The sequence below is a fragment of the Gymnogyps californianus genome, chromosome 1 (genome assembly GCF_018139145.2).
Source record: "Gymnogyps californianus isolate 813 chromosome 1, ASM1813914v2, whole genome shotgun sequence".
NCBI lineage: Eukaryota > Metazoa > Chordata > Aves > Accipitriformes > Cathartidae > Gymnogyps > Gymnogyps californianus.
Window position 1 is genome coordinate 85,984,780 of NC_059471.1, and position 122,207 is coordinate 86,106,986.

The window sequence follows — 122,207 nt, forward strand, 5'->3', positions numbered from 1 at the left end:
TTTTGTGATATATGACCCTTACGGTATACCATAGGACTGGCTTGGATTTTGCAGAGGTTCACAAAGCTTTGCAACGAGTACAGTTACGTTTCTTTGGTGTGGGGAGCATGGGGAGGAGGGTTGTATAAATTTGACTCCGCTCAAATATATGAGCTTCATTAAAACCAGATAAACATCAAATTATTGAAGAACAAATCTAAACTAGGCACTCCTTCCCCCGAGGGAGCCAGGGGACTGGGGGCAATGGCAACAGATTGGGTACTAAAACATCTCCTTCTTTTGCTCAGGGAAAGGAAATAAACACCACAGATACAACCGGGGAAGCAATACCAAGCAGTCACACCCTTTCTGGTGTAACCAGTTTATTTTCAGTTTGTTCCCTTAATATTATCCTAACATTACTTTCTGAAGTAACTAAGCAACCTCCAGTGCCCTACTGCTAAAACGGTTTGAGTCACTGCTGGGACTCTCGGTAGTTTTGGGTTCCCTACCATCCGATGCAGGAGAAAGTGCAGAGGCGCTTCCATCCCTGGGCTGCACTGCCACCTGACGACGCTTCTTCTACACAGCTCTCTTTCTTTCCCCTAAGACTCCAAAAAGCCCATAATCAAAGAAGAGTTATCTATGGTTCTGCTGGTAACAAAATTCTGACGAAGTCTTTCCTTGCGCCTGTACTATTCAATTTTCATATTAGCAGGGATAAGGAAACACAGATCTCCCATTTAGTTCTGGGGAGACACAAAACGGAGAGGGGCAGAGGATTAGAACTCAGAGTTATTTGTAAAATTGGAAAAGTGGTCTGAAAGACAGGATGTAAATCAGTGGTTTCTACCTGGAAGCAGAGAGCAGAACCCAGCAAAGAAAAGGCAGGCAGGGAGGAACAGGGCTGGCAACAGTCCTGCAGACCAGAATTTGGAATCGTAGTGGCTCACAAGTGAGTGTTGTTCAAAAATATTCTGCCACTGTGAAAAAGGCAGATGTTACATAGAGCTATATCAATAGCAATGTTATCTGTATGGTGCTGTGCAACAGAACACAGCAGACTAAGGATGCCTGTGTAAAAAGCATAAAGTACAAACGGTTACTTTAAAAAGCTTTCCATGTACACAGAGGTTTCACAAAATGTTTGTTTAGAGCATTTGCTTGAGCTTTGCAGACACAAAGTCTAAGACCTTAATTTTGGATAAAACTATACCTTTGTATATACCTGAAAGACATATATGATCTCAAAATGCAGAAGGACTGAACTAAGTCCCAGACATAACATTTCGGTTTTCATACCAACGAGATCCAGCAACAACAGAAAATACGTCTGTTTTCTTTTCCTCCCAGTTTTCAAACTGATCAGTGTTATGTTCAAATAACTCTACAGTAGTTGAACTTACCCGGGAGAGTAAAATAACATCTCTTTTCCCCTAGGAGTTTACTATGTAAATGAATACAGCCTTTTCTACAGCTGTATGTTGTAATACTAATTACTCCTGGGACTAAAAAAAGAAAGTAACATAATGGGAAGCACAGAGAAGAATGGCATAAAAGGATAAATAATTCAAGCATGAAAAATGACATTATAACCTCATTGGCATCTTGCTCCTTCAGTGTTTTCCAAATAATAATGCAGGAAAGCAATCAGAATGACAAATGGAAATGATACTTTCTTAATCTATTTTTCTGTCATTGCTACAAGCAAAACATCGGGAAGATCCTAGAAAACTAATTCTCTTCCAAACTCCAACAACTCCAAAGGAAACAAATCATCTGAAGGATTTTGACAGTGTAATTAATTGTTCTAATTCTCCCATGAATGTCGATTGCACATGTCTCAGTACTAAAAGTGAGTTGGGAGCAGTGTTGCTGTCGAAAGCAGGAACTACTAGAAAATGTAGGACAGAATGGGAATTAGTCAGAAGGGGTGGGAAGCAAAAGAGCAAAATAGAGAGAGAGGTTTTTTGTGGCAGATGTAGAGGAGCAATGCGGACCCGAGAAAAGGAAGAGAGGAATAGTGACAAAAGAAATGTTTGGGCAAGAAAATCAAATGAGATAGGGGAGGACAGGAAGAAAAATGGGAGGAGATAAAACGAATGAAAACTCAAAAGAAGGCATAATGAGAGAAAAAGGATTGTTCCTGCTGAGCAGTTTCAAACAGAGTGTAGTATATTTAGAACAGGAGGATGCATCTGGAGTGAAGCTGGTGATTGAGGTTTTAAAGATGGAAAAGGAACTAAGGCTACATCTGTTCTGTTTGATACTTAATTCTTTGGTTCAGTCTCCGGACCTGGTCCCCAGTCATTCACATGCGAGTACGCTCATCCACTTGCGTGCTCTCCTTTGGAGCTAACTGGCCACTTCCCCCTAGGAAGAAGCCAGGGCACAGTTCTGGAGGCTGCTGCCTGTGACCAGCATGGATGAGGCTGTGCCACCATCCTTCCCAGCCAGTCCTCAAAAACGGAGCCAGCTCACCATGCTACCACACAGATACCCACGCCACCGAGCACGCAGCACAGTCCCACTGCGCAATGCCATTCAAATGCCACTCAGAACGGCTGCTACGTGGCCTCAGTTTACTTCAAGCATTTTGAACTAAATAAACATAAAGAATAGTCTTTATGATTTAAGGGGCCACCATACGGTGCCACACAGGAGACCTGGGCAAGCGCACCACAGTGCGGATGCCCCCATAGAGGACACGAGGCTGAAGCGATGTGACCACAAGCTCTTCTGCAGCAGCCATCCCTCCAGCCGCAGGTCAGTCCCCCACACTGCTGCCTTCTGTGAGTTAGATCTACGGTGGCACGGGAAGAAGAAAAATCAGGCAGCAATCTTCTGACTCCTGAAATGAGGCGAGGATTGCTCATTCACCTGGATGCAGATAGGCGGTGAGCTGGGGTGAGTCCCGAACGCTGGATGCTCCCCTCCGTCTTTAACCCAACGGCAGACATTTGTAACAGCAGCTGCAATCCAAAAAATGATAACTTTTCAGGATCACACCCAGAACAATAGAAAACAATGAGTTTTGGCCGACTGCCACACAACACACCCTTGATGTGGTAATACTGGAGTCACACATGGCAAGGTGCTCCATGATGAAATATTACATAATCATATTTCATTAAATTATTTTCTAGTGTCATCCTCTGCTTATGATTTTATTATGTTTTCCTTTTCATTGTTTACCTCATTCATGAATTAGCTTTCTGCATTAGTTTTCTGTGGGACAATTTAATCATTTCAGGATGTTTTAAGAGTTATTAATGGAGAAAACATATGAATATTAATGAAATACCATGAAAAGTAAAAAAGTAAAAAAATGTAGATCAATGCTTCACTATATTTCCAGGGAGGACAAAAATGGATCCTTTCCCATCAAAAATAACTATTTCCTATGACTACTAAAAGTGTTAATTACGTATCAGTCTATAAATGCATAATTATAAAAATTGCTCTGCTTTTTTCTTTCATGTGTAGAAGGAACGGGTAGCTGACACTGAACTTGAAATAAGCTTGACTGCATTTTTTTGTAATAATAATACAATTTTTTCTTTGAGCAGGACCATGTCCACAGTTAACAATTGTTCACAGATCTCTTGAAACCTTTACTTCATAGTGTTGCTTAGTGAAGAAGTGGCACGTGAGTTTACCACAAGCTTTCTGTCTCACATACAGATACCAGTGTGCTTCATTCTCTTGAGCTAAGGCAGATGAATCTCATCTATAGCATGCTAAAATTACAGAATAAAGCGGTGAATCCTTGTTTTGCCATGTATTGCAGGAAATTCCGACAGCCTCACCATCCTTGTAGGTGCAAGCTACCTACACTGCATATCCCCCCAGCCCTGACCAAAGGCCAGTTTTCCAAATGAGAGGTGCTAAAAAAACATGGATTAATAAGAATAAAAGCCGGGTACAAAGGAGATGGTAGGAGGGGTGAAAATGTTACACGGAGCTAGTGCAATGGAGAAGACAGGACAAGGAACAGCTCGTTCAAAATGACAGAGAGGGAAGAAACAGCACTGGGAGCCGCAGGAAGAGGAAGCAGAGAATTTTGCTCTCAACAGGGAGAAGATAATAGGTGAGGAAGCTGAACAAGGCCCAAGGACAAGAGAGGGAGTGAGCAGCAGGAAGATTCAGCCATACACACAAAGCACCGTGTTCAGAGGCGCTCCTTCTCCTAGCTGGTCATTGTTCCCTCTTCACAGGAAAGCACCAGGGCAAGAGGAGAGGCGCTACTGTTGCTGCTGGGGATTTTGGCCCCTTTGCGGTCTTCATATAGATGTTTTTTTCTGCATCTCTCTCCCAAAATGTAGCATCTCCTGTGAGGGGTGTCAGGAAGCCGTTGTCACCAGCCAGCCGGAGCAGGGTCAGTGTGAGGAATGCCTCAAAGCCTCAGCTTCCCCCTACCCATCTCCTGACTCTGTCCCCAGCAGGTTAGTGACACAGGCTGCTAAGGAAATCTTGCCACCTGCAGATAGCAGGAGTCATCCCATCCCAGGTGCCATTTGGCCTTGCTATAAACCTGAGTAGGCCAGGACACTGAAAGTATTTGTGTTTCGTGAGTTGCACCAATATAACTGTGTGTGCATAAACACCATCGGTGCGCATGAATCCATCAGTAATCTCTACAAGACTGTGCAATACTGATTGATAAAAGTGCAGGTTGCAAACTTCCAGACAGAGGTGGCTGCACCATTCAGAAGTGGCCTGGGACCTCTCGGGCTGTTGCAGTATCTTGGCAGCCCTGGGGAAAGCCCCACACAGACCTTTGGGATAATGCTTTCTCTAGCTGAAGAGCACTCCCTGCCTGCAGAACAACATCTCCAGCAAGTCTGTGCTTGCTTTCCAAGCGGGGAAGTGCTACAGACTAAAGATACTCTAGGAAAAATCCCTTCTGAAGCAACTTATCAACCTTTTCACCTTGCTTTTTGTTCTCTTGGAGGCCAGCTGATGTTGTTGCTCTCGTTGCTTCCTGAATGACGTCTAAAGCTGCTTAGTAGTGCAGAGCTGACTTGCAAAATTCAAATTTCCAACAAGTTGCATGCCAAAAATGACTCCACAAGAAGCCCCTGTGTAGACTTGCCTTTACCAGTGTGTTAGCAAGAACTGCTTTGACCCTAGCAACAACTGAAAACAGCACCATCTGTCTACTCACCGGTGGATTTCATGATTGCAAAAGTTACATTATTTTCAGATTTTTTAAGGCTCTCATCCCTTAGATGTGAAAAGTGGTAGCTTTATGTTGCTTCTTTTCTACATGTCAGCCTGTGCCAAGGCACAGCATACCTCAGAGTACCTGCAGGGCAGCAGCACAAAGGTAGGATACTGAGCACTGCCAATGCTCTGCACTGTCACCCGTACTTAAAGCTGAAGAAAGTTTGGTAATTTTCAGTCCCCCGGCAAGCTGATACCAAGCCTGGGTTTCCTTTTCTGACCAACAACTAACCAAATACATAAAGAGTTAGGCTTCTTCATAACATCTTTCTGCAGAGACGGCTAACTGTCTTCCCACTTTGCGTTACAGAGATGAGGAAGAAATCACATTGGCCGCTAGTGTCCTGTGTAATAGAACAGGTGGGCAGCCAAGGAAGTAGGTGAACAGTGCAGTAGGGATCCAGATGAAGCTGTGTTTGGGAAACAGACGCCCACTTTCTGTCCTCTCTGATGGAGGCTGAGGGTGTAGTTTGAGGAACACATTTTCAGTGCCAGTTATGCCTTAAACATTTACCGCTTGTGCTGCAAATCCGCTCTGTGCAACCCTCAGGACTCAGCAGACACAAGCTTTTGTGATGCCAACAGGTGAACATAATTTACTTTGTTGGGGTTTTTTTGGGGGGGGGGGGGGGGTGCTACCTTTCAGCTGGATCTGTTCAGTGTTCAGCTACAGGGTTATGCAGGCGCTGATGTCAGCACTGCCCAGGGAAGCAGAGCAGGGGCGGGAGCCAATGGCCAGGTGTGGAGCCAAGATAGCAGCGTGAACGGTTAGCCTGGCTTAGGCACTCCACTGCAACCCACTGTGTAACCTCAGTGTGAGCCTGTAAGTTGGTGGCAAGAAAGGGGGAGGCTGGCTGGAGAGACCAGCAGATGCGGTATGACGAGAGACTCTTCAACATTGAGTTAAATCTTAACTTTGTGGTATATTTCCCAGGGGATGGGTGCCTGTGAAATTAAAAGGAACCGTTTTAACACTTTAGTTACTCTATGCATATAAAAATCAGGCAGGGAATGCTCTCACAAAGACCAACTCATGCGTAGCAGAGCAGGAAATACTCAAACCTGTGTCACAGCCCCAAGCTACGGTGGACGGGCGACACGAAGCAGTAACTACAGCTGGGGAAAGTGGCACGGCTGAGGGAGAGGTGACATGTCCAAACCACTCCTTTTCGTACCAGGCTGGCCAAGATCAGCATGAACCCAGGTACGCTTGCTAGACTCCAAGGTTTTTGAACAAATTAGATCTTTCTCACATTTAATGATCGGCTTGTGAGCCCCTCCCGCCTGGGGGGGGGTGTGTGTGTCGTCTCGCTGACCCCCTGCACCGCCCCTCTTCCCGGACACAGCCCACACACTCGCCAGAAACCCCCACCCAGGGCTCCCGAGCGGGGCGGGCTCTGGGCGCCGGGCGCGGCCCGGTGCCGGGCGAGGCGGCACGCCTGCCGCCAGCACCGGCAGGAGGGCTCACCGAGCGGGTGGCCCTGGCGGGGCCTCGCCCGGTTGTCCGCCCGTTACCGCCCGACGTGCCCCGAGCGGGCCCCAGCTCTTCGCCGCCGCCAGGCAGCTGCCCCGCCAACCGCCGCCGCAGCCGAGCCCCGCGCATGCGCGCCGCGGGGGAGGCACGCAGGGAAAGGCGTCGGTCGGCCCACCGCTCGGGAGTGCGTCCCGGTTGGCCGGGGGGGCGAGCGGTTGGCGGTCGTACCCGGGGCGGCGGCTGAAAGAGACTCGAGGACGGGGGCCCGCTCCATGCGCAAGATGCTGCTGGCCGCGCTCTCCCGGGTGCTGCAGGGTCCGGCCGCTGCCACCGCCGCCGCCGCCGCCGCCGGGAGGACGGTGAGTGCGGCCATTACCTGCCCGACCGGAACGCGGGGGACCAACGGCCCCTGTGTGTGAGGGAAGGCGCCGCCGGCGGGGGGCGGCCCGTACCGCCTCAGCTGTTAGCGTGCCGCTCCTCGCCGCGCCGTCACTCGCCCGGCGCGTGGGCTGGCGCGGGCCCTGCCGGGGCGCGGCGTGGGAGCGGCGTGTCCGGGCCCTCGGAGGCAGGGGCACGGCCGGCAGGCAGCGGCCGCGCTGGGCTCGGCCCGGTGGTACGGCACGGCTGCCGCGGCGGGGTCACGGGTTTGTCCTTTGGAAACAGCCCGGGTGTAACGGCTGGCAGCCGGGCTGTAACGGCTGGCAGTTCGCTTGCTTGGTTCCGGCGGCAAAATATTTTTTTTTTTTTTTTTTAAAAAAGGCTTGGGGTCCCTCCCCGTGTAAAATACCGCGTGAAAATAAAATGGTTGCTGCGTGCAGGAGCTCGCTTTATAAATGCCTTTTATAAGTGCGCAGGGTGTGTTGCTTTGCCAAGCGCCGCTGAAGCAGAAGGCACGGCTGATAACCGCAGGCGCGGTCCGTGCAGCGCCGCTTTTTCTTCACGACGCTGAAATTTGGGACAGACGTGCCACCGGCAGCCCGCCTGCTGTCCCGGCAGGGCAGAGCGTTCCCGCGGCGGTGCCGGCCGGAGCACGGGCCACTTGGAAACTGGCGGCTGTGGCTGCCCTGCCCAGAGACCCTCTGTCTGTTCTGTGCGCAGTAATCTCTTTGCTATACGTATTTTTAGTAGGTACAAAATGTTTTGATTCATTTCTGAACTCCTTTTCTGGGCCCTTTGATTTATTCTGTTTATATATATTTTGACTGTCGGCACAGGTCAGATCCTACACAGGGGGTAAACATACTCTTCTCATTCCGTTCTAAATTCAGCCATCTGACCTTTTTTGAGCTGCTTCACCTTTCTTTGCTCAAACAACACTCTCTTTTCATCGCTTCCTGAATTGTCTTTCAAATTTTTTTATTTTTTTGGCATTAGCGTTTCATTTGTTGTGTTTTATCTCTTTTGTGTGAAAAATCTTCAAAACTTACTTTTACCTTTTCATTGTTCTTATGCCATTATAATGACTGTGGCCATGAGGAAAAATTAACCCTGCTGAAAAAAACTGTTGGCAAGATCAAGTCAGTGTTAAAGGGTACTTTTTGGTGATTGGAAGGCAGCTGCCTTTTTGCCACTGAGAGCAAATCTGTTACTGTACCACTATTCTGAAGTAGCTCACCTACCTAAGCATTCACTTCTTGTGGAAAAAGCAGGTGGGTGACTGGATTCGTGAGAATGACACGAGAGAGCAGATTTACCAGAAGATCTTCCTATGTGTGTTGGGACTATATATCTAAAAGTATTTCCTAATTTACATGTAAAATATCTATATTAAAATTTTTAAATATGGGTGCCTAAAATTAGTTCCTTACTGCAAGTACTTGGCCTGCTCCTGACATACTGCATTTTCCTGGAATTCTGAACTAGATCTGGTTTGGATATCTTAATGTAGATTTTTTGGATCCTAGTGATTGCCAAATATGTAAATATTTGTCTTGAATTGTTCCTATGCATTTATAGTGAAGGTATAAATTACCAAACAAATAGAAGCAGTCTTAATCCATACACAGTATTTTATATATGCTTTGAGCATATTATAAAGTGTATAGATGGATTTCCATGACACAGAGCTTACCTGTAAGGAAACTACCTCTTACAGTGTCCTAGTTGGCTAATAATTTGCTGACTTCTCCTCCCCTATTTGTTTTAGTTACTTAATCTTTTTTTTCTTTTCTTTTTTTTTCTTTCTTTTTTCTTTTTTTTTTTTTTTCCTTCCAAATGCTGCTAACCTAGGGAGCCATTAGTGAGGTAAGGCCTGAATCAGTTTTGTCAAGGTTTGGTTTTGATACATGTACTGGCTGTGTATTAGAACTTTTGTACAGACTCCTCAGTGTTGCTTTTATGTTGTGTTCAGGGCAGGAGGGTTTGACCAGATGGCCTACAGAGGTGCCTTCCAACCTCGGCCATTCTGGGATTCTGCAAACCCCAAACTCTTGATTTACTTCCAGCTCTGGAAGTAAAATAGCTTTTCCTCGCTAATAATACTGATGCATTGTGGTAAACAGGAACTTGGTTTACATTAAAAACTCTAAATATCTAGTCTGATAATGGGGTGGGGGGTGGGATTGTGACTGCTAAATCAAATATGCAACATAGTAGGTAACAAGATGGATTGAGAAATTTCTCTTGGCTTTTTTGCAAGCTTTATACCTGTCAGTCAGACTTTTTTTGGAGACATTGACCTGGATATTCTCAAAAGTTTGAAAGAATGAACCTTCAGCTAAATGTACACAAATTCCATGGTTGAATGAGCTACTGAAATTTATGTGTAACTTAACAATACAATTTTGCCACTAAAGATGTAGTGCATTTCTTATGCTGTGGCCACAACACACGCATGGACAGATGAGTATCATATCTGATGCTGCAGTGAAACTTACTGAAGTTATCTAAAAATGCCGGTAGTTCATTAGTTAATAGCTTGTGCACATTCTTTAAGACAGAACAGTAGTGTCTTTTTAAACATACTTCTTATCTCTCCCCTACCACGCCACCCTTTCTGTTGCTCTGCATTTCATGTATCCTTAGGTATGTCACCTTTTATGTTTCCATATCATTTTTAAGTAGTGGCCGTGCTGTTACCCACTTAAATGATACCCTGTTTCTTCATTGTTATTGCCTTGCATTCCTCCAACTTCTCTTCCTATTGAAAGGAAAGAGTAAGAGCAGTTCGTATTCTAGAAATCTGCTGGTTGGTTGGGTTTTTTCCCCACCCCCCCCCCCCAAGAAATTTTTCGTTCTATCAAGGCGAAATTCCAGTCAGCGCAGAGAGCCATCAAAATCTGCATTGGCTGTGTCTCTGCTCATATAGACAATCTGGCACGTGAAGGGAAAAATACTTATTTTTGTGATTTTTATGCTCTTCACTGTCTTTTGAAGCTTATTGGTTTTATTTTAGATAATCAGGGGTATTACAAATTTAAAATTCTATTTTTCTAATCTTGATTTTAAGTACTGGGTTTTAAAGGGCTTCTAGCGCATACGTACTCTAGTAGAGCGCTCTCTAGTATTATAGGGATATGCCACTGAAGAGTTGCATTCACAAATTATTTCAGTTTGGGAGTACTGTTAGAAATTGTTTGAGAATTCACCTAATTTTGCTTGATAATTCAAATATTGCTCATGTTTTCGTTTTGTCTTTTTTTTTTTAAGGCATCTCGAGTGATGGTAGCATCGCGTAACTATGCAGACTTTGCAAGTGAAGCTACGTTTGAAATTAAGGTAAAGCAGCTGAATACTTCATACTGGCATTCTGTGCAAGCGCTTGTTGTAGATCTTGACATGATGAACTTGCCCCCTTATCTTTTCAATTAGAAAAATACTGTTTGAATTTCCAGAACCAAACCCCTCGCTATCTGGCCTGATTTCTAAATGCAGCTGGAAGTACTGTGCTTGGCAGTATGTAGTAATGTTACTTGTTTCTTAAGAATGTGAAGCTGTGATTCTTTGCAGCTGTGATACTGCAATGCAACTGTGAGAATGGAGTTACAAAGGAGCTAAAGAACCTTATCTGTTCTGAGGGCAAGAGTGTTAATGTTTCCTTAATGCTTTTAAAACAAATAGCTGGTGTTTGTTGCCTACCCTTCTTTCCATCTCCCTTTTGTTTATGGAGTCATAGGTGCTCTGATTGAGGTCTGTATGGATTTTGGAGGAGAAAGTATAGTATCCTTTTTAATGCTTGACTTGGTGCTGCTCAAAAAAATCTGCGTTATATTCTGTCAGCTTTCCACAGTGGCTAGGTCTTAGGAAAAAGCGATGCTTCTATTGGCAGTAGCTTTTGTGCTGGCTTTTCATTCAGGAATTGATAAAAGAAACTCTGAAAGAAATGAGTTAGTTTTCCTTTTACCCACTCCCTGTTTGTCCGTGCCTGTAAAGTATTAAAATTGTTTCACAGGCAGAAGGGAGGGAAAATATGTTTATACGAAAAGTCGTTTCTGAGTAGATACAAGGTTTAACATTTGGTCCTGTGTTGATTACAAGACTCCTAAGTTTCTATTGTTACGTGAACTCTGAAGCAGAGCTGTCTTAAGAGTAGTGTGCACGTGTGTTATATCAAATTCATCTAGGTGTCAGTGGATTTGCTGTGGAGAGACTTTGCTTTAATATAAACTGTCTTTAATCTGTACAGCAGTATTTTGGCCATTTGATCTGTACTGACAGTAATTTGTTTGGTCTGTTCCACTGAACTTGACTGATTTTATTATTTTTTTATTTTTGTTTTGCATGAGTACCTAAAATCAGCCCTCTGTGCAACTCAATAGAGTCCATGGTTTGGGGAGGAAGCTGTACTGTACACACGGTGGTTTTACTGGCAGGGTGGCTGGTGCAGCAGTGGTTTATTACCGCTTGTTAGAAGTGGTGGTAGAAGAGGTGAAGTCCAGTCTTAGGACCAGATCTTATAGAGAGTTTCCTTTGTGAAACAGTTTGTCTGTCTTGTCTCTTCACTAAGCCTCTGTAGCTCTTACCAAGTATTTGGCATGCAACAACCATGGAAATGTGTTTTTCCAGTATTTTGTGAGGACTTTAGTTCATCTACTGCTAGTAGGAACAACAAGGCTTCATTTCATGAGTGGAAATCTGTCTTTATTAAAAGTCAAGCTTGTGTTTCCCTGAATTTGAAAGTAGTGCACAAACTTTACAGTTATTTTGACCTATGAATTTAGGTTTTGCTGGCTTTCTTTTTCAAAAGATATTAAAATCTGAATTTGAAAATGGCACATCATAAAAAAAAATTAAGTGATATTCATAAATAGGATTAATTACTTTCAAAAAAATGACTATTTGTTCAACTTTGCAGAAATGTGATCTCCATCGCCTGGAAGAAGGCCCTAGTACCACAGCAGTGATGACTCGAGAGGAGGGGCTCCATTACTACAAGACAATGCAGACCATACGACGCATGGAGCTGAAGTCTGACCAGCTGTACAAGCAGAAGATTATTCGTGGCTTCTGCCACTTATATGATGGTCAGGTGAGAATTTTTTTTCCAAGAGGTTTATTTTGTCTTACGTTACTTAATGTAGAGATTTGAATAGAGTGGAGAGTAAATCTAGAACTGAGTATCTACATACAATGTCTGAAGTTTTAGCTGGATCCATGATTTAGTTCATTATTTCTTTAATAACAATGTCTTAGCACACAAGAGAATCCCTGAGATCTTGGGACAGCAATAGGAAGAGAGAGAAGGCAAGGTGCAGCTGAAGATCAGCTGAACGTGAGGAATGAGCAACTGCAGCGTATTAAATTCAACAGATTTGGAGGCGCACATCCTCCTCCTCAAGCTTCATTGATGTTTTTTGTTCCAGCATCTCACAAGTCATGTGCCCGCTAAAAAGCAGCAGCCAGGAGAAGGAGCTTCATGAACTTAGTGAAACTTTGCTGTCTGTCCATTCCCCTCTGCCATTTTTGAATTGCAGTTGTTTAGATGCTTCATTTGGGAGATGGGTGTAGAAAAAGTCTGCGGAGTTTTGCAGCTTCTAGTTCCCCTCCTGTCTGCTTTTGTTAGTCGCAGTCAGGTTGGAATTTAGAGCCTAAGGCTGTTGTAGCTCCAGGCCTGCGGCCCCTTGGGATTTAAGGTAGTCTCCTATATCTGTGCTCTTCCTGTTTTCTGCTGATATTTGATGTATGGGGAACCATAGCTAGCCCTTGCCACACAGCTGACTGGAAGTTGTGTGCTTTTCTTCATTGCTAAGCTTACTTTTCCTTTGTAACAGGAGGCTTGCTGTGTGGGGCTTGAAGTTGCCATAAAGCCTACAGACCATGTGATAACAGCTTACAGAGCTCATGGCTTTACCTATGCACGAGGAGTGCCAGTTCGAGAAATTCTTGCTGAACTTACAGGTTTGTGCTAAGTAAAATGAGGATTTGCATGCTGCTGTACTTGTGTCAGAATTTTTTATTCAAAATCAAAATGATGTTGATGCACAAAGTATACTGGGGCTTCAGAAGCAGTTTAGTGACATAGCAGAATAAATCAATTTTACAATTTTATGATGCAACCACTTTTTAATATAAAACATTAAGTCATAAGGAATATTTAAGTGCTGGTACTACACAAATTCAGAAGTTTTTTCTTGGTACCATATGCTGTATTTGTTGTGCTGCAGCAGCTTGTTTAAATGGAACTTGCTGGTGGTAGGCATTTGTTCTCAATAGGACAGGGCATTACCCTCCCTAGGAGACAGACTTGGATTTTCAGAATTACGCTGCTGAAGTCTTAGGAAGACTGGTAAACACTGCCTGTAATGATAAACTGAATGGTTTGGGAAAATTTGACTGTAACAAGAATATTAAGTGGTAATCTAGACAGATCTAAGATGTTGCAGAAAGGAGGGATGGTTATTCACAATAGAGTCGTAGGTGCAGCAGGGAAGAGAAGAGAGGATCAGCCTGCTGAACTCTTAGAGCTCTGTGAACGGATGCCAGAAGTGAAAAATGAACAAGGAATTTGAAGACCTTTATGAATCATTGGTATAATAAAGACTTGATCTGAGAATTTGCATGCTTGAAACGTTAGTACAGGAAGGCATGTTTTGGAGGTATGGTTTCGTATACTAAGAATGTATGTGTGCGTTAAGAATGCATATTCATAACGTGCACGAAAGCCCAGAATCTAGTGATGATCGACTTGCCAAGTGTCACTGGATACTGATAAGAGAGAAAGTAAAGGAGGAGATGTCATGAGTGAAGTCTACTATTGGCCCTGAAACTACAAATATCAGTGATGATGTGAGGGTTTTTTTCTTTATTTCTTTTCATGGCACACATCATCTTCTATAGCATTACGCTTGGTTTTAGTGGGGTTCTTTTAATTGGGAAAGAGCAGCTGCAGTACAGAGACTGTTCTACGAAATGACGCTTGGGACAAGTTTCTAGAGAGGAGTGCTGCTAGAGCTGATTCTTGCAAACAAAGATCTTGACTGAAAATGCCAAACAAAGACAACCTGAGTTACAATGACCAGGAAATGACAGAATTAAAAAGTCTTTGAAGGAGCAGGAAGCAGAGTCACCCAAAATAAGACTAGTGGATAAGATCCTATAGGAAACAAACTATAGAAAAGGACTTTTCAGGAGAATCGATGATTCCCTGACAAATGGGTTTGTGTACTAAGAAAAGTAGAAAGTGTAGCAAAAAGTGACATTGGTCAATCAGGAGTTCTTAAATACTTTCTAAAATACAAGAAAGGATTGTACAAAAAATGGAGGGACATTACTGAAGTTAAATTACACTTAGGAAAAATAGTTTTCTGATTAAAATTAGATGATTCTTTTTTTTTTTTTTTTCTTTTTTGCTTTGGCCCTAGCTGGCAGAATCCGTAAAAGCTCACATGAAACCAATTCATAAGCATATGAAAGGCATGAGAAAGATGAATAATAAAAATGATCCACTATTAAGTAAGAAAGAGAAGTACAGATTCCAGAAAGAGATCCAGCCTTCAACTTCTAAAATAAACACCAAGGCTAAGGCAAAAAAGCCAACCAAACAAGCTGTGCTTATTAGAAATAAAATACAAGTCTCTGTGGCTAGTAACAAGACAGATTAGTATAAGAAATTGAGTGGGCTGATGAGAAATTCTGTGTTCTTAGATCAGCTCACCTAAATAGGGTTTGTTGTAATGCTTCATGGACGACTAGTTATCTTCAAACTACAGCTTGAATAAAGCTGGGCTAGGTGACTTTTTGATGTTTATCCTGGGGTGGGATGGGGAGCTGTTGGTTCTTTGGGTTTGGGCTGTTGTTTTTTTTTTTAATGTCCTCTCTGTAATTTTTACTTCTGGTTATCGTCATGGGGAAGACAAGTGTAGATGATTGCAACTAATTTGGAACAGTTGTTCCTACCTTTCTTGTGGAAGCCAAAAGTAATAAGGACTGTTTATACTACTTCTTACAGATTACATATATGAGAAATATAGACCATGTTGGCTATTAAACCCCGCCCCCATGTTTATCAGAAAGTGCTTTTGTATAGTAGGACACTGAAACTTCTTGGTTGGTTTTAAAATTTCTTCTTAGTCTCATTCTGTATTTCCTGAATTATGTTTTCATTATCGTTCTCTTTTTTCCTCCTTCTCTTATTTGTTTTGTGATACATTTAACTGTAAACTCTTTGGGGAGAGGCCATTGTGTCTTAACTCCACATAGATCTAATGACAACAACATGGTCTTAGTGTTACTACCTTTAGGAACTGAATTAGATGTTCCCATTTGGACAGTATTTTTCCTTCAAAACAATAAATTGCTTGTTATTCGTGTTGCAGGTCGAAAAGGAGGATGTGTGAAGGGAAAAGGAGGATCAATGCATATGTATACCAAAAACTTCTATGGTGGCAATGGTATTGTTGGTGCTCAGGTATATACATGACTTCTACTTCAAAGCACAAGTTGCATTTGGCTCGTGTCCTGTGCCAGTGTTTCCTCTCAGTTTTTGTGGTGTGAGCTTGTATGCAGATACCGTTGCTCTGTGGCTATTAAATCCATTATGTCTTTATTCTGGTTTGCTCACTGTTTTGTAAACTGTAGCAAAAATGAAGCAAATTGAGAATATAGTTAGTGTTTATGTTTTGGCTGTAATACAGATTGGAACAAATGGAAGTGGGTTGTTAACAACTTGTTTGTTGAGCAGATCTCTAACAGTGTAAATGTCTCTTTATAGTTCACAAGCTGCCTGTCTCCAACTCCTCTAAACATTGTTCTAAAATTTCGGTTTGTCTGTACTCTGTGATAGGTTCCTCTTGGAGCTGGGATTGCGCTGGCCTGTAAATACTTCGGTAAAAATGAAATCTGTCTGACCTTATATGGGGATGGTGCAGCCAATCAGGTAAACGAGCTTTGTCTAGCATGGCTTTGTGAGGAGTGTGACTGTGGGTAATCAATTTTCCTTCTGTGAACTGTGAGCTCTGCATTTCCACCGAGTAGTGGGAGAGCACCTCTCACCCTGTCAGTGTAGTACCTGCAACCCAGGCAACATCTGACTTGGAACTCACGCTGAGATTTGTGTGTTGGGCTTTCTGTTGTGAGGATGCTTTGTTAAAGGAGGCCACTGATGCTGAAAAAGCAATCCTGGAGAGAGAAGACAATGTACACCCTCTGTCCTACAGTCCACTGCAGTTTTTCTTAGGGCTTTTGTTGGGAAGTGCTGTTCACAGAGACAAACGTCATGTAGGTGGCTGGGCAAATTTTGGAGTCTAGCACCTCTTACTTGTGTTGTCTTAGGCCTTTGAGTAGGAGTGTGTTTCAAGAACTGTGTAGTCCTCAGAGGGGTGAGTCAGATGAACAGTTAGAAGTTAATTGCTAGATGCTCTTTCTGTATCAGGAATGTAGCATGTGCTTGGATTTTTTTTATCATGTTTTGGACCTGTGTAAATGTCTGTTCTTCACCACCCCCATTTTGAACTCTGCCCTTGTTGCTGGAGTGGAGGGAAAGCTGCTCAGCTCCTTCCCTTCTGGAGCGCTCTAGATACCGCGGGAGTGAGTGGGGCTAATGGTTAATTATGTGAGCACTGCGCGAGTCATGGGAGGAGGGGTTTCCAGTTGCGCATGGCTCACCTAAGTGTTGTGACGCGCTGAAGTCTCTGTGCTGTAAGGAGAGCTCTGAACCAAAGCAGTGAAGATGACAGTGCTGCTGAATAGGGAGAAACATGTAACTTACATTTCTGAAGACAGAGGAGAGGACAGAGCATCTCACAGAGCCACTTACTATTGACGTTCCAGCCAGTCTCTTCATGTTATCAGCAGAGACATTAAGCCTGATAAGAAATTGGTGGTTTAGAGTGTATACCGTTGATATAATTTCCCACTTTCAAAACACAGGTGGAGATCTCAGTTCTTGGTTTTTCCCTGTCTTTGACTTAGAGTAGCAGGGCTGATGCAGTCACTGTGGTTGAACTTTTCTTTTACTTTGCTGTAGCAGCATCCTGCCAGATTAATCATCAATTGTGAAGTTTTTTATGACTGTTGCTGCAATACTTCAGTTAAAGTTGAAGGTTTTGTGCTACCTTAACACAGATACTGATATAGGTTTAAAAATTAAGTTCTATAAACTATTAGTTGAGATGAAGGTTACCTCATATAGTGTAGCTTCTCTCTTATTCCTGGCGAGCTGCAGCAAGTGGCTGGTTTCAGATCACTTTTAGTATTAAAATTTCTCCTAGCTAGACCTCTGCAACTGAAAGATTTTCAGTAGAGCCTAAGGCTTGAAGGCTGAGCTCCCTGTCCAGACGTAACTTGCTCTTTTTCTTTCAGGGCCAGATATTTGAAACCTACAATATGGCCGCCTTATGGAAGTTGCCTTGTATTTTTATCTGTGAGAACAATCGGTATGGAATGGGAACTTCGGTTGAAAGAGCTGCAGCCAGTACTGACTACTACAAAAGAGGAGACTTCATTCCAGGGCTCAGGGTGAGTACAGCCCCAGCTTTTTTTTGAGGGGAGTGGGGGGATGTGCGTGCACATACCTGCACAATACATACATATGTATGCATTTCTTTTATTTATAAATACATTTATAAGTATTTTTTTAAATGTAGGAAAATTTGAAACTGAGTTCCTATTGCACTTGTGGAAGTACTGAAATTGGAAGTTTGGCGTTTGGCATTTTTTTGCCTCAACTTGTAGTTTCTGTTTATCAGGTGGATGGCATGGATGTTCTCTGCGTTCGAGAAGCGGCAAAGTTTGCAGCCGAGTACTGTAGAGCTGGAAAAGTGAGTCTGTAATAGCCATTCCTTTTCCATAGGTGAAATTCTTAGATTATTGCTGCATAAAAAGTTCCTCATCTAGCCCATTTTCTTCAGTCACTGTTGAAACTTTATTTGACCTTTATTTCACCTTTATTTCTGTTTTTCTCCACAGTATTGAACCTGTAAGCAATTGAGCGGTTCTTTCTTTAATTTTTTTACAATTTATTAACATGCAATTGGTATTAACCAAGCATTAAAAAAAAAAAACAAAAAAAAAACCAAAAACCATGTATCCTGATACTCTGTCATCTTTTTCCCCATTTTTACCCCAGTTAAATTCTGTTGCGAAAGGTGTTCTGACTATCAGGCAGTTGTGTTCTTTGTGAAGAGATTAATTAGGGGAGGCATCAAGGAAAGTAGTAATCATTCTATATTTACAACAAATGGAAAGTGAAGTAAAAGTTTTGTGAGTCAGCATTAGTGTCTGTTACCCAAGTATGATACACTGGTTTGGCAGATTTTTAATATTTGGTGAAATAATGTTTGCACTAGGAACGTACAACAGAACAGAAAAAAGTTCACACAGAAGAATAAGCTTCTGCGAGTTACAATCTTACAGTGAAACAACAGGCAATTTGAAATAGTCTGAGTAATGGTGGAATGACATTAGAAGGGAAGAAATTGTTTAATGCTGCTCAGTAAGAACATGAGAATAAGTGCTTACGATATCAACATAGGCTTTCATTTGAAAAGAGTTAAGTTTCATTTTACTAGTTGTGATAATGTTATGTAAATTAAACTGAGAAGAACCATTGAATTAAAATCGTTCATCACTGGTGCAATTCACCTATAGTAAATACTTGCTGCTATAACAACAAATTGGTCACTCAGGGTGGTAACACTCTCTGTGTTGTTCTTTCTTTTTAAGGGTCCTATTGTGATGGAGTTACAGACGTACCGTTATCATGGCCACAGTATGAGTGACCCTGGAATAAGGTACTGTGACGTTCTTTCTTGGCATTCACTGAAAACAGTTAAGTATTGATGGTCAAAATTCTGAAACTCTTGGATTCAATGTTTAAATCCATTGTGAAGTGCATATAAAGGTTATGATGAAATTGCTATGAGCAGTCTGATCACTCATCTCATCGCTCAGTTGATAATCTGTGGCCATGTAACATACTTGTTTTACTTGCAGTATTAAGAGATTTAGTTTTAGAACAAGCACAAAGTCAATTAAACTTCTGTGCTTTCTATTAATGAATTCTGCTTTCAGTGTGACTTTAGGGTGTGTTCTAATTGAGCTTTGACTGAAAAGCAGCATGCTTTTCCAAGGTTTTTAGAGTATTTTAAATCCTGTAAGCTAAAATTATAGGAACAGTTTGGACTGTCCAGTCAAGTGGACCACTTCTTAAAAATGCAAATGTACAGGTGCCAAAAAGACTCGGGCATTGTGCCAGCTGACAAATCTGAATTGATCTACGTGAAGCAGAGGTGTATCCCAACGCTTCGTTGGGAACTCGTAGCGAATTGGAAGCATGCAGCAAGTCATCTAGGCCCGCCTTAGGGGAGATGGGAGGGAGGAAATACGACCCCTCAGTAGGAACTGTCTCAGGCTGGGATTGCTCCCCTTTCCCTGCCCACACTATATTCGAGTCTGGAGCTACTTCAGCTCGGTTGCCACTTACAGATGTAAGAAGTGTTTTAGATGTAGCTGTGCCACCCTTTGAGTGATAAATGTCGCTGTATTTTTCATTGCATTCCTGACAATTCTTTGGTCGCAGTGAGCTGTGTCCAGAACCTCACCTCTGTTCAAGGATACCACTGAAGTTCTTCATGTCTTTGCTTGTCTTGCTCCTAGCTATCGTACTAGAGAAGAAATTCAAGAAGTGAGAAGCAAAAGTGATCCCATTACTTTGCTGAAGGACAGAATGGTCAACAGTAACCTTGCTAGTGTTGAAGAATTAAAGGTATGGCTTTTAGTTGCTCTTTTAAGCAAGCTCTTGAGCCTTCACACAGGCTCAAGATCTCTGAACGGCACATCATAGGGCAGCGTGCATCACTTGTTCTTTGAAGGTCTTCAAAGTTTGTTTTAACATCACTTTTATTGGTGAAGTTGAAGTTTTGTTGCAGACCAGCTAATGAAGTTGCACTCTGCTGGAAAGGTGTTTTGCTGTTGTGTGCTGAGTGTAACTCAGCAGTGCAAGGCTGTGTGTTTCAAATACAGCTCTTGTCATATACTAACATGTAGAAATCAAAATTGCCCAGCCTTTCTTGACTACCTAGGCAGCGGGTAAGTCTCTGAAAGGGAAATTATCAGTAGTGAAAAATCCTAGTGAAGGAGCCAGGAGCCCTCTAAGCAAATGTTGTACTTTCATGAACTGTTTAAAAAACATTGACAGTGACACTCTCAGTGTTTCGAAGAATCAGAGTTGAAAATGTAGAGGCTCAGTGGAGCCACATTCCTCTGGCAATAAGTTACTGGTACTACCCAAAAGGGACAAATGCTGCAGTTTAGTAGGGAGGGAGTTTTCACAGGGTTTTAATTTATGTTTATAGACAGTGTTAACAGTAATTCTGACCAATACTTAATCATTGCATTTAAATTCAAAATTATGATGCTTTTTCTGAGCTGTCTTCTAATAAGCATCCATTTTTGGTTTAGGAAATTGATGTGGCAGTAAGGAAGGAGATCGAGGAAGCTGCTCAGTTTGCTACCACTGACCCAGAGCCACCATTGGAAGAACTAGGTAACCACATCTACTTCAACGAGCCACCCTTTGAAGTGCGTGGCCCAAACCAGTGGATAAGGTACAAGTCTGTCAGCTAAAGGCCTTTCTGTTCATAAGAATAAGTGAATGCTTTTACAGGAACTACAATGATTCAGAAACAACCTTTAAGCTTATTTAAAAGCTCTTTCAAAAGAGGAAGCGTGTAGGGAAATCCATCTTGGTATGGATTTTCTTAAACATGCTGAATGTTGTTTCAGAAGGAGCTAAATTAAGAGAAAGCAGTGGTTTATTTAAATTGCTATATATTTGTTTTACTGACTTTTCTTTGGATTGCTGTATGTGTTATGTACAGTGTAAAAAAAAAAAAATATTAAACTTCAACAACATTTATCTAGTGGTCTGTTTGCTTTGTTTCTTGATGAACCACTTTCCCCAAAAAACCATGAAAAAAGCCATTTAGATGCTATGGTTTTGCTGCAGAGAAGTTACTAAATGAGACCATCACACCAGGCTTTTCTTAGTAGTTCAGTGAGAGTAGCTTTAATACAAAAAGCTCTATACATTCATCCATGAAGAGGTGACGTATGCTCTAGCATATCCCTTCCCTGCTCAAACCATCAGCCAGCAGAACTGTAACACGTTTTAAGTTCACAGTTTTCACAATGCTAAAGCCAATCCAGGTGTGTGGTACCTGTTTTGCAGAAAAGAGGTTTTTTCTCAGCTAAAGCTTTCTATTACATTGATAGGCATCTGACTTCTGCATTACTCTGTCATAAATTATTTAAGTCAGTGCATTGACACTGCCTTAAAAGCTGTTACTATTCACTGTGTATTACACTGATGGTCAAGCAAGCTACATAGTTGTTGTGCAAAACCTGCAAGGCCACTGTACATACATATATATACATCTAATAATTTAAGCGTTAGGAATGTATCTTTCATTTGCTTATTCCCATTTCACGTTCTCCTTCCGAAGCATCAGCCTTCTGCACTGAGGCCTTACCGGATATTTGTCGGTGGTTTAATATTGCATTCCAAATTCTGCAGAGAAGACCACCCCTGTATGAGGAAGCATGGAGAACAGTTAGGGAAAACTCCCTCATCGCCATTACTCTAAAGTGAGCAAGAAGTAAAACCTAGAAATCCCAAGGATGTACCAGTTATGACAGGATATAGAAAACACTACACTTCTTTAAGGTTATAGCTAAAACAACTTCTTCCAGGGGTTAACAGAATGATGACGAAAGGACTTGAATCAATGGGTAGGAAAAGTAACTTCTTTATGCCTATTTTCAATATGATTACATCATCCTGAAGGGTGCGGAAATAGCTCCCAACCTTGATAAATGCCAAAATTTAGATGGCTTGAAGCACCTTAGGTGTAGTTGTTGTGCTGCATCAGTTAAGATGTGAATAACTAACAGAAAATCAGAGATGAAATTACAGCAGTTGCCACTGAACTGTCACTGACCTGTTTGAATAACCTAACTTCTAAAAAAGTTGTTCTACAAACTATTTTAATTAAGCTCTTAACAGTGAACTAAGAAGTACTTTCTTACCGCAGTTGAAGAGACCGCAGATCATCTTTAGTAATATCATTAAGGACAGCACTTAGTGTATAATCTTCTTCAGCAAACTAAAAGGCAAATTTATTCCTAAATTAATATTCCTTCTTTGAAACCACACTGCTAATTATGACTACAATGACCTTTTTTAAACAGGTGATTTTTTGGTTTTTGGTTTTGTTTTTTTTTACCCTCTTAATGGCATCCAAGTCTGCTCCTTGTTGTTTCAGCCAGTTCATGAGCTCAGGGTCTGCATTCTCTCTAAAAGTTGCTGCAGACCATTGGGAGTCTTTAACAGAAAACAAACGTATGGGTTAATACACCTCAAAACTAGGGCAAAAGTGGTGGTTTTCAGACTACTGAAGCTTAAAATAGATGGTCTTTTATCCTTTAAATAAACACATGTTCCAATATATTTGTGTGCAGCTGTCAAAGTATGCAGTAGTCAAAGTACGCAGTGTATCCTCATACCTTCAGGTTTAAGTTTTAATCGAAGCAAGTGTACTTCCTGAGTTTTTTGCTCCAAAGATTGTCGTAAGAGGGTCTGATACTCCTTCTCCTTCTCAATGAGGTTTTCCAAAAGCCTGTTAGCATATGCAAGAGATCAAGCACAGCCATACCGAGAATAAGTCTAGCTGAAAAAAAAATCTATCATTTTTAATGACTACCAAAGGACAGACACACATGAGAGATGCTGTCTTAAGTAACATATTTTATGGCTTACAGATTTCATTTACGTTGTCTGAGACTCACTTAGTGGTGGCACTTTAAGGCTTTCATCTTTGCAGAATTCAGTAAATAGCTTGTAAATTCTATTCCTGTTGTTTTGCAGCCTGCCTGGGCAGAGTTGCTGCCTTTATACCGTAATTTACTGCTGAACAGTGTAACACTGATGTTTTACCAGGGACTTTCTGATTACAGATTTACATCACATCCATAGAGAAGAATGGGACCTTCAGCTGTTAATGCACTGGCGGCAGCCTACAAATGTAACCTGTATGAAACAGGACAGGGGCTCTGCTGAGCTCTGCTTGTGCTCATTACTGGGCAGCCTGTCCCGTGGGTCAGGACAGAGCAGCTCTGGCCTTTCCTTGTGGGAACAGCTTTGAGGGCACTGCCACTGGGTCAGGAGGCATCCAAGGAGCTAAGGAAAGTACAAAGGAAATGGGCACAGGCTAATTACTTAACAGCAGAAATCCAACATGACATTCTGCAATTAAAAAGTTAATTACACAGAAACAAAAGTTGTACTGAAGGCTGTTGAGTAGTTGCCATACCAGTGCTGCCAGCACATTCTGAATCCATTTGTGTTCCTGGAAGGTCTGCTTTCTCACGAGGCACCCGTAGTAGGTGAGAAGTATTTATGTTATGTATATACATGTCACTGTAGAAAGCAACGTCTAAGAGCTTTTCAAAGACTGCCTGAAAATAAATCCACAGTCTTTATAGGAGGGTTACCTTAAGGTCTCTTGTTTAAGTCTGCCCAACTCCAGGCTAAGCTGCTGCTGAGCCTCATGTGACACGACAGAACTAAGGGTGCTGACTCCTGATGTGATGGCGGGATCCTCGGTCCCATTTTGTTCAGTGGGCTGGAAACTGTCCTCCACTTCATCACCGTCCTTGTCCCCACCTTCGGTTTCTGATGCTGGCTCAAAGTGAGCTCGAAGCTCTGGTAAGAGGAAACAGCATAAGAAGAAGAATTTTTTTGGACAAGTCTGTCGTCAGAGGTACTACAGTTTGCTCTTTATAACTGGGTGGGGGAGCTTCAGCTGAGGAAGTGGACAAATACGTTTGTGATTAAATGAATAAGACGACAGTTAATAAAATGTATTAATAAGAAACCCTTGAGAGCTTGCTTTTTTTAAAAAAGGGAAAAAAAAGAAAGTTGTTGTTTTCCGCTCTCCTGGACCAAATTGTTTACAAAGCCTTCGTCTTCTCCAGGTAGCATGTCTAACCCCAGTTCTCTCAGAACTTGCTGCAGGTGGCCGCCCTTCCCACGAAAGAACAGCTGCCATTTTTCTCCTACAAACAAAGTCCTAAAAAATTTGGCCGATTTGGCTTAAAACCCATAGCAACTTTGGACTGAAAGGGCTCATCATCACTAAGTGCTGTTAGAACATTCTCATGCTGGAAGGGGTGCTCAGCACTTCAAAGAGTTACAAATCTACTTGCAAATTTCCAACTTAGACTTATTCCTAGGCAGTTCTTAGTAATTTCTCCTCCTCGGGGGTGGTGGTGATTTTTCCTACTATCCATCTGTAGGCCAAAATCATACTCCTCCTCATATTAATGCACTCCCTTCTCTGCATCTGTTCCACAGCTCAGTAATCATTTTTCAGAACACAGAACCAGACCTGTGCAGTGCTACCCACCTTGGATGTCATTAAAATGTTGTACAGAGTCATTTTCTTTCTTACTAGAAAAGCTCCAGCTTGGACTGAATTTAATTTGCCTTTTTTTTGTCCTGGTTGGACCACACTGGTGGTGCAGAACCACTGGTTATCTCCTCATTATGTGCTTTTGTACTGCAAGTACGGCATTAATCCTCCAGATCAACACTTCTTTCTGTACAACGTTCCGACGCTGTGCCTTTGATGTAGTGGCACATGGGATGCAGTTAATGGCATGCTGACAGATTAAACATCTAAACTGTTCCATTTGCTATAACTCTTTGATATGCAAACAGCCTTCTTTTTAAAAATAAATAAATAAAAAAAAGATTATTTTCAGCTGCTTTGATTTACCTGGAATAAGAATAGTGACTGCTGCTTGGACTGCACGGCGAATTATGTTATCCATTGCAAACATCCAGTGGGGCCTTATTAAGTGATTTCTTAATACTTTGTTCACCTATAAATAAGCAAGTTAAAGTAGCAGCAAACAACATTTGCTTACACCTTAGGAAAGAGAATCTTGTTTTTCAATAGTCAGATGAAGTTTTATAAAGTAACAACTGCATGAGTCGCTAAACCCCTCCCACCTTTGAAAGTCTAAACAACAGATTTGACAGTTCTAGGCTACAGCGTTCAAACCGTACCCAGACTGTAACATTCAAGCCCCTCTACAGTACAAGAAAGAAGAGGAGTGGGGAAGAGCGGGGAAGCTGCAAACCCCCGGGGTAAGCTCTGTCCAAGAAGAATTTCTCTCCCCCTGCGCTAGGCAAGGAACTCACCGCATCCTGAAATCCAAACAGCACCAGATGAATCTGATTGATGGAAGTGCTGTCAAAGTCCAAATCCATTTTCAACTTGGATATGGTAGAAGCCATCACCCTCTGCTCAGGAGAGCGTATGAAGTCCCTTAAAATCCCAATAATTTGCTTGATGTGGGCCACTGAAAGTTGCAGTTCTTCAGAGCTCTGAAGAAAAGATAATGTATATCAAGTAAATCCCAGAGTCATTAAACATCTAATTAGTAGCATTAGTATTTTTAGGGTTACAATTTATAGCTTTGCCCATGTATATTTCACACCGATGCACAGAAATCACAGAACTTTTGTTTCTACAGAGCCTTTATTTTCTACCTTCTTCTAACTAAAATTTTTTTAATAGTAATTCCTATTTTCCAAAAAATAAGTTAATTCTGCTGCTACTGTGGCTGTCACAAAGGGAAAAGGGTTCAGATAATACCTACACATTTCTGCAACGTACTGCAGAGGGCAGCTCTCCTCCATAAAAACAGCAGAGTGAGTTGATAAGAGACCCAAATTTTTTAGATGCTATCCTTTCAATAAGCTGAATCTGGACTTTAATTATGCAGACATTTGACTTCCTTAGGCAAAAAAAAAAGTTTATATATGCATTTATCATAAGTCAGAAAAAGGTCTAAGATTACACAGTGATAGGACTCGTGTTCATTCTATGATTTGCAGTCCATAATCTCCACAGTTAAAGCTATCCAAGTGCCTCTAAGAACAACAACCTGTATAATTAAAAGGTAAAGGGGAAGTATTACAGAAATTATGGAAAAGAGATGATTACAGCAGTGCTGCAACACAGCTGGAGACTGAGGTAGGACTTGCTGTTACTAAATAATCCTTCTTTATCCTGGAAAATATTTAGAGCCCTGGTTATTTCTGACTAAGATCTCACACATGAATTTTAGTCCTCCGTAAGGCTATTTTGCAGTTTAAGCTCAGAGCAGAAATTTACCCCAGTTGCTTCCCCGCCTGAGTTTGGGGGCCTTTATCTTGGGCCTGTAAAGCTCTACAGGAGCCCCCCCGGCTCTGGGGCGAGCCGATCTGCACCGTGAGGCAGTTTGCAGGGGAAGGGAGTCATGGGGAGAAGTAAACCCCTGTGCTGTGTGGAGCCGGCTGCCCAGGCCGGGCTCGGCTGGAGCTGCCTCAGGAGCGGCAGGGCCGCCGGCAGCAGTGCTGCGAGCGCCTTTGCTCCAAGAGCAACGGCTGACGGGGGATACCACAACAAGAGTCAGCAGGCTCCCCTTTATGTACATGCAGTCCAGGTGAAAAACCATAGCTTTGAGAAGAACAGATCATGTCGGTGGCACATTAGAAGCAGACATTAAGAAGAAAAGGCTAAGCAATCAACTGTTAACTGGTGTGTGGCATTGCTTGGCTATGGGTTAACCAAACACATGATTTTTCTTGCTCCTCTTTACAGTCACTAAACGTTCCCACTCAACCCCTCCCTCTATGGAAATCTACCTTAGCTTTTTTAAGATTCATGTACTGTGTTCTTGGCACCTAGTTTACATATGTTTTGAATTAAAAATCATTAATCAGTTCTCTATCCTTAAAGCAAATCATACCTATTACTACCTGGTGTTCCATTTCCATCTCTTTAAAACCCAAAACAAAGCACATAAAAAACCCCCCAAACCACCAACCTCAGCCCCCCAGCCCACGCCAAATGCCCCAAACCTCCCCCTCCAAAAAACCCAAGAGTCCAGCAGCAGGCAAAGGGTGGTGTTTGCTATCCATTCAGACAACAGCAAACAGCTCACACAGTTACAGGTCTCAGAGCTTTAAGATATTCAGAAGAAACAATCCAAGCACCTTCAATTATTAGTTTTCAGAAAAGGAATAATACTACCTGGCCTGTCATTTTCCTTTTGACATGGGAAAAAGAAAGCTGAAGTGAAATTACCTGTGCAAGGCACTCCTGCAAATTGGAAGCAACTTTATTCTGCTCTTCCTTAAGGATTTTATATAGGATCGCTCGGCGTTCACTGTCCTTCCGCAGCAGAAACAGACCAGAATCCTTATCCTCAACAGAAGGAGAAGCGCTCCTCTCCTCCAAGGCTGAGGCCTCATCAGGCACGCTGCGTCAGCAACCGGGCCCCACGCACAAGAGAGACCTCAGCATTAGCAACACGGCAGTACTGTCAGAAGCGAGCAGGGATACTTCAGAGGTTAAAAAGTGAGTTAAACTACAGCAGCAGCTTGATGAGACTGTTAAACACTAATTCTGAGACAGAAGATGGCTCAGATCCTCAGCTGGTGTAAACCTCACTGAAGCCAAAAGCACAAGGCTGATTTCATCCCACTAAGAAGCTGGCATTAATGTCACCAGCACTGGTTCAGTTTTGGGGAGGAAAGCTGAAAACCCGGGACGGAGATAACTATTCATTTTTTCTGGCCCCATACTGTAACAGACTCATTTGGAAGTATTGCTTTGTGCCCTCTGATCAGCAGAACTATCTTTCTGCTGCCCCCTTCCCACATTTTTTTCATGAGTATATGGAAGGGTCAGCTCTTCCGCTAACTCCTGAATCCATATCCACTCAGTCAATAAGACGACTGACATTTATTCACTGGGGTGGGAAAAGTATATAAATGCATGGAAACCTTAAGGAGAAAGAATCATTGTTCATTAATTAAATATAGACAATATTTAAATTAACTGGTAACTTGCCTATGCAACTCGCTTGCTGTTTAACACACCTGCTTATCTAGTCATTATGTGAAAAAATTGCCCTCAGATAAAATATAATGTGAATTAAATCCACATAATCCCTTATGGGTATCAAGCGAAAAGCAAATGCTTTACCTTAGTAAATGGGAAATGGGATGCTTTGTCTGAATCTCTGAAATGGATCTCTTTGGCCTTTCAAAAAACATGTCATGCTGTACATCAGAGTCTGGTGAAACAGAGCCATGCTCACTGCTGCTACTGCCAGCCTGTTCTCCGTGGATCGGCAGTGGGAGGGATGTATTACGATTGTAATCTAGGACAGACATTGTAAAACATGTAGCACAACCAGGCAGGAAAGGGCAATGTGCTTAAAACAGCTGTGATCATCTTCAGTGATATCAAGACCTCATTTTGCAAAATGGCTGAGGGAGAGGTAACCTTGTTGATAGAAAGCAGCAATACAACTCAAAATCATTATATGCGTAAGCAGTAAAAGGTATGAATGAGCTAACTGCTAAACCCCAAGACAGCAAAGCAGCTAGATACTCATATGAAATGCCATTTTGTTACCATCTCTTGCGCACACACGCACACTATACACACACTCCCCCTTGGTACTGGTCTCACAAAGTGGTACAACTGGATATACAGCTATTTAAAGAGCCTGAATCAAACCAATAGGTTACCATCAGCTGCTCCACCACAGCCATATCTCTAAGCAGAGAGCACTCTGCTACCTGCCCTCCTCACCTCTGCCAGCCTGTGTTAATGAACATGTATTTGCTCCCTCTCTGACACCTGAGGCATCTGCCTCGCTCGCATGTCCCCTTGCCCTCGGTAAGGACTCCCCCTCTTAGGACTAGCCTGAAGGAAATCTCTTGTCCCTTTCCAATTCATCTTGAAAGTAAGAAAAATAAAAAAATAACAGATATAGAGAGCTTGCTATAATCCTGAGGTTAAACAGTCATAACAATGAAACAATATACGTCACCTTGTGAGAACTGGTTCAAGGTATCTCAGCGGTACAGAAAATTGAAAGTTGCTGTCACTAGAGTAAGAGCTGAGATTTGCTCTAGGCTGCCTTTATTATTGGAAAGAAAAAAGGGATAGAGACAGGATGGAAAGATGGGGACAAAGCTGAGGAAATTGGCGGTGAGGGAAACAGTAGAGGGAGGAGACAAAGTGAACCGCTGCTGCTGAGATTGTGGCAACTGCTGGGCCAGGACCTGCCTTATGCCCCCAAACTCCCTTTGGAGATGGCTGCGGCAGCCAGCACAGCTTTCCCCAGCTGCGTACAGTGTGTGTACAGTGAAGCACACACTTGGCTGCAGCCATGTCGCCTTTCCCTCCCCTCACCCAATAAACAGTTTTCATAGCATTTGCCCACTCTGCTCATGTCCATGGCCAGCACTGAGCTTGCTTCTTGCTGCAGCTCAGTGCTTAACCCTGCAGCACCAGGTCCTCAGGCCATCTGAAGGAGCTCCATAACCTCATCAATGAGCAGGAGAAGAGAAGAAAGGAGGAAGGTAGGAGAAGAGAGGGGGTGCAGAAGACAGCTGCACTTCCCCTGGTATTTGACAAAGAGCCTGTTGCTCCCAGTGCAGCTAACATGGCAAGCTCCATCCTTTCTAATGCCACGCAATTTTTCCAGGAAAATGTCCTCAGGCAAGGGCTGAAAAGGCCACAAGAGAACATTATTGCAGTGAGGCAGAAGGCTACAGCCTGCCAATAGCTTCTGACTGCCACTGCCCTGGCTGAGCAGTGGGAGCTCTCCTGTTAACCCAGTGTAACTGCAGGGATTGCAGTTCTCAGTGCCCCTCAGGACAAGAGATGATGCCCATTTCCTTGCTGAAACCAATTCAGCTAAATGTTATAAATTCTTCACTAGTTTTTCCCCTTAGAATTCTCTTCTTTCAAATGTTCCTTGCTGAGGGGGAAGAAGCTCAAAAAGGGAAGCAATTCAATTTGCATTGGGAGCATGTGCATGTGTGTGTGCAGACAGGGGAAAGAAGCAGCAAGACCAATGGCTTTGCCTGTTTTTAAACGGACAGTTCCTTCAAACACTAACGATTTATTTGGCAGGTCTATATTAAGGTTTATTATCTTATCACTGAGAAAGTGGCTGATATATTGGCGGGGGGAGGAACACGCCAGGCAGATAAAACAAAAACCTGCTAAACAGCTACTTCAGCACCTATGTGCCAAATTTCCAAGTTACACATCAAGTTTGAAAATGCTGACCTATGTAGACCTGAACACCTAATAGACCCACATTTTCAGGTGCCAAACATCTACTCTATAAAACTCAGATCTCTGAAGTGTATATAATTGTGAATCTAAAATGTAGAATTGCTTTGGAAAGTCTTCACCAAATGTCATTTTTCTAATTTTAATTTACTATAAATGAGGCATTTATTTCTGAGGAGAGGAAAAATGGGGTTGGGAGGTTTTAGCAATCAAAACACAATAAGCAAGACACGATATTTTGTGGGAATTGTTAAATTTAAATATGTCTAATTACAAATCACAGGCACTTTCAACAGTTGAGTTCCTGCTGCTTTCCTGGCACAAGAAATGTCCTTTGTAAAAGAGAGTGCTTAATGATTCCAATCTTTTATATAACACTTAATGATGATGTTGACTTGGATTTGGCTGTTAATTCCTTACCTGAAGGCTTGAATGCAATTCTGCTTTTCTTGCCCTTGTTTACTTGTTTCAGGAAGGAATCTCTGAGCAAATCAAATGCTGTAACACGTTTACTAGGATCAGGTTCAAAACAGAGCAAAATAAAGGCCCTTGTTTCAGCAGACAGTGATTCTGGAATTTCAGGATGAATCTTAAACATCCCAACCTGCAAGTAAAACACAAATACAAATTACTTTTACTACACAACTGCAAGGAGACCATGGGCCAAAGCTTTCTTACAGTATGATCTCTCACTCTCATGGAAAAGGAGTGATCCAGGTACCCACACAAAGCAGTGAAGTGACAACAAGGTTCTAATCCTGTTTTACTTCATTGCAAACACAGCGTGAATATCCATGTGGTATCACACAGATGTCAAGGTATGGATGTATCCAACCATCTACCTTCAGGCAATCTTGGGATCTGGACATTATCGACACCAAGTGCTTCAAATGCTGCTTCTCCTACCAGCCACAAATCCCTCCAGCTATTGCATATGCTTCCCATCACCCCTGCCTAGTAGTGTCTCTCTCAGTTGCTGACTCCTCCAGCACATTTGTGTCCAGGAACAGGAATAACTTCCTCCTCTAGTACTGACTGCCTGGGGCCTGCACCTGTTCTGCTCCTGCTGCTGCCAAATTTCCTTGTACTAATGCTCAAAATGACCTTGCCAGACCTTGTCACCACCCCCAGCATTCAGGCCAGATGTCTTCCCTAGTCTTTCAGTGATATTTAACTGAAAATCACATGATGTCCAAAGGCTTAACAAGATCCCCCACTCTTTCTTTAAGTAATGAAAAACGGGCTTCTACAGGTTGCTCCCTAGTGAATTTTCCGGCTCTTTCACAGCCTTCTTATTCTCGAATGCCAACCTGGCATAAATGTTTTGAAGTGAGAGTTGTGTAACACGTGTGTGCTGTATGGCATGTATCTGGCAAGATTATGGCTTGTAGTCTCAGCATCTTTACATAAAACAGGCTCTCGAGAACAAGCAGAAAGATAGTGGCCACAAGGGAGATAGTAGCCCAGCAGTTAAACAAGTGCCAGCTGCTTTTAAATAATCTCATTATACAGCTGCATTAACACACTGTGGCACCATTAGGCACTCACAATAGTGGTTCAGCTTCAATGCAAGCTGAAGTAAAAAATGCTGAGCAGTCATGCTTCTGTTTGAATGACAGTGCAGAATATAAAATGCTAGTAATGCCTTAAGGCCTTCCAAACCATGACTCTAAGCACATTCAAAACTCAGTATTTCCTGCACGTAACATTTTTAATATACACAACTTGCTAACCTCTACAATAAAATGGATGCATTTAATAAAGAAATTGAATAAATAAGTAATTTGATGTTATGACCTGTCGGCAGGCTACAACATCTATACATTTACTTTGTCTGATGGAGCATCTTTATCTGATTTGTAAAACCCCACGCACATTTTGGACAGTGCTTTATAAATGGGGTATACAGTTTCACCACTTCAAAACCTCAGCCTGGCAAGATTTTTGCTTTGGAGCAGAGAGAGAAGACAGCCACTGCTTGCTGTGCTCTGACAACTGCTCTTGACGTGCCCGTCCCTGTGGTCAGCCCGCTCCTCCTCGTGCACTCCGGGACCAGGCTCACACAGCCAGCTTCAGCTGGGGCAGTGTCACAAGCTGATAGCACTCTGGTGCAAGGTTATACCCTTAGGCACTAAACAAAACCCAGGACAGTCCAAACCAGGACCAGGAAATTTGAATGCATGTCTCTGATCTTATCTTAATCTCTGTGGCTCAAGGAGAACAAGTTTTGTCACGAGCATCCGGAAACTCTGTGGCAATGCTAGTTTACTTTATCTCTATTGAATGTCATTTGTTTGCACTCCTTTCACACAGAACCAGATGCACACATACTATGCTCATAGATGAAATACCACGCAACGTACACTCAGCCAGGAACTATTTCCAGTTCTTGGTTCACTCTAGCCCCTTTTCTCTGCTTTGTCCAACTCCTCGGTCATTTGCAATTTCTATACTGACTGCACAGCCAGACTCACACCTTCCCTCTCCTCACCTGCCCTATGCACGACTGAGTGTGCACGTGCGGAGGTGGGGACCTCAAAAGTTCGACATCCCAAGTTTTCCAGGCTTCTGTTCTTTTTACATGCCTGCCAGTCAGCCTACTTCATTCCTGGCTTCAAACCTAGCTTCCAGCTTGCTTAGTTTTATTACACAGCAAAAAGAAACCACAGTTTGCAATTTATGGTGCCCAGCAAGAGGCAGTTCCAAGCAGGTCCCAGCAGAGCCAAGAAACAGAAAACAAAAACAAATGCCTGACTGTAGCACATTAACACAGTCTGCAATAACAATGCTAAAAACTCTGCCACATCCTTGAAGAAAGAAGGGCAAGAAATGTATTTTAAAAAATGCCAATTCTGAGACTTCATCACACAGCTCCGTGGCCTGGAAGTGCTTATGGGCAGGATGTAGGGACATGCACAATCCTGCCAGAGCTCACCTCGTGAGCCTGTGCAGAGCTCATCAAGCACCCAGAACTGAACCAGCGTTTCCTGACAGTTCAATAAACTGTGCTGAAAAATAAGACATGTAACTCACTGAATAGTTCAACTACGTGCCAGATACATAAGATGAAAAGGCATCTGCCAACAGAACCGTGTCTGACATTTACAGCAATGTGGAAAAAAGTCTCTTTCCATCGCTCCCTCAGGAAAGCTTTAGTGAACCAAACCATGTTTACCCAGGCAGCTTCTTTTGAGGTAGTGTCACAAGCTGACAGCACCAAGGTGACATATTATACCGTTGAAATAACTACATCAAAACCCATAACCATCCTTTTCTTTGCCTTTTAGCTGTGGTGCATGGGACAACTCACAGGCCTAGTATGACGCATGGCGTTATGTGCCATGCTGAATTGCAGCCCAGCTTACTATACTTATTGATAAAGATCTGATGTTGCTACCATGGTGCCATTACTAATTATACTAACGCTCACACAGTGACTTTCAACAACATACACAAAAGAATTAACAATATTGATAATTTAAAGCAGTTTGCTGGGATATGGATGTGTTATTTTCCCCATTATAAGAATAAGGACTCTGAAGCATAAGTGAAAACTTAAGTACTTTACTAAAGGTCTACTGCAAGCCAGTGGAAGAACCAAAAATTTTCAGTCTGCATATTTGACACATTGTCACATCATAGCTTTTACACTACTGCTAGTTTTAGAGTTAGAGCAACCAACTTTTTTCAAATACATTTATTATCAAAACTATCTGAAGCATTCTCTTCTCAAGTGTTAATTGTGCATTTGAAAACAGATACATTAAGAGAAACAAAGTACTAGAGGCAACAGTTTACCGAGGAGGTAGCTTTGATCCAAAGGATTTAGGATGTAAAATACAGAGTATTTCACTCCTTCGGTACATACCAGAAACCCTGGAAAGTTAGTCCCTTGCCCCCTTCCACCATAGCTTCCTACCATGTTGCAGAGACTAGGCCTTTGAAAGACAAAATAAACAGATACTCTGGGAAGGAGGCTTATAAAAAAAAACTTAAAGGAGCAGAAGTAACGGTTGTCATTATTGGAGAGACTGGTTGCCAAGAAGGAAATCATAAACCAAGAAGAGGAGATGATAGAAGTAAGAGGGTAGAGGATATCAGTTTTCATAAGTCTTCACTCATTTTTCAGGTTGCTGCTCTGAGTCATGACCTATTTCCAGGACAAAAATAAATTATTACCCCCTAGAGCAATACAACTTAGAGCAGAGAAGGATCATTCAGTGAGAGTTAAGAACACAGGTCAGACTGTGGCTTTGTGCAAAACAACCCATGTAACAAAAGGTTAGTACCAATTAAATTAATATTAAAAAATTAAGTTAGTATTTGAAAATTCATAAACTCTATAGCAAAACAACTGTACTTACTTTAAACATTGCTGCTTGAGGCTCCCCTAGTTCATGAAATGGAGGTTTGCCTGTTGCCATTTCAATAATGGTACAACCTAGTGACCAGATATCAGCTGGTGCACCGTATCCTCGTGGTCCTTTATCGATGATTTCTGGAGCCATGTACTGCAAGGTTCCTAGTCAGGACAAAAAGAATAGTCAAGTGTTATAGTCTTCATGCTTATTAAAGAGAATTAACACACCACTAAGCAAGCCAAAAATTGCCAAATGCAACCTGTATAGCCAAAATATTTGATTTCCCATACCAGCACTAAAAACTAGACAGAAACTTATGTTTTAGCATCTTGTCTATAAACTATCTTTCCCCCCCCCTTTCTGATACAAGGCTTCAAACTGCTGAAAGTATATTCACCATATAATCCAAATACTTCCTCAGAATGTAAAATTATATCAAACAATTTTTGCAGACACTAGATTGTAAAGATTATGCATGTAAGAGGTGATGAAAACCTGCAAAGTGACAGATAGTCTTCATGAGAATAATTTTTCATATGTTTACTCCTACAATGAGAACACTAGTGACAGGGAATTTCAAAAAGTTAGTTTGAAAAGAAGTTATTTTTGTAAATATAAGAGAACAAAGAGAAGAATGTTTAAAAAAAAATAATCTCAAGTTTTACACAAAAACAATCAAGGTAAATCAATTACACAATAACTGAAAAAATAAGGGAACCCATCATAAATTGCAATTCCAGGAAATCCTTTGGATGTGCTTGGGATTTCTGACATCCGAGGCTGGGGGGGGGGAGGGGAAGGGAAGAAATCTATTGAAACTTCTAAAGCTATACATGTTGGCAAAATAAGATCCTGCCTAAGCCCCTAGTTGGCTCTTAACAGATGAATCTGAATGTCTCTAAAGTTTGCCTGTAGACAATCTGACTGTAATACTAGTTACAATACTGATAAACAAAAAGAACAGTAAAAATTAAGTAAAAGATGGTCAATTTGGAATCACTGATATTCAATCATATACTAACACAGCTAACAAGAGGTCTTTACAGGAAGAGAGTCCACACCAACAACAGAAACCTATAGATGTTCTGAGTGTTCCAAACACTACAGTACTTTCTCCACATGAATTCCTACCAGCTCTGTTATGACATCTTTAAATTAAATTATTTTTCTTCTTAAGAATACAATAAAATTACACTGTAGTAAAGCTGTGAACTATTAAGTAAAGGACATCTGGTGCAGATAAAAGGGATTGGATACTACTATGTTTATTAAATGTGACTGCTGTAGAACAAAAGTTCAAGCCACAGCTTTGCCCTCAGGCTGTGTGTCTTGAATGGAGGGATATAACATTTAAACCACTAGAAGTTTGATTCTTCAATCATGTGATTGTATTACATAATGCCTAAAATCCACTGAGTTTAGGTACCGAGTTAAGGAACAAAACAAATTGCAAGAGACCTTTTAAGACCCTCTGGGCTATAGCTACCTGCTTACTGATTTTAAATCCAAAATGAGAACTTAAGTAAAATATTTATTCTCATGGTAAATTACATCTCTGAGGCACAAACAGGGCTGCAAACATGAAAGAGAACAAAGAAGAAGGGCACAAGGAAAGATTTACCTCCTTTTACTACAGTATAGTGACTTTTCTTTAGATACCATTTCTCCATATATCATCTCTAATAACAACCACTTGCTAAAAAGCCACTAAGGAGTATGTAAAACACAGGCAAACACAGAATGATTTTCCTCTAGTATCTGCTCCAACCATAGTAGCAATCAGCCATAATAGTGGCTTCCTGGGCCAAAATTAAATTTTGGACTATGACTTTTAATAGCCACAAGAGAGTCTTCCTCCATGACTTCAACTTTTACCTTATGGAACCCCTTATATATACTTAAAGTTTCCAGAATATCCTGTAGAAATGAAAAGCACAGTATAGCTATACATCACATTACATGGTAGTGCATCTTTTTCCCATGGAGCGTAACTGCATTGAACCAGTCTAACAAAAATGGCAAGGACAAACATTGCAGGCAAAACCTGAAAATACTCTTTTCCAGATACCACAAGAGACCTGTACATATTTGAGAATTATCCATTCAGTTGCATAAGCAAGATCATTCATGAGAAAATTATTTGTTGAATAATTTGTTTGGAAAATATGGTGAAACTCCTTAAAGGAATGCTTCAGAAGCCAGCATTCAACCAGCTCTGTTCAGACATATTGTCATTTATGTATCTATCTCTTGTAGCATCTATAAACTGAAGGGATTGCTTCTTGTAGCTCTTTGTTCTTAACAAAACATTCAAATGCTGCATTTATGATTCCAAACTGGACAAATAATAATTTTTTTTCTTCTTTTTAAAGGACTCCTAACTTAATTTGATTCTATGTAAAATCTTTGCAGGAAATAGATTTGTTTCAAATGCCTGCACCTGATGAGATGTTGATCTCAGGAGATATTGATGCAGACATCATATTCTGTGTTCAGATCATGATGTAATATAGGCCCAGTTTCCAATTCACAAGCTTTGCTAATGAGTAAAAAAAGCTTAGAAAGGTAAGTTATTTCAGAACCTTAATAATATTATTTTCATGGCTTCCTTTGTAGGAAAGCTGGAGGAACTGCAGACTCACCACCAGACAGGTAATGGGAAGCCTTGATTATCACTTAAATAGAGGTTGTCGTCTTCTGCCCTCCACACACAACTGATGGCTGTGTGTGGGTACCATTTACTTAAACTGCAAGCCAGTATGAGGCTTGTGATTTGCGGTATCAGCCTATGCACATGGCCACATAACAAGTGAAAACATCATGTTACCTATATCTCCACTAATAAAAGAACTGAATAATTATGTGACCATATATTAATTCTTCAATGTGCAGTTTCAGCTGTTACTCAGCAAATTTTGTTTTCCCTGAATATTGCAAGTTTTTACTACCTTGTTGTATATGAAAGCTTTTCTGTAACATACCCGCCTAGTATTGTCATGTAAATTGTTCTTTTTACTGCTGATAACACCAAGTGTGCCACTCGGTTGGGTTTTATAATTAATGCCTCAAAACTAAAAGTATTTATAAGTTTGTGTTTGGGTTTCTGCACTTTTAGACATACTTCAAGAAAGTGTGCATGCATGAGTTACTAATATCAAGATTATTAAATGAAAAAGTTGCTGTATTCAAGTGTTTCCAGATGTAATTGCAACAAATCAATTGCTACTTAATGAAAAACACTTATAAGAAAAACTATTACCCCATCACACTTAAGTTTAAAAAAAAAAAGTAAAATGGAAGAAAATTACATTAAAAAAAACAGAAAAGAAAGATAGCAAGCATGTGTTTATGGTGATCGCACTTCCATTCACTCTTCCCTGAAAATAGAGACCTAACTGTGTTTTCATCACAAATCCAAAGAGCCTCTTGGCTCTAATTCTAAATCTATCACCAAAACTCTTATAAACTCTGCTAGATTAGTCTTACCTGTGAATGTTTCGGTGCATGGATTGATTCCTGCCAGCCGTTTGGAAGTACCAAAATCAGATATCTTTACCACACCACTATAGGTGTTCACCAAAACATTATCCCCCTGTGGTTTGGATGAGAGAGAGAGGGAGAGAGAGGGAGGGAGCAGGGAGGGGAGACAGATGAGTACAGATTCCAAATCCCAATCTCAATACTCCATCAAGTTTGCGGTTATCTTTATAATAAACCTTTCTACAAAGGAATTTTCCTGGAGCACCAGGGAGAAGGGGTTGTTCTATTCTTTCCTTTTGTTTTAAGCTTCTATGAAATCCTATTAAAAATACTACTTCAGGTTAAACTAACTGAAGTAAATAAGATAAAAAGCAAATCACACAAGACGCGTTAAAGGAAAATTTACCTTTATATCTCTGTGTACAATCTGGTTCTCATGGAGATACTTAAGGCCTTCCAGAATCTGCTTGGTGTAAAATTTAATTGTAGGTTCTTTCATTGGGCCCCACTTAGATCTTAGGAGAGCTGAGAGGCTGCCTACAAGAGTTAAGAAGAAAGTGTATCAAGATAGCAAAATCCCCAAATTAACATGAAACATTTAAGTCTGGATTAAGCCTTTGCTCAATATCCTAATGCAAGAGAAATGCAGAACTTATAATTAAGCCAAATTCTTCCTAGATCACTCAAAGCAAATCATTTGTTGCTGCTTTTGACTGGTTATTTCTTTCTTGCCAGCTCAGCTTCCACCTCCATGACAGGAATAAATGTTATGACAGGGCTGGATGCATCGCCCTCACTTCAGTCTAACAACTGTTGAGACTAGGACTAGCAACCATTTAGCCCTTAATGAAATAAAGACTAAAGGTAACACTGTATGATGTTATACGCTATACTTCATGAACCACATGCATGGGCAAAAAGAAGCTGATTTACTTGAGGTGGGGAGGGGAGAAGAAAAAAGGAAAGAGTCTTTTCCTTGCAAATATGGGATTAACTTCTGGAAATATTGACCTTTAAAGGTCCCTTCCAACCCAAACTATTCTATGATTCTGTATTCAGAGATAGGGGAAGGAAAGCTCCTGAAAGAAACCAAGTAATGGATATTCAGAGTAGGAGATCTGTCATCTGCACTTCCCCTACTTGTAATAAATCTAATCTTTTTTAAAATAACAGAAATATTTTAATCATGAAGCAAAATAAAGACAGTTTTGCTTTTTCTGCTCGTAATAAACTAAGTGCAGTGGGTCTACTTAATACCAGACAAATTCAGCTAAAGGGATTTTCAGTCCACACCAACAGCTTTCTAAAGTGAATTTTCCTCAAAGAATCTTGCATAATCTGAACAGCTGGTTCCTTTTTAAGACTGGCTGCATATTTTAAAATATCTGAATTAGTTCAATAATATCTTGACATTAGCAACTAATCACAGCACACTCTGCTGCTTTTGGAAACAAAAAGTATGTAAACAACACCAGCTGATACTTTTAACAAGTGCAGGAAAACAAGTGGAAGTGTTGGTATAAACTCATCACATCTGCAAGCATCATATATGTCAAAGGGTCTCAGCTTTCAGGTGAGAAGGTCACAGGAATTCAAAAATTAAGCAACTTCCCTATGTTGAATGCCCCAGATGTATTTAATTACACTTTGAATGTTTGTGTCTGGACCTTCCCTAGAAAACCTGAACTTTTTTCCTGGTTTTCTTATTTCTTTTTTTATTTTGCAAATTATATTAATACAAGAATTTAACACTCATTCTAACACCTCCTTAACGCTGAAAAGCAAATAGCAAAAGGGAGATGGAAACATAACCTAGAGAGGCTTTAGAGGGACTTCACATCTTAAAATGTAGAGAAGGCTAGAGGAGCAAAACTGGAAATTATGAGCAAGGGAAGCATATAACTTTTATCTCTAATCTACCTAGGAAACAGCAGTGCTTTGTATATAGCAGTTACAAAATAATACTTAATTGCTCAGTCAGTGTTACTGCTCAACAGAAACTTATCCTAAAAGCTCCAGTCTTCATTCAGATGCTCCGGCTAAGTGGACTATACAGCTCTAACTCCACTATTTTATAACACATGAGTATTTGACACCAAATACTTTTAATGACTTGTCTCTAGGTTTATAATTATTACAGAAAGGGGAGAGGGTACTGGGACCTGTACACTTCAAATCTATTCTTTATATGAGAAGAACGCCACCTGTAGTTAATGTCTCAACAGAAAAGCCATATACAGTGCACAAACACATTAATTGCACATCTGTTGGCTTTCACTAAGTTTAGAGTTCCAACTGCTTTTGATTCCTTTGAGAGACTAAGCTCAGAATGATACAAACCTCCTGGCACCTGCTCCATAAAAATCTTAATGTATCCACCTTCTGAAACAGATCCCAGATACTGGACAATGTTCCGATGCTTTAAATATTTATGCAGTGCTATCTCTTCATGAAGAGGTTGAGAATACCTATTTAAAAAAAAAAAAAAAAAAAAAAAAGAGAGAGAGAGAGAGAATCGAGGAGTATCTTATCATGCAGGAAAAGGTTCTAGGCTACGCTTAAAGGCTAGTTTGCAAACAGAATGGATTTTAGGGATCCTGATCCAATTCTCAGCAAACATCTTGTCCATGACCTTCAAAATGCAGCGTGACTGGCTGCCTGTTCAGAAAAAGTACAGAGGTAGATCTCAGAGGAACCCTGAAGGAGAAACATGCCCTCAAATAATTTATACATTCCTTTCTTCTGTATTGTTACATAGTACTGTCTTTGCCTCCGAAACTCCTTTTATGCTTTTCTCCCTCCCCAAAAAAGAATACAAATGAGATACAACTGCAACTTAAAACCCCAAATATGTCTTATTCTAGAATTTATTATATACATTTAGATTATCAAACTGTATTATTTATGATATATATATATCGTATCTTTTCCAAAAAATAAAAAGTCCTTATTCTCGAAAGGGTACTGTTGAATACTAGGAGGAAATAATAATTGAATTTTAGTATACCGGGATTTTATAAACTAACCACATAGAAATACATGCTAAGAAGAGCAAAGTTTCCAGCAAACAACTGCAGTTTCATTAGCAATGTATATATAATAATAAACTAGGTCTTACCTGCTGTCTCTCTCGGGTATTTCTTTGATGGCTATTCGGACCTGATTGCTAAGGTCTCTTCCAGCATAAACTATTCCATAAGTACCTTTCCCTAGAACGACCCTGTCACCATTCTCATCATAATCATATTCATACTGCAAGCAGAAAAGATAAACAAAGCAGCACAGAAACTGTTATCACTAACATTTGACATTACAGAGAGCTTTAACAAGTTATGTACTATACTGAGTGAGTACAGCACAGAGTAGTTACTGCAGTACAGCTGTAGTACAACAGGTTACCCACCAGCACGGTGCATTATACAACTTGTAAAATTTCCATGTTACTTGCTTTACAAAACAATCTTCCCCAACCAACTTCAAAATGCATTCACCCATACAAGGAACACAGCATTAAACCAAATTCAATGAAACAGTGCTGTCAAAAGAACACATTCAGGTATCATCTCTAAGAATTGCTGACAGAGCCTTCAGAATACGTAAACGTATGGAACATAACCTAAATTTTGAAACCAATGGTTTAATAAGTAGATGAAAGTGACATTCCCGTTACAGTGGGTGGACACTGTTTTAAGACCCTAAACTCTCATTTCAGCTTAGCCACAGCAAAATTAATTTCTGACATATTCCCCTCATTATGGGCTTTTCCAAAAGGCAAAAAAAAAATGCTCATCTTCTCCAAGGATGACTGAATATATGAAATGGTGGTTTCCACTGGTGCTGAAACATGCTGGGTCATATTGCCAGCTGAATAAGTCACTGCTGGTTCACTGACTTCAGTAAAGCTACACTAATTTACACCGCCTCATGGTCTTATCCCATATGGTGATCTTATCACAGAGCTCTCCTACTATAAAGGTCAGTGAAAAAGCCTATTGATGAATGATGCTTAATGGAAGTACATCCCAGACACTAAATAAAACCAAATTTCTTATGGAAGTTGGGTTAAGCAGCACACCCCTGATTCAAATCAGGGAACTGATAAAGGATATTGAAAAAGCACTTCTGCAAAGAGTTAAGAAAGGAATTGGACAGTTTCATAGCCTCAGATATTATCAGGAGTACACAGATCTCCCCTAGTATCTTCCTAAATCCAAGAGTATGTCCCATATGGGAAAACCGCACGATATTCTCTGTGACTTCATACAAATTCTCTATTAAAAAAAAAAACCAAACCTCAAACCTTTTTACAATGGCCATAACTATCGACATTTCTGTCAATGACCACTTTTAGTGCCTCATCCAGTAAGACTCTCCCATATAGAATACAGCCTTAAGATTTATTTCTTTGAAGTGTCTTCCCAGTTCATATTGGAGCTCTGGTATTGCAATGTCCACATGTCACTGACATTCCCCCCGCCTTCACCTCAGCAAAGATGGTGAGTTTCATGCTGTTGTATGGAAGGTGCTAAAGAAAAACCATCTGTCGTTTATCCTAACAGCATATTCTGCTCAGTGGAACTAAAATTGAGTTAGCACAGCTTTAGTACAGTTTCATTTTCCATGTTTCAGCACTCCACGGTTTGTAACATAATCTTGTTATATGATAGGCATAACTGACCCAAAATGCCATATGTAAAGCTTGTCAGGTTCTTTGGTAGAAGCATATCCAGCTTTCACAGCTATCATATGACATAAAACTGTGCAGAAAAAAGACAGCAGTCACATTGCAGAATTTAAGATTGACAGCAACCCTATCTGCAATAGACTGGTCCTAAGCCAACTCTATAATTACTGTGGAGAAACCCATGTTCTCTAGTCTGGGTCCCATGATACATGAAAATCATTGAGATTTATAGTTCAGTGCTAGTTAGTAGACAGTTTAATAGACTTGTATATACTTGATGCCACTTTACATTTGCCTCCTCTCTTTCCAACAGCTACAAAGATTGAATAAATCACTGCTGGTTGCCAAAAGTCTGAATATGTGATCCACTGGATGTGCAATTCAACCATTAGATATGAGTAAACAAGTGTTCATAGCTGACCTTCTGTATGAATGTGGTAGGGCAGAGTCTGATCTCTAGGATATCCTATTTGAGGTACAGCAGGTACTCTTAAAGTGATAGGAACTTCTTCAACATCAGTATCCAAAAGCAAATACCCTAAGGTAGAAAGGACTGCCAAACTCACTGTCCTTTCAAATCCTAGTCAGCTGTAGAAGTAAACTGTAGTTGCTTTCAAATAATACTGCAATCCAAAATGTACAACCCCTTGGGACAACATTCTCATAAGAGTTCTGATGGAAATCGTATTTTCTTCCCGCAAACTGTGCTCAAGGTTATTTCTTCTTCTTCCCCAAATATAAACAGTTGTTTTATTAACGGTAAGAACTTCTGCTTTCTCTGTGTTTGTCAAGCCCATCAAGACCATACAATGCTGCGTTTTCCATGTTGTCTCTTCTTAAATGTAAGATCTCAGGATGCAGAAAGACATTAAGTGTCTTAGCTCATTTATAAGCTAAAAAAATTAATCCTCCCCTTCTGTATCTTGATTTCTGTTTTAATGTCCTGACCTAAGACAGTAAGTACAAGGTGATAATTGTGAAAACAAGATATGTAGAATGATATACCTTAAAGGTTTAAAATTAATTTCTGTAGTCATTTCTCCATATGTCATTGATTCATGCAGGATTGTTTCCTGCTGTGCATTCTCAAGGGATTCTTCCAGTTCAGTGTCCTGGTTTCGGCTGGTTTAGAGTTAATTTTCTTCTTAGTAGCTCGTACAGTGCTGGGTTTTGGATTTAGTGTGAGAATGATGTTGATAACACACTGATGTTTTAGCTGTTGCTAAGTAGCGCTTATCCTAAGTTAAGGACTTTTCAGTTTCCCATGCTCTGCCAGCAAGCAGGTGTGCAAGAAGCTGGGAGGGAGCAGAGCCAGGGCAGCTGACCCAAACTAGCCAAAGGGATATTCCATACCATAGAATGGCATGCTCAGTATATAAACTGGGGGGAGCTGGCCGGGAGGGGCGGATCGCTGCTCGGGCATCGGTCAGCGGGTGGTGAGCAATTGCATTGTGCATCACTTGTCTTTTCTTGGGTTTTATTTCTCTCTTTTTTTTTGGTTATATTCCTTTTCATTACTATTATTATTATTACTACATTTTATTATTATTATTGTATTATATTTTACTTTAGTTATTAAACTGTTCTTATCTCAACCCACGAGTTTACTTCTTTTTCCCCGATTCTCCTCCCCGTCCCACTGGGAGGGGGGAGTAGTGAGTGAGCGGCTGAGTGGTGCTTAGTTGCTGGCTGGGGTTAAACCATGACATTCAGTTTTTAAAAGGCTCAAGCCACAGTGAGCTCACTTCCTCTGAGAGACTATTATACAGTTGAATAGACTGTGTTGTTTGGAGATTGTCCTGCTATTAGCTAAGTACATAAATATGCAATGTAAAATCTGCAGCTATGGATAATACCCTGTCTTTGCCAAGGCAGAGCCCTGATCCTAGGCTGAGACCATAGATTTATGTATTAAGCTGGGCTTAATAGATGTGCATATCTTGTCCTTTTCACTTGGGAGAGAATTCTGTGGCCACGACGCACAAGCTTCAGTGCAAAAACTCATCTTCCCCACCATATGCAATTACATTCAACAGTACAGTAGAGGGTCTTCTGCTTTCTTAATCCTCTTCTGAAGCCTCAGGTACTACAAAAGGTTCTCTATCATAAAGAGCTGCTCTGAATCGTAAGTCTAAGAGAACTGCTGGAATGAGACATGGTCAGAAAGATATGCAGATCAAACAAACCACAGTAGGGTTTTTACACTCATTAATTGGATTGACTGAGTTTGCTTGACCACAAATAAAAGTTACAACCTACTTTTTATGATGGCTTTTCAGATTTCAAAACAAATAAACAGAAGTACAGAATATGTACTTAGTGCTACAAATCTGGACATCTGCTATGAGGCAGTGTGTCTTATGAAGACATGGATTCACCTACCCTAACCTGAACCCACATAAAATGTGAATAACCCTTTCCAAGTTGTTGGGTTGGTTTTTTTTCCTCTGTATTGATTATAAAGAAAGCCTACAGCTACTAGGTTCCTAACATGGACATTTCAGTGATAAGTCAAAAACACAATGGATTAATCTGATCCTAAATATCTGCAAACCTCTGTGACAGAAAAAGCCTGTCAAATGAAATTACCTGGAGTAGTAATAGTATCAGATATCAGCTAGAAAAACTGAAGTACCTTTGCTAAATGGCTTTTTCCTAGAATTTATTTAATATCTTTTTTATCCACTGAAGCCAGCTGATATCAGATGATTCTCATCTATAGATTGTTCACAACATAAATACAAGATCAGTAACACTCTTCGTTAGGGATTTATGCAGTTTACAGTAGTAACAGGCTCACTTCATTAAAAATGTGTTTTTTCAAATGAATGCAACTCTTGAGTACAAATAGTTCTGTAAGAGTTGAAATTTCATATACAATTAAGGAGTTTAAATGCTATTTATTATCTTTCTAGTATACTGATATGAAAGTGCAGGGAAGACAGAGAACAGGTTTCAGAGTTCTTGGATCTTTTATCTTTGACATACCTCCAATGTGTCTCCATCTATTTCTCCTTCTAGTTCCAAAGTACTGCCAACTGCATCAGACAAAATTTCTTTCACCAACCCACAGAATCTAAAAAAGCAATAAATAGCACAGGATCAAAGAAAATATGCTTTTAGAAGGAGATTAAACAGATTCTTCACAAGGTGGGCTTTGCTTTCAAGCTAACTAACTGACTAGCATGTTCATAGGTTTCTTTGATTACTTGCCTTCTCCATATTTATCCTATTTTAAATGAGGAAAAACATCAAACACATGGAAAAGCCTAATTATTTATAAAATTATTTTATTTGCTGTAGCAGAGCCCAATATTTGCTTGTTATTGTAATTGCATAGTAAAATCTTGGTAGATCAAACTCAAATATTTTTGCTGTACACTTTGATGGAAAGTGCTTAGTATGGCCTTGTCTTTGCAAATATAATTAGAGGAAAAGTTGAGATATTAAAAAATTAAGTATTGATTTTCAATGGTTCAATTCAGTAGTGCTAAATTTGCGACATCATATTGGATGGTTCTCCTTCTGTGTAGTGATGAGAATTTTATTATCTTCAGTTTAATTTAAATGTTCCTATGGACTTTGGTTGCAAGTGTGATAACTCGGTATTTCTGAAAACCAGATTTTGTGGTTTCTAGTCAGGCATCCAGAAAGCCAAGAATATAAAAGTAGTAACATGTTTTGAAGAACAGAGTTTTGACTAATTTCATCTAGCTCTCTGTGATGGAGATCCTTAAGTACAAGACCATCTTCTCCTGTAGTCCCCTGCCTGAGCCATTCATTTTTTTCCAAATTCCATAACAAATGGTTAACAATTATTAAAAATTATTATGAAATATGCACATCTCTTTCACTGACTAATAGACACATCTCTGGAACGGACTCCTGCTGTGCCCTAAGGCATAAAAAGTGTGACCATGTTTCATAACACAAATTGCGATGCCAAATTAAAGCTGAGCAGGTAACACTAATTTTGGTGTTTCCTATCTTTTACGCATTGCAGTCTGCAGAGCTAATAATTTTCTTCAACCTGAATTTATTCCATGTAATACATAAATAATAATTATTGCAAGAAAAATAAATATACCATCCAACCCCAAATATTACGTGTATTAACAAATCACTCCTACTTCATTCAGAAGGTTTATATGCCAAATTTCAGTCCCCAGGAAGAATTTGGTCTGTAAAGATTTAGGCCTGAAATTCAGTTAGCATGCTTACTGTTTAGAGACAACATATCATCAGGAAATATTTGAATACAGGCGCAGACAGTAACAGATACCTGTGACACAATATAAGCTAGAAATTTCTATTACATCTAGTTGCTCTTACTTAAATCAAACTGAACAGGTACATAAAGGAATCTAAACCAATGTACTACCTTACATGGCATAGCCAAGACACAGGAAAAGAAGATAATAGTTATAAATTAGAATAAGTTACTTAAGCCTTTTCTCAGACCTAATGACTTGTAGGTAAACTGATCAGAACCAGCCAACAAGTGTAATGAGACATTGCTCTCATCACCTTAAATATCACTGAGTTTAGCTCATTGCTTCTTCATCAAGAAAAAAGAAGTGAAGAAGTAAATAATTAATTTCTCAAACAAAAATTTTAGTTTTCAATCTTTACTAAATCAATTATATTTGGGACATAGACCTCGCATGCAATACCCACACAACCTGAACTCACCTACTGCATTGGTTTTCTGTAGAAAAGTAGATTTGAAAGTCATCAGAGTTGTCATGGACATAAAGAAAACAACACCGTTCATCAAATTTGGAAATGCTGTAAAATTCACATTAAGAAAAGATTATTTTGGATGTAAATATTAGAAGAAATAGATCAAGGAGGAGTTAATTTTTTTGAATTACGAACACTTAGCAAAACATCTTTTTCAGAGTTAATTACCTCAGAGAGGCAGTATGCAATTATATTTATTTTCGTTACAACTAGAAGCTTTGAGTTTATTTATATATTCTCTAATCCTATCTCCAGTTTGACAAATGATTAAGCTACTGCTTACTTTGGTAAAATACTCATTTATCTGAAGTGTTTTGAGGTTTGTTTGCTGTTCGGCTCCCCTTCCATTTTTACACAGTTCCGTCAGATTTCTTGGTATTTGATGACACCTCAATGGAAAGTGAATTGCTTTGACACTAACATAGCTATCAGGAAAGCCTTTCTTTTAAGCTTGACAAGTACTTCTGGTTTTTATAATTCCATTATTCTTACAGTAAAACTGAACTGGGAAATACCTACAGTGTAGCAGATCCTTCACAGTATATACTTTTTATGGCCTTAATACTGATAAACAAGTTTTGAGATGATCAATACTTACTGCAAACTGCAGCAATAATTCTGACAAAGTGATTATTTATTGCATATTGTGTCTTGCCAATATCATATATATCCCGTCTAAATGCACTGAAGTGAAAAGTGAAGAGGCCATAAAACGTAATATCAATATGAAAGTAAACCTAGGAATTAATCTCTTATGATTCCGAACACTTGTACTTCAGTATTATTCTACATAAATGCCACGTTGTTATGCTTGTTAATGTATTGTCATTATTTTTGTGCATTAAATTAATAAAATTGATTAGATTCTTACCTGACCTGTTTAGTCAAACTCTCAGATTTTGCTTAGCCTCTGTTGAGCCAGTTAGTGAAAATACATGACAGTAGACTATAGTAAAGTTGCAGAATGTTTTAAGATCAACTTGCTGTAGCATCATTAAGGGCTACATGGACAAATGTTCCAAAAAATTAGAATTTTGCCAGAAGATTTTTTCAGAAATATGTGAAAAAACACTACGCCAATCTGTAGCTTGGTTCTGGTATAGCAATTTCTACTGTAGCAAGGTGGATTAACCTGACACCAGAACTAAGAGACAAAGCAAGATGATTCTTCCAAGGGCAAATATAGGATGAGAAGACAGTATCTAAATAACAATACTGTATTATAAACAGTGTAACACATGTGGTATATAAGATGAACTGGTTAGCATAAATACAATTTGAGGGTTTTGATGGAGTGTAAGTTAACTGAGATCACTTTTTTTTTTTGCTAAAACTAATGCCATTTCAAAAGTATAGCAATTGTAAGTTGTCACATACAAAGCAAACATCTAATTCCACTAAGTTTAAAAAGATTGCCTCTTTGAGCTTTGTAATCCCCAGTGGTGATTAAGAATCAAAGCAAATTAATTGCTTGCTTCTATTTAATTAAAAGTTATCTTTCTCAAAGATTAATTTCTGTGCAATGTGTTGACTGAAGGTAATTAATATGTTTCAGAAACGTTATGCTGAGTTATGCTCAATCAGCTCCACAGACTTCAGTAATGACAACTTCACATCCACTCACATTGCATTGCAGTAGTAAAATAAAATATCGCATTGAATTCATTCATGTCCAAATCCACAACTGCAGGCTTTCATAGCAATCATCACTCACCTTATTCAGAGAAATATTTTTTCACTGAGCTTATTTCATTAAGCAAATTATTGCTTAATGAAGCAGAAGACAAACTTGGGACCTAAAACTTGGGTGCTTATGGTCAAAATTGCAGCCCAGAAACCCTCTGCTTTGAGAACTACAGAACTCATTAGGTATCTGAATTTACGCTTGTACGTGAATCAGAAAGTTTTTCAAGCACTTAAGTTTATGCACTCACACAAGTGGCCCCAGCCAACAGCCATTTACATCCTTAGAAAGGCCTGATCCACCAACGTAGTGACTCACGAACTCAGAGAGAAGGCAAAAGCCCACCTCCTGTTCCCTGTGCTTACGGCTCCTCTGGTTCTTAGCATAATGCAGACAGAGAGCAAGAATGCCATAGACTCACTGCCAGGCTGCACAGATAGGTTTCATTTTGTTTTCTCTCCTGGTGCTCTGTCTCCCACCTTTCTGGCAGCAAAGTAGCCCAACTTAAGATATATGAGCTAGCTTCTAAATGTAGTAATGTATTTTGCAGTGGTTAATACCAAAGGTGATTCTTTTCTATCCTTTCAGTTCTCAGAACAATCCTGTTCTTTCTATATAATATTCCGATCTTCTTTTGCACTAATATTTGGACCCATTTACTTGTGACTAGTGTTTCCATTAATCTAGGCATCACAAAATGGAACTACTTTAACTATTTAAAGGCTAGTCCTTGAGAAACTCCACTAGCAGTCTCCTTCCAGCTCAAGAATTCTTTCCTTAGCACAAACTATGTCCATGCCTCATTTAACATTTCTCTAATAATCCAAGTTTTAGCTAGTAGGTTTTTAGATAGAGCCATATCAGAAGCATTTCTGAATTCCAAACAGAAAATAGATACCATGGTTTCCTCTTCTTAAAGGAAAACAGACAAACTGTTCTTTCACTTATGGAAGGAAGCAAGAAGAGCTAAGGGCTCTTCTTTCCTTCTGCCCTCCATGTTTTTAAATGCAGAGATGGCAATAACTTCACTGAAAAATTTAGAAAAATATATAAAAAGTAGGTACACGACTGAAAACAGGGAAGTCTACCAGAGAATACACATGCCCACACCCCCGCCTTAGATGAGTATTCCTATCAGAAATGTACAGCTCTGCCCATGCATGGAAAGGCAAACTTCTGTGTTGACATTTCAAGGCAGGTTGGACAAGCTTTTATAATAGGCAATGCAAAGCAGAGATTTAAGGCAGAATCCAGATTTCCCACTTAAGGGAAATATAAAACATAAACAAAAAACCACTTAACTGTTTTCTGACATACCAACCTTATTCCCCTAATGGAAGAAGCTGTAAAATTCCATTCGTGAATCTGTTTCTGTAAAGAACACAGAGCTATAATCAACCACAGTTTAACCTTGACTTACTATTGAAAACAAAGTCACAGCATGGTAAGCAAAATAAAGTTTTTCCAACACGTCTCTTTTCCTTTCTTTCTTTCTTCCCCCTTAAATTTCAAATAAGATTGATGTATAGGTAAAGAAAGGCCATACCTTGTTGTTTTACTCACTTGAGGAAAAACGAATATAAATGGCACAGGGTGGAAGTAAAGGCAGCATTTCCTCGTGTAAAATTAAATTTGAAGAATAAATCTTGAAGTACAATTTACCAAACATTATGTTTTGACTCAATACATCAACATTTCATATTAAACATGGAGAAGATGATGCCTTACTCTTATCGAGGCTTAAAGGGAAAGGAAAATTCATACATCTTTCTAAGAGGTATTGAGCCAACAGCTTTGGCCCAGGGAGCACACTAGAGGCAAAACAGTGGAAGGACAGCCTGTGCCCAGGACCATAGCCCTCCATAGATCTCTAGCTAATAGCTGGGTCTTATTTAGCACTGCCAGATATACACCAAGAATTTGTTCCATAAAGCAAAGTTGTGTCAGACACATTCACTCGAAGTAGTGAAGCAGAACAGTGTACTGGAAAAGAAGTTCACAGATCCAGGTTATTATGTGGTCTTCTCTTGCTCTAACATACTTCTTTTCCACACTTTGCCTCTCTACATTTTTAGTCTATTCTCCACCTACGTTGTTCTGATATTAAGAAGGGGTGGTGAAATACGTTCCAGATTTCAAGTCTTTCAATGTGAAACTGAAATTATTTCTCACTTTTAAGAGATTACACTGTCCATAACTGTACCTACTCCTTTCCTAATCTCCTGTGCTGTATCCAATAATCCAAGACACCAAATATTTAATCTATTGACACTTGTCACAGACTGCCATTTTTTCCAGTTTCTAATGTTATAATTGTAAAACTTCAAAATTTCTAAAACATTAAACACAACACTGGGCTTTATCATTACTTTTTATCCAGCTTTGAGCTGCATCTTAATAAAAAATCACACAATTCTAATGAGAAATATTATGAGCAGAACAAATAACCCAAGCGCTTCTAAGAGACATGGTCAGGACAAGTGAAATCTGAACTACAGGTCAAAAACACTTGAGTTCTAATCGTAGTCCCTCCTTTTACTTTTCTGTAAAAAGCCAACTTTCATAACTGCACAAAAGAGATCTTGAGGCTTGTGCTTCACAGAAATGTAGCAAACTTTAAATTACTGTAAAGTGCTGCAAAATCTACATGTGACTACATGTGTAAAAGTGACTTTAAGCACAATGAATCAGAATACTTGAAACACATCTGCTGGTAGTTTTACCATTTCAGTGGGAGAGACATGCCACAAAGAGAGAGATCTCTCATCTGCGTCATTGTTGATTGAAACATATGCAGGCTGGTAGACTTTAGTTGGTTCTATCACCAAAACCTGAAGAGAGACAATATTTTTCCTTAATAAACCAGTAGCTAATACATGACAGTATCTTCAGATGCGCTAATACAGACAATGGGTAATCTCAAAGTAAGGCCTAAAAAATTTCCAGGGGGAGAGAGAAGGGCAAGACAAGCCAGGAAGAGGCTGTGTTCCTATGCACAACGAAACAGTATTATCACAATTTGTTGTAGGAGACTGAAAGGTATTTCTTGGAATGCTTTTAGGGTGGTGGGTTAAATGTTTTTTATAGATTAAAGATTAGCAGAATACAGGGTTTTGGTTCATGCAATGAAATAACAGGCAGTTAAGTATGCAAGTATTGCGTTTAGAGTCTTCCAATTCTTGTTATATCCTATCCAGAAACATAAGACATACAAAACTTGTTTGGACATAACATCTTACTGGAAATCTCAGTCCACTAGTTGTTTCTTTCGTTGCCTCAAAAATTATATCTAGCCAGAAATTCAATCTTTCTTGTCTAGGAGAATGTTCTATGGTGAGTTTCTTGAAACGCTGAATTAACATCAGATTCTGAACTAATGATTTCAAGTACCTAGAATGTATTGAATTAGTGAGTTAACAGAGAGAAAACAAAATTCGACCAGATTCTAAAACCACTTAACTGACTTATACATCCAAAAAATTAACTACAAAATTAAATGTACTTTAAAAGCTACCATAATGGAAATGATTGTGTTGATTTTTACAGATTTCTGGAAAGAATAGCAAGTTTAGTCAAAACTTTAAGTCATAAGCTCACATGGATATTCAAGAACAATATCTTTTTGCAAAAGGCTATAGTTACGTGAGTAGTTACATGGTGATTAGACAGGATATTATGTGCTAGAAGATGGTGGGGGAGGGAAGCAGCAGGTAGCTAAACTCTGAAAAGAATGCTTTCACAATCTTTTCACAATTGTTTCACAAGAAATCATCACTAATTTCCAAATTCTTTCCTATAAAAGATGTGCTTCAGTGGGATATAAACTCAACAATGATGGGTAACTTCATTTTTTACCTTCCCCTTTCCTTCCCAAAATAAAAGAACAGAGTATAAAGTCAGAGGTACAAACAATCTATGATGGAAAAATCCAGTTAAGTTATCCAAGTGTCTACAAGATTTTTAAATTTGTGTATTTCCCCATAGTTGGGTACTTGAGCTACAGCCTTCTACCACATACCACACTGGAGGTTTCAGCTTAAAAAGTTTCTCTGCTGCTTGTACCGCTTTACCAACATCATTAGCCAGCATGCTCACACTGAAGAACTGTCCCACATCCCAGTAATTGTTCATTTTTTCTAGGCTTCCTTTTCTTCCCAATAAACTGTTTAACCGTACACCTGTAAAATTTCAATTAAAAACCATATTTTTCTATCAGTAAAACACTAATAAGTGTTTTTTACTGATAAGTCTATCAGTAAAAGACTAATAAGACTTGACTAAGCATTAGTGATAAAAATAAAGTGGAGCAAGTTTTCCCCGGAAAAAAAACAGTGCCCAACACAGAGGCTGGGTCTGCAAATAACATCCCCAATACAGTTCGGACAGTCAGAACTCCTACCACACACAGTGTTGAACAACCTCTTGTGCTACCTGTCTGGGCTATCTGCCTCCTGATTCTCAGTGTAAGCCGCGCATCTCTGTGTCCTCGAGATCTGCATCTACTGCAAGAGATCAAGGGCTAGAGGCTTATGCAAGTCCACCCCAGAGCAAAGTCAGGGGAATGATTTGAAGCCAGCTTTGCGTTCTTCCCCTTTAAGGTTCAAGTATGTGTTTCAGACAGGATCTGACTCCAAATATAATTTTCAACTAATATCTTTTTAGGAAGAACTGTATATCTGTTTCTATCTCATGATTTCTTCATAGATGTATAGTGGTGTGTTTTAGTTAGCACCTACATGGAAGATGTGAATCTAGGTAGACAACTAGTTACTGTCCTGGTAGATCCTTCCAGGTGATACTTCCTGTGGATCTCTCAGTTCAGGGGCAACAGAAACCCTGTGGATCCTTCCCTGGCATCCCTGAGGAGAGCTGGACCACACTCCGTCACTTCCTGTCTTTGTCCCCTGTTGGCGATGCAACGCGATAATCTCTGTGGTGCAGTAAATGCAGTTTACGGATGGTACTGTAGTTGCTTCTTCTTTGTTCCTCTCCCATCTCTTTAGATGGGCCAGGTTACTAGAAAGCTGCTCCAAGGCAACAAGGACAAAAATGGACCTTCAAGATCCCTGTGTTTTAGGCTGTCATCCAGGACCCGCCACTAAAAAGCCTGAACCACCTTTCTCTCTATGCAACCCATCACTATAAGCATTTTGTTTTCTTCCTAGGGAGAGAGGCAGAAAACTTGTCTGTGGGACTGTGTGTGGATACTTACCTATTTTTCTCAGTTCCATTGAGCTTTCAAACTGTTGTCCTGCAACAAGTAGCAAAACTGCAAGGTTAATTCCAGAATACAGAGTTGACTGGAGTTCAAATCCTTTGCGATACCTGCAGAGAAGAGTCAAGAGCTCACATCTCGCTTCATCCAAGAACTGAAATACTGCAAAGTTTTGGTAGGTATTTTAAGCTATTAATTTACTGTAAAGACTATATGGCTAGTTGGTATCAATGGCACTCTTTGCAAAGAGCACTTGAAAGAAAGTAGCTTTTTGTCTTATGGTGAGAAAGAAAAACTTCTGCTTAGTTTTATGTCCTGCCACCTTGTGTAGTTTTGTGAAAATAAAACAAACTGGTTACTGCAAAACTCTTAAACGTAATAGAACCTAATTTTATTATATTATTCATATGAGAAAAGCTATTAAAATATTAGTCTTCAGTGCAAGTTTTAAAAAAAGGCTCCAAGCCCTTTGTTTTAAAGCTTCACGTTCATTAAAGGTAACTGAGACACAGCTGACAAAGGCTGAATGCACGCCACTAGCTGGTGCAGGATGAAGAGATCCATCTGAAACTTGTAAGTTCACTACTACCCATCCGTGTTGCACTAACCATGTTGAGGTGATTTGGGGGGGAAAAAGAGGAAGAGAGGGGAGTATTTCACAGTTACAGTACAAACCCACATTGCTAACATTATTGTAATCAGCAGTAGTTGATATGATTATACAAAAGTACCTATGTGAACAGTATGTCAGTGAGAGCCTGTGTGCACATGCATGCTTTACTGTCTTAAGAAAATTCATAATGCAGTTTATCAATATGTTTCCTTATATACAGTAGATCATTGCATTTCCTGGGGATCCAGTGTGGAAACCATCCTTGCACAGAGGACGAATGTAAGTCCCATGATCTCACTTGTACTTCATTTTGGCCTTGAAGCAGATTAATTGTATATTTTCTCTACAAAGATGTGGGTGAATCATCGTCCGTCCCCCCCGAATAAACTAAGTGTATGATTCTATATTCGTGATAGTCTAATAGAGAGAAGCAAGGAAACACATATCCAAAGATCTGGTGCTCAGTAAACCAATTACTCAAACAGAACCCAGAAAAAAAGACCTAAGTAGAACAATTGATCTTCTAATTCTTACAGCCCTGCTTTTCATAACCAGAAGTAAAAGCCTGAAAGAGTTTTTAAATAGATATTTTGGGGTTTTTTCTGTTACCATTCAATGGCATGATCTCGAGTATTGGTATCTTTACAGTCAGAATCAAGAAACATATCCTTGTAGATCCTCCCACATAAGCAAAACATATCTGGAGCAGGGTGATCACACGTCTGCAGGACTTGAAGCATAACTTGTAGTGCCTTCTCTCTGTCACCTGCATTATTTCTTCTGAAATCAAATACAGAGAATAAAATAAATGAGTTCAGATCTGAAACAGTAACTGCAAGATGGTGGAATAACATCATCCCTCATCTGTCCCACAACCAATCCATCACTACTATATACAGACTTGACTTTATTTAGACTGATGTATGATTGCTGGTTGATTGATAAAAACCAAACGTATTTTCCTATCGTGGGACTCTACTTCTAGCTCACATAAGAACTCATTTAAGCCCAGAACTCCTCTATGAAAAAAATCCGCCATCTAACTTCATTCCTCCCTGTATAAGCAGACAGACTCTGCACATCCTGCAATGAGAAACAAGTGTTTATTTAGTGTTCATTCCTGACAATACTTAACAAAACTGGTCATTTTCAGCATTTGAGCTGACAGCTCATTCAGCTATGCCCAGCATTTGTAATCTTGAATCCAGAGGATCCAGAACCAATACCAGGCAATACTAAGTACAGGAGAAGCCAGGTTAATCCTATTTTAGCCAAAAGAATGATGGAGCTCAATATGGGGCCTTTGAACCACAACAAGAACAAAAGGGCAAAACTGAACTGTATTTCTTAATTAAAATTCTTCAGATCAGAGAAAAATTTGGAAAACAAACAGCTGTCATACATCTTCTTTTGACAAATATTTAACAATCATATCAGTAAGAAATCAGTGATTAAATAACATTTCCATTCCTTATTATTATTAAACACACCAGAATTTTTACCTTCCTTTACCTTGCTGTTTTTGTAAGTTTAGAATTCACTATTTACTGGAAAAAGTCACTCAGAACAAACAAAAATGTCTATTTGCAAGAGTAATGCAAACACAGCTTAAGAGTTTAATAGCCTCTTCAAGACATTTTTTAATCACCAGAGAGATTTAAAATATTTACCGACCCCTTTTCAGAACTGTTTACAATTTTCTGATCCCTGCCTAGGTATCCAGGAACAGGCTTACAAGTACTATGATTACTTTGTCAGCAATACCAGTAGCAGATAACAGTTTCTGGTAAATTTATTATTTGCATGCCCTGAAAGGATTAATATTCACTGTAAAGCAGCTCAGTTCCTTAGGTAACCAGCTGATGCAATAAGACCAATAACAACATATTTGTAGCAAAATTCAGGCTTCTGTGCATGTTACGTGACGGAGAACATCTAATAAGATTAAACAGATTTGTAGCTAGTTGTGCAGGCTTTATCGTGCCTTTGATGTCACTGGCAGAGTGTAAACTTTCACAGCGAGTACTTGAATATTTTTTAAAGCATTATTTCTTCAGCTTGGCTGTTGTTCTGAAATTAATACTGGTCTTCTCTAATGAGCACACAAGGAGAAAGTTAGTATCTTCTTTCAGTTTTACAAGAAATAAATAGAAGTTTAGAAGTGTGGGGGTAAATCCATTGCACAGGTCAGCGTGCTCTAACCAAACCTGTTCTGAACTAACCAGATTCTCTCAGTAATAGTACCCAAGTTTCACTGTTGTTAATAGGAACACAGAGAAAGCTGAGTAGACAGAGCTTAGAACAAAATTAGGCCCTAAAACATAAGTCCAACAGGTCCCAGGTCATGTGTAATATGGTCATAAAAGTCAGCATGTGTTCAAGCTTTTGCTGAAAACACAGGAAATGCACAACTAGTACCTACCTTATAGCACTTTTGCATGGAAAAAGAAAATTTAAAAAAATCACTGCTTCCCAGACAAGACAAACTTTGACTCAACTCTGCCTTGTATGAAAACAGGTTCAATATTAATGATAACATTAAGATGTGTTATGTACTGATTGAAAAAGCATAACTTTAAAGAAAAAATACAATGCATAAAGCAAGACCCCTGCTTAAAATAAGACACTGTGCAGATTAACACTTCTGGACATCAATGGATGAACCCATACACACCAAATACAATACTAGGAGCATTTCGAAGGACCAAGCCCTAAATAAACAGTGTAATAGAGGACTCGAAATAAAATTAAAGGCTTCTATCTCTTATAAGATAAGGAAAAAATCATCATTAAAAATATATTAAAACAAACAAAATTTAGCACAACAAGTATACACTAATCAAACAGGGTATTATTAAACAAAAATCAGTTTAGATATCTTTATATTAAACTCTGTTTTTCACAGCAGTAGAATTTGATGCCCATTGGGCAATACAAACCCAACTTATCAATTACAATAATCTACAAATTTGGGACAGTTACCGCCTTCTAAAGCAATCCCAAAAAGAGAGGGCTAACCAAGAAAAAAACAACAGAAAAATCACATAATTTAGGCTACAAGCAACTTCTCTAAGTCAATATGAAAATATACTGTTGGATAATATGCAGAACCTATTATGCTGGACCAAGACAGATTTTCATCTCTTATTTCATACTCCACACTTTGTCAGATCTGCATGTCTGACAGCTTATAATTTGTTTCAAGGTGTCTTGAAACAGGTCCGTGATGTTATCAATACAGTAGAAGAGACTACCTTAAACCCTCAAGGCTGTAGCACTGACTTCTATTTTTCTTACCCAATATCAAATATATTAGCTTCCACACCCTCCCCAGGCCCCATTTAAAGCCATAGTAGAGTGAATCAAAAAAACGTGGGTTGGAAGGGACTTCTGGAGGTCATTTAATAGAATCTCCTTCTCAGAGCAGGACCATCTCCCAACACTAGACCATGGCAGCCTTGGCTTTGCCTGAAAAGCCGAATCTATTAAACCTCCAAGGATGGAGATGCCACAGCCTCTCTGAACATGGAAAGCTAAAGTATTGTATGTTATGATGTACAGTCATGAGAAGGAAGGCAGAAAACGTTCTCTTTATGGAGTAAATTGGTGCACCAGGTGAGACTGATTCTGCAAAGCCAATCCCCTGAATATGAGGTTTTATAAGCCAGAGCAGAATCCCAACAGGCTACTACAGAAAGGACCCTACCAGTTCATTTTACTGCTCCTTGGTTACAGGCCAGCTTGCACTGAAATACATATGTTCCTCATGGTATCACACAAACTAGTCACTTTGGGAACAAAATACGATTTTGAAATAGGCGTTTTTCATTGGCGCTCTTCAACATACAATCCGTTAGCCTCGCCACGTCTGGGATAAGATGCATCCTACCTTAAACAAGTTTGCATACACATGCAGTGAAAATATGAGTTACTCTTCATGGTTTGTCTGGGTTTGGGGAGAGCAGTTTTTAAAATCACTAATCACAATCTGAAAATTCTTTCAAAATACAGTTCTACCTTTACAAAATACATTTTAATGGTAAATGAGCTAGGAAAAAAGAATACTACTATGATTTATTTAGAAACTATATTAAAACAAAGCACAGGCCTTGGGAGAGCTGTTAATAATACTGGTTTTTTCCCCACTAGTTTCTTTGTTAGCACATTTTAGTTCTCTCCCTACAAACCTTGCCTTGCGAAAACTTGCACAGAAACCAAACAGAAAATCAGTCTAAATTATGTGAACATGATAACTGCAAAAGCTACTGCCAGTGAGGAAAGAGATCTTCAAGTTACTTCTAAATACTAGGGCAATTCTGAAAATATCCTAGTGCTCAATAAAACACCGCCAAAATCCCCCCACAAGCAAATGCTAGGAATTAAAAGGAAATGGACAGAGAGTAAAAATTAAAAACATCATGATGCCTTTTTACAAATACCCAGCACACTAATCTTCAGTACTGGGTACAGTTTTAGGCTGTATTTGGAAAAGAAACTAAACTATTAGGATTAGGAAAAAAAAAATCAAACTGAGAGAAGAACGATCAATGGTATGGAATGGTTTCTGTATGAAGAAAGCTTCAATAAACTGAGGCTTTTCAGACAGAAATGACTACATAGAATTTTTTTTTTCCTTAAAAAAAAATGTTGTCCTGCAGGACACCTTTGTAGCCTCTAATCACTTCCTCTAAATTAGTCTCAATGTTCTGTTGCCAGTTTAGTTTTGCCTGATAGTTTGCATCCTTTAGAAACTGCTCACTGATTCGCTTGCCAGTTTGCTAATTTGCTCATTGCAGCATTGCCACATGATTTATCTACTTACTCTACTGTGTTTCTTTAACGACAGAAGCAGTCTTCTCACTTCCCTGTTTATACAAGCCTCTTTTACCTGTCTCCCTGTCCTGCCCAACTATCCACTCCTCCTTTACCTCTCCGAGTCACTCTGTAGGGCTACAAACCTGATGAAAACAGCGTAGCACATAATAAATTTTTAAGCATGTGCATATAAATACATATACTAAACAAGCAGAATTGAGGTATGATCAAGTTACAGTGCAACTTCCGTTTTGTATCACGTGGTCTAATTTGCTGCTCTCCACCCCATCCCGCTGTCATATTTTGTCTTAACCCGGGGCTGGAGTCAGACATTCTTATTCATAATGAGAGGTATTCAACTCAAACACTTTCCTCTGAAGCCAAGGGACAAGTTGTAAAATGAAGCAATATCACTTCTTCCAAAAAGCACGATACATTTAAAAACTTTCTACTACTAAGTTATGACAGGATTTTTTCCGTCTCTTCCCGCCCCATCCCCACTTCTCCACACTCTCTCCTCCCTCTCAGAAAGAAGCTGCTGTTCCATAACTTGGCAACTTCAGTCACTGGAATTGTGGCTTGGATTTAGAAGCCCAGAGGTACTCTATGTGCTGCTGAGACATGTTTGCTTGTTTCCATGGGGGAACAACTACACCACCAAGCAGTAAGTCCTAAAGGATGTGCTCATGATCCTTCCTTGTGTTGTACTCTCAGCATCCTCCGTAGCTATTGATATTTAAGGGATCTGAGACCTTCCCAGATTAAAAATTCGTAAACTGCTAATGGCACCAGAAACACTCCCTCCACAAATCAGTCCTGTCCCCATCCACCACCCCCACAGTTCTCTAGGTCTCTCTCCCTCCGAAGCGCAAGAATAATTTGTTGAGGTTTGCTTCAGTTTGTTCAAGTTTCATCTGAGTTTGTACTAATGGAGAGAGGTTACAAAACCAGCAATTAATTATCATTTGCAGAAAGCAGAATCTCTTTACAAATCTATCGTCCTTTTCCCTTCCCAAATTTACTTGACAAACAGAAAAATTACCACTGCTGTCTCGGGAAGTCCCTGAGCCACAAGTTGGTGGAAGCAGTGGGAATATTTAGGGAAATTTATTGCTATGCATTTTCCTGTCTTCATACTCTTCCCCATTGTATGTATATGCCATTGACCACTGTCAGAGATAGGAACCTAGGCTAGGAGGAACTATGCCCTGAGCCAGTATGGCCATCCTTACGCTGTTTCTCTCCCCTAGCTCTCAAACATCATCCAGAAATCATATTCATACCACAGCCTCTCACCTGGAACAACACTGCCTTACAGCAAAAACCAAATGCTCTTTTCTCTTTCTTTCTTTTTGATTTCATGCCTTCTTTCTTCCCCCTCAAATCCATTCTCTTCTCCAAATCCTCCTCTCCACTGCAGTCATTATAAGGAGTCCTAGTTTTAAATATCCCTAAAAAAAAATTCTTCCTGCTTCACAGGCTGGTTTTATCAGCTTTAAAGCATTGGCATGGTTAAGGAGCCAGAACTACACTCAGTGAACCAAGTCTTTGTCCAACAAAGTTAACAGGAACAGCATGGATTTCACTGGGACAAGAATTAACTTGCTCTGTAAAAGCTGATATAATCTTTTTTTTCACCTTTTTGTTCACATCGTCCCCCGTATGGCTTGTTTCCATCTGTCTAGCTGGAGAAGACTATATACTATAGAAAACTGTATGTCAGTGAAAAGTAATTCGCTTAAGGGAATCCACCTTTGGTTTCCTTTATATTTCATGTTGACTTACTGATTTGATCTCCTTTTATTATTTTAAGGCCTCTATAAGAAAACAGATTTCTTGAAGAGCAATGCACAGGGGAATAAATCAAACCATAACAAACAATTCTGAAAATGTTCCCCATAGAATAGTACACTCAAAAAGAGTAACCTGGTTTTTCCACTCTATTCCTATATGAATCTTGTTTATCTTCTGATTTCAGCCTTGAAGCAGCTATCAATAGTTTACTGCACACACTACGATTAAAAAAAACCCTGATCTCACTGTCACATTGCAGAGGAAATGTCAGTGAGACAACTTACCGGTTAGTATAAAAACAACCTTTCATAAAATAACTAGTCTTCATATATGATACTGTGTTCATTTATTATCATGTACAATACCTTTGCTTACAGTAATGATATGTAATTAATAATAAAGTATGTATTTTGAATTTTCTTGCATAAAAATAGGACACTTAGTTAAGTATGCCTTAATGACTCCATAGCAGATGATCTGAACTGCTACTGATTGTACAGAAATCTACAGCAAAAAAGATTTCAAAAAAATTCTTAATTATTGAGGAATACAACTAATTTGAATTAGAGTTATTACACTTGCACTCTCACTTAAAACAAGAAACTAATTTGCGAGTTAAGACACATTTCACTGAGGATGCAATTTGATTGTAGAACCTTCAATATTTGAAACAGTGAATGAGGAAAACAAGACCCTAAATCGGGCTTTGAGACTGGAACTAAATTTGCAAGTCTCCAGTTAGATATGACAATGAAAAAGCCAGCTTCCCCCCCCCCCCACCTCCTCCCCAATATACACTTCAGGTGCTTCATGCAAGCCACTCATATAAAATGAGGAACCCCATGATGTGTTTTTTACTAAATCTGAGTAATCGCAGAACAGAACATTTTAAATAACCCAGTGTTTTTCAATGGGAATAATTTCCTATGGCTACTATTATTCACAATTACTAGTGATTTTCTACTTGCACCCTGTTACGCCCTGCACTTGCTAATTGCCTTTTTTTATTATTGTATTGGAATATGTCGCTTGTTAAAACACAGCATGCTGAGTTAAATAATAGTGACTGCAGCTGCCCTCATCTTTAATATAAGTGAAGATAGAACTGCCTTGGAAAGAGACTGAAGTCTTCACAGCTCTGGCCTCATGCCAGGGGTGGGTTTGGTTTTAAAGTCTACTCTGTTTTGAACAGAATTTGGCATACCCTTTGGCCTCTTTGCAAGCTTCCAGAACTTGGTAACTCCAGTCCTGGTAAACAAGGCCAATTGGAAAATACTCAAACATAAGTGTACTGCGAATCATCAAAAACTTTGCTATGCAGCCCTAAAGTAGTGAAGCACATCCTAAGCAAAAAGCCAGCTGACAAGCACGCTTAACGTTTCAATTAACTATAAATATCTGTACTTTATCTATCTACTATATATATACTACAGCAACAGGAAATAAAACAATAAAGAACAAACTAGCATCCTTTTTTATTACTCTTTTAACCTGATTACAAGCAAGTAAAATTCAAAGAAATGAACTGCAAAACTTTCCTGTCCCATTGGCTTTGATCATGATTTGTACTGCTCACGTGACTTGCTCAAAGCTTTTAGATAATTTGAGGCAATATAAAACACAGAATAAGAATGGTTCGCTTTATTCTAAAGTGATTAAATAAGATAAGATATTCTACAAACCTTTTTTTAAAATGCAATATCACAGTGTCCTGGTTTCATATGGGACAGAGTTAATTTTCTTCTTAGTAGCTGGTACAGTGCTGTGTTTTGGATTTAGTGTGAGAATAATGCTGATAACACACTGATGTTTTAGCTGTTGCTAAGTCGCACTTATCCTAAGTTAAGGACTTTTCAGTTTCCCATGCTCTGCCAGCAAGCAGGTGTGCAAGAAGCTGGGAGGGAGCACAGCTGGGACAGCTGACCCAAACTAGCCAAAGGGATATTCCATACCATAGAATGGCATGCTCAGTATATAAACTGGGGGGAGCTGGCCGGGAGGGGCGGATCGCTGTTCGGGCATCGGTCAGTGGGTGGTAAGCAATTGCATTGTGCATCACTTGTCTTTTCTTGGGTTTTATTTCTCTCTTTTTTTTTTGGTTATATTCCTTTTCATTACTGTTATTATTATTACATTTTATTATTATAATTGTATTATATTTTACTTTAGTTATTAAACTGTTCTTATCTCAACCCATGAGTTTTACTTCTTTTTCCCCAATTCTCCTCCCCATCCCACTGGGAGGGGGGAGTAGTGAGTGAGCGGCTGCGTGGTGCTTAGTTGTTGGCTGGGGTTAAACCACGATACACAGTTATTGCTTTCTACAAAAGACTTGGTGGAAAATAATAGTAGGTTTTTTAAAAAAAAACTTTAAGATCTTCTGTCACTGTTTGGTTTGGTTTTTTTTCCAGATGGATCAAAAATTTAACTGTTGCTTATAATTAATCCACATGATACTTTAAAACATTGAAATACTGTGATTCCAAACACAAAAGGCATGAATATATGCATATATAATACATTAATAAAGCATATTAAATCACTTTATATGTCCATCTCCCTTGAGAAGAAGCTTGGGGTTTTTTAATAAAAAAAAAAAAGGGGGAAGAAAAAAGCTGTAATACTAGAGAACCAGTTTTAACACCATGCCATACATGCAGGTAGTATTTCTACCTTCTTTTCATTAATGAAGACAGCCATTGCACTAGATATTCAGGCAAATTACTTGTTGGAGGGGTAGCTGGATGTGTTCACACATTCAGATTCTGTAAGACATCAAATCCCAGGGCGAAAGCTTCCACAAAAAAAGGATCATTGACCAGCTCCTCTGTGTGTGAATCTAGAAATTCATCAATAAAAGCACTCAGCAGACCTCAGCTATAAAAGCAGTGCATGAAAGAGCTCATCTGGCAAGAGCCAGGTCCTAAGGCCAGCAGTATTCACCTAAGTCAATCCCATGAACTATAGCTGTAACTCATACAAGAAAGCAGAGTGGACAAAATTAACAAACACAGTGACATGCAAACAATGGCACAACACACAGGAACACTCTTTAAAACTGCAAAAACCTCAAAATTTCAGAAAAAAATGAGAAATTCAGGTCATCATTATAACGTAAATTCAGGCCCCATATGTGTACTTGCCAATGTAAAATTAAACTGTGTGATCAAGGCGGGGGGAGTGGGGTGTGGTTTTTGTTTTGTTTGTTTGTTTGTTTTTTAAAGGAAACATGACTACTGGTCATCTCATGCAAGAGTTGGTTTTACTGTGAGGTTCTGCCATGGACTTGCATTTCCTATTGGTGTTGAGGCCCCTGCCTCGGAAGTTCAGATGCAGGTAGAGTAGAGGCTGGGAGCTGCAGGAGAAATCACAACCATACACCTGAGGCAGCTGGAAGCCATCCTGCATGACTGTCTTCTAGCTTTACACAGGTGCCTTCACCCAAAGAGTTGCCACAGAAATGTGCAGTCCTCATTTTATAGGAGCACTAGCTTGAGAGCCTGAAGGCTAATTAATAAAGGTACATTTGCATTTATTGCTGAAGACAATGGGATTTTAAAATGCGTTTCATCATGCTTCATACTTCAAAAGAAAAATGACACTGTAGACACCTCAAGCTAAGAACATTTAATTAGTGGACTTCATGTATCTGTATGTTAGTTCCACATCTGTAAATGTAAGTAAACACCATTGTTTTATTTCTCCATGATATGGTGATAAATTACTCAGGTATTGCAACAATAAACATGAAAGGACCCATAAGGAACTAATGACACTTCATGTGTGGGGTGGAGGGCTGTGCCATATAATAAATGTGTATTTATTTATGATACGGCACTGTTACATCTTTAAAAAGCAGATCGACACAAAATATTGAGATACTGACCAGCTGACCTCCAGCTATTCCAGTGCACCACACCAGGCAAAGCTCTCGAGGAAAAAAATCAGACAGCCTTCAATTAGACACACATTTAAAACAGAGGAAATAAAATGGCAATCTTAATTCAGAAATTTCTTAGCTTTCAAGAATCTGGAACCATGAGAACATCCTTTCATGGCAGCTCCCATACCTCATCTTCTCCTTACACAGTGCTTGCCTCCCAGGCTAGGTATACCCATGGACTGAAGCAAACAGCCATCTACATCTGAAACACCCAGCCCTCAATTACACAGCATCTTACTTCATACCAAAGCTGTGAATACAAATATTGAAAATATTCATGTTGCACATTTGGACTGAACTTATACCTAAAGATGTGTTCCATCCTATGCCTAAATTAAGATACAATCAGACCTAAATCTCAGCTGGGAGGCAATAACGAACAACGTCTTAAACCAACCCACATCTGCATAAAAGAGAGCGCTCTGCTCTGCTTGTGTGTGGAGTCAAAATTAATTAGCTTAAGACACTGGTAGAGGAATGGCCTTTTGCTCTCTAGGACTTCTAAACAAGCAGCAAGGAGGGTGACCTATTTAGATAGCCCAGGCTGGGAAACAAGCACAAGCCTGTCATTGCAAACATCCATTATTAGCCTCTGGTATTAGACATAAGACATGACAAATCTAAGATGCTCTCAATGATCCACTCTGAAATGGAAACCAGCGAGGAAGACAGTGATCTTGGAGAGGGGCTGTGCTTAAAAATCTGCTATGTGAATCAAGGTACCAGAAATTAGCATGAAAATGTCTGCCTCCCCTGCTTACAATAATAATAAGTGCTTTAGTACATTTCTGCACAATACTCAGCAGGCAGGCCCAGGCTTGCTTTGGTCATGATCCAAGCCAGGTCAGACCCAGGCTGGCTCTGAACCAAAAGACATGCAGCTAGGCTGGAACGGTGCCGAGTCTGAAGTTAAACATCCCTGTCCCTTCCTTTAGCACAACTTGTTAACTTGGACCCAGAACTGCACACAACTGGTTCAGACTGGGCTTGTGTCCACCTGATGTACCAGCAAAGACCCGAGGCCCCAGAAGCAATCCTCTACCGCTTGCCTGCCACATAGCTAGCTCTATGCAGCACTAGAATAACACTGACTTGAAAATGCTAAGTGAAATTAATTGTCAACAGAACTCAGTTATAGAGTCCAAGAGGAAATAAATGAATGACTTTGTTGATTATGATCACAGTTCTGGTACACTTCTGTAATGAAATAAAGCAAACATTAACTTCTGCAGGGTCAGATATTCTTACAGCTGCTAATTCTGTTTTGCTTATGATGTATTTTGTTCCTGGTAGGCTCCATCAGTTGTACTGAGCAACATTAATACTGTTCTGTATGCTGAAATTAATAGAATATTAAGTGAAAACATTGTTCTGTATTTTTATAAATAGATTCTGATAGAACTCACTAAGAAGAATTTGTTTTTAAAACAGAAAAAATAAGTGATTAAAAAATCCCATGTAAGACACTAAAAGCAACACTTTAGAGGTCATTTTGAACTAAGTGGACTTGTTCTACAAATGTTCAAGTCTTAACTTTTGACTTTTGTCGATCGTTCTGTTTCAAGAAAGCAAAAACATATGTAGAAGCTAAATTCTGCATTCTTAGTGATGGAACACTGGTCATTTATTTCTGAAAAAACTTTTCCATAGAAATGTTTAAATTGTTCCCAGAAGAACACAAGGAGAGTCACGCTGGTTCAGGCTAGTGATCAACTTAATGAAACCTGTTGATGGGGAAAAGCAAGTTCATGAGCAATTCATTTTGTCTTGTCTTACCAGGGCGCTATTGGCATTGCCAAAACAGAAGATTTAATGGTATGAGGTTCACATGCTGCTCAAAATACAAAGAATTTGAAGACAAAGAGAGTAAAGGAGCTTGCCAGTTTTATTATACACATCTAAATGAAAAAGTTTTAAAAACTGATCATATCAGGATATTTTCCTAAGAACAAGGCACGACCCTCGCATTATTCTTACTGGCAAATTTAAACATCTTTAGTCAAATTCCTGAAATAATAAAAAGTTGGACAAAATTCTTCTGAAAAATAGGGCCAAATCCTTTTTGTTGAAACCACTTCTCAAGACATCAGTATGATATCTTAAGGAGACTTGAATTTCAGAAGCTTTATAAGATCAAGCCTGCAATTTTTAGGGGTTGGGGGGGAAAAGGTGGAAAAACATATCATTCAATAATAACAATAATATTCAATAATAACAATAATAACTATACGGCCAAGAACATTGTTTATAATTTACAAAATTTAATTAAAGAAATGTCAAAACACTGGCTTCTACTTCAAAATACTGCCTTGTGCGGTACATCAAAAATTTATACCAAAAGTGCATTTTTATCCTTTTATTTTTAAGCAGCCTAATGAGAAAATTATCTTTCATCAGGTGTGATAAATACCAGAGCAAACTGCAAATTATAAAAGTGGATTCTCTCTGTCTTCATATATTCAGATCAAAATTTTCTGAAAGGTACACTTCAGCAAAACAAGTTAACAGACTGAGTAGATGGTTAATCAGCTAAGATTTAATGGTCTATGATATCAGGAGTGGAGAATCAAGATACCCAGTGTTCACTTCCAGTCTTAAAAAAAAAACTACATAAGCTGAATTATACGTAGGAACCATATTCATATATTTGGTATCGAGCTAAATATTAATAATTTATCCTTCTTTTTAAAAAGGCTTCATCAGCACCTAAATTTGGGTTAAGGTTCCAAATATGGTTCTAGTTATCTTTTTCTGTGAGAGATTTGGGCATTGTCTGGCACCTGATACATTTCTTCTCACAGAGGTAATTCTCATTGTAATTAATTCACTTCTCAGAACTTTTTTTTTTCTTTTCTTTTTTAATAAAAAAGGCATTTTAAATAGGTTTAATTCCAGCCTTCAAAAAACATCACTATAGCTAGCTGTCATAAAAGCACGGACATTAGAATTATGCACCGTATCAGTCGCTCCTATGCTGTATACTCTACATATTCTGTATCACTCACTACTACATTCTTTCAAAGATCACTTCAAGCTACTGGCCGCTGCATCACTCAGATGATCACTCTGCCTATTAACAAATCACCAGATCCTTTTCAAAAATCACTGTTTTCTATGAACTCTCCTGTTGACGTGTACTGCATTCTTTGTTCCTATGTGTATGACCTTGCATATGGTTGCATGAGAATGATTTTTTTCTTTTTTAGAGAACACAGTCTATAAAATGCTGTGAGAATATTGTTCTTTGATACAGAACTGATGCAGTGATATCCAATATTTTTCTGAGCAATGATTTTGCATTTACTCCTAAGTCTGAGGAAACTGTCAAATGGCACCAGACTTATTACCACTTTCCATAAAATGCCACAGGAACTGCTTTTCTAGATCTATTATTAAGTTCTTAATTCCTTTGACATATGCCATCCTGATGCTGGCCAGTGCTAATTTTTAGTTAGATTGCAGGTCACAATTTTTAATAGCATGTGGATTGCATCTAACCAATTACTTTTATTATTACATGCGATTTCATTTGTGTAAGATCAATTTTCTACAATGCAATCTTAATATAAATTCTTTAGAAATGAAGTAACTATTATACATAGGCACTAGAGAAATCTGTAGCTAACGAGAAGAGTTCAATAATATTTCTGTGCTTCCTAATCTAGCAATGTGCCTGTAGGTCCAGATCACCTTTCAGCCTTTCAAGGAAGCTGTATCATGAATGTGTATTCATGGATCAAGTAGTGCTTGTTACCTATTACTTTAATAACTCACCCATAACTCTATTATGCTAAACTTTTCAAGACATTCAGAATAATCAGTGACTCAGAATAAACAATCTCAGCCTGACCAAGAACCCATTGGTATCATTGGAGTCTTTCACAATTACTCAGGTGGCCTTTGGAACAGATCCACTCTCCTCAGGTTGTTGACAAAATGATGGTTGTTGGAAAACAATGATTTCAAAAGTTACAAGCTGTCCTGCTGCACAGGAAGTAGGGGATTAAGGAAAGATGTCTGTGGTGAATATCGCTGTGTGCAGAAAGGGAAAAGAATTTGATATTATCTGCACTATAGATTTATATATAAGCCCATATGGAACAGAAGTAAAATGAAACAACCTCAATCAATCATCCTTACCGATTCAATGCAAAAACATAATGAAATTTAATGTTGTGTTGATCAGCCAGATCACAGGTAGGAAGCATTTCTAGTGTTTCTACCAGCTTCACCATAGCATCATAGTCCTGGTATGAATTTAAAAAAAAAAAAAAAAGAAAAAAGAAAGAAAATAAAAGAAACTGAAAGCAGAGGAAAGCATCACTAAACTAAAATGTATCATGACTGCTAGACAGTATCTCAGGTGACTGTTCCTAGAAGAGTCAGTGAAACACCCACAAACTCTGTGTAAGGAATTAAACAGGGATTTTGTCTATCCATGTCAGTACTTGCCTCTTCCTCACCTCAATGCCGCTGCCTAAATTACTGAATCCCTCTGGCCAGTTTAATCGATTACACTCCCAGCACCAGGAAGAAGAAGTGATGAGTCTGGCTCTTTCAGGCCTTATTAAGGACTTCTGATGAATGACACTTCATCAGGTCATCGCAGACTCGAGCACAGTTCATTCTGCAGTATGTCAGCCAGTTGTGCATTCATTTTGGTTTCTCAGGGGTAACCCGCATATACATTGCTGAAGAGGCCAGTTTACTGACATCACAAATGGCCTCACGTTACTTAATTTGTTTGTTCAAAACATGTTTTGAGATGATTACATTTCTCAAGGGAGAATTCCTTTCAAAAGAATGCAAATGATCACCAGAGCCGATCAAAATGAAGTTGGATAAAGTGCCGCAGGAAAATAGGCATCTCAGAATGGAAAGCTGGGTAATACAGGATGATGTGGTCACCCACTGCTCTCACGACCCATTTATACTTTTGAAATAACAAACTTAGCTCCTGATGGGAAAAAATTTCCATAGAATGGTTGGAAGTATATTTTAAAAGGAATGTCAAACATACAGACTGTCAGTTTGGAAATACACTATGCAGGCTGTGTTTTAGCAAAAGCAGAACTTACTTAAAAAAATAAAATCAAGAAAAAAAGGTGCGGTTAAATTTTTTTAAAAATTAATGTTTCTTTGAATGATAGTTCTCAACTTGGGCACCTCTGGCCAATACAATGGTCACAACAAATGCATTTTCTTCATTTCTAAATATATCTGACTTTGGGGGTGAGGGAGGAAAGGGAGGGAAGGGAAAAGCAAACATCTTGCTTCAGCAGGGAATTTTTCTTTTTTTTTTTTAAGGAAGTTACCTTAAGGAGGAGGCCTCAGGAAGTCACCTAATCTGTGTCTCTTGTTCATAGGCAAAATAGGTAAGAGTCTAAAGCCCCTTAAGTTGCCCAACAGACAAGTCAAACTGTTAGACAATGTAACAATTTAGTGTCAGCTTTGAATCACTGTTTAACAAACAATGAAGTATAGAAGAACAAAAAAAGAGCCAAAATCTCATGATAAAATAATCTTCCTTAGTCTTTACGAACATACCTGAATATCTCTGTAAGAAAGAAGCAGGTTTATGACAATGTCAGAAGTCAGCACTTCAGTATTATCCATACGAAGCTTAATCCTGGCCAGCTCCTTAGCCAGTTCATCTCCTTGATACTTCTCTCTAGCTTTTCTAATATCATTTAGCAGTGTTTCTTTATAATAGGCACTAAAGAAATAAAAGATAGACATATGGGAAGATGACTGATATTTCCTATGAAACATGGTTATATTTCTAATAAAAAGCAAAATTTCTAATAAAAAGTATCATTTCCTCAGAGTGAGGTGCACATCAAATGTTTCCACATTTTTCGTTAACTCATTATAAATATTCCACCTTGTCCCACCTCAGACTGTGGGGCTATGTATCAATACGATTATAACCAGGATTGTGAGATAATTTTATCAACACAGTAAAACTGAGGCATTTCTTTGCCCCATTACTGACCATGACAGATGTGGCACTTTGTATCTGTATCCCAAAGAAGGCAGCAATTGGGATAATAAAGTGACACAGAGAGGAAAAACCAGTGTAACGTAAAGAGGAGGTACATGATTTTATCATGAAAGGAGGAAAGAGGCTTTCAAACAAAGAAACTAAAACAAAAACAAGCCACCAAAAGCTGATTTAGTTGCAATCTGTTTGATGAACATAATACATAATGTGGGCAGGATCTATGTAAAAGCCCCCAGTAAGCGCATCTTACTTGCACTAACATCAGTGCACGATGCAACGCCAGAGCTTTTGTAGAATAAAAAAAAAAAATCATATATACATTATCAGTATGACAGTTATAAACAACCTGGACAGGCTACTTAGAGGTAACCTTATCTGGAGCAGGTAATGGAGTCTATAGTTTGGAAGTTAGCAGATGTCACCTGACAGATACTCAAGTGCATACAATGCCTTTTTGTTTGCAAATTAGTATTGCAAAGTATTCAACTTTGCTTAGCATAAGCTCTACACATAGCAAAGAAAACTAAGTTCTCTATCTAATACACATTATATCTTACATACAACGTGTAAGACGTTTGTAATGCAAAACAGCAAGGTCCCAGTAAGCACTATGGGAAAGCTTTAAATAGTTGTTTTACTGTCAGTGGAGGTTAGGCCTAATTCACCATGGATTTCCAGTCTTGGGTTTCTATCCTGCATTGCCTTCTACCAGGCTAATGATAACCATTCTGCCTTCTACTAGGTCCTTCTTGTGCTAACCAAACCAAAGGGGGATATTGGGTAATGTTTTTCAAAAGTATCCAAATGACTTAGGAATGGGAGTCTCACTTTCAAGACTGATGCAACACTTAACCTCTTCAAACTTATTCAAGCTTTTGGCAGGAATGAGGGATCATCTAGCTATATCTTCGTCTTCACAGGGATCTACCACAACAGTGTCTAATTCTGCAGTTGTACAAAAGCCTCTTTCAGGCACTTCAGCCTGAAAATGGGAGAGAGGAAAGAGGCTTTACTGTAGGACTTCACAACACAATTATCAAATTAAAATCACTCACAACCCTGGTCATAAATGTCAGAGACAAAGTATACAGGTAGCTTTGGACAGCTGGTGCCCAGAGCATCATTTCACAACGACACAAATGCTAAGCAGTACCAAAATTTACTACTGCCAGGACCAACTGTGCTACTAGTTTCATGAGTGCACTGCTGAGCACAGCTTTCCTGTATGCTGACCAACTTTACTGAGTTTCTGCCCCTCCTCTTGTCCCTTTCCTCAAAGTGGGCCTCTGTCGCCTGCATGTAGCCCCGCCTTTAGCACTGTTTTGGAGAAGCGGGAGGCATCCTGCGCTTCTTCAGGCCAGCAATATCCCAGTCGCTGCACAGCAAGGTGCCAGAAAATAGCAGACCTGCCATGGATGGAGGTGTAAGGGACAAGGTGTGTATGGGCAGGGTCATCTATGGCATCCTAAGAGTGGGACCAGATGAGAAAAGAAGTTTTTTAGGTGAGCCTTTCACTTGGGTGGGATGGCAATGGGGAAAGAGAAAGAAATCCAAGGGCCCTCAGCACTACCTCATGCTTCAGACACTAGGAAAAAGAAAACCTAGAAGCTCAGACTCTCCCATTGTTTTCCAGAAATACAAACAAAACCAGACTAGCTGCAGAGTACGGGGTGAGCAATCGAGAGAGACTTCCATCTCCAGCCCCAATCCTCAAAACTCCAACAGTCCCTTGTAGAAGTGGCTGAACAGTATCACGTTTATTAGGTGATATCAGAAGGCTAATACTAAAAAAAAAACCAAACCAAACAAACAAACAAAAAAACCCCCAAAACCAAACCATGGAAGTTACATTTGATTGCCCATTTCTGCCATATATATACACTTGGTGACAGAAAGGGACAGTCTTTGGCTTTGAGCTCTATGAAGAGGCTGTGATCTTATCTCCTGTTACAACCCTATGCACAGTAATTTATACTTAAGCACTTTACCTTACCCATGGACCGCCTTTGTTTACTGATATTTCAGAAAGTAACCACAAATCAATTTCTAGCATAACATGGTTAGTTAACTGCAACAGCTGCAGGACATCAATACAGAAAGCAGTAAAGTTAGCAGCTTCTTTTAACACTATATTAAGTGCAGTGAAAAATAAAAAATAAAAAAAAAAAAAATCAATGCTACTAGAGATTCTGCATCTTTTTTCATAACATTAAAAAGAGACTATCAAAGGTTCTGGAGGTGTACGTGTTGTAAAATTACCATGATGTAACATGAACGTCCTTGAGAAGGCTGATAAACTTGTCCACCAGTGGGACACAAAGTGGCCCCAGGATATTGTCCCAGCTGGGTTGCATATACTCAGAAGCTCTTCGTTGGGCATCACTTTCACAGCAAAAGTAGTCAGCACAAGGTGTGACGATGTATGGAATAAAATAATAATTGCCACTGGAAGCCTAAAAGAAAAACAGGCACAGTTTAGAAAACAAATGAAAGTGGAAATATGCTTGTATATACACAGAACCTTTTACTGTCAGAAAAAACAGCTAGATAGGGCTGGTGCACTATGAAGGTCTAGCACCCTGTTTAATACAAGATTTGCAAGCATTAAATTCAAGGAATTTTCTGTGGAAGAGTTACAAATGTTAACGAGGGTGATGAATAAGGGTCCAGACCTGTTAAGTGACAATACAATGAAACTGTTCAATTTTTTTTATGTGATGCATGGACCCTAATAGGGTCTGACAGTTACAAGCTAACCTTCTGCTCCCAGATTTTTGGGGTCAGAGATGTACTTGCATCCTCTAGGCTCACTGTGTGCTAGGAAGGATATGATGCAGAGCTCCCCACAAAGAGAGAGAGAAATACAGAACCACAGGCACTGGAAGGACTTTATGGAGATGTTTAATCCAGAGGAACCTACAAAACTTCTGCTGCATGCTGCTATCAAACACCAAACCAACCAATCAACCAATCAACAAAACTTTGAAATGTTTTGTAATATATGTAAGACTTTTAACACAAAATTCTAGAAGTAAAAACCAAAAATCCTTAATATGCCACATAAAAAGTATAAACATGATCAAGGTGCTGAAAGGGGAGAGGAAACAGGAAATGCCCTTCAGAGCCCAAACCCAGCAAGTTCAGAGTCTTCAACTCCTGAGCAAGACCCCAAAAAACCAGACAACTGTGAAATTTCCCACAGCTACTAGAAGCACCAGTATCCCATTTTGAGCTACGAGAATTCTCTGCTGTTTAAAAGAAAAGTAAATTTTGCATTTCAGAGTAACTAGATAGGAGCACTGAAGCATGGGTCAGTATGATATATCTAACACAATCAACTACCACTAAATACCTTTCAGCCGCCACCTTGGGGATATCAAGGCATCAAACACATACAGTAAAATCATACCTTTCATTTTTTCATATCATCTAAGCCTGCAGTAAAGCCGTAGCCATTTAAAGTCACCTTGAACAATGGGAGAATGCTGAGATGATGAAAAGAATGGATATGAAGATGGCACATTTTTATATGCGTTAATAAAGTAGACAACAGAAATAAACTGTTCACAGGAAGTAACAACGTAGGGCATGCAGTTACTAAAAATACAGATGGAAAAAAACCTGGTATCAGTACATCCTGTTGCTGATCTGCGTCTGTAAGGATTCAGAATTTTAAATTATTTCTAACAGATAAAGTTCAAACCACATTCCTTCCTCATAAAACCTACAGTACAGCATCTCTGTTGTAACAATATAATTATCCGTTGCAATGTTATCTTTACTTCCTACCAAAAAAGTCAGAAAAATTGCAACCCAAACCACCAGTACGTTAAAACAATTTAGTCTCAGGTTTATTCAAATAAACACTTGAGTTCAGTGCAACGCAAAAGCTGCTTGTGTATAAACTCTATTCTTAAACCTATAACAGTGAATTAGCTCTTCCTGCAATGGGAAAAAAAAAAAAAAGCCAATTTGAAAGTATGACGTATCTTGTGATGCAAAGAGAGCTGCAGTTATCTACTGAAAAAGCAAAGCAATTTTCAGAAAAAAATTAAATGACACACGTGAAACGCTGTATTAATATTATTCAGCCAACATCTCATCTATTTGAATTAGATTTCTTGCTTCTCTTTGAATAGTGAAATCTATGGAAATAAAAACACATTTTTATCCATGACAGACACATTTTTGTGTGCAGAAGTCAGGAACCCTGCACATATTTGAGCACGTCACCTTGTCTGAAAAGCAACCAGCTCCAATTTTCTAGCTGCTTCTGTCCAATATTTACATATAATAAATTATAAAGCCCCTTCAAATAGAGTGTGTGGCCTTTCTAAGAGAGTCTTTCTTATCTTCATTATGTAAAAAACCAGTTCCTGTCCATCTACTTTTCTTATGCTATCAAGAGTTAGAGACAGCTGAAAATATAATCCTTGCTTTTTCTGATCGTCTACTCAGGATGCTGGTCTCTGAAACCAAAAGCTAATCATTGTGAAAATTACTGTCCTGTCACACACCAACTATTGCTTTTTAAGATAATGAATAAATGGCACAGGTATGTATGAAGTAACATATATAGCAATTCTAGCTGCAAGTATATATAATCTATAAATTATGACTTAATTGTAATAGAATAACAACTTCATAGCTTATAAAGACTGAATGCTGAGTTGGTTTATTTCAGGATTAGTGGTTAAGCTATTTTTGTTGTCTTATTTTGAGAAATTAAGTTAAAAATTACAAAAAACCAAGCAGACTGGAAAAAAAAAAAAAAGCTCTCAATAGCTCATATTCCAGCAAATAATGTATGCCCAGTATGCTATCAATGAAACTTCTGTATTCAATCACAACACTTTAAAGTCTACCACAAAAAGAGCCAAAAGTTTAGGAACATAAAAAAACCAGGAAATAACTGCAAGTTGAGAGAGGGACCTGTTCTTCGGGGGAAAATGGTTAAAGGAATTAAGCACAGGGCCATGCCTTTGCTGAAGGGTTGAAAGAGTTAAGCCCACATAGGCCATTTTTAGGCTCTAGGCAAGACAGGCCAAATGTAGAGTGCTTTTTGTCTTAAAATACTCCTCTAAACATTCTGCTAATGCTGTTAAAAGTAAACTTTTGACCTTAATAACGTAAACAGTTTTTTTAATTGTACTGCTACAGTTATTTCGGTGCAACTGTCACTGTGACAGAGATGCTACACTAGAATTAAAAGGTTGGGTTTTTTTCAAATAAATAATGTTGAATAAAATCTCTGCATTTTTAGAGAGGGTATCATGCCTGCACAGCTAACAGCGCAATTCTTTTACTTAAGCCATGCAGTTCATTTTGACACTTAAGAGTATTAGGAGTGCTTACCCTACCTTACAAAGCAGTTAGAAGAAAAACAGGATAACAGAAAATGAACTGCATTCACTCAAAGAAGTCACAAACTTTTGAGTGTTCAGGGAGTTTAATCCACTGTTGTCTTAAGAATTAAGGTTTTCACAGTAGTCTTCTGTGACATCATATTCCTATCCATCTTGTGACACAGATGACTAAGATATTATAAACCTTTAAAAAATACTTCCTCTTCTAAAGTTGAATATATGCAGTATTTTTATGTAAAGTCTGTGAAGAGAGATGATCACAAGCCAAACATTCTAAATGCTTGGGATCTAGCTTGCAAGGAACGAGTACTCCAAGATTACAATCACTTTGAAGGAAAGACCCTGCCCCTATTCTTAAAGTATCCTTATACATTTTTAAATGCCTAGAAACACAGTAATAAGATGGCATATCTATTCAACAGAAAGCAGATTTAAAGTGATACATACTTTGCCTATCAGATTACCACTGTGGTATTCAGGAGGTACTTGAACCCGAAGAAAAGCTTTGTGGTTGGCAACCTACTCCAAATTGAAATAAAATAACAAAGAGGAAAACACCACCACAAAACAGCATAAGAATCAAAAGACAGACATGACACATGAATAGAGAAATTATTAAAGAAAGAAACAACAGAAAATGAATATAGATATTTATAGCAAGTCCATATTTACAAGGCCAAGAAACCAGTGCAATACTTTGCCACCCAGAATGTAAGATTTCTCTATCTACATGATTTGTCTATACATCTCCTTGTGTCATCATTAAGAGCTTTCAAGTCTTATTTTTACGAATCTATCAGATTCATTACCTGATTAGTTAACTATAATCCAACCACTACACATACGCATCCCTTGAGATAGTAACATTTCCATAAAAACTAACTTTCATAAATAAATTTTAAAAGCCTTGGTTTTCATTATATCAATAGTAGCAGTGGCATGTTTCATGATTAGAAACATTAGAAGTAATATTTGTTGGGTTACTCATTGCCTTTGTACTCCCCCCAAATGGAAAAATGGTTGTCGGTATTTAAGATGTTCCTACTCCTCTTTCATTCTGTGCCCTTTTGCAAACTCTTTTAATACTTCTGCTGCCTCAGGCTTTTTTAGAAATATATCACTAAATGACCATATCATACAAATTTTTATATATTGTAAAAATAATCAGAAAATAAAAAATAGAAAACTCTTCTGCAATACTACTTCTTCAGATTATTAAATTCGTATAACGTAATCATGCTTTAGAGTCTTGGCTCTCATTTCAATCCATTGGGGCTACTAAATTGGAGAATATGAGTCCAAGTGCCAAAATCTTTCTATTTAGTTTTCTTAAATGTTCATTGCCTTGAAACAGTAGATACAGTCTAATTTATACAGCTACTGAAACTCTGAAGAGACTTTCTGCCAATTACAATAAAAAGTGATTTTTCAACATAAAAATTCCTTGTGGCAAGGATAAATTGCAATCCTGTTCCCTTTAGATCAAGGAGAATTTTTACTAATGACTCCTCCATGGCCCAGACATTATTCTCTGCTTACTATAAGAGCTGCTACAGGATTTAATGAAAAAAAAAAAAAAACAAACAACCATTTAAATCTCTGAAAATACTTCATCAGGCCCACAGGCCTCAGTATACTATAATAAACCTTTCGGTTTAATAGACAGCTTATTTTAAATACCTTCCCTGAAAGCAATTGACAGGGTTATTCAAATTTCTTCAGGCATACTATCAACTAAAGAAAAATTAACTATTAAGTCTTTCTCCTTGTATTCTGTACTTGCCATAATAATTTTTCCAGAGTGGGAAGTTCTAGTTTGTATTCTCAGTGCCACATTCAAACAAACTGAATGGATCAAAGCATGCATCTCAAACTATGTGCAACCAATGCTAGAACTATTGCCAGAAGGACTGTACATTTTGCTTCCTGACTCCAGCAGTTTTTAAAAAGCCCCTTGTGCACTCTTTTCTTCACTTAATCTTGGACTTTTTTTATGCACCATTCCTTAAAATTCTGTAAGGGGAGAGGAAATTTCCCTATTGAGGGGAAAAAAAATATCAAGGATAGCAACAAAATGTTGTATCCAAATAGAACAACTATGCCATGGATTTTGTCTATTACATTGGTTTGGGGGAAGATTATTTTTTTTAAGCATTTTTTGCTTTCAAAAATCCTTGAAATTTCCTTTCTCCAGTAAACCAATGTTTATCTGACATCTAAAGAAACTCCAAAGCACAATCCCATTTTCCATAGATAAATTTATTTTCCTGTACCCTACAGTCCAGTAGCATCCACTGTGCTCTCAAACCTTGTTTTTTCCATAATGACACAAGAAACAAACTGTTCTGCAAGACTGCATATTTGCAATTTATTTTATCGATGATAATTTTGACTGAAACTAGGGAGCTGTGCATACACCCTCAGTAAAATTAGCAGAAAATAGTCCTCAAAGCTCAGAGGAGCTCTACAGAAGGAAACCTAACTGATGGGACACAGAATCTTGACCTTGAATTTCATGCCAGGGCAATTCTTTCTTGGGAACTGAACTCCCATAGCCAATAATTCTTTCCTTTTGTATCCAAGTACGCAATAAATTATCAATACAGAATTTTAATTGCTTGTTTGGGGGAGTCAAGTAGAACTAAATCACATTGCCCACCTTATCTTATCCCTGAAAACTTCATTCCTGGATGGTGGAGGGAAGGAGGAAGTTCTCCTACTCTTACACTCTTTTTTCAGACAGTAAGCTATTAAATCTCTCAGACTCACACCACTGCAGCATGCTGCTGTATAATTTTCACTGTTAGATCAGCTGTACTCAGGCCAAATCTCAAATGAATTGCTGACCTTTTTTCTAGGTATTGTTTTCAGCTTTATGTCCAGTTTCCTCACTCTTACCTCCTCCTCGATGCTGAATTAGAATAACGTTTTCTTTACAAGAAAAACATCCATTTTCTTCAAGGCTTACTTGTAATACACAAAAGAAAATCACACCAGACAACACACTAGACATTCATCTTCTCTGCATCTTTAACATGGCTCCAAATCTGTTCTATGCTATGATTTTTTTGCACCTTTGTACATGACTTGAGATTTGCAGGATAAATAGCAAAGATGAGGGCAGGGAAACCTCAGAGAAAGCTCCGAGCCAGAGCAGCCAGCACAGAAAGTTTCACTTGTGCTGCTGGAAAAAACGGTGTGCTGTGCCTGGTAGCAATCCCAGTTGTCCCCCTTCCCTTATACACAGTGCAGATCCATGGACACAGAGTTTATGAGATACAGAGAGGACTTCTCTTCATAAAACCAGCAATGGTATTCCTGCGGCTACCTCTGGGTTGGAGGCAGGCTTAGCAGATCAAGTAACTATCCTCTTTCCAACATGTCTCCAGACCCTAATGAAGAGTGCATTTAAGCCCTTTCTGCTATTCCATAGCTATGGCAGAGGCATACCCACACTTTTCAATCAGGAAAAGTGAAAGGAAAACACAAAACCCTAGTACAGGGGTATTAACTGTTGTATCTAATACTCAGCGTTTAAACTGAAATGGTTATGTAACTACGTACTTGATTGGACACAGTAAATTCACAGCAACCCTCATTAGCAATTCACTTCAAACAAGAGATTGCCCATATGGTTGTAAAATATTTAACCAAGCAATGAAGCAGTGGCACCATACTGGGGCAGCAGCAAACTGCATGCCTCTCATGACAACTCATTGGATCTGAAAGGAGGGGAAAGCAATTGTCTATTTGAAGTCAGCTCTAACTTAGAAAAACATAAAGTTTTAACCTATTAACTATTCAGCTTGCTAATTAGTTTGTTGTAATTTCTGATTAAAAAACTGATAAAAGAATGCAATATGGGAGCACATTTATCTAATAAAAGAAAATATGAACAACTTCAAATAACACAAAAGGGTCAAGAATCCATACTTGGTATTTAAAGTAATTTATTTTTTCCTCACTGTGTTTTACTTACAGTTGTTTTCTTAATTTAAGCACTTGAAGAAAGTAGGTTAGGCAATCCCTCCTTTTTAAAGGAGGGATCAGGATCCTAGTTTCGGGATGCCTCCCTGCCCCTTTTGCTAAGCCACATGGTGTTTACAGGTCTAATACCAGGCTCTGCTGTAGAAACCATGTCACCAGACCCATCTTTTCTCCTCTTCCACGTGAAGGTAAATACCTCCCTCTGTGGGAGAAAGAATCTGCCAAGAGAAAAGATTGCAGGCTGCCAATCTGATCGCACTAGGCTGAACTTGCTGCTGTCCTCATTGCCTTTACTCCATTTCTGGAATTACCATCAAATGGCTCGGACACAATTCTCCCTCTTGCTCTGGAGGGGAAAACACATGCTTGTGACATTTTGATCATCCACCAGTTGATGGACAGTAGCGTTCACAAGCCAATCTGCCTCATTCTGAGGCCCCCCTTCACACAGCTACAGACCAGTAAATGCAGTTCAGAGCCCACAGGTGAAACTAGTTCAAAGATCACCAAGATAGACAGGAAAATGACCTGGATTTACTCACATGCTCAACCTGATCTATCTTGAGCCTACATGCAGCGCTGTGGCCAAGTATAAACAGCAGCTGAAAATAAACTGCTGTGACTAATGCATTATCTCTTCTAGTTCTATTTTAAATTATTAGCAAACTCTAAGAACATTTTATTATTTTAGTCCTGCTCTATATTCTTCAGAAGAAAATAAAAGTATATGGTGAACATGGGGAAACAGAAAGGAATAAATGGAAGTTTAAGATTTTTGTAAATTCAATAGTCCTCAAAGTAACAGCGTAGAGTATTTAATGAAAATCACCACTGACATGATGTGAAGTATGACAAAATATATAACTAAGATATCATGGCATATTGCAATAAGCCTAAAATAACCACTAAATTTTATCTTGGTTCAGGCTTACCTACTTGTTTGGTTTTACTTGCATTAAGGGTAAGAATATTTTTACCCTGGGAAATAAGCTCTTGCATTCCTAAGTAAAATCTGTGAATTTGTGAGGAAGAGGATGGATATACAGCAGCCAAAGCTGTTTGAAATACGAAAGTCCTATCAAGGCATCACACACACGTATACATTTGCACAAGTGGGTGAAAGTGGCAGAGGGAGAAAGAGACTTTGAATTTCTGAGTTTACATTTTGATCTATCAACCTACATATATAACATATATCTACTAGCACTTTTCTAGAACTTAAAAAGAAAAGTAATTTTTTAATCTAGCTTTACTTTGGAAAGGAAGTGAACAAGACTTCCACTGGGTTGAATTGTATATAGGTAAAACAGACTTTCTTCAATCATATAGAGCATATATATGCTTGGCACCTTTGTTATTAGAATTGCTTCAAACGTAGTATCTTCATTTTGTGTTTTAAAATGAATGTGGATTTAATACTTACTGTGTTTTTCTGAGATACCATATCCTGGGGGGGAAAAAAAAAGAGAATAAAAATGTTTATTCATTTTTACTGGGAGTTATTATTTCCAATAAAAGCAACAGGTATACATATATATACACACATACGGATGTGTTCTTCACAGCATAATCCATATTTCCTGCTGCCGCACATTCCAAGGGACAGAACAATATCAAGAAAAGTCTTAGTAGTTCAGGTTAGGAAAAAATTAATGACTAAAAGAAGAAACCTATTTAAAGAAGTGCTCAGAAGATGAAGAAAGTTGTACTTGCCAGTGCCAGTTTCTCAGGCTGGGCACTCCACATACCCAATCACACTCCAGGCATTTGTGAGACAAAATCATTCAAAGCTGGAGATTTTTTTTCTCTGAAAGAGTATCCTTAAGATACCTAGGCCCCTTTCCTACTTGGATGGGCACAGACCAACACACTCCTCCTACACCTTAATTCTTCTCACCTCAAAATCTAAAGAGATATATTGAAGCTATGAGGCAGATGATAAACTAATGGGCATGTAAACCAGTTGCTGGTAAGTAACCTCCTCCTCCTTCTAGTGATGGCTTACATGTCCAATGAACACTGCTGGGTGAAACTGAAAAGGTCTCCATGTAAGTCATGCTATAAATGTTAGATATAGACTTGTTGTTAAGCAAGGTTATTGATATAATTTAATTGTATGTGCTCTGACAACCTAAGATGATTCTGCTTGAGCAACTTCACATCTGACAGCCTGAAATCCACTTGGACAACCACTGCACAGAAATCATTGTGCCAATGCACCCTTTTCCTCAACAACAGACAAAATATCAGGGACCATCTAAGAGGTTTAGTTCTGTAAATATGACCCTCTTGAAATCTGGATTATATATTCTTTTATATGCTTGGAACTAGGTTGTTTTGGAAAGAACTTTGGTGAAAATGAAGAGACAACTCTTGGGAGAATTTCAGGATGGGTCCTAAGAAATAAGCTACATAAAGTCAGGCTGCTGAACTTCACAGATCATTGCAGTAGAAGTAATAGCAGTCATGAATACTGCCTTTATAACACTTAGGCTAGCCACTCTTAAGAGGCATGCACAGCAACCTAGATCCAAGTAAAGTAATAAATTCCTGAAGCGAAGGGAAAAAAACCTGACCAAATTAGTTGTAAACCTGAGAATAAAGAAACACCAACAGATGGTCAAAAATACATATTAAGGTACCAAAATCTAAACAGAATTACTGATTAACTTAAACTTCTTAAGCCCAATACAATACATCAGAACAAAAGTGATGGAAGGCTTAGACATCTGAAATATCACATATCTGAAAATTAATATGTCTACCTAGCTAAGCAAGTATCTCCAGCAGAGCTTTATCTACTGCAGATAAAGATCTTTCTCAGCAGGGAGAAATGAACTCTTCTGAGAACTATCCAGCACCTACGCCATGAAATGTGTCATGAACTGTTCTTCACTGAAAGACCCCACGAACAATCCCTATCTGCCTTCTGAAGTATTCCTAAAAAAGGTGTATTAGCATATTTGAATGGTATCCAACACTGAACTGGGGCTCAATTGCAGAAGAGGTATCAAGGACATCAGGGCAGGACTGAACCATGTCCCAGCACCCTGCTTAAACTACTCTAGCACTTGATCCAGAGGATCTCTTCTACTTGGTTCCAGCAACCTAAATCAAGCCTTCCGATCCCATAGTAAGATATGGTAGGGGCCTACATAGGCCAAGGAGGTTATGCAAACAACTGGGAGATGAGGAAGAGGTCAGTGACACTGACAGAGTTCCTAGCAGAAAAGAGATGAAGGCAGATAATAGCTTTTCTAGCCTTAAGTGACCCAGTCACGCTCCAGTGTTTCCAGGTCCCCAGACTTGTCCTTGAGCTTTACATCCTTAGAAAAAAAGCCCCAGAACTGACAGTGCAAAGACTTGCAAGTTCTGGCAACAATCAATCTGAAGATCCAACCCATGGATGGATGTAACCCTGGAGGTCATTCAGCACTCCAGTTATGAAGCAGGTGCTTGCATATGTGCTTGGCACAAAGTGCATAAATCAAAGCCATCCACAGAGGTCCTCATTGAGCAGAGACAAATAGAAGATGACAAGTCTCTGCTTCCCAAACTTTGGCACATCCTTGGGAGAACCAAGTTGATCAGAACATCTGAGTGACAGCATAGGAGAAAGGTAAAATGTGTTACTGAAAAATAAAAATTAAAAATCTCTTTGCAGTCAGGTATATTACCAATGCAGGATGAAAAGTTGTATGCCTGCCCACCCAGATTAGCTAGAGGAATGGAGGGCATGCAAGTATGCGTTAGCGCATATCTGTATGGATAACCTCTTTGAGCAAAGTGTGAGAGGCTCCAGCTCTGAGTTCCTGTGACCTCCAGGTCACACAGAATATGAATGTGTATGTGGACCACCACCTGAAGAAAGGAAGTATGGGATACTAGACACATCAGAGTAAAATCAATGACATTGAGAGCAGAAAAGAGGAAGGAGAAGCTGTGACAGAAATTAGCTTTTCTGGGAAAAGAGAAGGAGACTCATACAAAATTAAGATTAAACTTAATGTTCTTAAAGGATCAAGAGAGGTGGTATGAAAAATATAAAGTAGTAAGGGGCAATAACTCAAAATAAGGAAAAAAACACAAAGCATGAACGCTGCTCTCAGTGAAGGTAGCAAGAAAATGGATATTAAAAGCAGCAGTAGGTGATGATACAGAGGATAGAAGTCTAAATGTGATCTAAAACAAAGAGAACCTGCACTGAGAAAGACAGAAACATCCACAATATATGTCTTCCATCCACAATGTATGACTTGCATCCCGAACAGCAATTTCAGAACTTAAGTGTATAGCACGTATTATCCTACTATAAAAATGAACAACAGGCCTATAAAAAGATTGAGTGAGGATCTCTTTTTTTATCTTCAAACAGCAATAAAAAGGAGATTCCTGTAGTTTTAGCTACTCAGCCCCTAGGAGATACAAACCTCATCTGACAGAAGTGCTTCAATAGTAGGAGTAGGGTGCAGTACAGCCCTTGTTCAAGTGTCATTATGGTACGGGCCATAACATTTTTTTACATGTACTCTAATTAAGAGAGGGAAAGGAAGGAAAAAATCGGACCCGCACTTTCACTTCCAAGTCTAACCATCTGAAGCAAAATCAGTACCATACTACAGATCTTTTCTTATAAACAAGCTTTTATACTATTCTAATCATTATTAGTTTTGCTAGCAGCTGTTTTTCTTAGCATGATTTTGTTATGTAGCTATCAGGAAGTCATATTCAATGGAAGTTTCAGAAAAACACAAACATTTGCAGGATCAGATATTTAAAAATATTTCTGAAATGAAGCAGATTTTGAAGTGAGACCCTTACTTTGAGAGACTGAGCAGTGTCAGCATCAGTGTCATGGTAGAGTATAACATTATTAGCCATGTCAAAGCTTTCACGCACACCAAGGTGGTAGAACAGTGATGGTTGCTTGGAAATATCACTCATGTCCACAACTGCAACATCTGAAATGAGAGAGGGAGGGGGTAAAGTGCTAAAAAAATAATCATCTTAAAACCAATTTTATTCTTACACAGGATTTAAAATAAATCCTGAAATTACACATACATTTGGACAGACAAAATTAATATATTCAAATAAGGATCATTTTCTCATGGTACAAGCAAATTTTACCATTCACACAAAAGATAAGAACCTACTCAGGAAATTATCACAAGTGTTACAGCAACTGGGAGGCAGAGTTTATGAATTCTGCTTGAGGTTTTGAAATCACTGCATCAGGAATACCTTGGGTGAAGAAGCAGTTCTGCATTTGCTCTCTGAACTAGGCCTGACAGCCTGAACACCCAATAGGATGGAAGGCTCCAAACCTTCAGGTGGAACCTCTGAGAACAATAATGTAGCAGAAAATTAGGGAAAACTGCGAGACTAAGTTTATCTTAAAAGGCTGAGGTTTGGAGAACAGGAAATTCCTAACCGGTAGAAAAAGAAATGACTGTGAAAGGTGTCTCGTAAAAGCTACAGGCAAGATGTTCAAGATTGGGGGTGCAGGAACGAGGGGATTCAACCACAAGTAGCCAGAGCAAGACTTTCACTGCTCTTGGGTAGTATTGAAGTCAGAAATGGAAGTAAAAAGATTTACGTCAGTGGAAGATGACCTATACAGAGAGCTAAAGAGAATTACCCCATATTATGCAGAACAGCTGAGATACAGGCAAAAGATTCTGAGTTCACCATTTGGTTCTCATATAAGCCTAAAGGCCAGTACGGAAAGAAGAGGTAACTGGAGAAGAGGACACTTAACACTGAGTTTTTTTCCTTGATCCTTATATCCTCTATGCTACCTAAGAATATTTTGCTTTAAAGCTTTTTGAAGGTCTGTATCTATATAACTGTCTGCTTTCACCACTGTGGGATAGATGGGTGAAATTAAATCCAAAGTATTCATAAGAGTAGAGCCTTGGCATTGAAACCACAGGGGAGTGTGAGGTTCAAAACAGATTCCAGAGACTCAGTGCAGCCGGGCAGTAAATCCTACATGTCTGAAGGGGTAACAGACAGCGTCTGGACCTACAGGGAATGACAGAGAAGGGTGAGCTACTAGTAAACAAGAAATCTAAAAGCAGGTCTGAGGTATAAGATCCAAACACAACAACCAGTTTACCTGGGCTTCACCAAGGTTACACATCACAAGAATCAATACCCCATACTTAGTGTGCAAGTTCTTGGAAAAGCCTGCAATTAATATACACTCCTGTACAATTCCATCAGGCTATGCTAACACGCCACACTGGGGTCAGCCAGTCCCTCTGGTTACTGACAGACTCCCTGTTACAGCACAAGGAATGTTTTGAGTCCGAAGACAATGACCTGCCTTAAGACCAAAACATCACCATTCAAAAGCAAAAAAACAAACAAACAAAAAAAAACCCCAAAACCCCACCAACCCCAAAACCCAACAAACCAACCAACCAACACAAAAATCCAAACACACCCCCCTCCCCCCAAAAAACCAAAACCCCAACACAAAATTATGGCAACATGAGAAAATCCCCTTATTCCTGTGGAACCTCAAATCCTGCACCGTCTACTGATGATCTTTCCAGTTCCTGTTTAGCCAGCTCTCTACAGCATGGACAAAATTCTTAGTATACTGCACACTGTAGGGTCACACAAACCGAGCGAGCTTGGAGCAGTAAATCCCAGCTCCATAAACACATCCAAATCTAGATTACCTCAATATTACAAAATTATTTTTGAAAACATCAATGATTTATAAAACAAAAGTTAAGACAAACTAACAAGCAGACCTAGAATCAAATATCATCTAGGGAAAAAAAATTAAGTCTAAGAGCTTGAACTATTTTTAGTGCTTGTATAAACTGTTTTTGTGGAACCAGAGTGCTGTGAAATCAAAATCACCATCCTGGTAAGAGAATTTAGACAATGTGTTCATGTAGCACACAGATATTGCATTTTACAATACAATGTGAGCAATGATCCATAACAGAGTTTATTGAAACAAGGCTATACACAGTTCATTGCCACAGGTAGTAGTTTACAACTGAAATGTGTCTTCTATTGACTGCTGCTAGGTAACAATGTAAGTAGTATCAGAAACACATTAAATGGACATAGGAACAGGAGTGAGCATCTGCATTAAAAAGGGTAATTATTCATCACTTAGATATTCATTCACACTGATAGAAGATGATCTATGAGAATGAGTTTTTCTTGTTTATTCACACCTCATGAACACAGGTGTGAATAAGGTAAAATAAAATAAAAATGAAACAAATTGAAGACCAGTAGAGATGAAGACTGTATCACAAAAATATGCATGCAAGTGAAAAAAAGCCCCAGGAAGATAATGGAATGGATCCAGTCTGATCATGGGAATCAAGGGATGACAGTGCACAGAAGCAGAGCATCAGAAGTGCTAGTGGCTGTGGACTAGACCAGTGATGAAAAGCTGCATTCCCAGGGAGCTCTCCAAGCCCCTCTCCAGCAGGACCAGCTGCAGGCTTGGAGCAGGGAGGAAAGAGATCTACTTACAAACCAGCTTTACTAATGTGCTTGAGTCCAGTGGGCCCAGGAAATGAATGCAAAATTGGATGGAGAACAGCTGACCAACAACAAATACTTATTAAAGCAGCAGATCCCTAAGACATATGCAGTGCATGGGATGCTGAGAGTACGGTGTTCAGTGTCACTGATCACTAGGTCTAAGCACGCTCCCCAATACTACTGTTTTCAGGGTTACATCTCTCCTCTTGGTGTAGGCAGTTTTGTGGATTGCTCCATGAACAATGCTAATATGTGACACCACAAATATTTCTGTTTCAGTTGTCCTGTATTTTTCTTATGACTTAGGCTACAATCTTGCATCTACAGTTCTTTAAACACAGACATGGGGCCCTGTACTTCAACCACATATTTAGTATGGCTGATAAGAAAGAGATAAGAATTCCCTTAAACTTCCTGAGATACATAAAAAGAAATACTACAACACTAGTATCTGCTTCGCAAAGCTTGATTTATGAATAGAAACATAAGTCAATCACACTTCACCGTCAACTCCCATCCTTCATATCCGGAGAGCCTGTTCAGCCAAACATACTTCTGGGCTTCCCCCTCCAAATTTAGCTGCAACCTCCTCCATTATAGACAAGTGTGAAGCAAGAGCTAATGCCAACTTTGATCAAATCCTTTAATGAATGAGGAATTTTATGCAATAATGAAACATTTCACATAGGTCTAAAAGACTAATGGATACGGTTTCCTATCTTCAGAATGAAAGAGAGCATGGGAAAGTACAGCCTCTCTGTAAAGACTTCTAAGTGAAGTACAAAGATCTTTACAATGCATCCACCAGAGGGTGTGGAGGGGTGGGGTTGTGCTTAATGTTGCACATGACCAATTTTGGATGATTCTGGAACAGAACATTTAAACTCATTGCTTCTTTTTCTGCAGCAGCAACTCACATTCAAAAGAACATACCTATAAAAATGTGTCCTTCCTCATTTCTTCTTAAGCGTAAGAGAGCTTTTCAACAATTTTTGTTCTCTTGTAGTTGCGCATGAAACTATTTTCATCCTGAAAATAGTTCATCACAAACCCCAAAATTGATCTCACTTGATTAAGTATCTGATTGAAGTTCATTTGTCTAAGCTTTTGTTTCCATTGTAAAACAATCATGCTATGTGTATATTTTCTAGTGCATTAAGGTAATTCATCAGTATTACTAGTACAATCTTGATTAGGTCTCTGCACTGTTGCAGCAGATGGCACATAAATAATTTCTTATACTACAGTTTACATATTTTAACAATAGTGTGTCTTAAGAGACTAGAAGGGGAAGAGATAAATAACTATGACAACTGAAATGAAGATTAGAGATCATTACTTGTGGTAAAACAGGAGACTAAAACTAATAAATAATTCAACAGGAAAAACATTATTACACAGGTTAAAACCAGAGGACTTATTTCTCTATCTGGAATGCACCTGAAGGCATCATATAATTTAATGATCAAAGCAAATCACAAGTCTTCATGTGACTGTTGTATGATTTATGGCATTGCTAGCAACAACAAAAGGAAAATTTTGGCACCAGATTTTGGGATTTGTAAGTTAAAAGTAGTGAACAAGAGAAAATGAAGAAATAGCCTGAAATATGCTAAAAGTTAAATGGAATCGAGGAGGCCTAACAGAAGAAAAAGTCAGAAGAAGTCTGTACTGCTTTCAACTTCTAATCTAAAACTCACCTCCATCCAGCCTCATCCGTGTAGAGAGTAAGAACCTTAGTCTATTATTATGGATTCATTATTTTTCAGCATTTGGAATCTATCTATACACAATAGATTTAAAAAAAAAAAAAAAACAAACCCTTAACATGATAATACAAACCTTATTGAAGGAAAATGCAGAACTCTGTCCCTTGTTATTCACTAGCATCCTGGTAAATTATGAACCTTCAGATTACTATTGCTTCAGATTATTGGCTAATTGCATCAGTGTCCTTCATAGTTAGTAAATAAACAAATGTCTTATCCTTGAAATCCATTGGAGGAAACTGTCAAAGTTATTCTTCAGAAGAATAACAATGCTCCCCCCACCCCCCAAAAAAAAAAAAAATCACCACAACTATCTTCAAGAATCCATAACTTCTGGATGCACATTCAAGTTTTTTTTCTGCATGACTGCATGGTCCTTTAAAGGAAAGAATACCAAAGTTTTTACAGGGAAACAATTATGGTAAAATTTGAAGCGTATTTGAAAACTAGGAATCCTTTGCAGCTTTCACTTAAGCTAAAACAAAAGGCACAACACTCTCAACTTTAATATACTCTGTACTCCCAGAAACTGGGAGAGGGAATAGCTCAAGGCAATAAAGCATAGTAGTAACTACCAACAGAACTGTTAAGGTAGTTTTTCAGCACAGTTTGTTATACCAGCAAACTGTCAGTACCTTCCATTAGATCCTAAACACAAGCCAATTTTAGTGTAAAACCACTGCACTCGTGATGTTATTATGGCTCTCTCAATGCATCGAGTTTTATTAAAATCTCACTGCTCTAAAATCATGCTATTCTGTAAGAATCTGCTTACTTTTCTTAAAAAAAAATAAAATAAATTTGTTCCAATCACAATCACATAGTAAAATACAAAAATATAACTAGAAGTTGCCTTAGAAGACAAAAGTCTCATGAGACATAAACATGCAACTTTTTTCTAAATTTAAGAATTTCTGGTTGAAACCAAGAGTACTTCAATTCAACCTCTTCAAGCTTGCAATATTATAGCATGAACTTTGCTAACTTCACCGGTTTGCTAAAGGGCCAGAATCGGTCACAAAAATAAAAACCAACTAGGCAGTAATGATTTATCCTGCAATATAGACTTGCATATATTATAATCACATTAAATAGCATTTAAAAAACCATTTCATACATTTCAGACTAAGCTTAACTTCTTGTAGATTAAAACCAAGTGCTGCACTTTTGTATAAATACTAAAAGTAAAACTAACTGTAATAGTTTAGAAATTGCTTACACAGCACCTTTAAGAAGGAATGTTGTCCTTATAAGCTCCAATCAACTTTTGCACAAGAATTCAGTTGTGGCTGGAGTCTGACTACAAGTTTCAGCCTACTTCCTACTTCAAAAAAGGAAACACACTGCACGCTGGAGGTCTGAAACTTTTTGATACGGTGAGGGCACTTCCTTTGGAAAGAGCGTTTAGTTCACGGGCCAAAGGAATTGAGAACTCAAAGGACAGGAAATTTAAGAACTAAATTAGGTATGAATCCTCATATTAATTTGGGAAAAAAGAAGATTTCTTTCTGTTCACATATAGTAAGCGCTGAAGAAAAAACAGCGAGATTTTGGGGTTTTATTAATGAAACAAATCACAAATTAGACAAAGAAGACAACTTCAATATTGGCCACATAATTTTTAATTCACTGTTTTTAAAGGGTGATTATCTTCGGAAGACAACAGAGAAAATTAGATTCTGATTCTGGTGTATTATCCATCCACACCCATTCTGATTATAAAATGAAGCAAAATGTAAACTTAGATATATCTCACTTTTGACAGCTCTAATGGATTTGTTAAGTGCTTTAGGAATTCTGAAAACCTGGGCATCAAATTGCAAAAATTCTGAAATGTGCTCGTCCGTCGTTTGTCTGTTTGCTCAGGAAAACAAAAGGACTGTTGTAAAGTGGCAACTTCAGGTTTTATCAAAAACAGGGCAACACCTCTAATTCATGTTCTCAGACTGAGCTTGTCATTTACCTTTTACTCAGTTGTGGCTTTAATCTTACCTTCATCTGCCACAGGTTTTATGTTACAAAATGATCTATTGGTGAGAAAGGTGCACCACACACCAAAATGTATCACTTCTGCTCCTCTCACCTAGCAAAATGGAAGGCAAGGAAAAAAAGCCTAACAATTGGAGCCCTTATAAAAGCCAACATTATCAGAACAGCAAACACAAGGGGGAAAGTCAGACCTTTCTTTTGCATTTCTTCCTTCCTATGTGTCAAATCTTGCTCTGGAAAGCAGTTTCACATCCTTCCCCATGAAGTCCTTCTGCTCTGTGAATGTGAATACTGTGAGTACCGAAGAAGTAATTTTAACTATGTATTAGCTGAGCAGAAGCAGCATTCTTGGCTAAGGAAAGTCGGCTGTTAAATAACTTTCCTGAAAAAAACAGGCAAATCCAGAGCCCTGCTGTTGCTAGGAAACTGAAAAACTTTAATTTTCAGATGAGCCTTTCCACTCTATGGCAGCATTACTAACTGCAACAATTAGGATGATTGCTTTGCTCCACTTAACACACAAACACATTAAAACTGGCAGTGTCCCACCTCCAGAGACAAATCTGGGAACAGCTGTGTTAAGCAAAGTGGTCCAACTGGCACTTCACAGGCCGGATCCAGCTGACCCACTGCCTTTGTTTGGAAAGCAGGCACATCCGCATAGAGGAGGACGAGGAAGAAGAGTTGACATCCAAGTCTGTTTCTAACCACAGCATTTGGGTGCATGCTAGAGTCCTTTCATGTGGCCCAGCAAGGCATCTCCTACTTTCTACACACCTAAAAAGTTTGGAGCGCTCAAACTTAAGCCTCTCAGCTCCCAAGGCAAAAAGCTGAAATACAGCAGTTTTTAAACTACCAGAATGGTTAGAACTTACCAAGCAAAGCTGCAGCCTCGATTACACTCTGAAAGTGGAGATAAGGAAGCTGGTGCACGTGTTTCTCATGTATAGATCACAAAAGTGCCTCATACAGCTTCCATTCAAACCACTGGGAGAACTCCCAGCAGACTGAAATGGCACAGGAATGACCACTTTTTGGATAGCCAGCCTGCAGGTGGTGAAATGTGAAGTCCAACGAAGTAGTCAGCAGAATAATCCAGTGTGGAAGAAACAGAGGCACAGGTAGCTGGAGTGAAACCAGTAATGAATGCAACCAGCACAGCAACAGGTACACAAAGTCTGAAAGCATTTTAATGTAGGTAAGGAATACAAAACCCTTATTTATTTTAAGTATTTACTTTAGTCATAACCAGAAAGAAACTTTTTGTTTGTGTGATCATTTCTCACTTGCAACCTTTTGTCCTTTCAATTTCAAATACCAGCCTTTGGCAACAACATTTGGAAATTTTGGTCTTAGGCTACCTTAGTAACATACGACATTATAACATTCACTGGCAATTCCTATCCAGCAAAACTGACCCTCAGGATACAGTGAAAATCAGACAACCATCCAAAACAAGAGCGCAGACAAGACTGAGGGGCCAATGCTCATCTCTGGCTTTAGTAATTCTGTACGAGGACCCATTTCACACAACAAACTCCACAACAGGGTTACATTCAGACCCAAACATTATAGCCACTAATCATGTTAGCACTGTGGTGTTACTTTACAGTTGTACTCAGATACCGCATCTTTCATCTGTCCTCTGGTACACGAACACACATTAAAAATAGAACTAGAACATATTTTTCATGCTCCAGTGGCATTTATTGTAACTCAGGAGAAACCAGTATCTAAAACTTCATTTTTCTAAACTATGACAAAGTATTTGTGCCATATTCATAATTGATACATATTCCTTAATATCAAAATAACCATCTGTTCCAAAAATTGAATCACCCAAGAAGCTGCACTTCAGTTAAAAGGAACAGAACAAATTACAGCAGGTGAGCAACACTGCCAGTTCTAGGGGTTGATCTGTAACCTGAGTTCTCATTTCTTTTTATGTTTTGGGGTTTCCTTATTCATTAGATACACCACCTGAAGCTTTAAATGCTTTCCCCTGCAATTGCATATTAGAAACTTTTTTGTTAAATGCAAGCAAGGATTCTCCCAAAAACCTTGGATACCAAAAGCAACAGCTTTAAGAAACATTTTAGATGTTTCTTAAATATAATTAAATTCACAGTAAAACTAAGTTTTAAACAAGGCAAGGCACTACATTAAAATAAGAATGCAGTTCTACTGATCCAGAAAAGCAAAAATTGTGTCAAGAGCATGCCTGTGCTTATTATTTCTTTAACTGATCTTTAAAGAGAATCTCTCAGACTCTGCCAAAACAGAATACAACCAGCACCCATGAGAACTGGTGTGGGAAGAAAAGTAATGCAGTTGATGTAATACATGGGGCATCCAAACTAAGAATGTCTTTTTAATGCTTTTGCATAAGTATGAAGGATAAAAATATTGTATAATTGGAATAGTGAAACACCTGAAAATAACCTGTCATTCAGAAGAGAGCAGAAAACTTTATTATTTTTTGTACAGTTGGCAGTTTAGGGAAAGAAGGAAACAAAGAACTAATCCTCAAAGAACTTGTCTTGCAATACTGAATTGCAGAAGTTAGGAAATATATAATTCACAGTAAGCAGTGTATGCCTAAGCTTACAAGTTGCTTAATGTTTTCCATGACAAAGCTTTGCTTTCAATCCTTTTTAACTTTGCCAGTCTTTGCTTCGGGTTGTTTGTTTGTTTTTATTTTTATAAAAGATTTAATTAAAAACAACCCAGTCATTTCTGAGACTGTGTTGGAGAACTTATTTTCTGGCCAATGTTAAACATCCTCTCATGCCAAATTAAGAAGCCTTACTGCTTCCAAGCACCAAAACAGAAATTTGCCAGCCGAGTCAGACTGTCTGGAAGTAGTCTTGTTAGCCTTATGAAATGCTGCTTGTTCCAAAGCTAAGATTTCAGCAGTGAGCTGATCAGAGTCACAAGGGAGATGTTTGGTCTCAGATGAGCCAGTCCTCACTCCCTTCACTGTCAATGCAGAGAGAGGAAAAGCACTTTTAGAGCACCATTCATCTGATCTGTCAGAAGTCTACTTTAGGATGAGATGAATTGCAGCCCAGAAGTGCCCATTTCTCTCCACTATGAAGGGAGTCAAAGCCAACTGCAGATACCCACACTGAAGGTGTTCAGTGCTATGAACCCCCTCCATAGAGCCTCGCAGCTCTGCTTTGAAGCATTTCATTAACCATTAAGGCATTTCAGTCAAGAATGATATCATCTCAGCAGATATTTCCCTGCAGATGTTCCCACCAGCTGACCAATGGAGAAGGACTACAGCTCTTTCTTATCAGTACTATACCCGCAGTCTCTGTGCCTGTGAGACAGAAAACAAAGGACTGTCACAATTCAAACCCTCATCTAAGATTTCCACAAGAGTCTCTGAAACACCTAACTCTTGCCTGAGTCTTCCATAAATTGGGAGCTCATTTGTGAATCCCAGTTTATGATGTTGTTTATTCTGGCACTCAATAAATATGATTATACAACTGTATGGATGACTGTTCTTTAAGAGGTGTTTTTGCATGTACTATCTCAGCCCAAAGTCTTTTCTGCCTCTCATATAATCTGATTGTTTAGTTACATTGAAGCATTGACTATAACCTCCTGGCCTATGGATGAAGTTTATACACAAGTTAAATTCTCAGTAAAATTACTTTCAAGCCAAATATAAGCATTACATTTCCGTGTAAGGCAATGACATTCATACTAAAGCTAGTAACAGACTTTACCTTTTTTTTTTTTTCTCCCCCTCCTTTCATACCATAGCTTGTGACATCCTGGGAACAACATAGCCTCAAGTCTGAGGGAGTTAACTCACAGTGGTGAGAGAGATCACAGTAAAAAAAAAAAAAGAACGTCCACACACACTGTCACTGGAAACTCACCCAGTAAACACCCCTTTGCACAGCCACCCTTCCTTGAGGAAGGACTGTTAAAATTTACCCACTCTGGGACCACAATCAAAGCCACAGATCTTTAGTTACCAACTGCAATCATATCAGATGGGTCCTGTCAAGGTCTGCACACTGCTAATAAATGAATTCTGAAAGTTGTGACACGCACAAGAGATCAATATTTATATCATTTCTTTGTAAAATTACAGCCTTCAAGCTCCTGGGTTAGAAATTGAGAGAGATCTCATCACTTGGATCTTAGCCATTTGAGCAGTTTCATGGCTCACGCACATGAATGCTTATGCCTGCCTGCAACTCCTACCTCTTTCCCATGACCCATGGTCTCCGATTCTCTCTCTTGCCATTCTGTCCTCCTCTTATCCCTCAACCTATATTTAACTTGATAATTTCTGCCTAACTTAGTGCTAGCACAGTAGCAGATAGAAGTTCTGTCACTGCAGCTAATCAGTCCTGTGAGTGGTATCAGCTACCAGCTTCCCACTAGCCTCCTGGAAAAGTACTTTAAGAAACTGTTAGACTTCACAACAATTGAAAAAAATAAAGGTTAAAAACTTAATTTCATGAAAACTCACTTTTTATATATCATATAATAAAACACACTTGCATCTGTAACTAAAAAAAATCTGACTGTGTAAGTAGTAGAAAAGACTCTGGGCTGAGATAGTACACACACATACATCTCTTAGATAGGTCATCCACACTGTTTTATAATCATATTTCTTGAGTGCCAAAACAAAGTACTTAAATTTACAGTGGCTGTTATTTAAACCTTGTAAGCATGCACCCAACAGAAGTAAAAAGAAAAGAAAAAAAAAGGAAAAAAAATGGCAAATTAAAGCAATTTGCTATTGCAGGTTGACATCCATCATTTGACCACATATAATGTAAAAAGCAACAACTATTAGTCACTGCAAGTTTCAGGAAAAACAATCCTTCCTTTAAAAAGCCAATATATAGTGTGAAATACTCTCTACTCGCTACCTAATTATTGTTAAAATATGCTGAAGAATCTTAACATTCTATGAAACTTTTTTTAAACACCACAGCTCATAGCAGACAAGCGACTGTGGGGTATGTGGTGAACAAAGCAGTTCCCACCCACCTCAGTGGCTGCAGAAGATGAGCAGTGACACCAGGACAGAGGCTGACAAGATTGCAGGAAGAGAAAGGGCAGTATCATGGCTTAAGCAGCTGAATGCTCGCCTGCAAAACTGAATTCTGTCCCTGCTTCTTTCTATCCCACAGCTGCTGTGTGATGCTAGCCTAGTCACATAAACTGAGATTTCAGAGATGGACTTGGTGACCATACAGTTAAGATTCTGATTTTCCCGGGGGGGCGGAAATCATCAAAGTACCCCACTGGAATACAAAAAGTGGCTTTGAAAAACAGAGCCCTCATTTTAAAGGTAGTTTGTAACAAACACAATGTCTTTAGAGAGAAGAAAATTCCTAATATTTTACCTAAGCTATTCCCTTCTATCATCCGATTGTACCTCGGCATGAGTTACAACTCAAATAGTCTCTGATTTAGCATCTGTAGTCTTCCATCTGCAAAATAGCTACGCATCTACAGAGCAATCAATATGCCTGAATCCTACCTCAAAAAAGACAGATATTTGCACTTCCCATGTGCTCATTCAACCTTTATACCCAAATGAATACTAACGAAGCAGCATTCAAAACTTCTCAAAGAGTATTTAAATAATCTACATTTGTTTCCCTTTTTGTTATTCACAGACATTAGGCAAATGGATTCCAGAAGTCACTCACTTCTCACTTTTTCCCAAATTCATTATCACTGATTGAAAAAGGCTTCCAAATCTACATATCCAGGACACTACAAAAATACTTACCCATCACAGATGATCTGAGAAAGATACCTGTTCAATAATTTTCCCTGTTTATATACTCTTAGTATATTAAAAATTTTGACGTAGATGTTAGACAGCCATAATGAGTAGATGTCTCACATCATACACACTTTTCACTATGCCAGGTCATTAAGGATAATATTATTTCCTAAAATTTCTCTGCAAGCCAAAGAGCCTACTAATTCTACAGAATCTCATTTCTCTGCCCTATTTAACAGCAGAGAAGAAAAGAAACAGCAGAGTAAATTAAAAACAGGCGCTTCACACTTGCCTGCCATGCTAGCAGTGTGCCAGGCATCACATGAGACTATTTCCACTGCAATGTTTACTAGAGCTGAGCTAGCCAGTTGAGAGAGCATACAGAAAAAACACCCCAACCCTGAACCTAATTTGAACCTTGCCTGTAGTTTGGGGTGAAAAATGAGAAAGATGAACTTTATTTAACTTTTCCTACACCTCTGCACTTCCTACACTGGGTCATAAAAGGCAATGAAAGGGAATGAAGTATCAAAAAAAAAGATCGTTTATGGGATAATCTGGCCTAAGTGAAATTAAGAAGAGTATGAAATTCAACAAGAAAGGCTGTCCCTTCCTCCTCGACTGCAGGCAAATCAATTTCTAGGCCAAGGAGGTTTAGACAAGGTCCAAACTTTTAGACATTTATCCAAACTAAACCACTTGAGAGTCACCCATCATTTAATGTTGAATACCTTGGCTGGGGAGCAGAAAAATCTGCCAAATCTGCACATCTCCAACAGGTCACACACTGGCCAACAATATATATCAAAAACATTTGAAAAAATAAAATTATGCTGAGCTTTATCTTCTGCCCAAAGAAACGTAAGAGATAAGAAAAGTAATCAAAATAAAAGGCACTACAATGGAAAGAAAAAAGATTTCAGTACACTAAAGTTCATAAGTCTGGGTTAAGACCTTTATTCTTTTCTTTAAGAATTAAAAATATAGCATACGAAGATAAATGAGACTTTCCTACTCTGAATCTCTTATTTTTCCCAAATATTTTTTTAAAAAACAAACATCAAGAGACACCTCCATCATTAGCACTGGGAACTTGTAAGTACCAAACTGAGGTATCCCACCTCATAACTACATTACAAATTTCCTCTTTATGTTGATAGACTCCCAGACTGTCATTTAGGACCCACATAAAAAAACCAATAAATTATGCACAGAGAAAATGTTAATTGAAAAAAGGCAGTATTATTAAAGTGCAAATGAAAATAAAGTTTACATAAAGCCACAGCATCCTCCATGAGCCAAGAGACTTGCACTCACATATAGATACAGAGTTCTTGATTTAATATTCTGGATGCTGGGCAGATGTGGATTCAATCTGCTATTTTTAACTTTCCTGTAAACAGTACAAGCTTTATGTGCCAGCCTAAAAGACTGCATGTGCTACTGAAAAAATCCTTATGTACCACTGAACACTGTAATTTCAAAAATGGGCAACATTCATTAAAAAATTAGAAAAATCTATTTCAAGGCACTAAGTAGTGTCAATAAAATCTAGAATTTCAGTAGAAGCTGGCCTTTCCAAAGCAAGTCACAACCATTATCTACTTAATCTTTAACTATGCTATAAATACAGTACACATTATTACTTCCAGCATGTAGACAGGGAATATTAAGCATGAACACAGCTTGTTTGTTATCACAGTGGATCCATTCTAGATTTCCCTACTTTAACTAAGATTATAACTAAAAGTAAGATACCCAAAGCTAATCATCATAGGATCTCTGTAGAGTCAGAGGAATATTAGTACTTCCAAACTGTGATTCATTAGACACAATGAATCACATGAAATTGTGATTTTACAACAAGCCTCTAAACATGGTCTCCAGCATTTATTAAATGTAGTGTAGGATGGTTCACCTCAAAATATATACACATATATAGTTGTCACAAGATGAATCCCAGCATGAATGCTGACAATATCTCAGTTTAAGTATTCAATGGTGTATTTTTTTCTCTTTTTAATAAATCCTGAGATAGATTAGCTTTTTCCTTGTAAATTTAACTCCACAAGTATTGTTTTGAGGCTGATTTCTTGCAATGTTCTATTTATCCCAAACAGACTTCATGAAACCTCTGGCACTTCTTGATGGAGCGTTCTTTTCTTCTTATTTTGGGGAAAGACTATAGTCAGATTTGGACATGATCAGCAAAGAAGAACAAAAACAAAACTGAAAAAAAAAAAAGGGTTGCAGAAGCAGTGAGCATCTTTATTAATGTGCAAGTTTTTCTAGTAATTAAATTTTTCCTTTTGAAGATTTCTGAATTGTGTGTATTGAACCTTCTGTGCAGAGAATGGGTGCCCAGCCATAATGCTAAGACAGACTGCTTTACCCCAGGTTCATACATATTCACCTTAGGACCACTTCTCTGCATTGCCCCAGTGATCACAGTGTAGTGTATTATAATCCACAGATCAGAATTCAGCAGCGAAAACAACCCTGATGTTTGTTATATTAGTCACTCTGAAAATTAGTTTACAACATTAAACTGGCAGAAAAAGCCAATTGCAAATGATTGGAAGAACTTACAGGGCTATGCCTGTAAGCCTTGAGCCACAGAGCAGGGAGAACATTGAATTTTATATCACTAGAGTCTGTGTGCTGGTTTTACACACACAGTTTCAGATGCAATGAGGAAAAAAGAAATACAGGAATTACTGCAGTGGAGTTTTCAGACGGCAAGCAGTTTCTAAGAAAATGTTTTGGAAATTTGTGTTATCAGGTCATCCAAACACTGTACAGAGTCCTGAGGTGTTTTGATGCACATGGGCTGTATACCTTCAGCATACGTGAGCAGAATCTTCCCATCAGTTCTGATATTGCCTGATTTCACTTGACTCAACTAGCCTTCATTCAAAGATTAACTCCTCATAATCACAGCAATGGTATTAACTGTGACAGACTGTATGTAAAAATTCAGCATCACTGGGATGCTGTTGATACATCTCATGATTATCTTATTACCAACCTCAGCAATATGACAGAACAGAGAACATAGTTCCCTGTGTTATGCTGCTTCCAAAGAAAGGATGTTACTAGTCACATTCACTGAATTCTGCTGGTGAATACCCGGAGTCAGTGCTCTGACAGATTGTCATGTTGTTATGGACCAAGCCAGAAAACTGGGTCTGTGCTTTTACAGCACAGTTCTTATTTGTGGCCAGGCCAGCCACAAGGTTGCCTCTGCACCGTTAGAACCATATTTTTTACTGTGTTCTGCACTGCAGTATGACTATGAGACACCCAGGCTATCAGATGATGTCAAATGCTGTTGAAAGCGGGCATTTACTGCTTTTTCCTTTGGAACTAGAGTTTGGCTGCTGTTCACTAGCTGGAATTAAGTATTAGGCTTGCAAGACAAGACTAAATCAGCATATTTTTCAAAGGATTTGTTAAAAGTGTTCAGGAGTATGACAACAGTGAGTATTGTCATGAATAGCAGCATATGCTCCAGAAGGAGGAAGGGATCTATTCGACACATTGCAGCATTCATTTTTCATGAATCCTTAAAGCTTTATCAGCTTTGATGAAACACAAGTCAAAGTTAGGGTTGAGCAACTACCATAGTCAGACCTGAGGCCCCACAGATTTATTAAACGGACAGGATAGAATAGCAAATGCCACCGCTTTCAGGGACTATAAGGTGGAAACTCAAATTTGAAGTCATATTGAAGGAAAAGGATCAACAGTACATTGCTAATCTGTACCTTGTGAATGTGTTATGGCAGGAGTATGCAAGAAAGTTTAGATTTAACAGCCTAAATTCTGAATATCCATCTTTAAAATTGTCCAAAATACCAAAAGTTAAGGAAATTAACTTGTTATTCTTCTCAGAAGTTGTATTATATCTTCTAAGAGGCAATCGTTACTGCAAAACAAGGAATCTGAAGAGGCATTAAAGGGTAAAATAAATAATAATAATAAAATAATCAAGCATTCTTTTGTGCCTTGATTGCAAGCCAGAAAGTCAAGACAGCTTCTGGTTTTCCAAAAACAATAGGAAGACTTACCTAGTTTTGTTCTATAGTTATTATAACAAGCAAAAATGTAAGTTTATCAACTCCGAAACTTAATTACCATGAAAACAAAAAAATCCTTCTCAACCATTTTCAGACTTCCTTTCTTTCTGATTCAGATATTTTCTCAACCTGACAACAACCCATAATTTGTCAGTTATCTTAAGGACCATGAACAACAGTAGTAGGAACAGGCACAATGTCTGGCTTTGAGCTTGGTAACCATGTCCTTTTCTCGAACTGGGTTTAAAAAGACTGAAGCATGTCAAGCATCCATTTACAAAGAAAATATCTGAAACAAATAACTCAGTTCCACAAAAGACAGAGATGATGCTGATAAAAGCAGACAGTTACTCTGTTAAACACGACTGTGCACACAGAAGCTCTGCTAAGTAAGGAAGCCTAGTGCCAAACAGTAACGCCATTGTAAACATTAGCTTTTCTCCTGCAAATTTTTATTACCGACTAAGATTAGAGCGACAGAGATGACTGGTCTAGCACCGTTGGAAAGCAACACACAGGCAGAATATAGCCTTGTACTGTTTTCATTTACCAATTCCCAACTCCAGTTTCATCTTGTCACTCTCAGAGCAAAGGCAAAACTAACAAGAAATCTCTCTCCTCAACACACACACAAATTAGCAGAACTAAAAAGAAAAAAAATAAAAAATCTTTTTTTCTTTCTTCAACTGCTGTGAGTGAAGGCAGCAACAGAAGAGTTAATGCAGCTAGTCTCACCTGAGTGAAATTATTATGGGCAGATATTTTTCTGCATTAGACAAAACCTGCCGCCTTTCTGTGATTGCTAAGGCAAAGACACTTGATTCAACACAATTTCTTCTGGCTGAGCTAGCTACTAAATAGTTGTAACAAATTTAAAGGGGGGAAGGAGAGGGGATAGCAACCAAGTGGCAAATAAGTCAGTATCCCAAGTGTAAACAAAGTAACTCCCCTGTTATGTTCCAGACAATCACTTTCATGAATTTACCACTCTGTTTTTGACAGGCCTGGAGGCAATGAGGTACCACAATTCATCGAAAGCACTGCTGACACCACTAGGAAACTGAAGAATCTTAGGGAAAGCTCATTATCATGCTGATTTACATGGGAGTTTGTTTGTTTGTTTTCCAGAGCTAATGCGTTTTGGGCTTAGACTTCAAAAGCTTTAGATATTATGTGAACAACATTTTTCAAATTGTTGAGAGCCAATGACCATCAGTGGTTGAGCTACAGTTCTGTGCATGAAGGCATGTTTTCCTAAACGGGAGAAGAAAATACATAAACAGCAGAGAGTCTAGACATTTCCTTCCATACCTTGATACAAAATGAAACAAAAAAGATTATACTGAGTGAAACAGAATCATCTTGAAGTACTTTTTAACCCTATTTACAGCTACCCTGTTTCTCACTTTAAAGAGATATTGAAAAATTTTTAAACAAAATTTAAGCATAAAAGCAGTATATAGTACAGTAGACACAACTATATATGCACAAGTTCAGCTATAATAAACTAGAGTACTTCCCTTAATACTGGATTTAGCTATACCATCCCAGATCAGCAGAAAGCTAGGGATATAGTCTTAACAGTGTCATTACTGTTTTGGATTTGTGCCTGTCATCAGAGCCCGCTTCAGTCAATGAAAGATCATGATTACCAAGGCTGCGATCATGTACTTCCAATGTAATAAAAGCTGGGGTACATTTTTTAAAGTTGTGAATCCCATTTGGCTTTGAGCTCCAAGGCATAACTGTTGTTGAACTACTGACTTAGACCAAAGTTTAAATGCTCAGAAGCTTTACCAGAGAATATCTGAAAAGTTTCAGTTCTACCACCTTGAACTCCACAGCAGAATCATCTACCTTGTCAGACTGAATATTATGAAGGATAAAAAAAAGCAAGCACAGTTTATCATGACACAGTGATCCAATACTTCTAAGTGTCAGAATTCACGTCCCAGCTTTGGGTCCCTCCTTGCAGACTGCAGTGATGCAGCTTTTACTCCTGGCATGCCTCTATAGCCACCCCAGCCTCCCAGGAAAAGGTGAGGGTAGTAGCAGCACCCCTGAGAGAAAGAAGACAGGCTAGGTGAAATCACACTGTGGGAAACATTTGGCCCATCAGCTGCCAGCTGAATCACACTGACCTCAGCAGAGACTGGAGCTATGCTGTTTATAGCAAGCCTGTGCCAGGGAGCAGGATAAAGCAACAGCTGCGCTCCCTCTCTTGGCTCAGCCTCAGGCACCCACATTGCTGTTCAAAGGTAGCCTGAGGCTAAGGCAATTCACATCCATGCTGAAGTGCAAGGCAGAGCCTACCATGTTCACAAATTTCACCCCCAAGTGGCAAACCACGTTGAGGTTCTCCTAAGAAAGACCCTACATCTATCTTGACTTCCTAATTTCAGGCATGTAACGTCACTGCAGTGTGAAAAGAGGCAGCAGCTAGGCCAAGCAACCACCCCTGGGGCTGCGCCTCCATGTGCATCGAAGTAGCAGCATGCTCGGAGTATCGACCGAACACAGGTTTGCACCCAGTGCGGACAGCCAGTGAGTTTGAAATTGAGGCCATCTTATAAGCAAAATATAGAGGAAGACAGAAAGTCTGGAGTTCTCACCCAAGTTCTGCACCAACTCCTTACACATCAAAAGAGCTTTACCTCAAGCTTCTACGGCTGCAAACCAGGAACATTAGTTACTTGTTAACTAGGGAGTACATCAACATTTGTTAACATGCAAGTGTAATTTGACGATTAAAAAAGCAATGTATGATTACACTGATAAAAGCAGGACATGACTGCAGAATGTAAGCTACTGCATATCTATCGTAATTTGTCTATTTTATGGGAGGATGGAAATTAAAGCAATGTAATTAACCCACATAAGCAAATATTTCCTTTTTTTAAAAACTTAATTTTGTGACCTCAGGTCTTACAGAAACAATTCTTAAACCTATGAAGAATATGCTACACACAGCACAGCAAGACTGAACAAGCATGCAATCACTGCAAAGGAGATGAGTGGCCAGGAACCAGGCTTCCACACAAGCAGCCTCATGTGCCCACCCTGGTTGACTCAAGCCTGTCAGCCTCATGTACAGCTTCTTTTCAGGAGCTGTCTGGTATCACTAAGAGTCAACTTGAAATGCAACAAGGCAGAACCAGAGATCTACTTGCCAACTTCTCATGGTCAAACGGCAGAGCAGATTCCTTCACAGTAACTTAGGAACTATATTGAAAAATATGTTTGTATATCATTCTTAAACAAAACAAAAAAGGTGACCTTTAGAATTCACTGACTAGTATGCACAGTCAGCACTTTGTTTTTCTCCTATAAGTAGTCAGAACACTTACTTATATGAAGAATTCCAGAAATGTTTCCTTTCCCAAAAAACATTTAAGCAATATTTAAAAAACAAAATAAAATTAAAAACACCCTAACTGCAGTGTTTTCAAGGGCTATAAGCATGACAACAATTGGTCTTCAGATTAAAGAGAGCGCAAGATAGATACAGTCACTCATCTCTTCAGAATAACCCTAAATGTTCAAATTTTCTACATCATTTGTAATGGCTGTAATGGGCATAAAAGCTTCTGTCTAACTAAGTCTGTTTAGTGAGAATCAGTAAGACTTCTAATCATACGGTGAAAAATATTACTTGCAGAGTAAATTAAAACAAAACAGAAACACACACAATTTGTATTATATTTAGGGAGAAGATTCCTTCTCAGCTGATTCAACACCTAGAAACACCTGTAGTGTTCCTAGCTACAAAACCCAGTGACACAGGGTTCACAGTCAGATTCTAGGAACCTTTCTCAGATTTAATGTTTAAGCTCAGGAGAAGAGAAAGGCAAGCAGAGAAAATGGAAAGTTGTAGGTTCAGTTGGTTTTTGGTTTTGTTATTGTTTTTTTTCATGCAAGTAAGTTTCATGCAGAGGAAAGAACAGGGGGAAAAAAGTGCATTCCTAATTTTTTTTCCTTTATCCAAAAGTCAAGGCACAGAAATGAGTCACTTCAGATAGACAGTGCATGCACACGTACGTACTCTCACCTTGGAAAGATGAAAGAAGTCCAAATTTGCATGGTTAGCACCAGATTTTGAGAGATGCAAACAACTTCATTCAAAGCTTCATTAAAAGGTAGGACTCATACTGGTTTTGAATTGTTGGTATTTCTTTCCATATGACCCATTACAACTAAAAAAGATGTTAGTTCCAAAAGGAGAAGCAATAAAACAGACTCTCTCTCCATTAGAGAGTGTATATTTCTCCTTTTTGTTTTTAACATCTTCATCATTCTCTGAATAACAGCTCTAATCTTGCATTTGGCCCATGGCAATATACCAAAGGAAAGTTAATGAATTCCACATAACCTATTTATGGTTATTTATTTGCATAACCAATGTATGGTTATTTATTTGCATGTTTCTAAGCTTGTTCAACTGACATTAAAGGAGCTATTTCACAGAATACATGCAAGTTGAACTGAAGTGAAGCCTTTCAGGTTACACACAGAAAAAGCAACAGAGTTGATACAAAGACATTTTTCACAGGTGACTTAGAAAATAATGTTCTCTGCTGTTGAGTGAAAGCATGCAAATCTCTGAACACAAATAAACATCTCTGCAAGAAGATTTCATGCTGGAAATTGACCCCAACTAATGTCATTAAAGCAAAATATACTTCTTGAATGTAATGCATGTGTCACAGCACCTGAGATGTATCATAACATAGTAACACATAGACTCGATGGATTGCATCAGTCTTGTTACTGTCATTTAAAACTCACCTCACACACTTGGATCTAAAAGGATTACAATACTGGTATATTACAGGGTCTTGTTATCAGAATATTTAGTTCGATGGCACAATGCAGAGGTTTGCTGGAGACACCTGTAGTCGCTCTAGATGTGCAGTACCACGCAGGGATAAAAGATCAGGTCCCGATAGCTCTCCTGTTGCATTAAAGCAGCACAATATCCAGCCTAGTCAGCCCTAGCCTCTCAGCCACCACCTTCCCGTTCTGAAGATGGTTGGTTTGCTTCTCTTCACATTTCTGTATTCTGTGGTATATACATCTCCTGAGATTTAAAGCAAATACACCCCTAGCCATTGAGCCAGTTGCAGGGGCAAAGAAAGGAAAGAAAAAATATTAAGTATTCCTCAGAAAAACAGCAAACGCTGCCTGCTGAGGCAAGCATCAGAGAGCTAACCCTTAACCCCTTCCCCACTGTTCACTGTCACGCCCAGGGGCAAAGATAACTTGCAGCAGCAAGGTTTGTTGAAGTTTATTTAAGAAGTTATTGCCCTCAGCTGTCATTCTCACCTTCCTGTCAGAGATTACAATCCCTGCAGCAGAGTCAGCAAGACAAGCATGTGCCTCCAGCTCAGCTACACTAGTTATCATGCCATATATTAGCTTAAACTAGCGACAAATGTTTACTGTACCCTGACATACTAGCCTTTGGGCTGAAGAAGTTGAAGCGCCCCTGCCAATTCTAAAGTGAGGACACTGGCCGTCAGAGGGCAGAGGGATTCAGGGCAGGCCGCTGGGTACAGGCAACGATGATTCATTCAGTGGCTGCCAGAGCCTGAAAATTAGGATCCAGAACATACATTTCCTCCTTTCCCTTTCATGGTGTAACACGAAGAAAGAGAGTTTCAGGGACAAGAAGTTAGGGTTATGTTGAGTGGTTCAACTATGGTACAGAAGTAAGGAGGACCTGTGTTTCAGTCTCTGGGCCCCCTCCCAAGTCTAACATTCGCTCTGGGTGAAGATGGGGCTGCAGAGACAGATATCAGACAACGCATTTTGGGGCTGCTTTATCATGCAGGATGATGGTTAGAGAAGTTCATACATAGCAAAACAACAGAAACAGACTTCAAAATATTCCACTATACTCACAAATGATCTGACATAGTTTCCTGGATTGTCAGAGGAATACTCATTTTTCTCAGGTAAACTTTTAGCTTTATTCCTCAGTACTCCAGTCTCTCTCTAGCTTGTCTTCCTTTCAGTCGACTTTCATCCTGCCAACTTCAGTGACTGCAGTCATCTCTAAATGCTGTGGTCAAATGGCCGAAGAAATACTCCAAGCCTCAAAACAGATTGCTGTACATTCCTCATGAGGTAAAAGGATGATCAGCTATGGAAACAGGATTTCACAGAACCAAAATGGAAACATCCAAAACTCCTACAACTGTAGAGGCCACTCCTTCACTTAACACTGTAGCCAAATACTGTGACGCTTCAGGCAATAAGCCTTGATAAAGTTTCAGGTAGACAAGTAAAAGCTGCATCTCTTTCTATCTAGCATCACCCTTCCATAGGTACAGGTCAGACATTTAACTTTGACATCATGTTTGCTTTCTTAGTACATCCAGAACAGAAAGATCCTTTGCAGTTATGGTAAGAGCACAAAGAGGCTGAATCACTCTACTTGTAACATCACTAACCAAGCCATACTCACCTTTTCACTATGTCTCTTAAGCTGTTTATGAATGCACTACAGTGCTTGTAGTTTGATTTTCTGCATGGGATAATTCTGAAGAATTTTTAAAATCCTCAGTTAGCTCCTAGGCTCACTGTTCCTGTGTAAAATTGCCTTTATTTTGTGCAAAAAAGCTTCACACTAATGCCTGGTATCTGTGGCTTTCAGTCTAAAAATATTGCCTCTCTTTCTACCGAGAGATAGAGTCAGTGTATGCAAGCATCCTTGTTGCTTCTCTATTAGGTAGATACCATCACCCACTTCTGCATAACATATATTACTTTGTTGACAGCTTGTTTCTAGCACAGACTGAGCAAAGAGACCTCATCTTTCTGTTATCAAGCCCGTATTTCACAATTTGTTGTAAGTTTGCTCTCACAAGTGCTGTAGTTCCTTTTTAGCAAAGCATCTTAGAAAGTTTAGTGATTTCTTAAGATCAGGGTCATTCTGCATTACCTGCTGGTCTGCAATAACTAACTAAAGGTGTAAGTCACACTTCCATTCATGATAAGATTTCAAATGATGGGAAGTCAGTGATGAGTACACTCAAGGAGAAAAGAGACATCATACTCTTATTATGGAATATAGGGGTTTTGCAGCACTCTTCTCAGTGGTTTACTGAAAAACCACCTACTAGAAAATCTGCCTGCAGACAGGAAAAAGAGGTTCTTGTTGATCTTTTTCTTCGCACTTTGTCCTTAAAGTTTGCTGGTTTTGTCATCAAAGGTACCAATTTCAAGAATCATTATATTATAGATTCATACTAAATAAGATAGAGAAGCTTGCTGGGGGGAGGGGTGTCATGACTAAGTAAATGGCTACAATTTCAGGCAGAGTGGAGAAAAAGGGATCATGGATAGCACTTTTAACAAAGACTCTGTTGTTACTATTCACAATGAGATGGACCTCACTGCTCAGTCTTTAAGCATTAGTAGATACTTACTGGTTAAGGTTCCCGCTAGTAAACCAAGAGATGGCTATGGGCAAGGATCTTTTAGAGAATTCCCACTCTCATCACAGAGCAAGAGGAACTGCTTCTCAAGGTTCTGCCCATGGTATACAGAAAGTAAATATACATTATAACAGATATCTTCAGTATGGGAAACATCTGCTCAATATCTTACACAGGCAATACTAAAACTTCTTCAGATACTTTCTTTTTAAAGTAAACACACAGTAATTCCCTAACACAGAAAGTTCATCGTGAGCCATAGGATTGCTCACATTAAAACTCATTCTTAATGTTGTTCTTCATTAAGAACTGAATAGATGCCAACAGTCCCAATCCAACACATTCTGGAAAAAGAGTACGGCAACAATGAATTGTATCTACAAAATATAGAAATTAGAAAGGACAGATTTTTCAAAGATTAAAGAAATTGCAGGGTAGCAGATTAACAAAGTTGCACGTAAATGAACAATTATCAGATTGTGTATTTTTGGATAATAGCTTGATATGTATTCAAAAACATGAGGCAGGGAGAACCCACCAATAAACAATACAGAGCAAGAAAACAAGAAGGGCATAACAAAAGTTCTCAGGAAACAATGACAGATCATTGTATATAAAAGAAGAACTGAAAAAAAAAGAGACAGCACTTTAAAATCCATGGTAATGAAAATCCAATATGAAATGTAGGTCCACTGCTAGCTGATACCAGAAAGATAAAAGAAAAAAAAAAAGAAAGGAAATAAAAACAATAAAGTGAAAAGCATAATGGATGTTTTTTGTCCCTTTGCAGAATGAAGCAAGAAAATGCAAATACTCCATATGACACTGTTAAAGGAATCAAAAATTTCCCCATCTCTAGCACGTAGGAGGAGGAAATGAAGCAGCAAGTACTAAGACACTTCACCTCAATGTGCCAGCATAATCTTGTAAATTTAAATTTTAGACATACCATAGGAATTGGGAAAACTCCAAAGGATGGGGCAAATGTCAGTACAGCCTAACTATTTAAAAAAAAGATAAAAGGGAACTACAGAGATGTTCAGTTAAAAAAGAGACAGCAACTGCAGCAATGCAAGAACAAAAAAGCTATTAAAAACGCTGATGCTAGAAGAGCTACTTATTAAAATATTAAAACAACAGAAGAGCAAAATAAATACTCTATTAAAATGATTGTTTATACTTAACAGCATTTTTTTTTAATTAAGGATGCTTGCATTTTCAGGGTAACATTGCAGTTAATGGCAGTTGGGACCCCGTCAATGAGTTAATGCCAAAATGCTGCTAACACATTCAGCATGGTTTTCAAAAATGTATATACAGACAAATAAACCTCTCTGCTTTCTGACAGCTTGCGGGTCTGGTTGATAAAGGTGACTCATGCTAATACACTTTAGTTTCTCTTAATACAGGTAGCTTATCATTAAAGGATGCTTTACCCAAAAAGTTTGCCAAATAAAGGCACGTGTTACACATTAAAAAGTTGTCCCCCTGGCTGATCTCAAAGTGTTGCTACTGGAAAGAAATCCACAAAGACTATTTTCAACAGTCTCCTTTGGAAAAATTCCTGGTTCAGGACTATTCAATTAGTTTTTAATGGACACTAAAAATGATATAAAGTATTTGCTGACTAAACCTGGACATAAAGAGTGTTGCAGGAGTATACAGTAACACAGCACTTTACTATTACAAAGTGATATTAATGACTGATAAAATGATCTTGGTCCTACCAGACAACTTGAATGCAAAAGTCTGCAAAGGTAGGCCACATTCCCAGACAAGAGGCACTCACTTCAGAATGCACCAACTTAAGAAAACATTCTAAATAACTGTCTCAAGCTCTCAGTACAATGCAGAGCAGGTGTGTGCATAATACATTAATAGGACTATCAGTAGAAACAGAGAAATAATTTTGCATTGATGAGTACACTATTATGCTTACCTTCAGAAGGGCTACAAAAATACTGGAGATGATACACAAAGAAATTGCTAGTTCATGGTTGTGTACTAAGACACATGAAGAACACATTTATTACACACTTGTCGACCTTGCTAGCAGAGATATAACAAAATCCCCTGACTGGGAAGTTAAAAAACAACAACCACCACAACAGATGTGAGGTTCCTCAATATTTGGGTGACTTATCAGGGGATGAAATGGACTCATCATCATATGAGAATTTAAAATAAGACTAAAGTTTTAAGAAGTATTCTTTAACACATCTCATGAGCAAAACAAAGTTCTTCTTGTGAAAGATGGACATCAACATGGACTTAACAGCACTTTCCCTCTTTGGAGTCTGTGAATCTCCCAGTTTCCTAATGCTTGCTCATGTGGATATCAGAAAAAGTATGTCTGCATGTCTACAGCATGTCCACATACTCACCTTGATTAGTTTTAATAATACCTATTGACTCAGGGGCTTCCTCTGCTTGCTCAAAAAGCTCACAATTCTCTGCCATAATGCCCAACCAGCCAGGTGTTTTTTGAGTGGAAAAGGGACAGCAGCTTTCTTTTGAACCATCAGACACCAGTCACCAGCTGGAGCTCGGACAGGGCAGGCAATACTCACAAGTCTTCTTCCTCAGGGCATGCTTCTACACTCCCTTGTTCAGAGCAATGTTGGATCACTCTGTTCCTGGCTGCGTGCAAGCCAATTTCACTGTCCAGGTCTGGACTTAGAGCAGTGAACATGAAGCATCTGGCCAAGCCAGATCAGAGGCTTCTGGCTGGCCTGTCTTCATGCTATGTCTCGCTCTAAGCTCCCAGCCAGGCTGGGAGCTGGAAGAGGGTTCTTAGCAAAACACACTAGCAAGAGTTTCGCTACTCCTTAAGGCTCAGTTAGTACCATAGGATCCGCAGTCCTGCTGGGGCAACATACCGTGGTGACTGAAAGAGCTGGTGTAAGGGCCTGAATTTTTTCTCACACCTCCTCCTCCTCCATGTGCAGGATGCTCCTGAACACCAGGCTCTTGCTCCCACTACTTGAGGTTCCCCTCGCAGCCATTTTCCTGTCACCACACGCCTTGTCAAGACCCCCCTCACAGTCTCACATTTGCCCCGTTCCCCCTCTTCTCTGGCCCCTCCGGCACCACCTTTACCGAGCCTTTCCCACCTCGGCCGGCCGTGACCCCACACAACCCGGGAAGGTGGCACCGGCCAGGGGCGAGCCTGAGCCCCCGCCCCGCGGCCCCGCCTCAGCCCAGCCTGCTCACCCGCGTCGTAGAAGGCGTCCAGCACCGCCGTCTCCCCGAAGTCCAGCTCCCCGAAGTTGACCGTGCCGAGCTGGGCCCCCTCGGCCTCGCAGGCCCGCAGCAGGCACTGCCGCGCCCCGGCCTCGGGGCTCCGCGCCCCGGCGCCCTCCTTGGGCAGGTCGTTCAGAACGTACACGGCCCGCAGGCAGCGCGGCCGCGGGGCTGCCGCGCCGACCTCCGCCGCCTCCCCACCGCCCGCCGCCTCAGCCGGGCCGGCGGCCGGCAGCTCCGGCTCCGCGCCGGGGTGCGCCTGATCCGCTGCCGCGCTGCCGCCCGCGGAGCTCTCCATGGCGGCGTCGAGGGCTGAGGGGAGCCGGTGGCTGCCGGCAGGTGCTCAGGCGGGGCCGCGCCCCATCGCGAAGTTAGTTGGGCAAACTCCGGCGGCGCAGGGTGAGGCGGCTCCCTGCCTCCGCGCGGCCCTTCTGCCCGCGCTTCTCCCCTCGCCGCCGCGGCTGGGCGCTGCGACCGGGCGGGCACGCACAGGGACGAGGTGGGGCGAGGCGAAGGCGGCCGGCGCGGAGCGGAGCTCAGCGCCGCCCTCCCCGGACGGGACAGCCCCGGGGAGCGGCGCGACGCGGAGCCCGGCTCCCCCTCGGCGGCACAGCCGGACAGCCCCGCTGCGCCTTCCCGGGACAAAAGCCCCGTTTCCCTCCGCGACCAAAGCGGTACTGAGAGGGAGGTAGCGCCGTCGGGGCGATCGCCCCTCGTTTATGACTTCCCTTCCCCGCCCCTCGCCGTGCAAGCAGTACCTCCGCGCACCGCCCGCGACTCTGCTGTTACCGCTGTGGCTGCTGTTATTATTTCACACGGTGGCACCGTGCGCCCCGCTCGGGTTCCTCTGGGGGTTACAGGGGTTAGGCTGAGGCGAGCGGGCTGCAGCGACGAAGCCGCGCGTCGGGCTGTTATCGCCCCCCTTCCCCCGGGCTGCCGTGAGGCGCCTTTCCCCCGCCTCCTCCCGCGCCCGCGGCCGTTGGGAGCCGTTTACCCGCCGTCTGCCGTGAGGAGCCGGCTCAGGCCCGGCTGGGCCTCCCGGCGCCGCCGCCCCGACAGGGCTGCTTCCTCCCGAGCCGCGCAAGCGAGGGCGCCCCTCGTAACCCGGGGGTCTGTCCGCTGTTGGCGTCTTAGAGCCGCTCTGCTTCTTCAGAAGCAAAGGCAACTGCTACTGCTTTTTCTTCCCTCCACTCGCTCTATCATAGCTTTTCCCCCACTGATTCTTCTTTCCATTATTGTTTAAGCGACTTCGACCACAGACAAACTGTGTCAGAAGATTGGATAATAGTTCATCCTTAAATTCCTTCTCTTTTCTTTAAAATCTCCCACGATCATGGCAAAATCAGCTCCTAGAAACTCTGTGGCAACTCCTTTCTTCTTTATAAGGACAAAATTTATTCTGAGCATCCCATTTCCTAACAGGTTTTTCTTATTAGCTAAACTGACGACGGCAGCCTCAGCTTTGGCACTGCTCTTGGGCGAGTTGCTGATTTACGCAGCAAGAGAAAGCGATGGCTGCGTGTGGATAACTTTGTCTCTCTGCCTTGTACCCCAGCTGTCAAAAGGACACCAATACGCGCTACGGAAGTCACGGCCTACCAGCAATCGAAGGAACAGTGGAAAACTGCAGTCCTCAAGCAAATATGTATTTGAAGTAGTAAACCTGTCTGGAAAGCTTTTTCATCTCATGTTTCACTCACTGTGACAGCAGAAGTTTTAAACAAACAGCGTCTTCACCTGCTGCTGCAGCGTGGCTCCTTGTGGCTATCAGAGGGTAATCTTTTTACCGTGTGCTGTAATACAACAAAAGCAACAACCAAAGGCTTACAGCACAGTGTTTTCCTCTTTAGGTGTCTGGCACCATGCTTTGGTGACCGTAATAAGAATTGGAGTAGCCAGTCTTTCGGAGAAACACTCCAACGTGAGGACAGCATAGCGCTGTGCAGCGTTCGTGCTTGCTTAGTGGCTTGTAAGGATTTTAGAGAGAATGTGGACAAATAATTTAAGAGGCAAACCTGTTTCTCATTTTGGAGAGTTTGGGGCAAATAAACTGTTGGATTTGGTCCACAGGTTAGGGGTGTGTGTGCTTTTTTAACAAAAGCACTAGTACATGAGACTTTGGAGGAATGATACACCACAGCCACCAGAGATCCCACTCATTCCTGGCAGCTTTCCTCTCTAGGCAAGAGTAAGCCTTTTTATATGACAACTCTAACTCTATTAGCCTTGATCCAGTAATGCACCAGTTTTAGCTGATGTAACAGGAGAAAAATCTAAATCTGCACTTAGAAGATACTCAGTGTGCACATCGAAGCCTTTGACCAACAAAAAGCACTAGCACATACATTTATGATCCTCCCCAGTACAAATCCTACATTGTATTTTTTGCATTGTAAGAAAGTTTGGTTATTAAAGAAAGCTGGTATTAAACCTTGAAATGAAAAATACGGTACTGGCAAAGTTAAGGGATTATTTGCACAGGAAAGTGTTTATCTTACTCAAGAACATTCTTGGGCTTTCAGCAACTAACATGCAAAAACAAATTGCAATTTAATGGGTTCAGAACAACAGAAGCATGGTGTGGTGCTTTCTGTAATCCTGCAAATTGTTGAAGTGTTGATTTAGAACAAATATGTAGGCTAGAATTGCTTAGCGGGATGCCACTGAGACATAATAAATAAGCCTTTTCTGCCTTCTAGACATTATCAAAATCTAGTTTGTTGTAGATCTAAGACATGTCTTTGGGTTTCATTTTGCAGTTTTTAACATTTGGTACCATTTTAAATTGCTTGCTGAGATGTCTGTCTCTTGGTCTTGAAACAGAGTGGTAGTCTCTCAGTAGATACTTTATGTGAATATAATTAAGAAAAGGATATTTTCCCCTTTCCGTAATTATATTCACTTGTCTTCCAAACAGTATGCTCACTATTCCTTGGGCATTTTTCCTAACAAGCTGTCATGTTCTGAATATCCATTTTCAGTAGTTTAACCTGGTGCAACTTGTTCAGAGTTTGTACGCTTTTTTTGAAGCTAGAAACAAGGAGTATTTTTAAAGGAAGAAGCTTCATTTTATATACTGCAACTGAGTCTTCAGAAACTGTGGTTCAGTGCTGGTATGCCTGACATTTCCACTGAGCAACAGTATCTTCAGATCTTGCAAGTCACCTGAGTGAGAATAAATGGGAGATTCAGGTTTTGGGATATTTGATCTGTTTCTGTGCAAACCAAAAAATGTTAAATCTAGAAGAAAAAAGGTAAGTCAGTCAGTCATGCAACATGCTTTCCTCTTTTGGAAACGTGGTCCAGCAACGAGGTTGTAAAAAGAGCCACTCTGCCCCCAGAGTTGCTTATTCAAAGGTCCAGGCCAGAAGTGAACATTCAGCTTTCATACACCTTTCCAAGACCTTTTGCCTTTGCACAGAACCCAGCCTAACAAAACCAAGCATAAACCCAAGAAGTCAGCATGTGCTCTTATACAGTAAAGTAAAGATGATGCCAGAATTTTCTCAGGCAGCGCTTTGCACCTATCAAATCCGCTTAGTGCAGAATATTAATTACTACTTAGATACCAGGAGCAATATATTTGCTGCAATTCACAAAGACAGCAAGTGCTCCGAAGAAAATAGATGTTCTTGAAACCACCTTTTTTTTTTTTCTTTCTCATTTTGCAAATCCCTGAGCAGCAGTTGTTTCTCTAGACATAACTAGGCTAATGGGGAGCGAGTCCTTCCTTTTTTTCCCAGGGCTACAAACTTACAGTTCAAACTGTAAAGCTGAGCTGTAAACTTATATAAAGTTTAACTCCACAGGCAGACGTGCCACCTTTTCCCCTGATGCATATATACCTACAGCATACCTTAGCTTCCCTTTTTTGTACAGAAAACGCACGCTAGAACTGGTGGCATAAATGTCAGGCTGCAATTTCATTGCACTCTAACACTTTCAGCTATAAAGAGGGCTCCTCCCGTTTTACCCAGGGCCAGGGAAAGCCAAGATCTCTTGGTTCAGGTGAGTACCAAGCAAACCAGAAGACACCCAGGTCCGTGGGGAACCTGCAGATCTGAGCTGTTCTTCCAAGGTGCAAACCCACCCGCCCGTGCCCTGGCAGTATTTCCTGAAGACTGCCCGCCGGCACAGTATCCTGGGCATCCATCACACGGAGGTGCGGAGGTGCCCGGGAGTCCGTCCACGGGCACTCGGCACTGACCAGCCTCGCACCCGGGCGCATCCTTGGCCACGACCACATCTCCCTCCTGCCCTCGCGTCCCAGGCAGAGAGCCCACAGCTGGGGCCAGGCGGCAGCGTCCTGTACAGGCTCCCCCAAGAAGCACTGTCGGGGTGACAGCTGCCTGGCGCGGACACCCATCCAGAAAGCCTGAACTCAGTACTAGATGCAAGAATTTTTTCTGTATTGTGAAGATCAGGCATTAGGGAAAATATTTTGATGTCCGAATTGTTTCCTGGCAAGCCAATGTACCAACCTTCCACAAGATAATGCAATTTGTGGTGTTTAAACTATTCTGAGCAGACACTTTGTTAATGGACTTTTTGGTATTACTGTTGCTAGTGTGCTACCCCACTTATTTTCATTCATGGTGAGCAGGTCTCCAGGTAACCATACAGATGCTGCTGTCATGTGGTTGAGGAGGAAAATAGTTAATTTCTTTACTGGATAGGAAGATAAGATTATTTTTTTTAAAGCATGGATCCAGACAAAAGATGTTTTCTTTTTCAAGGTCACTATGTAGAAGCTTTACTAGAGTTTAAATAAAATGCTGTGAATTCTCCCCAGGAAGTCTAATAAACTGCTTGGTTTTGTTCAAAAGTCAGATTCAAAACATTAACTCTGTGCAATGGAAGCTAAGCGACACAGATAATTCTTGAAGAAAAGCTTGATGAAGAGGCCTAAAAATGTGACAAGCTTTAAAAGTTGACTTGGAGCAAAGCACACCTGTTTTGCAAGGGGAAACGTGGGTGACTCAGAGTGACGTGAAGTCAAAACACCTTGGCCACCAAATCAACACTGGAACTGGGTTCAGAGATCTCAGAGATTCCTCCTGCTTTTCTTTCACTGGAGAGCGTAAGGCCTCACAAGCTCATTTGACCTACTGACAAAGAGCGAAGGCAAAGAAAATGACTGCTGGGTCAAAGAATATAATCCCTAGCACAGCTTTTTATTCAGATCCACTCTTTTGCACAGGGAAGCATGTTGCACACAGCATCTGCTCATCACCGCCCCTTGCGAATGAAGGACAGAGTGACATCTTGTATGAAACATAAGGTCAGTCAAAGGGTGACCTTTCTCTTCCTTTCCTCTCCGCCTGCCTTGGAGAATGATAATTTTATACATACGCTCTCTGTGCTCACAAGCACACAGAGCAAAATGTAATCAATTTCAAAATTGGCTTTGATTCCAAATTCCTCATCTCCTTTAGTTTTCAGCACATCCGGCACTCTAATCACAAGTTCTTGCTTTTGGATGTTGAGTAGTCATAGGGCAAGTCTTTGGGAGCGTGAATGATTAAGGAGTGCAGGCTAGCAGTGAAGAAATTATGCAGGTCTTCTCAATAGCTTCCAGAAAGCCAGAATTTCACTTATAGATGACTGTGTGCATTTGAAACAAAATAAAAAAAAAAAACCCCAAAACCAAACAACAAACCAACAACCCACCAGTAAATACAGTAGCAAAGAGAAGGATAAAAACCCCCCCAACCTTTCCTGAATCTCTATCGATGCAGAGAGCTCACACTTTCTATGTGGCTGATAGCTGGCATTATTTACATTATTTCTCTCTATCAGACAGCTAGATCAGATCAATTATGCAAGACTCAGGCATGTGCATTTATAAAGTCTGGTTAAAAACCTTGTTCTGATTTAAGTACCTGTGGCTCTCCAGCCTTCCTCACTCAGTTCAGGAACTGAGGAGCAAACAGCCAGCTTAGAGCCACAAGTTAACTCAAGTTCTCCAAAATATAATCTTTAATCAATTAGTCAAACAGAAAATCACTTATCTCCAGTTTTCAACACATTTCAAATAACTTCTGGTTTATACTTCAGATGGGAGAAAACCAAACCAGGCCCCAACCAGAAAGACTTCCCTTAGACCCTGAAATTCCTGAAGATGACTAAAGCTAGAGAAAACCTCAAGAAAACCTGGGGAAAGAGAAAACTTTCAACTTAGGAGGATGGAGTCCTCAGCTGACTGTCTATATCATTCTGACTTTGAGTATTCGAGTACTGGATATTAATACTTTGACAATATCAGCCCTAGATTTCTTCACTCGTACAGCATCTTGACATGATGAATATTTTCTCTTTCGCAGTCCTAAACCTAACAGATTGCTTCTCGTGTTAGGTCTCTCTCCAATTCAGCAGGTCCTAGGGGTGAGAAATACACATTTCCTTGAGAAATAAGAAGCAGCTTCAAGAGTTCTGGTTTAAAATGTTTGCATGGGCAGAAGATTAAATATTCTTACTGGGCCTGATTAATTTTCCTGTTGTCAGCTTGATCAAAGTGTCTTTGACTTCTTTACGTGTCATGGCTCAGTGCTTTCATTGCAGCTGTTCTTACATAATGTTTTAAGACAAGACAAGATTCTCACTTTTAGCCTTTCTCAAGTTATTTCTCACTGAAATGCTAAAGGCCACCTGAGTATTCACTTTTATTCCAGTTAAACAGGCTTGTTCTGTCTACTGATTAACAAAAGCCCAGCAAAATTGTGACTGTGGCAGGGAACACAACATGGTTATGCACACATGTTGTACAAACAATGGAGAGGACTAGAATACGTCGTTCATTTTTATTCACATTTAAGCAATTTTTATATTGCTGTAGATGCCAGATACATGAGGATACATGGGGCTTAGAAGCTTAGCAAAAGCAAAGCTGTCAATGCTGCTTAAAAGCATTTTAAATATCTGTAATCACAATGGTTTTGGTATTACCAGTTGAGACTGAAAAGTAAAGGAATCCTGAAGAGACAAGAATTGCTTTGAAGTGACAAATAAAAACCCCTCATCTGTTATGTTGATACTCGCTTTTATAATAGGTACTAATGAAAACTTCATACATTTAAGCAAATACAGCAATTTAGTACAACTTCAGTAAGAATCCTTAAATTGCACCCACATTTTCTTCTTGTTAAGACAGTCAAGAAATTGCAACATTTATTAAATACAAGCTTGATACGTCAAGAAAGAAGCCTACCAATGTCCAAAATAGGGGTGTTTTGTTTTGTTTTTTTTTTAATCAGTAAGTAATTCACACTAATGAACTAGCAGTGTGAAAAGTCATGGGAGAAGCAGGAGCACAGCTAAGGCACCCAGTGAGACAGAGAGCAACATTAGCCTTTCTCAAAACCTCCGGCAACTATTTTCTCTGCTTGCATGATGCCCTTGCTTTGCAAGTGTGAGCTTATTAGCATTGGGTCTGATGTTAATATTTGGGTTTAGCTAGGTGCAGTTCTCGCTACTTTTAATGATGAGACCTGAATGTACATAATAATTACCGTGCACCAGTCTACAGCTGGTCCTGAAGCTCTCCTGGTTACGCAGTGAGACGACGTGCGATGCCAGACACTTTGTCTGCTCTGCTTTGTCAACTTGTATTACATTTATTCTTTGCTAGAGCAGCGTCACGTGCTCGAGGCTATTAAAGGCACTGCCAAATAACACGTCACTCTTATACAGTTAGAGAATTTTATGGCCAGATACATTGTCACTCAAATGCAGTCCCTTTTCAGACACCTATCCGCCAGTATGACAAAGAATCATTCCAGAAAAGTTTTATAACGCTATAAGTGAGACCTTCAGCCCATCATTGTGTCAAATCACATTTCTGTCAAAGTACCGAAGAGTTTCTTCCTGCACTTCGCAGTGAAAAACAAATTAAATAATAACTCACTTCCTGTTCTAATCCAAGACACCTAGAAAGTACAGAGCATTCCTGACCTTTTCATAGGAACCAATACATGCTTTGCTAGTAGCCTTGTAGAAACATCTACCTCTTCTTTTGATTTGAGAAATTCCAAGTAACAGCTATTTGAAGAAAAGACTTGAGCTGATGATGGCAGTAAGATTTCCAGAAGCAGTAGTAAAAGGTAATCCTTTTTGTTACCTGACAGCCTTGTTTTCTCTAGAAGTTTAAATCCAGTTGGGAAACTGTGAACAATTTCAGTATTGCTTTGGAGTGTTCTTGGCTATTCACACAGAAACAAAGAAGTAAAATATAAGGTTATTACTTTGGCACACACATGCACGTAGAACAAACGTCGGATACTCTTTCTTACATCCCCAAATGAGAAGATCAACGAGCTGCAGGTTTCCATATGGCATGCGCACACCGCTGCAGCGTGAAACCAACTTGTGCAGCATCCCATTTGCTTTCTCTTTAACAGAGGCACAGCAACATCTCAGTCCAGCCTGCAAAGAGACACCAGCCAGAGCCTGCAGAAGGCAACTAGCTTACCTGAACTGCAGCATCCGCACCTTCACATGGGCAGAGGTGGTGGGGCTGCCTCCTTAGGCGGGCAGCTCCCCTCCTGTGTGTCACTGGGGTGCTAGGACACACATTTCCAGAGTGGGAAGGTATCAGATTCAAGACAAGAGGAGGTTCAGAGACTGAGATTGCTGCCATTTATGATTATGCAGGACAAGGCTGAGGAAGCACGAGGCCTGAGTCAGGGGACCTGGAAGGTGAGTGAAAATGTGAGTGGGAGAACTCCAGCTTACCCCAGACTTGCACCCAGTTGGAGAGAGAGGTGCTGCTCCAGCTAGCGCATTGGTGACAGGTATCTGCTGTGCTGGTGACATTTGGGAGCTCTGAACCAGCACTTTGACTGAATCAGCCTCGTTGACTTTAATGTATCTGTGTTAGTCCAAGTCCAATATTGAAGCTCGTAGCCATTGCAGTAACACGGCATCCTTCTTGGATTAGAGCTCCCCTTGCACAGGTTACTGAGCTGCGTTTCTGAGGTGAACAGGTACTTCAGGTCAGAGCATCAGAAATTTTCCATTCCCCTGAGATCAGTGACACTCGCCAGGCACGACTGCGTAATCGCAGCACAAACACCCCAAACCTCCAGTGAGAGACTTACCATCCATTAACGAACTAGCTTCCTCCAGCCAACACTGCTTTTGCTGGAGCCTCAAAATTTATGTCATGTTTCCCCCATCCTTGTGCTTTTATTTGCTAAATGGCTGCATCTGTGCTTCCAGCAGGGCTCAGTAAATTTGGCTCTTTGAATCCAGAGTAGCCAAATTATCTAGCTACAGCAATTTCCATGCAGGTGCACCTACTTTTCTACTTATCCTTCCTTAGCTGTTGTTCTGCTTTTTGGTGCTTTGTGCTAGGAGAAAGAGCACGGTGCATGGATTGTGTGAACTGTGCTATCTCCTGCACTTGTGCCCTTCACAATGAAAACCATCCCCAGA

The 122,207-nt window shown here is 39.7% G+C and overlaps 2 protein-coding genes across 7 annotated transcripts; one reads left to right on the forward strand and one right to left on the reverse strand.

Annotated features, from left to right (window-relative positions):
- The first annotated feature begins 6,831 nt into the window (after nucleotides 1-6,831).
- On the forward strand, nucleotides 6,832-20,972 carry PDHA1 (pyruvate dehydrogenase E1 subunit alpha 1). 6 transcript variants are annotated; one of them, XM_050915203.1, is made up of 13 exons: nucleotides 6,832-7,002; nucleotides 8,255-8,269; nucleotides 8,909-8,923; nucleotides 10,328-10,396; nucleotides 11,973-12,146; nucleotides 12,889-13,015; nucleotides 15,433-15,524; nucleotides 15,900-15,992; nucleotides 17,417-17,572; nucleotides 17,803-17,874; nucleotides 18,779-18,846; nucleotides 19,712-19,820; nucleotides 20,516-20,972. In XM_050915203.1, the coding sequence occupies exons 1-13, from the start codon at nucleotides 6,952-6,954 to the stop codon at nucleotides 20,678-20,680; spliced, it is 1,206 nt and encodes a 401-aa protein (XP_050771160.1). In that variant the 5' UTR covers nucleotides 6,832-6,951; the 3' UTR covers nucleotides 20,681-20,972. The 6 variants fall into 6 exon arrangements, with proteins under 6 accessions (XP_050771160.1, XP_050771156.1, XP_050771161.1 ...); XM_050915199.1 differs by lacking the exon at nucleotides 8,255-8,269 and having other exon boundaries at nucleotides 6,832-7,038; XM_050915202.1 differs by lacking the exon at nucleotides 8,909-8,923 and having other exon boundaries at nucleotides 6,833-7,002.
- A 149-nt stretch (nucleotides 20,973-21,121) lies between these two features.
- MAP3K15 (mitogen-activated protein kinase kinase kinase 15) lies at nucleotides 21,122-113,073 on the reverse strand. Its single transcript, XM_050915195.1, has 30 exons — nucleotides 112,746-113,073; nucleotides 85,778-85,917; nucleotides 82,380-82,403; nucleotides 77,417-77,488; nucleotides 73,863-74,056; nucleotides 71,147-71,315; nucleotides 69,740-69,846; nucleotides 55,657-55,827; nucleotides 54,432-54,544; nucleotides 53,238-53,397; nucleotides 52,459-52,609; nucleotides 51,943-52,050; nucleotides 50,541-50,590; nucleotides 47,485-47,580; nucleotides 45,781-45,868; nucleotides 41,227-41,360; nucleotides 40,449-40,576; nucleotides 38,515-38,645; nucleotides 38,115-38,220; nucleotides 34,632-34,789; nucleotides 30,688-30,871; nucleotides 28,156-28,333; nucleotides 27,253-27,427; nucleotides 25,320-25,505; nucleotides 24,892-24,997; nucleotides 23,606-23,816; nucleotides 22,619-22,731; nucleotides 22,339-22,436; nucleotides 22,142-22,218; nucleotides 21,122-21,641 (listed from the first exon to the last, which is right to left on the reverse strand). The coding sequence occupies exons 1-30, from the start codon at nucleotides 113,071-113,073 to the stop codon at nucleotides 21,521-21,523; spliced, it is 4,077 nt and encodes a 1,358-aa protein (XP_050771152.1). The 3' UTR covers nucleotides 21,122-21,520.
- Nucleotides 113,074-122,207: the final 9,134 nt, after the last annotated feature.

Bases quoted from the DNA above. Each gene is read 5' to 3' on its own strand.
- PDHA1 (XM_050915199.1), top strand. From the start codon at position 6,952: ATGCGCAAGATGCTGCTGGCCGCGCTCTCCCGGGTGCTGCAGGGTCCG. The intron at 12,147-12,888 runs GTGAGAATTTTT...CCTTTGTAACAG, and splicing joins GCCACTTATATGATGGTCAG to GAGGCTTGCTGTGTGGGGCT. The intron at 17,573-17,802 runs GTGAGTACAGCC...TCTGTTTATCAG, and splicing joins ACTTCATTCCAGGGCTCAGG to GTGGATGGCATGGATGTTCT.
- MAP3K15 (XM_050915195.1), bottom strand. From the start codon at position 113,073: ATGGAGAGCTCCGCGGGCGGCAGCGCGGCAGCGGATCAGGCGCACCCC. The intron at 74,057-77,416 runs GTATGTATCACT...TTTTTCTTTTAG, and splicing joins GTGGTAATCTGATAGGCAAA to GCTTCCAGTGGCAATTATTA. The intron at 38,221-38,514 runs GTAAATTTTCCT...TCCAAACCACAG, and splicing joins TTGTACACAGAGATATAAAG to GGGGATAATGTTTTGGTGAA.